Genomic DNA, 137,539 nt, shown 5'->3' on the forward strand with positions numbered 1-137,539 from the left:
GCGTTTTTCAAATTTGCTTGGATGAATAGGCCTAAAGAGTATTAGGTTACAGACAAAAGTGAACTATTCGCTGCTCTCACTCTAGCACGCGATGATCATCAAATGAAAAAAATCCTCCTATTGAAATAAGGAAAACATTTCTGAAAACCTCATAATGTTCTCCAACTAACATATCTGGTCCACCTCGTATTTCATTTGGATTGGATATAGATTTTTATTTTTTATTAAAGGACCCTATCAGGGCTGGCTAGGAATTCAGATCTCAATTTTGGGATCTGAGAAAACCTCTACCCAGTCTTAGGGATGATGTTGTTGTCACTACCTTAGCTTCGGAGAGCATGTCTGCGATACGGCAGTTGGCCATTTGAAATTTAACTTAGGGTTACTTTGGTAACTCCAGTTCAACGATGACTGAGATGTCTCACCTTTTCTCCCTGCTCACAAAAGCTCAAGGAAAAGAGGCATGTTTGAGAATGACCAGTAGGCGGGCAAGTGGCACCTTATAATGAGGAGAAGGGCTCACCTCATTTGCCACTCGTCCTGTCTGTCTCCAACAGATGCTGTGTGATTTGGTTCTTCAAGTCCAGAGATCCGCCAAGAGAATCCCAATGTGAGACATCTCACTCATATTATCATAGAACTGGGGTTACGCAAGTAGCCCTATATTTCCATTCACCCCTTGTTCTCCTTCTCAGATATGTCTATCGTAGGTCTCTCTGTTCCCACAACAACAATACAACCAAAAGCAAATAGTTCAGATATTTGGAGTCAAATTCATATGATGAAACAAGTAAATGTGTTACAAAAATGTTAACACATCACATTACATATACACGCAAATCTCACTTAGGGCCCCCAAAAGGCTAGAGGCGGCACTGCTCAGGCCTTACACAAGGGCTTCAGAGGTACCCTTACCCTCCTGTGTGGCCTTCATCATATCCACAGATCCTTATGGTTGTGGTGCTAGCTTTTAGCCATTAAATACAAGGAGGGCTGGAGGAGCAGAGAGGCAACAGAAGCAACCCAGTAGGGGATGTGTTTAGGAGAGTACCCCTCACTTCTTCCAAATGACTACAGGCTTTATGTTTGTATAGCTTCTTGCTTTCAGCTCTATCAAAGCAAGCACCCATTGTAATATTGTGGTTTGGGAGGATTAATTAAGAAGTAGTAGTTGATATGTTGGTTGTATGCTTGTCTTCTCTTCTCTTGGCTTTAGTCCTTTAGTACCAATGCAAATTGACTCTCATTGGATTATATTTGGCATAACCAGCAGACAAGTTTTTCAGGTCTGTGGGTGGTTGGCAGTGTAAGATCAGTAGCTTGCTGGTGTATAGATTGTTTTACAACAATGGTCCTTATGTGACATTTCCAAGGTCTCCCTCTCTAGTTATTTAAGATAATTCATGGCCACATGCATTGATGGAGAGCTATACAGACGGTGAGAAGGAAGAGGAATAGAGAGAAGAGGAGAGGCAGAGGGAACACCAGCTTCCCAGTTCCTCAAAGTCTCAGCTGTTTTCTGCGTCTCTGTTCTTCCTTATTCTCCCAAGTGTTGAAAGATTTTCTTGCACACCGTTTTATTACACAACATTCAGCATTCGTGGTTCAGAGCCACAGTGATACTTCTGTGTGAGCTTGATAAACAAGGAGTTTTCTGACTGCCCTGTTTTCTTGGTTAATTATTATGAGAGAGATCGAGATTTTTTTTTAAATTTAACAACAAATTCAAAATGATCAATAAAAATCAAATCAACTACAAATCACCACTAGTTTCAAACCACAAATACAACTTTTTACATTAAATCCAAACAGTTGCAATTCTCATTAAATTCCTTCAACATTAAAGTCCTAAACTACCCTAGAGGCACTGGAAAGTCAAGAGGTAGAGTTTTGTAGGCTACTCCAAAAATTGATTTACCTAGATCGGTACGTAGTACTGGAACCTCGAGCGTTAACCGTCCCTATGAACGGAAATGGTGTATCGTAATTTTACATTTTAACAAAGAAGTGAGGTAGGTCAGAAGCTTGTGTAATAGAGCTTTGTAAATAGGTAATGAAGTGATCTACGGAACTTTAACGAGGACCAGCAAACCTTTTAATACAGGGGGGGGGGGGGAATACCCACAATAGCAGAAAAAGAGTTCCCCACAGTCACTACAAACACTCCTTGAGCAGGGACTGACTGCAGAACCGACACTTATGGCCTTTAAAACAGCAGCTCCCAGCGGCCAACACCACTCACTGCAGCCACAGCCCATCTCCAGACTGAGAGAACATTATTCACCCCATGCACAGCATTATTTAGATAAGGCTGCGATAGTCACAAACTAATCTGGGCAGGATTATGACCAGTGGGTTTTAATTGAGTGTTGTGTGCAGCTTTTGGTTTTCCCCAGATGTGTGTAAAAGAGGGAAGGTTTAGTCCGGCTGAGTGTCTGTCTGACCACACAGAAACAACACAGCATCTACCCTACAATACAGAGCCAAGCTTGTTTGGGATGCAGCCACGATGACAGCCACACACTCCAGTGTGATAAACCAATTTGTTCCATGCCCTATTTTCCACTTCCAAAGCAGGAAACATAGAGGCCAGAAGAGTGTTTAGAGAACACAGCTGCAGGGTGGGAGACATGATGTTGGACAATTTTTTGTCCATTAAAATAACATCAAATTGATCAGGAATATAGTGTAGACATTGTTAATGTTGTAAATGACTATTGTAGATGGAAACTGCTGATTTTTAATGGAATATCTACATACAGAGGCCCATTATCAGCAACCGTCATTCCTGTGTTCCAATGGCATGTTGTGTAAGCTAATACAAGTTTATAATTTTAAAGGCTAATTGATCATTAGAAAACCCTTTTGCAATTGTTAGCACAGCTGAAAACTGTTGTTCTGATTAAAGAAGCAACCTGACCTCCTTTAGACTTCTTTACATTTATTTTTATTTGACCTTTTTATTTAACAAGACAAGTGGAGTATCTGGAGTATCAGCATGTGTGTGTTCGATTACAGGCTCAAAATGACCAGAAACAAAGACCTTTCTTCTGAAACTCGTTAGTCTATTCTTGTTCTGAGATAATGGCGAGAAATTGGCAAGAAACTGAAAATATCGTACAACTTTGTGTAGAAGTTGTACGACATAGAAAGAGGAGTGGGAGGAATAGAAAGAGGAGTGGGAGGCCCCGGTGCACAACTGAGCAAGGGGACAAGTACATTAGAGTGTCCAGTTTGAGAAACAGACACCTCACAAGTCCTGAACTGGCAGCTTCATTAAATAGTATGCGCAAAACACCAGTCTCAATGTCAACAGTGAAGAGGCGACTCCGGGGTGCTGGCCTTCCAGGCAGAGTTGCAAAGAAAAAGCCATATCTCAGACTGGCCAATAGAAATTGAAGAATAAGATGGGCAAAAGAACACAGACACTGGACAACTCTGCGTAGAAGACCAACATCCCAGAGTCACCTCTTCACTGTTGACGTTGAATTGTGATACAATGAATTATAAGTGAAATAATCTGTCTGTGAACAATTGTTGGAAAAAATACTTGTGTCATGCACAAAGTAGATGTCCTAACTGACTTGCCAAAACGATAGTTTGTTAACAAGAAATGTGTGGAGTGGTTGAAAAATGAGTTTTAATGACCCCAACCTAAGTGTATGTAAACTTCTGAATTCAACTGTATATAACATGTACAGACAAATAAATACAGAAAAAAATAAACATAAGGCATTTGAACCCAGTCTGGTACAAAGAAAAGATTCACACAATCGATATACACATGTGCCATTTACCAATTTGAAGCTATATATTTTTTACAAATGTAATTATAGGTAGCCCTTTTTCTTTTATTCCAGGCTTTATCTAAATATTTTTGCAAATGGAAATACACAATGGACAAAAAATAAATAAAACATTATCTTCATCACTCAGCTACATAATGCCAGGGTATATGTGTGCTTTCTGGAATAAGAGCAAGCGTATATTGTTGTAGAAAGGGCAATAGAGGATAAAATGAGTTTCATGATCTATTTCTTCGAGATCACAATAGTTACATAGTATTTCCTTTTCCATTTCACCACAATACTGACCTGTTTCAGAGGCAATATCCCTGAATTTACCTGTGCACACAGTGATTTCTTGCGTTTTGGTAGGTTATACATAATATATCTCAACACACGAATTCCCTCTTAATCAAACCAAAGGTTCTCAATTTGGGTTTATGATTAATCTCCTCCACCCATTTTTTTTTCATATTGCATTAACAGTTGTTTTTAACTTCTTGCGTCGAGCCATCCCGGATCCGGTATCGTGACTACAGCCTCAAGCTCATTACCATAACGCAACGTTAACTATTCATGAAAATCGCAAATGAAATTAAATGAATCTATTTGCTCTCAAGCTTAGCCTTTTGTTAACAACACTGTCATCTCAGATTTTCAAAATATGCTTCTCGACCATTGCAAAACAAGCATTTGTGTAACAGTATTGATAGCTAACGTAGCATTTAGCATTAGCATTCAGCAGGCAACATTTTCACAAAAACCAGAAAAGCATTCAAATAAAATAATTTACCTTTGAAGAACTTTGGATGTTTTCAATGAGGAGACTCTCAGATAGCAAATGTTCAGTTTTTCCTGAAAGATTATTTGTTTAGGACATATCGCTCCGTTTTCTGCGTCACGTTTAGCTACGGAACAAAAACCTGTATCCAGGATTGTGTAAATCTATCCGCAAGCTCATTAGCATAACACAACTTTAACTATTCATGAAAATCGCAAATGAAAGGAAATTAATCTATTTGCTCTCAAGCTTAGCCTTTTGTTCACAACACTGTCATCTCAGATTTTCAAAATATGCTTTTGAACCATAGCTAAACAAGCATTTGTGTAACAGTATTGATAGCCTAGCATAGGATTATGCCTCTCTTTCAGCATGCAACATTTTCACAAAAACCAGAAAAGAATTCAAATAAAATAATTTACCTTTGAAGAACTTCAGATGTTTTCAATGAGGAGACTCTCAGTTAGATAGCAAATGTTCCGTTTTTACAAAAAATATTATTTGTGTCGACTAATCGCTCCATTTTGTTCATCACGTTTGGGTAAGGAAAAAAAATATATATATATTAAGTCATTAAAACGCGAACTTTTTTCCAAATTAACTCCATAATATCGACAGAAACTTGGCAAACCGATGTTTAGAATCAATCCTCAAGGTGTTTTTCACATATCTATCGACGATAAAATCCATCGTGGCAGTTCTCTTCTGAAGAAATGGAACGCGCATGGACCTACAGATTACGCAATAATTTCGACACAGGACACCGGGCGGGACACCAGGTAAATGTAGTCTCTTATGGTCAATCTTCCAATGATATGCTTACAAACATGTCACAATGCTGCAGACACCTTGGGGAAACGACAGAAAGGGCAGGCTCATTCCTGGCGCATTCACAGCCATATAAGGAGACATTGGAACACAGCGCCTTCAGAATCTGGGGCATTTCCTGTATGAAACTTCATCTTGGTTTCGCCTGTAGCATTAGTTCTGGGGCACTCACAGATAATATCTTTGCAGTTTTGGAAACGTCAGAGTTTTGTCTTTCCAAGGCTGTCAATTCCATGCATAGTCGAGCATCTTTTTGTGACAAAATATTGCGCATAAAACGGGCACGTCTTTTTATCCAATAATGACATAGCTCCCCCATAGGTTGAAGAGGTTAATCATATCTACAGTATGTCCCACTTAATTAGGTTTTCCTACAGATGTTCACAGTCAGACTGTTGATAAAGATCAGACATTTTTGTTTCCCAGGCTCCCCCTATGGCTAGATATAATTTAAAACTTGACTTGCTATTCTGGCAGTTGACATATCCAACTGTCTATTCCAAAGTCTCACACTAAGTGCCTTCCATCTCACCTCACAGGGTTCCCAGCCCATGTCCCCAGTTATTGCAAGTATAGGTGCAAACTTGTGGACACCTAAAAAGTAACGTACTGCTCTGTTATGAACATTTAAAATACTTCTTAGCACCCCACACTCCTGCTGAATAGGACACACACGTCTAATACAGTTGGGAATACGCAGCATAACCAATAGCTTTGAGTGTTTTTGTTTTTCCTATAACTCCCCCAACAGCTCTGCTTGCTGAGTCGGCCATGCATGTTGATCTGTTGAATAATAACATGTTGTTTTGATGAATGATAGAATGTCTGTCATTAGGAACCATCAAGAGACATGCTTCAATAACAGTAAAAGATGCATTTCTGAACATCTCAAGGCCCATCACATCACTTACTTGGTGAAATGTTTAACTTGTGTAATGATTTGGGAACACTTTTCCATCTAATGAGTCTAACATGTACAGTGGGGCAAAAAAGTATTTAGTCAGCCACCAATTGTGCAAGTTTTCCTACTTAAAAATATGAGAGAGGCCTGTAATTTTCATCATAGGTACACTTAAACTATGACAGACAAAATGAGAAAACAAATCCAGAAAATCACATTGTAGGATTTTTAATGAATTTATTTTCAAATTATGGTGGAAAATAAGTATTTGGTCACCTACAAACAAGCAAGATTTCTGGCTCTCACTGACCTGTAACTTTTTCATTAAGAGGCTCCTCTGTCCTCCACTAATTACCTGTATTAATGGCACCTGTTTGAACTTGTTATCAGTATAAAAGACACCTGTCCACAACCTCAAACAGTCACACTCCAAACTTCACTATGGCCAAGACCAAAGAGCTGTCAAAGGACACCAGAAACAAAATTGTAGACCTGCACCAGGCTGGGAAGACTGAATCTGCAATAGGTACGCAGCTTGGTTTGAAGAACTCAACTGTGGGAACAATTATTAGGAAATGGAAGACATACAAGACCACTGATAATCTCCCTCGATCTGGGGCTCCACGCAAGATCTCACCCCGTGGGGTCAAGAACGGTGAGCAAAAATCCCAGAACCACACGGGGGGACCTAGTGAATGACCTGCAGAGAGCTGGGACCAAAGTAACAAAGCCTACCATCAGTAACACACTACGCCGCCAGGGTCTCAAATCCTGCAGTGCCAGACATGTCCCCTTGCTTAAGCCAGTACATGTCCAGGCCCGTCTGAAGTTTGCTAGGAAGCATTTGGTTGATCCAGAAGAAGATTGGGAGAATGTCATATGGTCAGATGAAACCAAAATATAACTTTTTGGTAAAAACTCAACTCTTCGTGTTTGGAGGACTAAGAATGCTGAGTTGCACCCAAAGAACACCATACCTACTGTGAAGCATGGGGGTGGAAACATCATGCTTTTGATCTGTTTTTCTGCAAAGGGACCAGGAAGACTGATCCGTGTAAAGGAAAGAATGAATGGGGCCATGTATCGTGAGATTTTGAGTGAAAACCTCCTTCCCGCAGCAAGGGCATTGAAGATGAAACGTGGCTGAGTCTTTCAGCATGACAATGTTCCCAAACACACCGCCTGGGCAATGAAGGAGTGGCTTCGTAAGAAGCATTTCAAGGTCCTGGAGTGGCCTAGCCAGTCTCCAGATCTCAACCCCATAGAAAATCTTTGGAGGGATTAGAAAGTCTGTGTTGCCCAGCAACAGCCCCAAAACATCACTGCTCTAGAGGAGATCTGTATGGAGGAATGGGCCAAAATACCAGCAGCAGTGTGTGGAAACCTTGTGAGGACTTACAGAAAACGTTTGACCTCTGTCATTGCCAACAAAGGGTATATAACAAAGTATTGAGATAAACTTTTGTTTTTGACCAAATACTTATTTTCCAACATAATTTGCAAAGAAATTCATTAAAAATCCTACAATGTGATATCCTGGAAAAATAAATATCATTTTGTCTGTCATAGTTGAAGTGTACCTATGATGAAAATTACAGGCCTCTCTCATCTTTTTAAGTGGGAGAACTTGCACAATTGGTGGCTGACTAAATACTTTTTTGCCACACTGTATAAGGTGATTTGGAGGCAATTTACAGTGCAAGTAAATTGCACAGTGAACAGGAGCTCTGGGTTCCTTTTTATGAAAATTATATGCATTGAGTAAGTGTTAAAAGGAGCACAGTAAGGTGCATTTGGGAGGGTTTTTGTTATGTTAATTATAGAGCGGTCTTCATAGAGGCCAACAGGTGGATAGTAGCTCCTTTAGCATACCCACCTTGTTGATGGTTTTAGTTTTGCAAGGAAATATTGTCTCATGACAAAATGTTCATTGCATAAATCAGAGTGCTGAACTTTTTCTCTGTATCTACTGACACAAATAAGGGATTTCATTGTGTACAGGCTTTAGAAATCACATAAAGAACATGTGGCGTCAACATTATTCCTGGAGGGCTTGACTGACGTGAGCCATCCCTGGGTTTCCAGTGGTGTTAAAACACTACCTTAGTGCAGCCACACTGTTTGAGATGTCACTGCTACACTCATTCAGACAGTCTCCGCAAGCCTCAGAGTAATTATGGTAATTAGAAGTTATACAGTAATTGCAACTGATATCTGTAAAAGGCACCCAAAACTGCAATTACCCAGGGATCCCTGCGTATGTCAGCCTCTCACAGCTATGTCCGAAGTCAACATGGCGATATGCAGTGAATGAGGGCCTGTCACTGAGATGACAGAAAAGAAATTCATGCTCCAGTCTTTTTGTAATGATACAGTATGTGAAATAAACATAATGACGTGAGAAAGATATAAATAATCAAGTTACTGTAAGTGAATCATCTCAAATGGAAATAACAACAACAACAACCCTTAAGGGAAGGCTGAGGAAGAAATCACAATATTGTGAAAGAGACGGACACTCTCAATCTATCTATATAAATTACCCAATGGGCATACAGAAAGATGATGTGTGCAGATAAGCTGGAAAAAGGCTCTGAGCCGAAACCAAACACTATAATTCTCATGATGGCTCATTATACTTGTATACCTGTACTTCCCAGAATTGCATTGGATGCCCTAAGAGGGATAGATGAGGCCAGTCGGAGTGAGAAGAAAGTATATTTTCATGCTACAGCTGCACTTAATGTGCTATTATATTTTAAGGATGTACTCCAACAAAGGTGTCCCCGCATTCCCTTTCAGCCAACATTGACTATCTAGGGATGGGAAATTCTCAGGAGATGTCATATTTTTATTTTTATTTCAAGTTTATTTAAACAGGTAGGCTAGTTGAGAACAAGTTCTCAGTTACAACTGCATCCTGGCCAAGATAAAGCATAGCAGTGTGAACAGACAACGACACAGAGTTACACATGGAGTAAACAATAAACAAGTCAATAACACAGTAGGAAAAAATAGTCTATATATATTGTGTGCAAAAGGCATGAGGAGGTAGGCGAATAATTACATTTTTGCAGATTAACACTGGAGTGATAAATGATCAGATGGTCATGTGCAGGTAGAGATACTGGTGTGCAAAAGAGCAGAAAAGTAAATGAATGAAAACAGTATGGGGATGAGGTAGGTAAATTGGATGGGCTATTTACCGATGGACTATGTACAGCTGCAGCGATCGGTTAGCTGCTCAGATAGCAGATGTTTGAAGTTGATGAGGGAGATAAAAGTCTCCAACTTAAGCGATTTTTGCAATTCGTTCCAGTCACAGGCAGCAGAGAACTGGAAGGAAAGGCGGCCAAAAGAGGTGTTGGCTTTAGGGATGATCAGTGCTGGAGCGCGTAGTACGGGTGGGTGTTGCCATCGTGACCAGTGAACTGAGATAAGGCGGAGCTTTACCTAGCATAGACTTGTAGATGACCTGGAGCCAGTGGGTCTGGCGACAAATATGTAGCGAGGGACAATTTTAGATTGGAGATGTTTGATATGAGTCTGGAAGGAGAGTTTACAGTCTAGCCAGACTCCTAGGTACTTATAGATGTCCACATATTCTAGGTCGGAACCATCCAGGGTGGTGATGATAGTCGGGCGTGCGGGTGCAGGCATTGAGCGGTTGAAAAGCATGCATTTGGTTTTACTAGCGTTTAAGAGCAGTTGGAGGCCACGGAAGGAGTGTTGTATGGCATTGAAGCTCATTTGGAGGTTAGATAGCAGTGTCCAAGGAAGGGCCAGAAGTATACAGAATGGTGTCGTCTGCGTAGAGGTGGATCAGGGAATCGCCCGCAGCAAGAGCAACATCATTGATATATACAGAGAAAATAGTCGGCCCGAGAATTGAACCCTGTGGCACCCCCATAGAGACTGCCAGAGGACCGGGCAACATGCCCTCCGATTTTACACACTGAACTCTGTCTGCAAAGTAGTTGGTGAACCAGGCAAGGCAGTCATTAGAAAAACCGAGGCTACTGAGTCTGCCGATAAGAATATGGTGATTGACAGAGTCGAAAGCCTTGGCCAGGTCGATGAAGACGGCTGCACAGTACTGTCTTTTATCGATGGCGGTTATGATATTGTTTAGTACCTTGAGCGTGGCTGAGGTGCACCCGTGACCAGCTCGGAAACCAGATTGCACAGCGGAGAAGGTACGATGGGATTCGAGATGGTCAGTGATCTGTTTGTTGACTTGGCTTTTGAAGACCTTAGATAGGCAGGGCAGGATGGATATAGGTCTGTAAAGTTTGGGTCCAGGGTGTGTCTCCCCCTTTGAAGAGGGGGATGACTGCGGCAGCTTTCCAATCCTTGGGGATCTCAGATGATATGAAAGAGAGTTGAACAGGCTGGTAATAGGGGTTGCGACAATGGCGGCGGATAGTTTCAGAAATAGAGGGTCCAGATTGTCAAGCCCAGCTGATTTGTACGGGTCCAGGTTTGCAGCTCTTTCAGAACATCTGCTATCTGGATTTGGGTAAAGGAGAAGCTGGGGAGGCTTGGGCATAGCTGCCGGGGGGTGGGGGGGATTAAGAAATGCTTGCTGAAGTTTGATTATCATGGATTTATCGGTGGTGACCATGTTACCTAGCCTCAGTGCAGTGGGCAGCTGGGAGGAGGTGCTCTTGTTCTCCATGGACTTTACAGTGTCCAAGAACTTTTTGGAGTTAGAGCTACAGGATGCAAATTTCTGTTTGAAAAAGCTGGCCTTTGCTTTCCTGACTGACTGCGGGGTTCCTGACTTTCCTGAACAGTTGCATATCAACTATTCGATGCTATTGCAGTCCGCCACATGATGTTTTTGTGCTGGTCGAGGGCAGTCAGGTCTGGAGTAAACCAAGGCATATATCTGTTCTTAGTTTTGCATTTTATGAACGGAACATGCTTATCTAAGATGGTGAGGAAGTAACTTTTAAAGAATGACCTGTGAAGATCAGAAGTAGTGGTCCAGGGATTACGGCAGGAATCCGGCGTTGTTGTGGAGAGACAGTCCGATACTAGTAGACTGGCGAGTATTATCCAGGCTAAGAACAGGGCTGGTATCTGTGTAGAAGGTAAAAGCCGCTAGCAGTGGCTAACAATGACTGAATAGCTAATTAGCTGGTTAGCTTCTGGAGGTTCTTGAATGTGTTCTAAAATTAAAAATAATAGCAATACCGTATCACATTGGGTGAGGCAGGTTACCGGAAGGTATAATCGAATCAAAAATCAAAAAGAGATAATAATAAATAAAATAAAATTGAAATATATATTTAAAAAAATACGAAAAATACACCAGACACAAACAAAACACGTCTGAGCACTAAAACTTCTAAACTATTGCATGTCCTCCCCTAAATCTCTAAGCCATTAGTCTAACACATTCATAAATGGCAAAACAGTCAAAAAGTAAATCATAAGGAATACGTTTTTGAAGTGTCTGTCCTATACAGTGCCTTGCGAAAGTATTCGGCCCCACTGGAACTTTGCGACCTTTTGCCACATTTCAGGCTTCAAGCATAAAGATATAAAACTGTATTTTTTGTGAAGAATCAACAGCAAGTGGGACACAAAAAGAAAGAATTGGTTTTGGGGGTGACTAGAGAGATATACCTGCTTGAGCGTGTGCTACAGGTGGGAGATGCTATGGTGACCAGCGAGCTGAGATAAGGGGGGACTTTACCTAGCAGGGTCTTGTAGATGACATGGAGCCAGTGGGTTTGGCGACGAGTATGAAGCGAGAGCCAGCCAACGAGAGCGTACAGGTCGCAATGGTGGGTAGTATATGGGGCTTTGGTGACAAAATGGATTGCACTGTGATAGACTGCATCCAATTTGTTGAGTAGGGTATTGGAGGCTATTTTGTAAATGACATCGCCAAAGTCAAGGATTGGTAGGATGGTCAGTTTTACAAGGGTATGTTTGGCAGCATGAGTGAAGGATGCTTTGTTGCGAAATAGGAAGCCAATTCTAGATTTAACTTTGGATTGGAGATGTTTGATATGGGTCTGGAAGGAGAGTTTACAGTCTAACCAGACACCTAAGTATTTGTAGTTGTCCACGTATTCTAAGTCAGAGCCGTAATGTAATGGACATACACAAAATAATCAAAATTGGTGAAGTGAAAATTAAAAATTAAAAACGGAAAAGTGGTGCGTGCATATGTACTCACCCCTTTTGCTATGAAGCTCCTAAATAAGATCCGGTGCAACCAATTCCCTTCAGAAGTCACATAATTAGTTAAATAAAGTCCACCTGTGTGTAATCTAAGTGTCACATGATCTCAGTATATATACACCTGTCCTGAAAGGCCCCAGAGTCTGCAACACCACAAAGCAAGGGGCACCACCAGGCAAGCGATACTATGAAGACCAAGGAGCTCTTCAAACAGGTCAGGGACAAAGTTGTGGAGAAGTACAGATTGGGTTGGTCTCTAAAAAAATATCAGAAACTTTGAATTTCTCACAGAGCACCATTACATCCATGATAAAAAAAATGAAAGAATAATAAACCTGACAAGAGAGGGCCGCCCACCAAAGCTCATGGACCAGGCAAGGAGGGAATTAATAAGAGGCAACAAAGAGACCAAGCTGCAAAGCTCCACAGCGGAGATTGGAGTACCTGTCCATAGGACCACTTTAAGCCGTACACTCCACAGAGCTGGGCTTTACAACAGAGTGGCCAGAAAAAAATAAGCAAACATGTTTGGTGTTCGCCAAAAGGCATGTGGGAGACTCCCCAAACATACGAAAGAAGGTACTCTGCTCAGATGAGACTAAAATTTAGCTTTTTGGCCACCAAGAAAAACGCTATGTCTGGCGCAAACCCAACACCTCTCATTACCCCCAGAAAAACCATCCCCACGGTGAAGCATGGTGGTGGAATCGTCATGCTGTGGGGTTTTTCATCGGCAGAGACTGGGAAACTGGTCAGAATTGAAGGAATGATGAATGGCGCTAATTACAGGGAAATTCTTGAGGGAAACCTGTTTCAGTCATCCAGAGATTTGAGACTGGGACGGAGGTTCACCTTCCAGCAGGACAATGACCCTAAGCTTACTGCTAAAGCAACACTTGAGTGGTTTAAGGGGAAACATTTAAATGTCTAGTCAAAGCCCAGACCTCAATCCAATTGAGAATCTGTGGTATGACTTAAAGATTGGTGCACACCAGCAGAACCCATCCAACCTGGAGGAGCTGGAGCAGTTTTGCCTTGAAAAATGGGCGAATATCCCAGTGGCTAGATGTTCCAAGCTTATAAAGATATACCCCAAAAGACTTGCAGCTGTAATTGCTGCAAAAGGTGTCTCTAGAAAGTATTGACTATTGGGGGGGGTGAATAGTTATGCACTCTCAAGTTCCGTTTTTTTTGTCTTATTTGTTGTTTGTGTCACGAAAAATATTTTGCATTTTCAAAGTGGTAGGCATGTTGTGTATATCAAATTATACAAACCCCCCAAAAATCAATTTTAATTCCAGGTTGTTAGGCAACAAAATAGGAAAAATACTTTCGCGGTGTCACGGTGGCGTATGAACGAATGGGTTATAGAGCAAACAACGTAATTATCACAACGGGTTGTAATATGGCTTTTTTACTGGCTTGGCTTGGCTTCCTCAGTGATTTTACCCACACACCGCTACTGGCTGGGAATGGACTGGAATTCTGCCTTCGACAAAGTGGGCACTACTTATCATAAGGCGGCATCAGCACTCACCTAAAAAGCCCATATGCCACTGGATGGGAGAAATCGTCACTGTTGTTGGGCAGAATTATGTGAGGTTTGATGTATTGTTGGAGGTGCGTCTTGGTCAGTGTAGCTTAAAAAATGCCGCCCTTGTCAGCCACCTAATTCTGCTGAATGATCAGGCTGGCCCTGGACTCTAGGGAGTTAATGTCCCCTTGATAGGATAGTAATATAATATATATATGCCATTTAGTCTCGAATGGAGCTTGTCCAGTTTATGAGAGAAACTTCTATGCTCGCTTCGAGGCAAGCAACACTGAGGCATGCATGAGCGCATCAGCTGTTCCGGACGATTGTGTGATCATGCTCTCCGTAGCCGACGTAAGTAAGACCTTTAAACAAGTCAACATACACAATGCTGTAGGGCCAGACGGATTACCAGGACGTGTACTCCGGGCATGTGCTGACCAACTGGCAGGTGTCTGCACTGGCATTTTCAACATGCCCCTGATTGAGTCTATAATAAACATGTTTCAAGCAGACCACCATAGTCCCTGTGCCCAAGAACACAAAGGCAACCTGCCTTAATGACTACAGACCAGTAGCACTCATGTCCGTAGCCATCAACTGCTTTGAAAGGTTTGTAATGGCTCACATCAACACCATTATCCCAGAAAACCTAGACATTTACATTTACATTTACATTTAAGTCATTTAGCAGACCTAGACCTAGACCCATTCCAATGAGCATACCTCCCAAACAGATCCACAGATGATGCAATCTCTATTGCACTCCACACTGCCCTTTCCCACCTGGACAAAAGGAATGCTTATGTGAGAATGCTATTCATTGACTACAGCTCAGCGTTCAACACCATAGTACCCTCAAAGCTAATCACTAAGCTAAGGATCCTGGGACTAAACACCTCCATCTGCAACTGGATCCTGGACTTCCTGACGGGCCGCTCAGGTGGCGAGGGTAGGTAGCAACACATCTGCCACGCTGATCCTTAACACTGGAGCTCCACAGGTGTGTGTGTGCTCAGTCCCCTCCTGTACTCCCTGTTCACCCATGACTGCATGGCCAGGCACAACTCCAACACCATCATTAAGTTTGCAGACGACACAACCGTGATAGGCCTGATCACCGACAACAATGAGACAGCCTATAGGGAGGAGGTCAGAGACCTGGCCAGGTGGTGCCAGAATAACAACCTATCCCTCAACGTAACCAAGACTAAGGAGATGATTGTGGACTATAGGAAAAGGAGGACTGAGCACGCCCCCATTCTCAACGACGGGACTGCAGTGGAACAGGTTGAGAGCTTCAAGTTCCTTGGTGTCCACATCAACAACAAACTAGAATGGTCCAAACATACCAAGACATTCTTTAAGAGGGCACGACAAAGCCTATTCCCACTCAGGAAACTAAAAAGATTTGCCATGGGTCCTGAGATCCTCAAAAGGTTCTACAGCTGCAAATGCACACCAGGCGGTGTCAAAGGAAGGCCCTAAAAATTGTCAAAGACCCCAGCCACCCCAGTCATAGACTGTTCTCTCTACTACCGCATGGCAAGTGGTACCGGAGTGCCAAGTTTAGGACAAAAGGGTTTCTCAAAAGTTGTTACCCCCAAGCCATAAGACTGAACAGGTACTCAAATGGCTACCTGGACTATTTGCATTGTGTTCCCCCCCAACCCCTCTTTTACGCTGCTGCTACTCTCTGTTTATCATATATGCATAGTCACTTTAACTATACATTCATGTACATACTACCTCAATTGGGCCGACCAACCAGTGCTCCTGCACATTGGCTAACCGGGCTATCTGCCTTGTGTCACGCCACCCACCACCCGCCAACCCCTTTTTTACGCTACTGCTACTCTCTGTTCATTATATATGCATAGTCACTTTAGCCATATCTACATGTACATACTACCTCAATCAGCCTGACTAACCTGTGTCTGTATGTAGCCTCGCTACTTTTATAGCCTCGCTACTGTATACAGCCTGTCTTTTTACTGTTGATTTATTTCTTTACTTACCTATTGTTCACCTAACACCTTTTTTGCACTATTTGTTAGAGACTGTAAGTAAGCATTTCACTGTAAGGTCTACTACACCTGTTATATTCTGCGCACATGACAAATAAACTCTGATTTGATTTGATTATTCTCCAGAGATTGCACATTCGCCAATAGAACAGAGGGCACCGTCTTCACCTTTTGTGAGTGTCTGGGATTAGGGCCTGGTCCAAGATAATCAATAGGTCTTTCGCCTCCGACTCATTGAAGTATAATTCCTCGTCCAAATCAATGTTAGTGATAGCTGTTTTAATGTTTTGTTCATAGGAAACGATGGCGGAAACATTATGTACAAAATAAGTTATGATCAACGCAAAAAAATAAACAAAATAGCACAATTGGCCAGGAACCCGTAAAACGTCCACCATTCCCTCCGGCGCCATTCTCGTATTCAGCCAGGGTATGTGGTAGCACACCAAAGGATCTTTTAAATCTAGCCCAGAGAAAGACAGAGGTCCTCTAACTAAATGAAAGTCTCTCTCCTGCTATCTGTTCCCTCCTTTCACTCGTTCAGCCGTAGAGCTCTCTCTCTCTCTATCTATCTCATATTCCATAAATCCCTTTTCATCTCTGCCACCTTGCCACTCCATTTCATAATTTTTCCTCATCCTTTGATCTTGTATTCCTTCCTTTGTGTTTTTGTTTCTTTCCTCTAGCCAGCAGTTACATCTCTCTCTCTTTCTCCACCTCTTTCTGCATACTCTTTTTGGTTTTCTCTATCCCCTTAGTTCTCTCTGTTCTCTCTCCCTCTTTGTTTCTGTCTTCAACGGCACAATTTGTTTCCTCAGTATATCAGGCTCTTGAGGCTTATAACCATGTATCTTCTTAATTCTGGGTTGGCAGGGTGGTGTCATCTGCCAGATTCATCTCTCTCCTCAGCATTAGGAGTTGTTTAGTGTGGACTTCCCAGGGGACAAAATGTGGCACCGTCATAGGATGCCACCGTTCCAACATTTCAATTCATCAAATTTGCTAGAACTGCCCCAGTCAACTGTAAGTGCTGTTACTGTGAAGGGGAAACATCTAGGATCAACAATGTCTCAGCTGCAAAGTGGGGTCCAAAAGCGAGGTCCATACAGAAATGGTTTGTCAAGATTGGTGTGGACGAACTTGACTGGTCTGCACAGAGCCCTGATCTCAACCCCATCGAACACCTTTGGGATGAATTGGAACAGGCCTAATCCCAACATCAGTACCCAACCACATTAATGCTCTTCTGGCTGAATGGACGCAAGTCCCTGCACTAATGTTCCAAAATCTAGTGGAAAGCCTTGCCAGAAGAATGGAGGCTGTTATAGAACCAACTCCATATTAATGCCCATGATTTTGGAATGAGATGTTTGACGAGCAGGTGTCCACATCCAAAGTGTATAAAAGAAAATCAACCGTCTTTATTAATCAGGTTTACACAGAGAGCAGCTTTGATGTTCCCCCATAGAATAGACCAGCAAAATATTATATTGTGGCCCACGGCAGTTACAGTACTGTAGTTCAGGATGAAAGTATACTTACATCAGCCTGCCGTGACAGCTGCAGTGCATGATGTAACAGTGGAGATGTAGCCTATGCTAGTATTTTGCATGTAGCATGCACACTGTTTCATTGTGTAGTGTAAAATAATTGTAGTGTAACATAATCATATGTGATGCACTATGTCACAATTACACATGTATGTGATATGCTGTACATGGTATGCAAAATTGACTCATCCATGAAAGAAGAGTTTTGATGGTTGCCACTAAAAAGAGGAGGATCCCAGCTGCTACTGTATTTAATTCCCAGCTGTTCATTTGAAGCACATGCTCTGCTATTAAACCGGAGAAGCCAACATGATTGAAAAACGCACCAGCAGGAAAGTGACCTCCATTCGCTATTCGAGTGCATATGGATGATGTCTTTTTTTCCCTTGCCCCGACCTAAAATGTTTACATATTACTAAAGATAAGCTTCAATTGAGAAGAGTCTGATGGGTGAAAATATGGTCACGTGATGAGAGAACAGCTGTGCAGCCAGAGGCCACGAATAGAGCACAAGCTTTTTATACTACTTTCTCAAATCAACAATAGCTATAGTCACATCATGCATCCAATATATGTTTTGCTGTAAATCTAGTGTATATGACCTGTTTCAAATGATCACTTTAATGCTTAACATAGCCACTTCATATGCTCAGGAATGGGAAAATATCCTTTCTATTTCAGTTTGCTAAGTTCAATTATATTCTTCTTACTATAAAATCAAATAATATAAAATAATGGCATGGGACTTATAAACATTACTTGTCTACTAAATGAACAAGCCTACAGCCTATGGCATGGCACATAGCCAGATAACATACATTAGGCCAACTCATATTCTGTTCTTCTGAAATACATTTTCTTCATTTCATAATGTTTCTTTAGACCTGCCTAAAATAAATAATGTATTTTTTGTGATGGTGTATATTAAATTGATTTTATTAGCCTTTTTTAAATGTCGATGTGTAAAATGCACGCATCTGCGGCTTGTTTGTGTGGAGGCCTGGAGATGCTAAACATGTTTATGTTAATTAGGTCAGTTACCATGAGACCGGCAGACTTTTGCATGACAATAACCAGCTGAGAACATTTCCTGATCACCAATACCCTTACTAAAGTGTCAATACACAGACTCTTCAGTTATCACAACCACTCAAGTTCAATGTGTTCCTAACACAGGAGCTGAAACCAGAAGACCTATAGTCTATGCTGGTATTGTTTGCATGCTTTACATTGTTTCCAATGTGTGCAATCACACAAAGGATGCTTTTCCATTCAGATTGAAAACCACTCTACACATACAGGTAACAACAGCAAGCAAAGCTTTATGGAAACAAAGGGTTAGGAAGGTTTATAGTCTGCCTGTGATTTTTTTGTAGAGTGAAAACATTTTACAATAAATTGTGTGTGTGCGTGCATGCTTTACTACCCATGATGTATACCGTGTGTATGCTTTGTATGAGCCATGTTGTAAGGGTTTTCCTCCTCCTCTTTGTCTGAGGAGGAGAAGCGAGAAGGATCGGAGGACCAAAGAGCAGCGTGGTAAGTGGCCATGGTTGTTTATTTAAAAAACATAAACTGAACACTATGAACACAAAAACAATAAATGTGAACAAACCAAAACAGTACCGTGTGGTGAAAAACACAGACACGGAAACAATCACCCACAAAACAACAGTGAAACCCAGGCTACCTAAGTATGATTCTCAATCAGAGACAACTAACGACACCTGCCTCTGATTGAGAACCATACTAGGCCGAACACAGAAAACCAACCTAGAAACACAAAACATAGAATGCCCACCCAACTCACGTCTTGACCAACTAAAACAAACAAATAACACAAGAACTAGGGTCAAAACATGACAGTACTCCCCCCACCCCACTCTAACGGCTCTGGAGAGACGGGAGACTCTAGCGGCTCTGGAGACACGGGAGACTCTAGCGGCTCTGGAGAGACGGGAGACTCTAGCGGCTCTGGAGAGACGGGAGACTCTAGCGGCTCTGGAGAGACGGGAGACTCTAGCGGCTCTGTCGAGACGGGAGACTCTAGCGGCTCTGTCGAGACGGGAGACTCTAGCGGCTCTGTCGAGACGGGAGACTCTAGCGGCTCTGGAGAGACGGGAGACTCTAGCGGCTCTGGAGAGACGGGAGACTCTAGCGGCTCTGGAGAGACGGGAGACTCTAGCGGCTCTGGAGAGACGGGAGACTCTAGCGGCTCTGGAGAGACGGGAGACTCTAGCAGCTCTGGAGAGACGGGAGACTCTAGCAGCTCTGGAGAGACGGGAGACTCTAGCAGCTCTGGAGAGACGGGAGACTAGCAGCTCTGGAGAGACGCGAGACTCTAGCAGCGCTGGAGAGGCGGGAGCACCTGTAGACAAAGGACGGAGAGACAGCCTGGTGCGGGGGGCTGCCACCGGAGGGCTGGTGTGTGGAGGTGGCACTGGATGGACCGGACCGTGAAGGCGTACTGTAGATCTTGAGAGCAGGTCTGGCACCATCCGCCCTGGCTGGATCTTCACCCTAGGCCGGCAGATGTGGGGAGCTGGGATGTAGCGCACCGGGCTAAGCATGCGTACTGGGGACACCGTGCGTTCCACCGCATAACACAGTGCCTGACCAATACAACGCCCACCACGGTTAGCACCACTAGGAGCACTGTAGCACTGAGAAGGCACAGGACGTGCAGGGCTGGGAAGGTGCACAGGAGGCCTGGTGCGTGAGGCTGGCACAGTCTTCACCAGATGACTAGCACGCACCTCAGGACGAGTGCCGTGCATCCTGCACCAAACCAACAGCTCTCTCTCCTCAAATTTCATCAACAACTCCTCGAATGTCTCATAATCTCCTCTCCGTTCACTCTCCTCCAATCTGTCCAACAACTCCTCGACAATCTCATACTCACCCCTCAACTTCGCCGACTGCTCCATTACCGCTGGCTCTGGTTTCCTCCTTGGCTTCTTACAGAAAACAGGGGGAGTTGGCTCAGGTCTGACTCCTGACTCTGCCACACTCTCCCTGTTCCAACCCCCCCCCCCCCCCTGTTTTTGGTGCTGCCTCTCGGGCTTCCAGCAGCGCCAGCTCCTCATAGTGCCGCCTCTCTGCTTTCGCTGCCTCCAGCTCTGCTTTGGGGTGGCGATATTCCCCTGGCTCTGCCCAGGGTCCTTTTCCGTCCAACTCATCCTCCCATGTCCATTCCTCCTTCTTGCGCTGCTCCTGCTGCCGCTGCCTGTTACCACGCCTCTTGGTCCATGGTTGGTGGGTGATTCTGTAAGGGTTTTCCTCCTCCTCTTCGTCTGAGGAGGAGAAACGAGAAGGATCGGAGGACCAATGCGCAGCGTGGTAAGTGTCCATGGTTGTTTATTTAAAAAACATAAACTGATCACTATGAATACAAAAACAATAAACGTGAACAAACCGAAACAGTACCGTGTGGTGAAAAACACAGACACGGAAACAATCACCCACAAAACAACAGTGAAACCCAGGCTACCTAAGTATGATTCTCAATCAGAGACAACTAACGACACCTGCCTCTGATTGAGAACCATACTAGGCCAAACACAGAAAACCAACCTAGAAACACAAAACATAGAATACCCACCCAACTCACGTCCTGACCAACTAAAACAAACAAATAACACAAGAACTAGGGTCAGAACGTGACACATGTACTGTATATCTCAGTGTGTCTTTACACTTTCAAGTGTTTATGGATGCACACCAGCAGTGTCTTCTCCAATAAAATGGCAGGTGAAATCCCAAGTTTGATTCACTATACAGCTGTGGAATTATGCTTCAGATGCCATATTCACAGCCCCCGATGCCTTCATAAATCAAGCTGCCTAATGTTCTGTGTGTTCGGGAGAGATCGAGAGAAAGAGAAATGCGCCTCATAGCAGTTTGTGGGTGGCAGTCCCCAGCAGAGCATATTATGTTGCGCTGTATGTTTTCTGAATACTAAGACCCTGACGCACACACACACATGCACACCGCTGACAGCCATTGCCACCTGGTGTTTGCTGCAGTATCCATTTTCATTGTTGGCCTATGAAGACAAAACCGCCCTGTCCACCCCTGAACAGGGTCCCTATCCGCTTTGTGTGTGAGTGTTGTCTGAAATGACTAGGAGCAGGCAGGCAGACTAACAGCACAGGGAATGGTAGAGGAAGTCATTCTCATAATTACATCCCTGTGAAACAGAGCAGAACTAGGGGAGCGGTAAACTTTATGTCTGCCCTATTTACAGTACTGTGGATGGTTTATTTAGCTGGTGGGAGGAGATGTTGTTGCTAAGTCAAATCAAAGGAATTGTTATAAATCCAAGGCAGATTACAGTACACATGGATGGTATAATGACTTTCATGAATAAGGCATTTGACTGGCGTTAGGCTGTTTATATAATTCAATTATAATATTGAATAACCTGTTTTCTAGCTCTGAACATAAATAAGACATGCATACAGAAACTTAATTACAAGATATCAGGAAGAATGGAAAGAAAACAACACTAATCTGATACTAAAAGCATGTGTTAAAATGTCCATTGGTTGTACATGGAAGATGGGTATGAGTTTCATTCTTACCCTTTCCTGCAGTAAAGACTTATCATGTTACACCTCAGGTAAAGGGATCTGTGTGTGTGTGTCCCCCTCCCACCAGAGATCTGGTTAAAACCCCTCACTTCAAAGCACATAGAGCAGAGGGGAGGAAGATGGCACCTGTGTTTTTTTCCCGGTGCTGGATCCAGTATGATGGTGATAGAAGAGGAACAAGGATCTGAACTCTACAGCCCAGCAGGGTCTCTGAGGACTGTATGAACACAGTGACAGGAGTATCGGCGGAGTGAATGACAGAAGGGGAGGCTGAAGAGTTGACTGTCAGACTCACTCAGATTTCAATGTGCAATTCTGGATCACTCTTACACTCATCTGATATGAGGTGACGGGACAAAATAGAAGGAGAGAGGAAGATGAGAACTACATCTCCCAAACATGTAGTGAACTGATAAAAGGGGTTCATGGCCCCAAAACACTAACCTCAGGTTTACCCTGAGATATGTTGGGTGTTTAGAAGCTGTGTGTTGACAAGATGATGCAGCAGATTTTGAGGGCCATGTACATCGATCTGGAATTGCTGGCAGAGCTCAACGAGGAGAAGAAGCAGATCATGTTCTGTAAGGAGCAGGAAAGGCACTGGGATGAGAGGGAGAACCAGAACCAGGACCAGGCCAAGTAGGGTGAGTCTGGGTGTACTGTACTGAAATCGAACAGTGTAGATTTAGACATGATTTTAGCTGTGTCTAAATCATGATTTCACAGGGAGGTTTGATATTGGTACTGGTAAGTATGGTTTAATACAATATTCCCAAAAGAAACTGGAGAGGTTGTGTTTGCTGTGTTTTTTGGTTGTGATTTGGAAAGTATTATTATTATTTGACCATGCTGGTGTCATGACGTTGGCCTGGGGGTAGGTTTATGACAATCATAAATACCTCTTCCCCCCTTTTTCCTCTCTCTACCCTACTGATGTTACATTTGCAAAACCCTTGGTTAACATAGAGACTCTGGGAACATCAGAAGGTGGGGGGAAATGAACTATATTCTGGTAATCCAACAAATTGAACATATGCGGTGGTACTTAATGAATATGATGTCAGTTCGGTTGTCATCTGAGACATTCTCATCAATGATAAGATGACTAACTCTTCAGTGTAAAGTTTACACATCAGAGTTATCGGATTCACATGGAATTATTCGTGATGGGATGAAATGTGATTTTAGCTTCTAAAATGTGAGATTTGGGTTTTCATAAGTTCGGGCTCTGCTCAATCAGTGGCCCGCCCCTGTGAAGGGACATGGGCTATAAAACGTTTCAAACACGCCCTCCTCTCCCTTCCTATATAAAGCCTTGACGACAATATAACCTCCTGTTCCGAGGATGTGAGGACTACGGTCCGATGTCAGAATGGTTCAGATAATAACTACAGAACGAAGCCAACATCAGTGTGAGCTTTGGTTCCGAATGGTATGAACTTTGAACTCTTATTCACTCCAGAAGTGATACCTCCTAGCCATTGAGTTAGCAACAGCAGATGCAAATGAGGGTTAGGAAGGAACAGACAGAGTATCCCGTCTATCTAACAACGACGTTACTACAACATATCCAATTGACCACCAGAGACATTCTTCAAAGGACAAAGGACTCAGTTTGGCAACACGGCCTTCCATCTACTACCAGCCTACCAAAGCGCAGCTCGGAGTAAATATTTATTGCATTGTCCTTTTTCAAATGGGCAGTAATTTAGAATGCATAAGATACTGTATTTACGATAGCACAGCTTTGCCCTTTGTTCCTCAGTCTTCCCGCTCTTTCATTCAAACCCAGCCCTTTTCTTTTGTGTAACAAGCTGTCATATCTTGTTCCGCCAGATAGGGACGTTTTCCTTTATGACGTACTTTATAATCAAGTTAATTTATGTGTATATGTAATTCTGTGTGATTAGTTCGGTATTTAGTCAATAAATAATGAAACCCAATTTTGTATTGCTGATTCAACTTGTTAGCCAGGGTTCGTGCAGATAACCAAGAATTTACAACTTTCAGATGAGACTGAATTAAGGTGCCGATTAATATTGACTGCTATTGATGTAAAATATTACTAGGTCTTTAAGAGTTTATTCGGAAGATAAAAGCTCTATAAATATTATTTTGTGGTGCCCCGACCCTCTCTAGTTAATTACCTTTACATGATTAGCTCAATCAGGTGATATTAATTACAGAGAAATTATGTTATAGAATAGCATGTCATATCACTTAATCCAGCATAGCCAAAGACACGACACTGGTCATTTATGAACATTTGAACATCTTGGTCATGTTCTGTTATAATCTCCACCCGGCACAGCAAGAAGAGGACTGGCCACCCCTCATAGCCTGGTTCCTCTCTAGGTTTCTTCCTAGGTTTTGGCCTTTCTAGGGAGTTTTTCCTAGCCACCGTGCTTCTACACCTGCATTGCTTGCTGTTTGGGGTTTTAGGCTGGGTTTCTGTACAGCACTTTGAGATATCAGCTGATGTAAGAAGGGCTATATAAATAAATTTGATTTGATTTTGTTGTTGTCATAGACAGTCAAAGGTGATGCTGACATGCTTACCTCACTGTACCCGCTCAGGCAGCAGGAGAAGTATCCAGTAGCTGCAGGGCAGTGATGGGGATGTGTGTGGGTGATAGGCGACGCCCCTGGAGATGAGCCTTGTGATGACATCATTAAGGAGCTGATGGGGGGAGAAAGCCAGACGGCAGGCTCAGCAGGAGGCCAAGGAGCTCTGGTGACTGGGGAGGAGAAAGGATGCCCACATAACCCAGTGCAGGGATTTGAATGCCAAAGGTAAACGATTGTGTTAAATGTTATAGAAGGAAGGGAAAATGTGCCCGTGAGAGATTATATTGTAAGAGGGATGAGAGGGGCAGATAAGGAGATATCTGTTGTGTGTTATAGAGCCATAACTAGACAGAAACTCTCCAAACATGTCTTATACATAACAGCATGCACATTGATGCAAAAAGACCCATGTCAATTTGGGCTTTGGGTAGGTTTTTCACCTTCCGTTCACAACAAAAGTATATTTCAACAGCCCTCCTGCTCAGACAAATCAAAGAGGATGAGATTGAGAAGAAGTTCTGGGATGCTATGCCGAAGGAAAAGGCCCATTTTGTGGCAGGGAAGTGGAAGGAAAGAACTGTGGGCAGGCGGGCTGCCAAGCAGGAAGTGGAACGCATCCAGGAGGAGCTCAAGGTTGGGCAAAGACAGTGTGTGTTTCTGTGGGAGGGATCTGTGGGGCAGGGGCAAAGTGATGGGGATCTTTGGTTGTGATTTGGAAATGTGAGTCAGATTACTTTCCCCATACAATCCAAGTGGTCAATGTCTTCTACAGAGATTGTGTTGATGCCCAACTTGAGGGCAAAGCATTTATTTTCTGGACTTGCTTGCCAGATCAGTCCCATTAAATATGTAAATATTTAAGCTGCACAGTGCAAAGCCACACTACTGTTAGAGAGGACATCCCCTCAGTCTGCATCCCAGCTCCCCTGCTCTACAGGAGGGAGAAATTTGAGAGCAGGATTGGACGATCAATACTAAATCTGGGAAGCACACTAGCAGAGAGAATCATCCTTATTAGAGGGATCTGAGGGACAGGGGCAAAGTATTTGCCAGGGAGCGCACTGCACAGACCAACACTGTGTGTGTGTGTGTGTGTGTGTGTGTGTGTGTGTGTGTGTGTGTGTGTGTGTGTGTGTGTGTGTGTGTGTGTGTGTGTGTGTGTGTGTGTGTGTGTGTGTGTGTGTGTGTGTGTGTGTGTGTGTGTGTGTGTGTGTGTTTGTGCGTGCGTGTGTAGAGATGGCATATATGTATATGAGGATGGATCATGGAAAAGGATTTGTTCTCTATGAAATGTAATAATCTTATACCTTCAAAGTAGAATAGGGGGATCTGAGGGGAGCTGGATGGGAATCTCTGGGGGGTGAGATCACTGTTGTACCATAGAGCCCTGTTGGAGCATCGAAAGTCCTGGATGATGTAGAACCCGGACGAATGAGACCTACTTAAGAAACTCAGCAGAGCTCGTTTATCATTGCCCTCCTCTGTTGAGCTCGCCTGAAGGAAAAGGGCTGAGTCATTAAACGTTTCCCCGTCTGAAACTCTGGAAAAAGGAAGACACAGACAAAAACTGAGACAAAAATATGAACAATTGAAGAGGCCAAAGTTGCATCACTAGACTATCTGTATCAAATTTAGGTCATTACTCTTCCACCAATTCAGTTTTCAATACAGTCAATTCACAACCCTGGCTTCTACAACAAAATCTTAAAAGACTATTTAACTGTGTCACGTCCTGATCTGTTTCACATGTCCTTGTCTCCACCCCCCTCCAGTTGTCACCCATCTTCCCCATTATCCACTTGGTACTTACACCTGTGTTTTCTGTCTGTCTGTGCGAGTTCGTTTTGTTCCTCAAACCTACCAGTGGGTTTCCCCTTGCTCCTGCCTTGGTTATTTTCTAGTTTTCCCAGTTTTGTCCTCTCTGCCTGCGGTCCACTACCTTTGCCCCAGAACTCTGGATTACCGACCTCTGCTTGACCTGACCCTGAGCATGCCTGCCGTCCTGTACCTTTGCCTGCCCTTGTTTGAATTAATAAACTTTTGTTACTTCGACATTGTCTGCATCTGGGTCTTACCTTCAAATGTGATAAACTGTCCTGTTTATTATAATAATACTAATATGATGGGTCTGCAGATATTGCTGCGAAGAGACAGAATCATTAGATCACTTGTTTTGGTAATGCCTATATGCACAGTGCCTTCAGGAAGTATTCCACCCCTTGACTTTTTCCATATTTTGATGTGTTACAGCCTGAATTTTAAATGGTTTTGTGTCATTGGCCTACACACAATACCCGATAATGTCATAGTGGAGTTATGTTTTTATATTTTTTTTATATATATATAACTAAAAATGAAAAGCTGAAATGTTGAATCAATAACTATTTAACTAATAAGTTCAGGAGTAAAATTGTGCTTAACAAGTCACAATATAAGTTGCAATAATAGTGTTTAACATGATTTTTATGTTTAACATGATTTGACTCACTACCTCATCTCTGTACCCCAAACATACAATTTGTAAGGTCCCTCAGCCGAGCAATGATTTTCTTTATTTAAAAAAAATGTTACCCCCTTTTTTCTCCTGAATTTCATGGTATCCAATTGTTAGTAGCTACTCTCTTGTCTCATCGCTACAACTCCCGTATTGGCTCGGGAGAGACGAAGGTTGAAAGTCATGCATCCTCCGATACACAACCCAACCAAGCCGCACTGCTTCATAACACAGCGCGCATCCAACCCGGAAGCCAGCCCCACCAATGTGTTGGAGGAAACACCGTGCACCGTGCACCGCCACAGGAGTTGCTGGTGCACAATGAGACAAGGATATCCCTACTGGCCAATCCCTCCCTAACCCGGACGACGCTATGCCAATTGTGCGTCGCCCCACGGACCTCCCGGTCGCGGCCGGTTACGACGGAGCCTGGGCGCGAACTCAGAGTCTCTGGTTGCACAACTGGCGCTGCAGTGCCCTTAACCACTGCGCCACCCAGGAGGCCGAGCAATGAATTTCAAACACAGATTCAACCACAAAGACCAGGGAGTTTTTTGTAAGGTCGATGGCAGGGAAGTCAGGTGCAGGAGAACGAACTTGGTATAAACTGAGTCATTTAATAAGAACTCACAAACTCCAAAAACCAAAATATACAAAAAATAATGAAATGGGTACAAAAACCATCGCGCACCAACACATACAAGCACTAACATACAATCAAACAATCTCCAACAAGGACATGAGGGGAAACAGAGGGTTAAAACACATGTAATTGATGGGATTGGAACCAGCTGTGAAGGAAGACAAGACAAAACCAATGGAAAATGAAAAATGGATCAGTGATGGCTAGAAGATCGGTGACGTCAACCGCCGTACACCGCCCAAACAAGGAGAGGGACCGAATTCAGCAGAAGTCGTGACAGTTTTCCAATGCTTCGAGCACCTATTGCTAGATGGGTAAAAATGAATTAAAACCAGACATTGTGTCACGTTCGTCGTAAGAATTATCGGACCAAGGTGCAGCGTGATATGGTTTCCACATGTTTATTAACTGAAACGCACAAAAAACAATAAAGAATGAATGAAACATGAAGACAATGAAGTTCTCACTGGCAACTACACATAAACAAGATCCCACAAACACAGGTGGGAAATATAACTACTTAAATATGATCCCCAATTAGAGACAATGATTACCAGCTGCCTTTAATTGGGAATCATACAAAACACCAACATAGAAAAAGAAACTAGAACACAACATAGACATAGATATACTAGATCACCCCCTAGTCACGCCCTGACCTACTACACCATAGAGAAACAATGGCTCTCTATGGTCAGGGCGTGACACATTGAATATCCGTTTAAGCATGGTGAAGTTATTAATTACCCTTTGGGTGGTGTATCAATACACCCAGTCACTACAAAGATACAGGAGCCTTCCTAACCAGTTGGGAGAGGAAGGAAACCTCTCTGGGATTTCACCATGAGGTCAATGGTGATTTTAAAACAGTTAAAGAGTTTTATGGTTGTGATTGGAGAAAACTGAGGATGGATCAACAACATTGCAGTTACTCCACAATGCTAACCTCAATGACAGAGTGAAAATAAGGAAGGCTGTAATGAATACAAATTTTCCAAAACATGCATCCTGTTTGCAATAAGGCACTAAAGTAAAACTGCAAACAAATGTCAAAGAAATTAACTGTATGTCCTGAATACAAAGCATTATGTTTGGGGCAAATCCAACACAACACAACACTGGGTTGGAGTTGCCTGCATCATGTTAGGTGTGTTTGTCATTGGCAAGGATTATGTTGTTTTTTGGGGGGATGAAAATAAATGCAATAGTGCTAAGCACAGGCAAATTCCTAGAGTAAAACCTGGTTCAGTCTGCTTTCCAACAGACACTGGGAGACAAATTCACCTTTAAGCAGGATAATAACCAAAAACACAAGGCCAAATATACACTGGAGTTGCTTACCAAGACAACGTTAAATGTTCCTCAGTGGCCTAGTTACAGTTTTGACTTAAATCAGCTTGAAAATAGCTGTCTAGCAATGATCAACAACCAACTTGACAGAGCTTGAAAAATTGTTTTAAGAACAATGTGCAAATATTGTACTTACCCAGAAAGACTTAGGCAAATGTGATATTTCTGTATTTAATTTTCAATAAATTAGCAACCTTTTCTAAAACATGTTTTAACTTTGTCCTTTTGAGGTATTGAGTGTAGATGGGTGTAGATGGGTGTAGATGGGTGAGATGGGTGTGTGTAGATGGGTGAGAAAAAATCTGTTTAATCCATTTTGAATTCAGGCTGTAACACAACAAAGTGTGGAATAAGACAATGAATACTTTCGAAGGCACTGTAGCTTGTTTTTGGTCGCAGGTGCAGGTATGGCTTAAAGATCACAACATTTACTTAAAGCTATCTGTAATAGCACTGTTGGGTGATTTGAAAAGGCATAGTCAATCAATCAATATTATAATAATACTCTTAGTAAATATTTTCAGATCTAATTTGCAATCTGTAGAAACTATGACAATACAAAGGTTCAGAACTTTGTGAAACATCACAGCAAAATTGAAAAATATATGGCAAGTAGAAAACTGGATGGTTTTCAAAACTGGATGGCTTTCAGAGATAGATGGAGGGTTAAAAAACTTAAAAAGATAAACGTAAAATATACCGTGTCCGTGTACAATGTCCATAAAATGTATATAATATGTAAAAGCTGGGAGTAAAAGCCTAAGTGTTGTTGCCCGTTGGTTTACTCCAATTAGGGGAGGGGTGTAAGGGTTAGGGGAATATAATAAAGAAGGAAAATATATGTTTTTTTAAATGAGAAAAAATATATGGGGGATTGGAAATGATGCAGACAACTAAATTGATAGAGCCCACAATTTGTATTCAATATTAAAACTGATTTTACCACCCCACCCAATAAAAAATGTATTATCATAAAAAAAGTAGTTATAATAATAATAATAATATGATGGGTTACATTCCCTATTGGTTACATTCACAGAAGAGTATCCTTTGACCTAGTTGCTTTGCACATGTGGTGAATGCTTGCTTTGCAAAAAAGAACCCTGTGTGGCCTGAAACTCTGAATATGTTCACTGAGGTTCTATACACTGGATGTTCTTTCCACAGCATCAAACAACATCAATGATCTTGCTGTCACTCACCAGTCTCCAGCAGGGGAAAAAAGCATTTTAGCTACAACAAAACATAACAGCTAACAATTGTCCCGGTCAAAAGCTGCCTGTTTTCACTCTACAACTAAATGGTAATTACCTCCATGCAATGAATTACAAGGCCAATTTATTTTCCCGGAAATAAATTATTCAGTAAATGATTTCCACTTCAGTACAGATGATGAGCTAAATGCTTGTGTTCATCACAAGCAGTGTGTATGGAATATCATACTGGAGAATGAGGTCATTAATGTAGTCAATTAGAAGGTAGCCAAGTTGGACTAAGGAAGGGAAAGGGAGCAAACCCTAAAAATTATAATAGGCCTACATTTCTCAGCAGGCCAATGTACTTTAGAAGATGCAGCAATCATGACAGTCAGGGACATACAGGTCCTGTATTTACTGCCGACAGTCCTGGACAATTATTTTTGTGTTTTGTTACGAAATGATATGCAAATGTGTACGCCCACCTGTCTTTTGTTCACAATTCCGCACATATTTCTCCTCTGACAGAAATGCGAGGAGGAGGAGAGACATCAAGGTGAGGAGAAGATAAAACGTGGAGAAGAGAGCTGAGGAGAAGAGAGCTGTATCTCCCTGGAGCAGGAACAAAGGAGTGAGAATGATGAGAAGGCGCAACGTAAGTCAAGTCTTCCCTGCCTTTTCTCTCTACACCTGTATTCCTTTCCATTGATCACCTCCTTCTCCATCCCTCATTTTTACATGAACCTCTTTTATTAATTTCTGTCCCTCCCTAAATGTCAACTCCAAAACTTGTGTTGTTAATCCTCAAACTTTCCTACACCTGAAAACATTAAATGACCCCGGCAATCGATAGAACATCACTCATGGATGCACAAATAATATATAACATTCAAAATGGGTGAATCCAGTCTCCTTTTTACATCATTTAACACCTGATTTACATAACAAAAGTCACATCTCAATAGGTGGTTCAGATAAGTCATGACATACCACAAGTGGAGGGCTGGGAATTTCCTTCTTTGTTCCTTATTGGTCTTCTATTGTTTCTCAAGCAAGGGGGGAGGCCATTGACATCACAACTTCCCATCAAACCAACTATTTGAAAGCCCTACTCCTTGAAGTATGCAGTTGTGTTTAAAAAACACAATCCTGCTTTATTTGAAGTACATCTTATGAAGGCTTCATAAAGCATTCATATATGTTTTGTAACCACTACATAAATGGCTCACAAATCATCTACAACCTTATGTCATGCTCTATAAAGGATCAAAACATGTGAACAAATAAATTAGATGTTTATGTCACACAGTTATGCCACATTATGAATCATTCTAGAGCATGAAATATGGTTACAGATGATTTATGACTCATGTATCTACTGCTTATAAAGCCTTCATAAGTTGTAGGCACGTGTCACGTACAACCCAGCAGTCCCTGTGGGCAATAGAGAAGGGCCGTGTGGCGGTGCCTCCCTCAGGAGACACAGCACTGTGCTAGAGTCATCCTCCTCGACCACCCACAGCACAGAGCGTACCCACTGCCCCAGCCTCCAGCCTGCTGCTCCTCCGCTGTACCGCCGCGGACAGTGCCCGAAGACACAGCCTCACTGTTACAAAGCCACTGATGTACAGGACAGATACAGAATTGGCCTACTATTCATGAATATGTACATGGATAGACATAGCATAATTACTATGCGGCACCCAATCCATATACAGATAAGATGCATAGAATGGTGATGTAAAAAAAAGTATATAATATATATTGAGATACACAGAAGCAGACCCGATAGACCCGCAAGGCTTTCTTTGTGCCTGGAACTCATCTAAAGCATGGTGCACCTTTATCACGTCACCATTAAAAGGCTTTGGGCAATCTTATATATTATGTATTTATTTCTTATTATAATATCATGTGATTATGCATGCTTCACTTCTCTATCTTCTCCTGTCTCACCTGGGTGAGAGCCCCCCGGCTCAGCTCCAGAGAATGTGTTCTGCTATGGTTCAAAGAGGAGCAAATACCCAAACCGGCTGGCTATGAGTGCAATAGCACCACCACTACTGGTTCTATGGTCAGTACTGGGATGTTGTCTCGACCAAACATCGATCCTTCCTAGCTTCCCCTCTTGCACCAAACTACTTCTCTTCACTACTATTACCACATGCAAACGATCTAACTCAAAAGTATTCCTCATGAAAGGAGCATTGAAAAAAAGTGAGTCTGTTCGTGCATGCTAGTGTGTGTGGCTGGATTTTCAGTACATCAGTGATCTTTTCATATCACAACTGATGTAGCAACAAATCACATACACGGCTGACCTGCGTTATCTTCAATAATACTGCTGTAACCATGGAAACATGATATGCGGAGGCTGACAGAACTGAATGTTTGAACTGTGTGTGAATGTGTGACATTAGTTATATGCTAATTTGAAAAGGAGGATCTTGGTCTTGGAGGAGGATCTTGCATCTTGGTTTGCAAGAATTTGCATGTCTCTTTGACATTACACATACAGTATAACATTGTGTACAAATACAGATAAAAAGCATCTGGAAACTGCCAGGGGGAGGATGCTGATAAACAGTGTGAATATAATTCACCACAGATCACCACATTGAATCTGTAAAATCGTAACATAAAACCATCCAATTACTGTAGAGCTACATAACATACATGCAGAGTACAACAACAGACAAAACAACAGCTGTTGATACGAATGTATAGCACAAGCATATCTAAGACCAGGCAGCTGTAGGCTATGTACTGATGACCTGTCTGTCTTTCTTTAGGAAGAGATGATCACCACATCAGGAGAGCTTCTGCAGGAGGCATGCAAAAGGACAGACTCAGCCACGGACTATGGGAAATCTTCCAATGACCCCCTCAACACCTTGTCAGTTCACTATGAACCTTTTTGTGCTCCCTGAGATGTCACTTTGACCTCACCCCCTTGGATTCACACAGAGGGAGCTCAAGAGCTCCGTCTTTCTCCAGGCGTGGAGCTATGTCTTCCGACTCCTTCAGACGCCTTGGATTCACACATAGGGAGCTCAAGAGCTCTTCAGACTCCAACCGGACCACAGGACTGTCCATAGACATCCATTCCCCCAGTAGCACCCCCAGCTGTATAGCAGTGAGGACTGTATAACACAAAAGATGAGTGAGCCATTGAGATACATATCGTTTCTGCTAAGGGAGTTACACAAATGATTAGCAACAGTGCGATTCAGGACAAGATCCAGCTTTTAGGGAAAGAGCAGACTTGTGTACACAGGTAAGCAGACAGACACCCAGACACCGGAGGCAACAGGGAACAGAGGTGGATTGATAAAAGTGTCTAGCATCTGTCAAATACTCCAACTGACAATTTATTTTTGAATGCTAAGATTCTCACTTTGTTCCTTAAGCAAATGTATGGTAAGATGCTAAACACAATTAGACAAAACAAAGGTCTCAGGGAGTACTACAGCTTTAACGTAGAGTCATAGAGAACATTGAACTTGTTTTTGTGCACTCATCCCTATAGGGAATCTGTTGTCATCCTGATATGGCTTTGTTCCTGAGCCAGAAGCAGTTGAAAGAGAGCATTTGCAAAGAAATCAAACTACGTATATCGAATGAATGCACATAGGTTGAAGCTACTATGAGAAGGAATTAATCATAATGCAAACAGTGCAATTATTCACTGAGATCCACCTTGAATGAATATATTGAATGAATGGTGCAAGTTCCCTCCTGTTCAGGATATAAGACTATTGCTGCAGTAGCACTGACAGCCTCACTGGTCCAGAGTGGGTAACCAGAGCTCCTCTTTTCCAACAGCCAGTATCATTCAGCAGTTAAGACAGCCAATAGTTTTGTTAACATCATCAGCACACACCCCCACGTCCCCCAAAAACACACACAGACACACATTCAATCATAAGCTCAGGTTTCCACAACACTGTGAAGAATGCATTCCTGGCTAGTAGAGATGTCCTGCTGTAGTAAGCAGCATGAGGGATTGTTGTGTGGCAGGCAGCTCGACTTGTCCAGCTTTAGGTATCATTTACTGGCAGTAGCCCAGCATGAGTCAGTGAGCCAGGCAGTCAGTCTGTTTAGAGCAGCCAGTGGTCAGCCACAGCCACACAGCCATTAAGTTACATTAAAGTATCACTCTGAACATCAACCTCATCAAAAACACCTCTCGCCAGGTCGTAAATTGTATGCAGCAGAATACATTTTTTTTACCCTTTGGTATTGGTGATTGGAATGTAGCTTTGTTACAGAGACCTTTGCTGCCCAAAAATGCTTTAGTCCAAAAGTGAACACTGGAACAATATTCCTAACATCCGAATGTGGGGAATGATGAGAGATGGTCTATGGAAAACGAATGTATATTTTGTGATGTCATTAAAAATTATAATGCAAATATTGTAACTTGAACAGTATACACATTGTATATATCAGGTTTTCATCCCTTACGTTGTGTAGGAAATATCAAAGTTAATGAGAGTATTTTTGTTAAGAGAGGAATGTGATTTTAGTTTTCTAGCGAGATCATAGTTTTGATGATACTTTGCCCCAGTAAGTAGCCAGGCCCGAGGGAGCTCAGAGTGTGTCAGCATGATGGAAACGCCCCCTTTTTACCAGAGTGTATAAAGGATGAGTTGAGACTCAAGCTGCAGCTTAGGTCTCCATTGTTTACAACCCTGAAAATCAACACGAGGTGAAGACGATAAAGTAGCCTTTCTAACAATCAATGTTACGGCTGAGTATCTGTTCTAAGTACCGTATCTAAGAAAGCAAATTTAAGTAAGACCATCCTGTTACTCTCTTCAAACCATTGTTGACTGCACTGCCCTCATCACCCCACTGGGGATCATCGAAATCTGATTAGCTGTCTTTAGAGGACCACAAATCCAGAATGAGTAAAAGCAAACACCACCCTGTTAGTTCTGCAACAGACTACAGGACAAGGCATTGAAGCCACGGCCAACTAAGAAGGACATTGTGACTTCTTGTGGTCAATCAGAGCTTTACACTTAAGAGCTCGGGAGAAGGCCCAACTGAACCCTTTTCACAAATGCCTCGGTCCAACAGAGATAAATGACAAAGGAAGACATTTAAACACGTAAATACATTCATTATTTCTTACACCAAATGGTCAGCGGTTCTTGGGCTAAGTATTAGAATTACTGTGAGCATAGATACAAGTGTTGTCACTCTTTCTTTCTCCCGTTTCCCCTCTCTACTCCTCCCTCTTTTGATAAACAAGCAGTCATGTTGCTGTTAGTCCGCTACGGACCTGTTTCCATCGTATTAAGTTGCTAATCAATAACCTATACCGAGTGTGTGTATCCTGGGTTATTATTTAGTTAGTCAGTAAATAAATCATTAAATACATTTTTTGTGGTACGGAATGATCAGTAAAGCTGGGGTTTGTCCAGATGCGAGGAGTATGCAAAGTTCAGAATTATGAGAATGATATGAGGTAATAATAGTAATAAATTACTGTTATCAATACATATCTTATATATCATCTAGAGTTTAATTTGGGAGATGGTAACTTGTTAAACAACTTCTTCCGTGGTGCCCCAAATCCTAATGAGTTCATTGTTATCATGATTAATTTAATTGAGTAACAATTAAACCTAGTTAATTGATTCGATACATAAGTCATCAGATTAACGCTTAGTTCAAGTCACGAGAACTGTATATACAAAAGCATGTGAACACCACTTCGAATTAGTGGATTAGGCTATTTCAGCCACACCCGTTGCTGACAGGTGTATAAAATCAAGCACATAGCCATGCAATCTCCAAAGAATGGCCTTACTGAAGACTCAGAGACTTTCAACATGGCACCATCATAGGATGCCACCTCTCCAACAAGTCATTTCGTCAAATGTATGCCCTGCTAGAGTTGCTCCGTTCAACTGTAAGTGCTGTTATTGTGAAGTGGAAATGTCTACGAACAACAATGGCTCAGCCGCAAAGTGGTAGGTCGCAGAAGCTCACAAAACAAGACCGCCAAGTGCTGATGTGTGTAAAAATCATCTGTCCTTGGTTGCAACACTCACTCCCGAGATCCAAACTGCCTCTGGAAGCAACGTCAGCACAGAATTGTTAGTCGGGAGCTTCATGAAATGTCTTTCCATGGCCGAGAAGCCGCACAAAAGCCTAAGATCACCATGCATAATGCCAAGCGTCGGTTGGAGTGGTGTAAAATTTGCCGCCGTTGGACTCTGCAGCAGTAGAAATGTGTTCTCAGGAGTGATGAATTACGCTTCACCACCTGTCAGTCCGATGGATGATTCCGGGTTTGGCGAAGGCCAGGAGAATGCTAGGCACCTTTGTTCCAGTGAAGGGAATTCTCAAGGCTACAGCAGAAAATGACATTCTAGAAATTATTTCCAAATTTGTGGCAACAGTTTGGGAAAGGCCCAAACAGCATGACAATATCCCAGTGTAGAAAACAAGGTCCATACAGAAATGTTTTGTCGAGATCAGTATGGAATAACGTGACTGGCCTGGACAGAGCCCTGACCTCAACCCCATCGAACACCGTTGGGAAGAATTGTAAAGCTGACTGCGTGCCAGGCCTAATTTCCCAACATTGGTGCCCAACCTCAGTAATGCTCCGTGGCTGAATGGAAGTAAGTCCCCAGTGCAAATGTTTCAACATCTAGTGGAAAGCCTTCCCAGAAGAGTGGAGGCTGTTATAGCAGAAAAGGGGGGGAACAACTCCATATATTAATGCACATGATTTTGGAATGAGATGTTCGACGAGCATGTCCACATACTTTTGGTCATGTAGTCTACCTTATCATACATCTTGGAGGATTTATAGTATTATGTCTTTCTCTGAGATCAGGTTGCTTGCTGCTCGTAACAACAAAGGAGAATTATAGGGAGAGTTCATGTTTGTGGACAGATGAACTAAGGACAAAGGTTAAGATAATTTATGTAAAAGGTTAGGAAATCTAAATCAACAAGGCGAGGAGAATTTACGTAGCAGGTTAGGTGAAATCGGTTAGCTAAAACGCTAGTTGTCCCCGACGCGACTTGAACACAACCTTTGGATTGCTAGACAGTGGCGGATTACTCCCACCCATCCTCCCTGACCAACCTCTATACTTTCGTTTTTCGGGGGGGGGGGGGGTGTCAACTTACTGTTGAAAGTTAGAATGGTGGAATACACAAGGTGCAGTTTTACTGTTATGTCAGTCACTGACAGTCACTCAATTAGCCCATGTCAGCTACAATTTTTTAATTGGTAAGTTAGTCTTGTGGCCAGATATCTAAATGTATAATCATAGTTGAATTACCAACCGGGGGGCCCCCAGGGGCCCCCATTGATCATCAGAAATCATATTAAAAACGGCAAACATTTGTCTCCACCCGATGTGTGGAATTGCAGGAAAATTCCAGTAAAACTGCACATTTTTCTCACTGCCCCATGGCAAAATGTTCACAATTGCAGCAAACTTGCTTTAAAAACTGCTGAACATTCTCTACATCCCCATGGAATCTGTAGAATTGCAGGAAATGTACTTAAAAAAAAATGTTCTACACTGTCATGAGAGGGGCCACTAAAATGTTTTGCTCACAAGGTCACGCCCTTGTGAGCTGTTGCTGTGGTTTTACGATTTTTGTGGCCCCAACCCCCATAACGTTGCACATCCCTGGTCTAAAGTAACTAGACCTTTAGTATGTATCATGTCTTGGAGGTGCTCAGGAATATATAAAGTTTGTTTCTTATGGCTCTGTGGCCAGGCTGAAAAAATACAATGCTGTCAAAATTGCAAGACTGTCTCAATGTGGCAATAGACCTATTCCTAGTTATTTTAAAACAGTCAGCCATGAAGGCTGTTCAGGGTTTCAATTAACTTCCCATAATTAACACAAGAGGGCTCTAAAACACAGCTAAATCAGTACTGTTTAGTGTCAAATCCTTCGACCAAGGAGGCACAAAAGCATGTAGTGGCCTTTGCACTTTTCAGAATATCCAACGACCACCTTGTAAGTGTATGCCTGGGGAAGGTAATTTGACTAAATTACATTGTCATCAGTGATGATTAATAACACTGGGAAGTTTAACAAAATGGACAACCATACTTTATTGTTTATAAAAACCTATCCAGAATTAATTAAATTCACATTTACAAAATGTCATTACATAAAACAGAACATCCCTTTTGTTAAAAACACTTATATGATTACATGGAAACAATCAGTAACACACACAAAACACAAAGAAAATTGTCAAACTACATGACAGACATTCACCAGCAGATCTGCAGTTGAAGGCCTGAATGACCGTCAACTCCATTGCTTTCATTTGCGTATTTTTATCTTGTAACTTATATAGCTCAACTCTAGCATTCATGCGATATAAAACCCCATAAAATATATCCTCAATCAACATTCCATAACCCGCCAAAGATGCCTCTGTAAAGCTCCCCTTTCTAGTACGAGGACAGCAGAGTATCTTTGGACAGGATGGCAGTAAAGCAAGCTCAATGTATGGAGGGACTGGCAGTTAACTTGCATGAGGCAAATACCTCTGCCAAATATGCATTCAGAACGCTTTGAATAATGTTAGGCCAGTGGTCACTTGGATGATTGCTGGGTGCCTTGAGGTATATAGTCTGGACTGAGGAGAGACGCTGGTGGGTTAGGCATCAAGTACAGTTGTAATTATATATCTCCATAAAGTTCAATCGGGCAGCCGCATCAACACAACAGCAAAATAATTCAACTCCGCTACTCTGAGGCCTAACAACTAACTAATACTTCACTTACAGGTCATCTAACACTGATCAAAATAAAACCATCTACATACGCATTGCATCCACAATTCACTTTCCCTTTAAGGAAAGTAGTATGTATCTCAATGATCAAAACTCAACTTCTGCTCAGAAGCATTTGATGCACGTTGTGGACTGACAAGTTGGTATGCCAAGTTATGAGACATGACTTATAGAAAAGACATGGCTTGACTGACAAGGCAGAGGTTCAGCAGTGCGCATGTGGGTTTGAACAGCTGTAGACTGATTCAAATGGTTAAGAGCTTGCAGAATTTTCCCACTTTTTAGCTGAGAGCTAAGGGACAATGGTGGTTTCAGTTCAAAGCCTGTCCTAACCTCGTCCCCAGGGTCAAATTGCTGTTGCATAGAGCCTAGTAACACTGAGCAACAAAGTGGGATTTGAAAGGGGTGTGGATAAAATCAAAGTGGGAGACAGCGAGCCTGATACAGCGGTATTAGACGAGACTGAAATATGGCAAAAATAGCCAATCAATATAAATGTTCTATCATATAGCCATATTTTTGAGCTCAATTGATTTCGGAGTTTGGGATTTAAAGTTTATATCTGAAAAAATATTTCTTGAAGTGTACTTTCAGATTTTCTGAACTCACTTGTTTAAATCACCTGTGCTGCTCGAGCTTTAAAAGTGCTCAATGTTGGGGGAGGTTCTAAGGGTTATGCTAGATGGTGATGGATTAGCCAATTAAAACAAATGGTTGTTTCGTCCGCTCCTGCCATAGACGTCCAGTCGAGTCAAGTTCTGAGGTGCTGTGAAACCAGACGGTTCGACAGAGAGAGGGAGCCGGCTTGTGGACGATAATAGCCATCACACAATGCGGTGCTGAGATTGTGTTGATTCAGAAAGAGCTCTAGGGCAAAGTCTCATATTGGAGCAATTACATCTTCACTGATGTGGTAGACAACTCTAACTCTGCTCACACAGTCTGAGATTCTACAATTCTAGTCATGAAAAGCTGCAGGCCAGAGAGCACACCGTTGAAACAATTGCGACGACTTCATTGTTGTTTTTTTCATTGTTGAGGTATGATGAATTCACCCAGGTGAATTGGTTAAGACACTGTTCCCGGGAAAGATGTTCAGAGTGTCTTAGGAAAACAATACAAGAATGTACCAAAAACATATTTAAAGGGAAACCCAGAGGCTATTTTTAAGTGGTTCTTGAAGTCTGACTGCAATCCTGTGAGAGAAGGCACATACGAGTCTAGTTGAATAAGGCAGCTTCATGTCCACTGTGCAGGCTCTGCAGAGGTATTCGTCTCCAGAAACTGACAGAACAGTCCAAAGATAATGAGCCATAGGTATGGAAGTAGTATTTTTGTCCTCTTCTCTCATCTCTCTCTTCCTGGGCCTCAGAAAGAGAGATCAGAGAAAGGGTGGAATGGATGGTGGACAGTTTCTCAGTACAGTACCCCGTAGGCCTATGCATTCCACCACACCCCTCACTAGTAGTTCAACTTGACCTTCTCAATGTCGACAATCAGCGTCCGAGCCAAGAAGATGCCCATCATCTGAAAAGGCGGAAGAATTCACAGCATTAGCCAACAATAGATATGAACCCCATTAGCATATAAGCATGTACTCTCATTTCAATATAGATATATTTACCTGAAGCAGAGATATAATGATGAATACTCCAGCTACTATGTAGAGATTCCGTGGAAGCCATTCCTCTAAGGCTGGGATGCAGCCCTTGATGTAAATATAGTTGATCCAGTCCCCCTGCAACAGGAAATGAGAGCTATATGGAATGCTCTCCCATACCTTTGTATATACCGGCTTACTCAAATCACCTTACACTAAGTACAAGTCTTGGTGCACTTAATGTATCTTGTAGGGATAGATCAAACGGATTGTTTTTTCAAATACCGAAGAAGATTTGACACCCAAGTGTTCGTTGCCAAGAAGTTTCCAGACTTAGAATATATATATTTTTTAAGTCAAAAGGATGCATTTTGCTATTGTGTAGCTATTATCTATGACAGCCTATGGCAATATCTCAGTGAAATTAATATTGACAATCACAAGGGGCAGAGGAAAAGTCAAAAATTAGCAAATAGATAGTTCTTCTGCGGCAGTAACAGAAAGGTTGCTGGTTTGAATACCCGAGCCAACAAGGCAAAAACATATATTTTTGCCCTGGAGCAAGGCACTTAAACCCTAATTTGCCCCAGGGGTGCCATACTACTATGGCTGACCCTGTAAAACATATTTCACTGCACCTATCCGGTGTATGTGACAAACAAAAAAAATATGAAGAATTGATGAGTCATCTATGATGAATAGTGAAACTCAGCTCTTCCATTTCAACATAAAAACTCCCATTTATCTTTTTGCCTCATAACTTTGAATAACAATGAAGATGAATAGTTCCTTCTGAGCCAGGGGACCAGAACCGATGTAAAACAGGGTGGATTTGCAGAAAAACAAATTTAAGCCTCAGATTTGAGAGCGACCACTGGAACACTAGGCCAAAACATAGATAAAGAATCATTTATTTTCAGCCTGCCGTTCTTCGTAGTGACAAGAGATTAACAGGGACAGGAGGGAGCCTACCTTCCGTTCAGCAGTGATAACACGAAATTTGTGTTTCTCCCATTTGGGTAATGGGAAGAAAAGGCACTGTCGATACAGCTTAAATGACCTGACACTAAAGCCTGTATTATCTACCCTTAAGAAGAAATGGAAGTTTACTTTCTGCACTGAAATTTTATCTATTACTTTACAATGTTTACCTTTCACAAAAATAGTCTTACTACAGCTAGTAGAGGTGGATTGTTGCAAACAATAGACTTGGATGCATATATAGGCCATATAAACATACAGTTAAGACATGCAGTAGGCAATCATAAATACAAATAGCGATTCCTACAGATTGTGTGTGGTTATCAAAAGGCCCTTTTTTGATAAAAGTGTCTGCTGAATAGCATATATTATTATATGTATAGATACAGTTGAAGTCGGAAGTTTACATACACTTCGGTTGGAGTCATTAGAACTTGTTTAACCACTCCAAAAAATTAACAAACAATAGTTTTGGCAAGTCGGCTAGGACATCTACTTTGTGCATGACAAGTAATTTTTCCAACAATTGTTAACAGACAGATTATTTCACTATCACAATTCCAGGGGGTCAAGAAGTTTACATACACTAAGTTAACTGTGCCTTTAAACAGCTTGGAAAATTCCAGAAAGCGATATCATGGCTTCAGAAGATTCTGAGAGGCTAATTAACATCAATTGAGTCAATTGGAGGTTTGTGTACCTGTGGATGTATTTTAAGGTCTACCTTCAAACTCACTGTGCAAATCAATCCCAGAACAGCAGCAAAGGACCTTGTGAAGATGCTGGAGGAAACAGGTACAAAAGTATCTATATCCAAAGTAAACCAAGTCTTATTTCGACATAACCTGAAAGGTCGCTCATTAAGGAAGGAGCCACTACTCCAAAACCACCATAAAAAAGCCAGCCTATGGTTTGCAACTGCACATAGGGACAAAGACTGTAGTTTTTGGAGAAATGTCCTCTGGTCTGATGAAACAAAAATAGAACTGTTTGGCCAAAATGACCATCATTATGTTTGGAGGAAAAAGGGGAGGCTTGCAAGCTGAAGGACACCATCCCAACCGTGAAGCACAGAGGTGGCAGCATCATGTTGTGGGGGTGCATTGTTGCAGGAGGGACTGGTGCACTTCACAAAATAGATGGCATCATGAGGGAGGACAATTATGTGAATATATTGAAGCAACATCTCAAGACATCAGTCAGGAAGTTGAAGCGTGGTCGCAAATGGGTCTTCAAAATGGTAATTGAACCCAAGCATACTTCCAAAGTTCTAGCAAAATGCCTTAAGGACAACAAAGTCAAGGTATTGGAGTGGCCATCGCAAAGCCCTGACCTCAATCCCATAGAAAGTTTGTGGGCAGAACTGAAAAGGCATGTGCGAGCAAGGAGGCCTACAAACCTGACTCAGTTACACCAGCTCTGTCAGGAAGAATGGGCCAAAATTCACCCAACTTATTGTGGGAAGCTTGTGGAAGGCTACCTGAAATGTTTGACTTAAGTTTAAATTGTTTAAGGTAATACTACCAAATACCAATTGAGTGTATGTAAACTTCTCACCCACTGGGAATGTGATGAAAGAAATTAAAGCTGAAATAAATCTCTGTTGTTCTGACATTTCACATTCTTAAAATAAAGTGGTGATCCTAACTGACCGAAAACAGGGATTTTTTTCTAGGATTAAATGTCAGGAATTGTGAAAAACTGAGTTTAAATGTATTTGGCTAAGGTATGTAAACTTCCAACTTCAACTGTATATGTGATGTGTGCACTGGATAGGGTCATACCTTTAGATGTTTACGGACATCATAGCCACACTGGGTGTTTAAAACTGAGTCCTGCAGAGAGAGAGAAAGAAACATCTAAAATTAGTCCGGTCAGTGTCAAGGACTAACAAGAGGCATACCTAAAAATGAGCATGCCAGTGGCAGTTATAACAACTAGTACAGAGTAACTTATTCAGAGATGGATTGTGAAGGAGCAACGACATGGAGATAAGGGCAAGCAGATTACTCACTGCAGGGTCACTGAGGCAGCAGGAGAAGGGCACTCCGCACCTCTCTCTGCTGGGGTTGTTGTTGGTGCAGTTGAAGTAGACGTTCAGGTTCCAGTCATCAGGCTCCTTGGCTCCGCAGCAGTGGTTCTAGGACAGACAAGAGGGAAGTTTGAGTCAGATGGTTCTAATGAACCCGAACACACACACACACACACACCAACTCCTGAGGTGTTTCCATACATCTGCCAGTGTAGGACTGAGCACACATTACACAGCCACTTAGAGGACAGCGGTTCAAGTCTCATCAGGTCCCTAGAGACCAACGGGCCATCGTAGCAAGGCTTGTGAAAGCAAGCACACAATTATACACCAACACTAGGATGTATGAACCATCTCAGGAAGGGGTTAGGAGGAAAGGAAGGAAACAATGTGACAGAACCGATGTGAGGGACAGCAGGTTATTAAGTAACTTCGTGTCTCACATTCTCCCTGCCTCTATATCCCATTACCCACCCCCCACAGCAACACTCTGCATAGCTCTCGCTCTCTGCCTCTCACCAGCTTTTGCAGGGAGTCAATCAGGTTTTGCAGGTCGATGTCCTCTCTGTAGGCCTTGACGTTGGCCAGGAAGAAGTCGTTGATCCACTCTCTGACATTGTCCTGGAAGACGAACGCCAGCACGGCCGCAGTCAGTTCCAGGAAGAAGATTAACCCGATCACCCCTGAGAACTAGAAGAGAAAAACAAGTTAACTATACGTGGTGGGAGACTGATAAGAGAAGCATCAGTAGTGCTCTGCATGGGTAGAACAAAAACAGCTTAAAAATAAAACTATTGCATGCCCTAATCAATGAAGGTGAATGAAAAAAAAAACTCTCATGAGGACCGCCACAGGAAAGGAAGAACCAGAATTACCTCTGCTGCAGAGGACAAGTTCATTAGAGCTAACTGCACCTCAGATTGCAGCCCAAATAAATGCGTCAGAGTTCACCTCAACTATTCAGAAGAGACTGCGTAAAATCAGGCCTTCATAATGGAATTGCTGCAAAGGAACCACTAAAGGACACAGATAAGAAGAAGAGACTTGCTTGGGCTAAGAAACACACGCAATGGACATTAGAATGGTGGAAATCTATCCTTTGGTCTGATGAGTCCAAATTGGAGATTTTTGGTTCCAACCGGCGTGTCTTTGTGAGACGCAGAGTAGTTGAACGGGCGATCTCTGCGTGTGTGGTTCCCACCGTGAAGTATGGTGGGTGTGATGGTGCTTTGCTGGTGACACTGTCTGTGATCATTTTGAATTCAAGGCACACTTAACCAGCATGGCTACCACAGCATTCTGCAGAGAAACGCCATCCCATCTAGTTTGCGCTTAGTCAGACTCCTATTTATTTTTCAACAGAACAATGTCCCAAACACACCTCCAGGCTGTGTAAGGGCTATTTGACAAAGGAGAGTTATTTATTGCTGCATTAGATGACCTGGCCTCCACAATCACCCAACCTCAACCCAATTGAGATGGTTTGGGATGAGTTGGACAGCAGAGTGAAGGAAAAGCAGCCAACAAGTGCTCACTCAGCATATGTGGGAACTCCTTCAAGACTGTTGGAAAAGCATTCTTCATGAAGCTGGTTGAGAGAATGCCAAGAGTGTGCAAAGCTGTCAAGGCAAAGAAAGGGTGGCTACTTTGAAAAATCTAAAATATGCTTTGCGTGGGAAATACACATCACGGTAGATGGAACCAAAAATCTCAAATTTGGACTCAAGACAAAATTTCCATCAGTCTAATGTCCACTGCTTGTGTTTCTTGGCCCAAGCAAGTCTCTTCTTATTATTGGTGTCCTTTAGGAGTGGTTTCCTTGCAGCAATTCGACCATGAAGGCTTGATTCACATAATCTCCTCAGATGATGTTGAGATGTGTGTGTTCGTTGAACTCTGAAGCATTTATTTGGGTTGCAATTTCTGAGGCTGGTAACTAATGAACTTATCCTCTGCAGCAGAGGTAATTCTGGGTCTTCCTTTCATCAGTTTCATCATAGCGCTTGGTGGTTTTTGTGACTGCACTTCAAGAAACTTTCAACGTTCTTGAAATGTTCCGTACTGACTAACCTTCATGTCTTACAAAGTAATGGACTGTCGTTTCTCTTTGCTTCTTTGAGCTGTTCTTGCTAATATATATGGTCTTTTACCAAATAGGGCTATCTTCTGTATACCCCCCTACCTTGTCACAATGCAACTGATTGGCTCAAACGCATTGAGGAAAGAAATTCCACACAGTAACTTAAGGCACACCTGTTAATTAATGCTTTCCAGGTGCCTGCCTCATGAGAGAATGCCAAGAGTGCAAAGCTGTCTTTGAGGCAAAAGGGTGGCTATTTGAAGAATCTCAAATAACATATTTAGATTTGTTTAACACTTTTTTGGTTACTACATTATTCCGTGTGTAATTTCATAGTTAATGTCTTCACTATTATTCTACAATGTAGAAAATAGTAAAAATAAAGAAAAACCCTTGAATGAGCAGGTGTGTCCAAACTTTTGACTGATACGAGATATATATATATATATATATATATATATAAAAAAATGTTTTTCTGAAACAAACAGCTGACTGAAGAGTCAGTTTGAGCCAGTTTCTGTGGTAACATGGACTCTTAACATGAAACTTTGTTGCTTCTTGCTGAAACAAGCAAGGCGTTGCCTAGGTAATGCCCCCCTCCCTGCACCAGCAGCACAGAAAAAATAGAATTAATAAATAGTGCTTGGAACTTCTAACCCTGGCAATTTGACCGGTAATTTCATGAACTCAAACATTGTTGCCTGGTATATTGATGCAATAACTTCCATGGTAAAGTAGAATGTATGATGTTAACTTATATAGCTCATACAATGGAATACATTTTTTGCAAAGTCACTTGAGTTGAAATCAACAAACCACAACACATATTGATGGGTATACTTCCTGCCTTGCTACTATGGGTAAACTTGCAATGGCCAACAGTCCACCCCATATACCATCACGCTTGAATGGGTATGCCCCTTCTATTCATGATATTTCTACAACAGCACATGCAGTCAAGAGGAGAATGATTACTTTTTTCTACTCAAACGGTTATTACAGTTACCTCAGTCATTTGGCTGACTATCACAGCCCCACTTGTAAGAGCAGCTAAAATGTGCACCAGTATTCTATCGGTATGCTATGAGACCCCCAAGAGAGAGATCGAGCAAGAGAAATAGAAAGAGTATTGTGGTGGTGCAGTACTCACAAACTTGAGGAGGCATATGTTCTCCCTGAGTGCTCCTACACATCCTGCAAAGCCCAGGATGAAGGTGATCGCTCCCACCAGCAGCACCAGCCACACGGGGTCAAAGCCATGCAGCCGTGTCACCTGTGTCAGGTCCAACAGTACACCCTACAGGAGTGAGAACAGTTGAGTTAACCGTTGAGATACCATTTCAAGCAAAGCACCAACACGCAAGTAGACAGTCATTCCGAGAATAATGAATGCCACATTATAAAGAATTAAATTATTTAACATATTGAATAATTTACATGGCATATCTGATTAAAAGCTGGCGTGTTATCCTGTAACAATATCTCCAATATGCATTTGAATAACCTCTAATGTAGCAGTTCAACCCTACAGAACAGACAATTAAAATGTGTTATCAGCTTCAAGCTAGCTGTGTGTAACAATAGGGGAAATTAACTGTGAATTTGATGGTTGTGAATGTTTTAAAAGATGTGATGGCAGTGATGACAAGTGACAAGTCTGTGGGCTGAAGGTCTGGCACAAACACAATTACACAAATAGTCAATGAATAATAATAAGCTGTCTGTATGGTAGTGAAACATTTTACAGGACAATGGGAGAAGCTGCTCCCTCACCTTCTCACTCCAGGCCCAGAACCCAATGGCAATGAATGCTGCTCCAGCCAGCTGAGGAAGGAAGCAGACCGACTTTTTTCAGATGTGTTTACATTTTTGACTTGGTGTGTTCAGTTGTTTACTTTTATTTTTAACATTTTCACATAGGCATTAGGGAAAACTCTGCCACTAAATAATATTAAAGCATAACTAGGTATAAAAGAGGGAGCCTGCTAATAACGAAAACACTGACAATGTCTTTAATTTAAAAAGGGCACCAAAATTCAAGAAATTGCAAAAAAAAAAACAGGAAGAGATGGGTCATAAGTGGTTATTGCGCATCTTTGAACTCAGAATACAGCTGCCCTATCAAGAGATTAATTAACGAGCTTAACCAAAATGCAAAACAGAAGCGTTTCTACATTTCCTGTTGACACAAACAAAGAGAGGAAGCTAGCAAATATCTTCGTGAGTCTCCTGTTCACTAGCTAAAACAGGAAGTAGGGGCTCTGAAGGTTATTTCTCAACTCTGGATGTTGGAAGGACATTAGAGATGTAGGCTAAAGCAACGAAAGAAAAGCCCACACCCTTCTTTAATTTAGAAATAAACAGAAAGAGGCTGTTACCAGTGGAGGATGTTAGAGGGAATGGCTATTGAGAATGTGCTCTGTGTGGAAAGATTGTGGCAGGGGGCACCAGGTCATCCAGCAGGGGCTGCCATCTGCCCTCAGAGGTGAAAAATGGTTTTAGTAAATCAATGTGTTCTCTACATGGGCTTCCCATTCTTGCCTTAAAAGAACACCATATTACTCCCCCCAGGATTTTGCTGGAATTTTGGATATTTGTACAGTGATTGGTTGAAATTGAGTCCAATTTTGTACCACAGTGATGGGTCAGTTGTATGCAATAATATTGTGATGATTTGACTGACATAAATAGTGCAGTGATTGGTCAAATCTGCAAGCACTCGCATAATATGCAGGAAATTGTTGATTTAGCTAAATATGTTGTGATTACAGAATCCTGGAGGGACTGCTATATGCTCCATCTCATGCCGGGCGTAAACTACACGACTTTCAAAATCCTAACATCGCTGAGCCTCACATTAAACAAACGTCTTTCTTGTATTTTTTTGTTGTTGTCTTGCCAAAGTAGTGGTGCGCACACTAAACGATGTGGCGCAGACTGGGGGGGGTCACACACTACAAGATTCTTCACTTGGTCGTGAGGACTCTCCATACCACGCTGTCTCCTGAAAACAACGAGTGATTAGATTGTAAATGTAGCTGGAACAAGCGGTGGATAAAAGCAGCCACAAACACATTCAATCAGAAATTTACACTTGCCATACAGAGTTGAATCAAGGAGCCTACCCATTTTGAATTGAGTAAAATTGCTTGTGAACTTCAGAGCTGTAGTGGTTTGACACTGGCTTAGGTTAAAGACAAGTACAAACACATACTAGTAGTAATCGCTCTGGCTCGACAGTGTACACATTCTGGGTGTTGCGATACATCATCATCATCTCACTGGCTTTTTTTCTGGCAAGCTCTCATTGCTGATCAGCGTTCTCAAAACATGCCGTTGCACATCTCACTACAAGAGCACTGCAGATTTGTGCTGATAAAATGTGTTTGAAAATATGGGAACACCTGGGATGGCCCAAAGACGGGATCGATAGCCCTCAGATTGCGTCGGTGACAGCCACGCACCCCGCGTAGGCAACAACATGGTGATTTTGTCTCCAATCTCGAAAAGATGTAGTGTACGCCTGGCTTTAAAGTTGCAGTATTATTGAGTATCTGATTTACTGTTCATGGCTGACTCTAGCAAACTAAACTCCAAGGTGAAGGAAGTTTATGATTTACTTCACCAACAGAGTGGAGCAGAGACCAGGCTTTTTGGAATCTAGCTCAGACAATATCAATTCACTCACGGGCAATACTTCAAAAAATGTTTTATCATGAAATGCCTACCTTGTACCTATGTTTGTCCTCTGTAGTTGCGGGCCTTGTTTGCGGAAATCCATACTTTTTCAATAAATGTTAATAAAATACAACCACTGACGTTTTGCTCATGTCCGTTTCTCAAAGATGGCAATTTAGCGTGAATGTGCAAGTGTCAATTGATTATCCGATGACGTAAGCCTAGTGCTAGATTCAACAAAGTCTGGTCTCTGCTCCACTCTCTTGGTAAAGTTCATCAGAAACTTCCTTCACCATCGAGTGGAGTTTAGTCCGCCAGGCAAACTCAGGCCAACTATACAGCATATGCATAACTACATTCATAGCATAGCACCAAATGAGACAACGGGGTGCCACAGCATGTCTGCATTACTCAATGTTTACAGGGTTACCTACTGCTTTTGCTACTTACCCAAAATATGATGTTGTAGCTGAACATGAGGTACTTGTAACAGAAGCTGACTTCTGCATTTTCATAACGATAGTAGTGCATATTTCCCCTGTGTTGAGAGACAGGAGCGAGACAATGACAGTTAGCACACAGATGGAACAAGATGTTAAAGGTTAACCTACTAGCTAGACAATTATCTAACGTTATTTGTTTATCCAGCTACATGTTCATAAGGCTATCACTTAGCTAGCAACATAGTTCGCTCAGTAGCTAACGTTAGCTAGCTCATCACTGAATCAAAGACTGAAATAGTAGCTACAACTGTTGTTGGCCAGAAAAATCCAGATAACTGGCCAAACTGCCGTTAGTTAGCTAACTAGTTAGCAGCTAGCTAGCTAACCATCATTCGATTTGCTGCACACTGTCAGAACACCAACAGCTAGATAACAATAGTTGCTAGCAGAGTTAACGCTACTGTAGCTAGCTAACGTTAGACATCTTTCTAACGGATTCGTTACCTGGCTAACGTTAGTTGGTCAACACAATTCATTTATACGGTGGCTAGATAGTATCTAGTGATAACCAGCTAGCTATGATACAGATGGAAACACAGCTAATTTCACTATGGCTAGTACTTAGTTGCAATCCGGAAAATAAATATATGCTTGTAAACAGAAGCCATAGTTAGCGAAAATAGCTAACGTTAGTCAAAGATTAGGACTCAATGTTAGCTTCGTTGCTAGCTAGCGTAGCGATTAAGACAGTGTTCGTTTAACTAGCTAGCTATCTTGCTCAAAAACAAAAAATTCGTCAAACTTCACATTTTCAATATAGATAAAGTAGCTACGTTTAAAAAAAACAAGTTTTTATATTTATTTTATTCGTTGCGATCTATCAACTTTCCTATTATCAACAACTCACCGCGGCTTTGTTTAGCGCTGCACTGCCTGTTGGCAAAAACTCTTTCGAAAACTCTTTGGAGACTTTTTTACTCCACTTCCTGTAAGGGCAGCAGGCCACGCCCCAATTTTCTCCCTATGTTTTTGTTTTCGTGTTACCAAAAGGTTACGCGTTAGAACTTTCATTGATATTTGATTGGGTAATAATATAACGTTATTTGTTTATCCAGCTACATGTTCGTAATGCGACGTAGCTAGCAACATAGCTATGCAAACTCAACAAATCAACTTTAGCTAGCACTTAGCTATGCAAACTCAACAATTCAACTTTATGGAAATCCAAAAAACACTCAAAGATGGACACATCACTAATTAATATGGTCAATAAATGACACTGATACATCAAATAGTTTATTTGTCATTTTCACAGTTAAGCAGATGTTATAGTTACTAGCGCCTAACAATGCTGTAAAATGTCAAACAAGTAGAAAAATCTTTTTATTTTTTATTTTTTTTAAATAACACTGAAATCAAGATATTGTAATGACCTGACTAGATCATAAAGGAACAATTGTCCAGACAGAGGTTTGAGTTTACTAATTGATGGTTTATTAAACCAACTTTACACAGGCTACTGTTTGGCCTAGCCCATGCCAAATAAATTAAAGATAACCCACAAGCCAATCATGACCTCTTGTGAAGCCCAGACGTAAGAGAGAGAACAAAGGCTAAACCTGTTCTTAACTACCAATGCTCCATCCCCCTGCCCAACCCCCCACCACGCCACTCCGCCAACCGCCAGGATGCCCGGCATCAGAACATTCCAGGCATTCCCGTGATTGGCAGATAGCAGGTTGATTGGCATGTCGGACCCTGCGAACACTGGGTGCTGGTAAGTACAACACAACCACCTACTAGCCTAACACATAACACACAGCTGTCTGTGCGGGTCGCTACACAGCCCCCCCACCACAAAGTCCCTTGTCCCCGAGGGAACAAACAAAGTCTCTGAAGTGACCCAGAGGTCTCCTTTACCTGCGTGGCCGTGATGGTCGTAGAGTGCCCCTCTGGGAACCAGGGGATGAAGGCAGGGATATGGGGGACAAGGAAGCGGGAACGGGTAATACCGTCTGTGGCTCTGGGGAACCACACGGTGACACAGGTGGGGAGACAGGGGGAGTGGGCTGTCTGGAGCTTTGTCTGCGGCACCTGGGGTTGGGTGCCTGGACAATGTCATTGCCAGAGAGTGGAATTGTGGGGGTTCCTGGGGTTTGGGGAGAAGAGGCCCCTCTGTATGGGGTTAACCTGTCCCGGTGCAGTGTCACCTTTCTCCCCCTGGGAGGAAGCTGCACCCGGTAAACAACCTCCCCTAACCTCTCCAGGACACTGCAGGGTCCCACCCAGTGACTGTCCAACTTGGGGCATCTGCCTTTTTGTCTCAGGGGGCTGTAAACCCAGACCAGCTCCCCAGCCACAAAGTGCCTTCCCCGGGTGTGCACGCCATAGTTCCTCTTCTGCCTCACACCTGCATTCACCAGCTGCTCTCTGGTGAAGGTGTGGGCTGTCTCCAGGCGGTTCTGGAGTCTCCGGGCATGCTCCGGCCCCGGGGGAACATGAGGGCTATCCAGGGGCCGACCAAACGCCATCTCTGCAGGGGTGCGTATCTCTCTCCCCAGCATGAGCAGGGCAGGAGTGCAGGAGGTGGAGTCTTGGACAGCGGAGCGGAATGCCATGAGGACCATAGGCAGGTGTCCCAGTCACGCTGGTGTTTGGAAGAGACGATGGCCAGCTGCTGTCCAAGCGTTTTGTTGAAGCTCTCCACAAGGCCATCACTTTGAGGATGGAGAGGATTAGTGCGGGTCTTGTGCATACCCAGCCTCTCACACATGGTGGCGAACACGCGGGACTCAAAGTTTCTCCTTGGTCGCTGTGGATGGACTCTGCAGCTCCAAACCTACTGAACATCCCCGCTGTCAGGGTGTCGACGATGGTCTCTGCCTCCTGGTCAGGCAGAGCATAGGCCTCGGGCCATTTTGTGAAATAGTCCATGGCCGTGAGCACCCAGCGGTTTCCACTGTCTGTGGTGGGGAACAGCCCAACTACATCCACTCCCACCCTCTCCATGGGAGCCCCCACTAGCTGACTCCTTCCATGCCCGCTGTAGCACGCCATCAGCCAGCCGCAGTCTCTCAAACTTTGACCACAACCCTTTGGTCGCAAGTGAGAGCCCTGTCACCTCTTCCCATGATGGCCTCACCTGCGCCTCTAGCCACTGTAGCACTGGCTGTAGGTCTATGTCCCGTCTCTGCTGCTGCCCCCATCCAGCCACGTCGACAGTCTGCAGCTCATAGCAGACAGGCCCGCTCGCCCGACACACTGTGGCACAGACTATCCCACTTCTGACACCAATGTAATGAAACAGCATGGAGCAGTTCTCGAACCCTCGACCTTCGAGCCCGAGGTCCGGCGCGCTATTGACAGTGCCGCGAAAGCATGCTCGAACGGCAGAGTCGATTTCCGCGCTTATAAACCCAGGGTCGTTACAATATGTTCAATGAATCCATTTAACAAGCCAAATAGCACAGCAATCCAAATGCAATATTACAGTTGAAGTCGGAAGTTTACATACACTTAGGTTGGAGTCATTAAAACTTGTTTTTCAACCACTCCACAAATTTCTTGTTAACAAACTATAGTTTTGACAAGTCGGTTAGGAAATCAACGTTGTACATGACACAAGTCATTTTTCCAAGAATTGTTTACAGACAGATTATTTCACTTATAATTCACTGTATGACAATTCCAGTGGGTCAGAAGTTTACATACACTAAGTTGACTGTGCCTTTAAACAGCGTGGAATATTTCAGAAAATGATGTCATAGCTATAGAAGCTTCCGATAGGCTAATTGACATCAATTGAGTAAATTGGAGGTGTACCTGTGGATGTATTTTAAGGCCTACCTTCAAACTCATTGACTCTTTGCTTGACATCATGGGAAAATCAAAAGAAATCAGCCAAGACCTCAGAAAAAAATTGTAGGTTTATCCTTGAGAGCAATTTCCAAATTCCTGAAGGTACCACATTCATCTGTACAAACAATAGTACGCAAGTATAAACACCATGGGACCACGCAGCCTTCATACCGCTCAGGAAGGAGACGCATTCTGTCTCATAGAGATGAACGTACTTTGGTGCGAAAAGTGCAAATCAATCCCAGAACAACAGAAAAGGACCGTGTGAAGATGCTGGAGGAAACCGGTACAAAAGTATCTATATCCACAGTAAAACGAGTCCTATATCGACATAACCTGAAAGGCTGCTCAGCAAGTGTAACAGTATAGCTTCCGTCCCTCTCCTCGCCCTTACCTGGGCTCGAACCAGGGACCCTCTGCACACATCAACAACTGCCTTCCACGAAGCATCGTTACCCATCGCTCCACAAAAGCAGCGGCCCTTGCAGAGCAAGGGGAACAACTACTTCAAGGTCTCAGAGCGAGTGACGTCACCGATTGAAATGTTATTAGTGCGCACCCCGCTAACTAGCTAACCATTTCACATCGGTTACACAAGGAAGCAGCCACTGCTCCAAAACCGCCATAAAAAAGCCAGACTACGGTTTGCAACTGCACATGGGGACAAAGATCTTATTTTTGGGAGAAATGTCCTCTGGTCTGATGAAACAAAAGTAGAACTTTTTGGCCATAATAACCATCATTATGTTTAGAGGAAAAAGGGGAGGCTTGCAAGCCAAAGAACACCATCAAAACCGTGAAGCACGGGGGTGGCAGCATCATGTTGTGGGGGTGCTTTGCTGCAGGCGGGACTGGTGCACTTCAAAATAGATGTCATTATGAGGGAGGGAAATTATGTGGATATATTGAAGCAACATCTCAAGACATCAATCAGGAAGTTAATGTTTGGTCGCAAATGGGTCTTCCAAATGGACAATGTCCTCAAGCATACTTCCAAAGTTGTGGCAAAATGGCTTAAGGACAACAAAGTCAAGGTATTGGAGTGGCCATCACAAAGCCCTGACCTCAATCCCATAGAAAATGTGTGGGCAGAACTGAAAAAGCGTGTGCGAGCAAGGAGGCCTACAAACCTGACTCAGTTACACCAGCTCTGTCAGGAGGAATGGGCCAAAATTCAACCAACTTATTGTGGGAAGCTTGTGGAAGGCTACCGGGAACATTTGACCCAAGTTAAACAATTTAAACGCAATGCTACCGAATACTAATTGAGTGTATGTAAACTGTGATGAAAGGAATAAAAGCTGAAAGAAATAATTATCTCTACTATTAATTCTGACATTTCACATTCTTAAAATAAAGTGGTGATCCTAACTGACCCAAGACAGGGAATTATTTACTAGGGTTAAATGTCAGGAATTGTGAAAAACTGAGTATAAATGTATCCGGCTAAGGTGTATGTAAACTTCAGACTTTAACTGTATGTATATAGCCTACACCAGATGAGAAGAATGAATGCTATGAACAGCAGTAGATATGTAAGCTATGTCCAGTATATAAATACACAGTACTTTACAAAACCCCATGACAAGATGGATAGAATTGCAGTAAATTAGCTTCCTGAGTCCTGACCAGAGTCCTGAGTATAAATATATATGTATGAGAATAGTGTGTATAGACAGTATGGACAGTATGTGAATAGAAAAGGTATGTACAGCAGTATTTACAGTACACAATAACCCATAATGACAAAGCAATAAAAGGTTTTTAGACATTTTTGCTAAATGTCACATTTACATAAGTTTTCTGACCTTTTACTCAGTACTTTGTTAAAGCACCTTTGCCAGCGATAACAGCCTCGAGTCTTCTTGGGTATGATGCTACACACTTGGTAGACCTGTATTTGGGGAGATTCTCCCATTATTCTCTGAAGATCCTCTCAAGCTCTGTCAGGTTGGATGGGGAGTGTCGCTCATAGCTATTTCAGGTCTCTCCAGAGATGTTTGATTGGGTTCAAGTCCAGGCTCTGGCTGGGCCACTCAAGGGCATTCAAAGATTTGTCCCAAAGCCACTCCTGCGTTGTCTTGGCTGTGTGCTTAGGGTTGCTGTCCCGTTGGAAGGTGAACTTTCTCCCCAGTCTGATGTCATGAGCGCTCTGGAGCGGGTTTTCATCAAGGATCTCTGTATACTTTGCTCCGTTCATCTTTCCCTCGGTCCTGAATAGTCTCCCAGTCCAAGCCACCGAAAACCAGCCCACCATGCTTCCCCACAGGGATGGTGCCAGGTCTACTCCAGATGTGATGCTTGGCATTCAGGCTAAAGATTTCAATCTTGGTTTCATCAGGCCAGAGAATCTTGTTTCTCATGGTCTGAGAGTCCTATAGGTGTCTGTTGGCAAACTCCAAGTGGGCTGTCATCTGCCTTTTACTGAGGAGTGGCTTCCGTCTGGCCACTCTACCATAAAGGCCTGATTGGTTGAGTGCTCCAGAGATGGTTGTCCTTCTGGAAGGCTCTCCCATCTCCACAGAGAAACTCTGAACCTCTGTCAGAGTGACCATCGGGTTCTTGTTCACCTCCCTGACCAAGGCCTTTCTCCCCCGATTGTTCAATTTGTCCAGGCAGCCAGCTCTTGGAAGAGACTTGGTGGTTCCAAACGTCTTCCATGATGGATGATGGAGGCCACAGTGTGTTCTTGGGGACCTTCAATGACGCAGAAATGTTTTGGTCCTTTCCCCAGATCTGTGCCTCGACACAATCCTGTCTCGGAGCTCTACGGACAATTCCTTCGATCTCATGGCTTGGTTTTTGCTCTGACATGCACTGTAAACTGTGGAACCTTCTATAGACAGGTGTGTGCCTTTCCAAATTATGTTCAATCAATTATATTTACCACAGGTTGACTCCAATCAAGTTTTAGAAATATCTCAAGGATGTTAAATGGAAACAGGATGCACCTGAGCTCCATTTTGAGTTTCATAGCAAAGGGTCTGAATACATATGTAAATAAGGTGTTTTAATTTTTTTTATTATTATTTGCAAACATTTCATAAACCTGTTTTCACTTTGTCATTATGGGGTATTGTGTGTAGATTGATGAGGTTATTTAATTCAATCCATTTTAGAATATGGCTGTAACGCAACAAAATATAGATGAAGTCAAGGGGTCTGAATACTCTCGGAATGCACTGTATATATGATGAGCCATGACTAAAATACCATATATACATATAAAGTGGGTAAAGCAGTATGTTAACATTATTCAAGTGACCAGTGTTCAGTGACTCTGTGTACATAGGGCAGTCTCTAAGGTGCAGGATAGAGTACCAGGTGGTTGCCAGATAGTGACAGTGTCTAAGGTTTAGGGCAGGGTTCTGGGCGAAGGCCGGCTAGTGATGACTGTTTAACAGTCTGATGACCTGGAGATGGAAGATGTTTATCAGTCTCTCTGTCCCAGCTTTGATTCACCCGTACCGTCTCTGCCTTCTAGATGGTAGTGGGGTGAATAGGCCGTGGCTCAGATTGTTGAGCTCCTTGATGATCTTCTTTGCCTGCCTGTGACACTGGGTGCTATAGATGTCCTGCTGTAGACACACTGCAAGGGTCTGCACACACACACACACACACACACACACTCTCTCTCTCTCTCTCTCTCTCTCTCTCTCTCTCTCTCTCTCTCTCTCTCTCTCTCTCTCTCTCTCTCTCTCTCTCTCTCTCTCTCTCTCTGCAAGGGTATAGTGCAACAACAAAAAAGACAGGTCAGTTCCCTTAAGCTTTCTCACAGCCAGACATATAGGCTATTTGCACATATGTAATGTATATATATATACAATACATATTGCAATATATCTAGTAGTTTAGGCTACACTATCCAACGATAATGAAATGATGACTTCTCATCATATCTGGAGCTTGCCGCCATCTGCTGGCATTGTAGTATCCACACATCATTCTGCACTATTATGCACTCACTATTTGAAGGGTTGAGTGCAATATGTGCAATCTCTAATTGTAACTAAAGTGTAAGATTCTTGACAGTTAAGTAAGATTGGCCAAAATGATCTGCTGACCACTATAATTATCTTTCACTGAACTCATGAAGATACAAAACAGTAGCGGATATGTTGAATAAAATTCCAATGTGAGTTTGGGGTCATGAGAGAATATGCTATTGTGTTGATCTCCTGACGTGCCCTTGCAGTTCCATGGAAAAGTCATGACCTTGAAAAGAGTTGAATAATTGAATAATATTCTTGTCTCCAACACCATTGAGAGCATGAACTTTGTGTGACTGGGGTTACAAAAGTGTTCAGGATATGCTTATTGATGAATTGCACTTCTGCTACAATGAATGGGCTGATGGGAATACAGAAATAAATCACTATTAGCGATCTGCCTCAACCATGTGGTGGTTTCTAGTGTGAGATATTTTGCATAAAAAATACATTAGAAATGTGTTGCATTAGAAAAGTCTTGCTGTTGCATCACACTCTTTATGAATCACATTCAACATTTTGGAAAGTGCCTTGAGACTAGAGTCTGCATAAGCCTCCAGTATATCAGTAATATCTGCAATAATTCAGCAGGTGTAGCTGTTTTCCAAAAAATGTGATTTACTGAGGACAATGTATAGCATAATGGAAGTTGACTGAGTCGGGTTCAGGATCTGTAGTCGTCCAAGTAGATGTGATCTAATAAATGCTGGTATTCATTAGAAAACCTCACCGCCGTCTCATTCTCATGGATTACTTTTTGAGGTTTAGCTGGAGAACAGACAAGATCGGTCTGACATGAGTCTATCTACAGATGCTTGTTGACCGGGAATCACAAGCGTTGTTGACCATAGTGACTCACAAAAGAATGAAGAGGTACCACAGGTTCTCTTCTTGGCTCAGCTCTGTCTCTTTCTAAGACCCATGGACTAGATTTGCATGCGGCAAGTCTGAGTAAGCATGACTCTCCTACAGGTAATACGGGGCAATAAATGACCTCCCATCTTTATTCTATTGTAGACTCTTTTGTTGTTTCCCCCAGAAATGTCACTAAAATGATCTAGGTTAATTAGAATACTTCTCAGTCTCTGTTTCTATATTTGCATAATTAAAAGCAACCCTTCATGACTTATTCTTGACCAACAAGCTTCTGTTGGCTGTGAGAATAAAAAGCAGCACGTCCAATACGTAATAAATTCCTTCAGAAATATTCTTGATTTATTTCACATATTCTTGTGTTACAGCTTGAAATCAAGATGGATTAAATAAAATGTCTCACCCATCTACACACAATACCCCATAATGAGAAAGTGAAAACATGTTTTTGGAAATATTTGCAAACGTATTGACAACGAAATACAGAAATATCTCCTTTACATAATTATTTTACACTCCTGAGTCAAAACTAAAATAAATAAATGTTCTAGCTAGTTCTAGCTCTAGTTCTAGCTCGTCAAATTGGCTGTTTACACGGCCGGCCTGGTTATTAGGCAGTTTTTTCCTTTCACAGCGATTAATTAATAACTTCACCATGCTCAAAAGGATTGCCATTGTCTGCTATTGTTTGCGTTTTCTTTTTTACCATCTACCAATAGGTGCCCTTCTTTGCGAGTCATTGGTGTTTGTGGGTGAATCCTTGTTTGAAATTCACTGCTCGACTATGGCGGCAGATTGACGAGGGCGGAATTTTCTGAGCTAATCTGACCAAGACACACCTCCAACAAAAACACAAAATCTCACATAATTCTGCCCAAACACAATTTCTCTCAACCATTGGCATATGTGCTTCTTAGGTGAGCGTTGATGTCGCCCTTTGGTCAGCAATGCCCACTTTGTCAAAGGCAGGGGTACAAAATATTTTTCTTGCCCATTCCCAGCGTACCTCTCCAGGGTGTAGCGCTGTAGCGCTCCACCAATATTCTGTCAACCCCCCAAAAATTTAACATACAGATCATGTAGCAGATATAGCATATGGTAGAAAGAGTATGTGCCCTTTTCTGTAGCCTACAGGATTTTCAAGCTGATTTAAGTCAAAACTGTAACTAGGCCACTCAGGAACATTCACTGTCATCTTGGTAGGCAACTCCAGTTGGTTATTGTCCTGCTGAAAGGTGAATTTGTCTCCCACTGTTTGTTGGAAAGCAGAGAACCAGGTTTTCCTCTAGGATGTTGCCTACGCTTAGCTCTATTCCATTTCTTTTTATCCCAAAAAACTTCCACGCATACCCATAACATGATGCAGCCACCGCCATGCTTGAAAATATGAAGTGTGGCACTCAGTGGTGTGTTGTGTTGAATTTGCCACAAACATAATGTTTTGGATTCAGGACATAAAGTACATTTCTTTGCCACATTTTTTACAGTTTTACTTTAGAGCCTTATTGCAAACAGGATGCATGTTTTGGAATGTTTTTATTCTGTACAAGCTTCCTTCTTTTCACTCTGTCATTTATTTATTTTTATTTCACCTTTATTTAACCAGTTAGGCCAGTTGAGAACAAGTTCTCATTTACAACTGCGACCTGGCCAAGATAAAGCAAAGCAGTGCGACAAAGAAAAACACAGAGTTACACATGGGATAAACAAACATACAGTCAATAACACAATAGAAAATCGGTATACAGTGTGTGCAAATGCAGTAAGGAGGTAAGGCAATAAATAGGCCATAGTGGTGAAGTAATAACAATTTAGCAATTAACACTGGAATGATAGATGTGCAGATGAGGATGTGCAAGTATAAATACTGATATTAATTCTGGTGTGCAAAAGAGCAAGAAAAAAACAAATATGGGGATGAGGTAGGTAGTATGGCTATTTACAGATGGACTGTGTACAGCTGCAGCAATCGGTAAGCTTCTCTGACAACCAATGCTTTAAGTTAGTGAGGAAGATGTAAGTCTCCAACTTCAGGGATTTTTGCAATTCGTTCCAGTCATTGGCAGCAGAGAACTGTAAGGAAAGGCGGCCAAAGGAGGTGTTGGCTTTGGGGATGACCAGTGAAATAGACCTGCTGGAGTGCATGCTACGGGTGGGTGTTGCTATGGTGACCAGTGAGCTGAGATAAGGTGGAGCTTTACCTAGCAAAGACTTATAGATGAGGGTAGTATTGTGGAGTAACTACAATGTTGTTGATCCATCCTCAGTTTTCTCCTACCACAGCGATTCATTTTTTACTTCGCTATGCTCAAAGGGATATTCAATGTCTGCTTTTATATTTTTTTATTTTACCATCTACCAACAGGTGCCCTTCTTTGCGAGGCATTGGTGTTTTTGGTTGAATCCATGTTCTAAGTTCACTGCTCGACTGAGAGAACTTAAAGATAATTGTATGTGCGGGGTACAGAAATGAAACACTATTACTGCAACTTTTATTCAGTGACTTGTTAAGCAAATGTTTTACTCCTGAACTTATTTAGGCGTGGCATAATAAAGAGGTTGAATATTTATTGACTGAAGACATTTCAGCTTTTTATTTTTAATTAATTTGTTGAAACAATTTATGGGGTATGTTTTGTAGGCCAGTGACACAAAATCTCAATTTAATACATTCTAATTCAAGCTGTGACACAACAAAATGTGTAAAAAGTCAAGTGGTGGGAATACTTTCTGAAGGCACTGTTTGCCGGCCTAATTCACTTAAACACAAACAGCCACACACAGGCTATGAACTAGAGTAACCTTGTGCTTGTGTGCACAACTGCCCAACACGATGAATGAAGCATGCTGTAAGAAAATATATTTGGAGGCTCTGTGAAGCTACTAAACTCCCATGTTTTGTGGGTTGCTATGAATGAAATTAACTATTACTCCTAACAACCAACCCACCCAGGGTTGGTTGAGACTAGGGTAAACTCTCACAGCAGTACCATGGACTTCAGAAAGGTATACAGATAGGCATTTGTAACACTTGGTAACCACAAAACTAAACCTAGGCTATAACATTCATAGGCCTTGCTTTTATCTGTGCCACTGTCGTGCTTGGACAATGTCTTATGGTGTTAGCTACAAATCAACTTTCCCTCAGTATTCAAATTAAAAATAGGGTTTGTGCTCAAATAATAGGACTATAGGTGAAGTGAAGATATAGAATGTACCATAAAATGTGTTCCTATGCTCAGGGGTTAAATTGGAACTATGAAGGTACTTCTTCCATCTGCAGTGGATGGAAGTCCATTCCTCCCCAAATGTAAATCTTGTATGACTCACATTTGGGATAACTTTAGTATTTCCACAGAAGTTCAGCTATTTTCAAGCCACTTCCATATATTTGAGTTGTAAAATACACTGTAGCCTCTGTTTTCATCTGGACAACTCAGTGATGAACTGGATTTAGTTCACAAAATTCAACCCTAAATGTACTTATTATATAGCAGTATCTGAATGAGGAGAAAAAAAAGGTATGACAAGAAAAATGAAGTAACACATATGTGTAGATATGGCCAGGGCTGCCGCTCCTTTTGATTGGTTCCATGCCTGCACTGTTTTCACACCTGGTCTGCAAACAATGGCCAAGTCATGTGCCAGAGATTCAGTGGTTTTGGGAGGGGAGGAGGAAAGGGAGGGATGAATGAGGGAGGAAGGATGGATGGAGTAGGAACCCTGCCACAGACTCATCCATCTGGAAACAGTGGTTTTGGTACCTCCTTCCAGTGGCCCCTCCCTGCTCTCGATGCCCACACAAGTCAACAGGCTCGGCTCATGACTGGGCACATCTGCAGTTATGCAATACAAGGCATAAAGGGAGAAAATATGTCCATTAGGGAATAATAAAAGGTCCATATGTGTCAGAGAGAGGCCTGAATTAGAATCTTGATGAAAAGTGAGAAGACAGAAGAGATACAGTGCATTCATAAAGTATTTAGACCCCTTGGATTTCTTAACATTTTATTGTGCTACCAAGAGGTATTAACAGTGATTTAATTGTCATTTTTGTCAACAATCTACACAAAATGCTCTGTCATGTCAAAGTGGAAGATTACTATTATTATTTAACTTTTTTACAGATGAATTGAAATGAACTATTAAAAAAATAGTTGTTGTGTAAGTATTCAGCTCCCTGAGTCAATACATGTTAGAAACACCAATGGCATTGATTAAATCTGTGAGCCTTCTTAGGTGAGTCTATAAGAGCTTTGCACACCTGGATTGTGTAGATTTGGCCTTGTTCTAGGTTATTGTCCTGCTGAAAGGTGAATTCCTCTCCCAATCTCTGGTGTAAAGCAGACTGAAGTAGATTTTGCCTGTGCTTAGCTCCACCCTGTTGCTTTTTATCCTGAAAAACTTCCAATTATTTGCTGATGTCAAGCATACCCATACCAACTCTGTAGCATTTTTAAAAATCACCAATGGTAACATCCCTGAGCAGTTTCATTCCTGTCCTGCAGCTCAGTTCAGAAGGACGGCTATATCTTTGATGTATCAGAGTGGTTTAATATATAATCCACAGCATAATTATTAATTTGGCCATGCTTAAAGAGATATTCAATGTCTGATTAGTTAGTGTTAGTCATTTACCAAATCATTGAATATGTGCTTGAAATTCAATACTTGACCGAGGGACCTTGCAGATGTATGTATTGGGGACAAAGGATGGATTATATACATACATGGGCCTCATGCACCCCAAAAATCTGAGGGGCACAAGTACAGTGCATTCGGAAAGTATTCAGACCCCTTGACTTTTTCCACATTTTGTTACGTTACAGGCTTATTCTAAAATGGATTAAATAAAACATTTTCCTCAATCTACACACAATTACCCATAATGACAATGCAAAACCAGGTTTTTAGAAACATTTGCAAAAAAACAGAAATACCTTATTTCCGTAAGTATGAAGACCCTTTACTATCAGACTCGAAATTGAGCTTAGGTGCATCCTGTTTCCATTGAACATCCTTGAGATGTTTCTACAACTCCATTGGAGTCCACCTGCGGTAAACTCAATTAATTGGACATGCTTTGGAAGTGCACACACCTGTCTATATAAGGTCCCACAGTCAGAGCAAAAAGCAACCCATGAGGTCGAAAGGAATTGTCTGTAGAGCTCCGAGACAGGATTGTGTTGAGGTACAGATCTGGGAAAGGGGACCAACAAATGTCTGCAGCATTGAAGATCCCCAAGAACACAGTGACCTCTTAAATGGAAGAAGTTTGGAACCACCAAGTCTCTTCCTAGACCCGGCTGCCCGGCCAAACTGAGCAATCGGGGAAGAAAGGCCTTGGTCGGGGAGGTGACCAAGAACCTGATGGTCACTCTGACAACAATCTGAAGACTGAACTCTTTGGCCTGAATGCCAAGCATCACATCTGGAGGAAACCTGGCACCATCCCTAAGGTGGCAGCATCATGCTGTGGGTCGAGGCAAAGATGAATGGAGCAAAGCACAGAGAGATCCTTGATGAAAACCTGCTTCAGAGAACTCAAGACCTCAGTCTGGGGCGAAGGTTCATCTTCTGACAGGACAACAACCCTAAGCACATAGCCAAGCCAACGCAGGAGTGACTTCAGGACAAGTCTCTGAATGTCCTTGAGTGGCCCAGCCAGAACCCAGATTTGAACCCGATCTAACATTTCTGGAGAGCCCCGAAAATAGCTGTGCAGCAACTCTCCCCATCCAACCTGACAGAGCTTGAGAGTATCTGCAGAGAAGAATGGGAAAAACTCCCCAAATACAGGTGTGCCAAGCTTGTAGAGTCATACCCAAGAAGACTAGAGGTTGTAATCACTGCCATCCAACCTGACAGAGCTGGAGAGGATCTGCAGAGAAGAATGAGAGAAACTCCCCAAATACAGATGTTTCAAACTTGTAATGTCAGACACAAGGCTGTAATCGCTGTCAAAGGTGCTTCAACAAAGTACAGAGTAAAGGGTCTGAATACTTATATGTAAATGTTATATATATATATATATATTTTTTTAAATAAATTTGATAAAATTTCTAAAAACCTGTATTTGCTTGATCATTATGGGGCATTGTGTACAGATTGATGAAGGGGAAAAAATGATTTAATCCATTTTAAAACAAGGTTGTAACATAATAGGTGAAAGAAGTCAAGGGGTCTGAATACTTTCCGAGTGCACTGTATTGGCACAGGTGTAGTTAGCACAGCAAACCATGCCAATATATCTTCCATCCAAACACCGTCTTTGAGTGCATTATCACTTTTATACAATGGGTTACCAACATAATAAAATAATGATTCACATATTTTCATTAAAAAAGTATTTTGATGAATTCATTCATACTTTTTCATCCTTCCACAAGATATAGTCACCACACAAATATAGGGTTGCTGTCAAAGGTGCTTCAACAAAGTACAGAGTAAAGGGTCTGAATACTTATATGAGCGACCGCTCATTCTATCGGTTCGGTTGCCAGAGACGTGACCCAGTCATTCAGTCTTTTTGTTCTGTTTCTATGGACGTGACTCAGTCATTCGTTCTAAGTGTTCCATTGCCATACTGTTTGGCAACTTTCTTATCCCTTGCTTGTTAGCTAGCCAACTAACGTACAGTCATGTCTAAATGTGCAGTCAGAATAATTATTGTTTAAGCTGTTGTCTAGTGACATTTATTTGGATACATCCATAACAATAAGCTAATGACGCGCGATTTCACCTGGCATAGAAAATGTGCTCTCGTCAGGACACTATTGTTCAGAGGATCTAGCCAACAACACAGCTAACACAATCACTTCTGTAGCTCAGTTGGTAGAGCATGGCGCTTGTAACGCCAGGGAAGTGGGTTCAATCCCCGGGACCACCCATACGTAGAATGTATGCACACATGACTGTAAGTCGCTTTGGATAAAAGCGTCTGCTAAATGGCATATATTATTATTATTATTATTATTACTTCAAACTGAAGCTAGAAGGACTGCAAACTAGCTGCACTTTGTTCAGTTGTAAGTTTTTTCAATTTGACATTTCGTTGTGTGATTACGACTGGCTGAGAAACATTGTCTACCTGTCTGTCTCATCCCGACTCCTGACACGTTCATTACTATGAGACAGTTGAAGATCGAATATGAATATTGAAACAACATTGCAAATGACGAAGAGACAGACAGCAAGGTTTATAAAAAGCTCTGCTGTTGAAAACTAAATGTTAGTCTAAAAGAAAAATATACAAATTGCCTGGCTGGGCTGATGACACAGTCAGATGGAACAGAGTAAATAGGCATTTTAACTTGTGGAATAGACACAGGCTGGAATGCGGTTAAACCAATCTTCATTCAGAATTAGATCCACCTTTTGTATAATTGTCTATTAACTTACACTGCCTGGTGATGACACCAGGCAAGCTAAATCTCCACCCATGCAAAACCTGCTTATTATAAGATCCTGTGTAAATTGTATTTTCAACCAGAAACTATCCAGAAATAACACTGATAAAATGTTGTCAGACTTTAACAGTGTTAGTTTCACCAGCTGTTGTACGATATGATATAACATTTTGCGGGCACTGGGCCTTTAACAATAACTTGCCCACACTTTCTTGAGAATGTAATGTCTGAATCATGTCATTAGCCTAATCTTTTGTAAATGAAGATAAGTTATTTTCCTCCAGCTTGTGAATTTATTATGGGTGCTTACTGTGTGTTTGTTCTTTTTTGTTGCCGCTTCTCAGAGCTCCACTCATGCACGTGGACGTGTGCGTGTACACACGTGAACACTTGAGAGGCTCGCACCCCATTTCCTGTGGGTTCATTCATTTTGTCAATTTACTATTTTGTTTGTTGAGAGCTCTGCTATTAAAATGTGTAGTCCCACCGGTTCAATGGAACTTCTATGAATAATGTGATACTTTGATAGACTAATCTGCTTTTAGACATATAGCCACAGTGTTGTGCACCCATGCTCATTGTGGCTATGGTTTAGCAAAGTGGCACTAAGAATTTCTACCTGGCTTTGCCAGTGTTCTGTAAACTCTGTTGGAGAGTGTCCATGTGGTTAGGCTGTATTTTATCTTCACAGTACCCCTAGCCTGTTTCCTTAGGCCAAATCCTGATTTGTTTCAATTTCTTAGAAGTAGATTTTTGTTCACCATTTGTTTGCTTTTGTAACTCAAATTTGCCAATATTATTTATCCTAACCACTGCTACTACCACTACCATTATTTAGTGAATAATAAAAAAGAAGCACTTTTATCCTTTGCCTCCTGACCTCCAGAAAACATTTTCACAGACTTGGATTTGGAAACGGTCTCACTCAATTCATAGCCTTTCATGGATCTGTCACTGTGGTCTCTGTAGTCAACATTCAAGTCTATGGCTGTAAGTCTCGAGTGACATCAGCTCTCTTGGCCGTGTTCGATTGGATCCACCCTGATTGCATGTTTACACTGTACATGGTTTTCCGTTTTCCTCCCATGATGGTGTCATCTTCTTTTGACAGGGTTTGACGCTTGGAGCAAAGCAGGCCTTTCCCTACCACAGCACATTCATCTCCTCCCTGAACCAGAGGAGGGAGACGGGAGGCAATGGCAGCTTGGGCATACACCCGGGTCTACCAGGAGGAAGACATGGTGAGTTAACAACACTGGGCAGACACACACCCATACTGAAAACACATGTATTATAATACATACACAGTTTATTAGGTACAGCACGGCATTCAAGAAAATGGATCACTCATAGAGAAAGTGAGTCGTGTGGCCATGGCTTGCTATAGAGAGCAGGCAGATAAGCATTGAAGCATTCAGTTACTATTTGATTGAATGTTAGAATGGGAAAAACAAATTACCTAAGCGCCTTTGAGCGTGGTTTGATCATCGGTGCCAGGCGAGCCGGATCCAGTATCTCAGAAACGCCCGCACACCAGGGCTTTTCACACACGACAGTGTCTATGGTTTACCGATAATGGTGCGAAAAACAAAAAACCTCCAGTCAGTGTCAGTCCAGTGGACGAAAACAGCTCGTTGAGAGATCAAAGGTGAATAGCAAGAATCGTGCAAGCTAACAGGCCGGTCACAAACAGACAAATAATGTCGCAGTGCAATAGTGGTGTGTAGAACAGCATCTCAGAATGAACAACTTGTCGATCCTTGTCACGGATGGGCTATTGCAGCAAACGGCCACACCGAGATCCACTCCTATCAGCTGGCGGGTCCAGTGGGCACGCAATCACCAACACTGGACAATTGGGGAGTGGAAAAACATAGACTGGAACATTACAGCGTGTTCAGTTTACTTGATTGGCCTGCGCAGTCCCCAGACCTCAACCCAAAAGAGCATCAAATCAAATCAAATCAAATCAAATTTATTTATATAGCCCTTCGTACATCAGCTGATATCTCAAAGTGCTGTACAGAAACCCAGCCTAAAACCCCAAACAGCAAACAATGCAGGTGTAAAAGCACGGTGGCTAGGAAAAACTCCCTAGAAAGGCCAAAACCTAGGAAGAAACCTAGAGAGGAACCGGGCTATGTGGGGTGGCCAGTCCTCTTCTGGCTGTGCCGGGTAGAGATTATAACAGAACATGACCAAGATGTTCAAATGTTCATAAATGACCAGCATGGTCGAATAATAATAAGGCAGAACAGTTGAAACTGGAGCAGCAGCACAGTCAGGTGGACTGGGGACAGCAAGGAGCCTTCATGTCAGGTAGTCCTGGGGCACGGTCCTAGGGCTCAGGTCAGTTGAAACTGGAGCAGGAGCATGGCCAGGTGGACTGGGGACAGCAAGGAGTCCTCATGTCAGGTAGTCCTGGGACATGGTCCTAGGGCTCAGGTCCTCCGAGAGAGAGAAAGAAAGAGAGAAGGAGAGAATTAGAGAACGCACACTTAGATTCACACAGGACACCGAATAGGACAGGAGAAGTACTCCAGATATAACAAACTGACCCTAGCCCCCGACACATAAACTACTGCAGCATAAATACTGGAGGCTGAGACAGGAGGGGTCAGGAGACACTGTGGCCCCATCCGAGGACACCCCGGACAGGGCCAAACAGGAAGGATATAACCCCACCCACTTTGCCAAAGCACATCCCCCACACCACTAGAGGGATATCTTCAACCACCAACTTACCATCCTGAGACAAGGCCGAGTATAGCCCACAAAGATCTCCGCCACGGTACAACCCAAGGGGGGCAACCCAGACAGGCCGACCACAACAGTGAATCAACCCACCTAGGTGACGCACCCCCCCCAGGGACGGCACAAGAGAGCCCCAGCAAGCCAGTGACTCAGCCCCGTAACAGGGTTAGAGGCAGAGAATCCCAGTGGAAAGAGGGGAACCGGCCAGGCAGAGACAGCAAGGGCGGTTCGTTGCTCCAGAGCCTTTCCGTTCACCTTCCCACTCCTGGGCCAGACTACACTCAATCATATGACCCACTGAAGAGATGAGTCTTCAGTAAAGACTTAAAGGTTGAGACCGAGTTTGCGTCTCTGACATGGGTAGGCAGACCGTTCCATAAAAATGGAGCTCTATAGGAGAAAGCCCTGCCTCCAGCTGTTTGCTTAGAAATTCTAGGGACAATTAGGAGGCCTGCGTCTTGTGACCGTAGCGTACGTGTAGGTATGTACGGCAGGACCAAATCAGAGAGGTAGGTAGGAGCAAGCCCATGTAATGCTTTGTAGGTTAGCAGTAAAACCTTGAAATCAGCCCTTGCTTTGACAGGAAGCCAGTGTAGAGAGGCTAGCACTGGAGTAATATGATCAAATTTTTTGGTTCTAGTCAGGATTCTAGCAGCCGTATTTAGCACTAACTGAAGTTTATTTAGTGCTTTATCCGGGTAGCCGGAAAATAGAGCATTGCAGTAGTCTAACCTAGAAATGACAAAAGCATGGATTAATTTTTCTGCATCATTTTTGGACAGAAAGTTTCTGATTTTTGCAATGTTACGTAGATGGAAAAAGCTGTCCTCGAAATGGTCTTGATATGTTCTTCAAAAGAGAGATCAGGGTCCAGAGTAACGCCGAGGTCCTTCACAGTTTTATTTGAGACGACTGTACAACCATTAAGATTAATTGTCAGATTCAACAGAAGATCTCTTTGTTTCTTGGGACCTAGAACAAGCATCTCTGTTTTGTCCGAGTTTAATAGTAGAAAGTTTGCAGCCATCCACTTCCTTATGTCTGAAACACATGCTTCTAGCGAGGGCAATTTTGGGGCTTCACCATGTTTCATTGAAATGTACAGCTGTGTGTCATCCGCATAGCAGTGAAAGTTTACATTATGTTTTCGAATAACATCCCCAAGAGGTAAAATATATAGTGAAAACAATAGTGGTCCTAAACAGAACCTTGAGGAACACCGAAATGTACAGTTGATTTGTCAGAGGACAAACCATTCACAGAGACAAACTGATATCTTTCCGACAGATAAGACCTAAACCAGGCCAGAACATGTCCGTGTAGACCAATTTGGGTTTCCAATCTCTCCAAAAGAATGTGGTGATCGATGGTATCAAAAGCAGCACTAAGGTCTAGGAGCACGAGGACAGATGCAGAGCTCGGTCCGATGCCATTAAAATGTCATTTACCACCTTCACAAGTGCCGTCTCAGTGCTATGATGGGGTCTAAAACCAGACTGAAGCATTTCGTATACATTGTTTGTCTTCAGGAAGGCAGTGAGTTGCTGCGCAACAGCCTTCTCTAAAATCTTTGAGAGGAATGGAAGATTCGATATAGGCCGATAGTTTTTATATTTTCTGGGTCAAGGTTTGGCTTTTTCAAGAGAGGCTTTATTACTGCCACTTTTAGTGAGTTTGGTACACATCCAGTGGATAGAGAGCCGTTTATTATGTTCAACATAGGAGGGCCAAGCACAGGAAGCAGCTCTTTCAGTAGTTTAGTTGGAATAGGGTCCAGTATACAGCTTGAAGGTTTAGAGGCCATGATTATTTTCATCATTGTGTCAAGAGATATAGTACTAAAACACTTGAGCGTCTCTCTTGATCCTAGGTCCTGGCAGAGTTGTGCAGACTCAGGACAACTGAGGTTTGGAGGAATACGCAGGTTTAAAGAGGAGTCCGTAATTTGCTTTCTAATAATCATAATCTTTTCCTCAAAGAAGTTCATGAATTTATCACTGCTAAAGTGAAAGTCATCCTCTCTTGGGGAATGCTGCTTTTTAGTTAGCTTTGCCACAGTATCAAAAAGGAATTTCGGATTGTTCTTATTTTCCTCAATTAAGTTAGAAAAATAGGACGATCGAGCAGCAGTAAGGGCTCTTCGGTACTGCACGGTACCGTCCTTCCAAGCTAGTCGGAAGACTTCCAGTTTGGTGTGGCGCCATTTCCGTTCCAATTTTCTGGAAGCTTGCTTCAGAGCTCGGGTATTTTCTGTGTACCAGGGAGCTAGTTTCTTATGAGACATTTTTTTAGTTTTTAGGGGTGCAACTGCATCTAGGGTATTGCGCAAGGTTAAATTGAGATCCTCAGTTAGGTGGTTAACGGATTTTTGTCCTCTGGCGTCCTTGGGTAGGCAGAGGGAGTCTGGAAGGGCATCAAGGAATCTTTGTGTTGTCTGTGAATTTATAGCACGACTTTTGATGTTCCTTGGTTGGGGTCTGAGCAGATTATTTGTTGCAATTGCAAACGTAATAAAATGGTGGTCCGATAGTCCAGGATTATGAGGAAAACATTAAGATCCACAACATTTATTCCATGGGACAAAACTAGGTCCAGCGTATGACTGTGACAGTGAGTGGGTCCAGAGACATGTTGGACAAAACCCACTGAGTCGATGATGGCTCCAAAAGCCTTTTGGAGTGGGTCTGTGGACTTTTCCATGTGAATATTAAAGTCACCAAAGATTAGAATATTATCTGCAATGACTACAAGGTCTGATAGGAATTCAGGGAACTCAGTGAGAAACGCTGTATATGGCCCAGGAGGCCTGTAAACAGTAGCTATAAAAAGTGATTGAGTAGGCTGCATAGATTTCATGACTAGAAGCTCAAAAGACGAAAACGCACTATCGTAAATGTTAGCAACACCTCCGCCTTTGCGGGATGCACGGGGATATGGTCACTAGTGTAGCCAGGAGGTGAGGCCTCATTTAACACAGTAAATTCATCAGGCTTAAGCCATGTTTCAGTCAGGCCAATCACATCAAGATTATGATCAGTGATTAGTTCATTGACTATAATTGCCTTTGAAGTAAGGGATCTAACATTAAGTAGCCCTATTTTGAGATGTGAGGTATCATGATCTCTTTCAGTAATGACAGGAATGGAGGTGGTCTTTATCCTAGTGAGATTGCTAAGGCGAACACCGCCATGTTTAGTTTTGCCCAACCTAGGTCGAGGCACAGACACGGTCTCAATGGTGATAGCTGAGCTGACTACACTGACTATGCTAGTGGCAGACTCCACTATGCTGGCAGGCTGGCTAATAGCCTGCTGCCTGGCCTGCACCCTATTTCATTGTGGAGCTAGAGGAGTTAGAGCCCTGTCTATGTTGGCAGATAAGATGAGAGCACCCCTCCAGCTAGGATGGAGTCCGTCACTCCTCAGCAGGTCAGGCTTGGTCCTGTTTGTGGGTGAGTCCCAGAAAGAGGGCCAATTATCTACAAATTCTATCTTTTGGGAGGGGCAGAAAACAGTTTTCAACCAGCGATTGAGTTGTGAGACTCTGCTGTAGAGCTCATCACTCCCTAACTGGGAGGGGGCCAGAGACAATTACTCGATGCCGACACATCTTTCTAGCTGATATGCACGCAGAAGCTATGTTGCGCTTGGTGATCTCTGACTGTTTCATCCTAACATCGTTGGTGCCGACGTGATAACAATATCTCTATACTCTCTACACTCGCCAGTTTTAGCTTTAGCCAGCACCATCTTCAGATTAGCCTTAACGTCGGTAGCCCTGCCCCCGGGTAAACAGTGTATGATCGCTGGATGATTCGCTTTAAGTCTAATACTGCGGGTAATGGAGCATCTTTGGGATGAGATGGAACAGGCTGTTTGCAGAGTGTACCACCGTTCAATCTGCAGCAACTGCATGATTCCATCACATCAACATGGACCAACATCCCTGTGGAACGTTTCTGACACCTTGTAGAGTTCCCCAAAGAATTCGGGGTGTTCTGGAGGCAAAGGGGGATCTGACCCGGTACAACATGGGTGTACCTATACAGTACCAGTCAAAGGTTTGGACACACCTACTCATTCAAGGGTGTTTCTTTATTTTCACTATGTTTCTACATTGTAGAATAATAGCGAATACATCAAAACGATTAAATAACACATATGGAATCATGTAGAAACCAAAAAAAGTTTTAAACCAATGAAAATACATTTTAAATTTAAGATGCTTCAAAGTAGGCACCCTTTGCCTTAATGACAGCTTTGTACACTCTTGGCATTCTCTCAACCAGCTTCACCTGGAATGCTTTTCCAACAGTCTTAGAGTTTCAGTCCAACTTATCCCAAACCAACTCAATTGGGTTGAGGTTGGGTGATTCTGGAGGCCAGGTCATCTGCTGCAGCACTCCATCACTCTCCTTCTTGGTCAAATAGCCCTTACACAGCCTGGACGTGTGTTGTGTCTTTGTCCTGTTGAAAAACAAATGATAGTCCCACTAAGCGCAAACCAGATGGGATGGTGTATCGCCTCAGAATACTATGGTAGCCATGCTGGTTAAGTGTGAATTCTAAATAAATCACAGACAGTGTCACCAGCAAAGCACCCCTACACCATCACACCTCCTTCTTCATGCTTTACGGTGGGAACCACACATGCGGAGATAATCCGTTCACCCACACGCATCTCACGAAGAAACAGCGATTTGAACCAAAAATCTCAAATTTGTACTCCAGACCAAAGAACAAATTTCCACTGGTCTAATGTCCATTGCTCATGTTTCTTGCACCAAGCAAGTTTTTTCTTGTTATCGGTGTCCTTTAGTAGTGGTTTCTTTGCAACAATTCGACCATGAAGGCCTGATTCACACAGTCTCCTCTGAACAGTTGATGCTGAGATGTGTCTGTTACTTGAACTCTGTGAAGCATTTATTTGGGCTGCAATTTCTTAGGCTGGTAAGTATAATGAACTTAAGTTACCCAGAGGTAACTCTGGGTCTTCCTTTCCTGTGGAGGTCCACAGGAGTGCCAGTTTTATCATAGCACTTGATGGTTTTTGCAACTAAACTTGAAGAAACTTTAAAGTTCTTGAAATGTTCCGTATTGACTGACCTTCACGTCTTAAAGTAATGATGGACTGTCATTTCTCTTTGCTTATTTGAGCTGTTCTTGGCATAATATGGACCTGGTATTTTACCAAATAGGGATATCTTATGTACACCACCACTGCCTTGTCACAACACAACTGATTGGCTCAAATATATTAAGAAGGAAAGAAATTCCACAAATTAACACTTGTTAATTGAAATGCATTCCAGTTGACTACCTCATGAAGCTGCTTGAGAGAATGACACGATTGTGCAAAGCTGTCATTAAGTCATAGGATGGCTACTTTGAAGAATCTCAAATTTAAAATACACTTTCTTGGTTAGTACTTCATTTCATGTGTGTTTTTCATAGCTTTGATGTCTTCACTATTATTCCACAATGTAGAAAAGAGTAAAAATCTAGAAAAAACCCAGATTAAGTATGTGTCCAAACTTTTGACTGGTATTGTATATATTAATAAAATTCAAATTAGAAAAAATATTTTCTTCACATAAATAGTGCACTGGGTCTTTGCTAGTCCCTTATTAACTTAACTGACGGATTTAGCCGTCTGTAGCGTTGGTGAGAAATGTTTATCCCAACCGTTGCATTGATTCTCTTAATGGGTAGAGCCTGTTAGATCATGAAAAAGATGGGTAGAGTCAATGTGTGTCCACACTTAACGGAAAGTCAGCGGGGGTCAACTGAATGTCATCCAGTGAATGTACTAAATGATTACAGACTGATTGGGTTGTGGTTAAAACCTCTTTGGGCTAGGTGTGTAGAGACAATGTGGGAGACACGCTAGCGGCCCACCTAGCCCAACATCCGGTGAAATTGCAGAGGGCGAAATTCAAAATACAAAAATCGTAATATTAAACATTCATGAAAAGACATGTGTCATACATCGTTTAAAAGCTTAATTTCTTGTTAATACAACCCCGTTGTCAGATTTAAAAAAGGCTTTACGGCGAACGCATACCATGCGATTATCTAAGGACAGCACCCCGCCGACAAAAGCATTAAAAACATTTTTCAAACCAGAAGAGGCATCACAAAAATCAGAAATAGCGATAAAATAAATCACTTACCTTTGAAGATCTTCTTCTGTTTGCAATCCCAAGTGTCCCAGCTACACAACAAATTGTTGTTTTGTTCAATAAAGTCCTTTATATCCCAAAAACGTCAGTTTAGTTGGCGCGTTTGATTCAGTAATCTACCGTTCCACTCGTTCAACATGCAGACAAAGGAATCCCAAAAGTCCAAACAAGTCAAACAACATTTCTAGTCAATCCTCAGGTACCCTAATATGTAAATAAACAATACAATTTTAGAAGGAATGTAGTATGTTCAATACCGGAGATAAATAACGAAGTGCGCGTCACAAGACTAGAGTCCTAATGAGAGACACCTTGAAAAAGTACAGCTACTTGCTATTTTTTTTTTTAAACAAGCCTGAAACTCTTTCTAAAGGTTGTTGACATCTAGTGGAAGCCATGGGAACTGCAATCTGGGGGGAATTATTTTGAATATCCCATAGACAAGCATTGGAATGGCCTGTGACCTAAAAAAAAGAGATTCTGGCCTGCCATATCAGTTCTGTTATACTCCCAGACATTATTTTATTTTTTAGTGTTTTCTATCCAATGCTACCAACTATATGCGTATCCTAGCTTCTGGGCCTGAGTAACAAACAGTTTACTTTGGGCACGTCAGTCATCCGAACTTCCGAATACTGCCCCCTAGCCCAAAGAGGTGTTAGTGACTTGGTTTTCTTAATCTGAACAAGTCAAAGTCTGAGGATCTCGTTATCAAAGCCTTGTGAATTACATTTACATTACATTTAAGTCATTTAGCAGACGCTCTTATCCAGAGCGACTTACAAATTGGTGCATTCACCTTATGACATCCAGTGGAACAGCCACTTTACAATAGTGCATCTAAATCTTTTAAGGGGGGGGGGGGGTGAGAAGGATTACTTTATCCTATCCTAGGTATTCCTTAAAGAGGTGGGGTTTCAGGTGTCTCCGGAAGGTGGTGATTGACTCCGCTGTCCTGGCGTCGTGAGGGAGTTTGTTCCACCATTGGGGAGCCAGAGCAGCGAACAGTTTTGACTGGGCTGAGCGGGAACTGTACTTCCTCAGTGGTAGGGAGCCGAGCAGGCCAGCGGTGGATGAACGCAGTGCCCTTGTTTGGGTGTAGGGCCTGATCAGAGCCTGGAGGTACTGAGGTGCCGTTCCCCTCACAGCTCCGTAGGCAAGCACCATGGTCTTGTAGCGGATGCGAGCTTCAACTGGAAGCCAGTGGAGAGAGCGGAGGAGCGGGGTGACGTGAGAGAACTTGGGAAGGTTGAACACCAGACGGGCTGCGGCGTTCTGGATGAGTTGTAGGGGTTTAATGGCACAGGCAGGGAGCCCAGCCAACAGCGAGTTGCAGTAATCCAGACGGGAGATGACAAGTGCCTGGATTAGGACCTGCGCCGCTTCCTGTGTGAGGCAGGGCGGTACTCTGCGGATGTTGTAGAGCATGAACCTACAGGAACGAGCCACCGCCTTGATGTTAGTTGAGAACGACAGGGTGTTGTCCAGGATCACACCAAGGTTCTTAGCGCTCTGGGAGGAGGACACAATGGAGTTGTCAACCGTGATGGCGAGATCATGGAACGGGCAGTCCTTCCCCGGAAGGAAGAGCAGCTCCGTCTTGCCGAGGTTCAGCTTGAGGTGGTGATCCGTCATTCACACTGATATGTCTGCCAGACATGCAGAGATGCGATTTGCCACCTGGTCATCAGAAGGGGGAAAGGAGAAGATTAATTGTGTGTCGTCTGCATAGCAATGATAGGAGAGACCATGTGAGGTTATGACAGAGCCAAGTGACTTGGTGTATAGCGAGAATAGGAGAGGGCCTAGAACAGAGCCCTGGGGGACACCAGTGGTGAGAGCGCGTGGTGAGGAGACAGATTCTCGCCACGCCACCTGGTAGGAGCGACCTGTCAGGTAGGACGCAATCCAAGCGTGGGCCGCGCCGGAGATGCCCAACTCAGAGAGGGTGGAGAGGAGGATCTGATGAATCATGTGAATCATGTGCATTGTGGAACTACTGTATGTATCCAATCTGTGTCTTTGCAAGCAGTGAAAAAACTATTTACATATCTGCCACAGTACACATTAGTCGTATGTATTATACTCTATGTATAGAGAACCATGTGTGCCTTTTGTAATTTCCCAGGGAGGGAGCTACCTTCTATTTGCTGGAATGTGATGCAGAAACAGAGGTTCTCCATCGACACACTTCCCCCCGAGGTGAAGGCCCCGTTCCCCTCTGACCCTATCATCCCTCTCCACACTAAAACCACCAAAGAGTTCCAGTGAGTAATACCTCTCTCAATTAGCTACATTATGACCTTCCATTGACCTTGTGTAACAGTGAGTAGCCTACCTTAATCCCCTCTTATGATCACCATGACCTTTGATTTGCTACGACAATGATCTATTGATGTATTCTTTCCACGGTGTTGCAGGGAAGACATATAGAGCGAGCCACAATCTCAGGGGACTGGAGGGATATGTGAGATTTCTACCTGACTACCTTTGACTAATGGCTTTTCAAATGATTCATGTTGTCTTTTTGTTTTATGTTGTGGCTTTTCCCGAAGATACATTACCAATTTTATAATATTCTAAATCCTTTGGTTTACATTAGTTCCATTTGTTAAATTATTGATATTTGCAGCACCTGTTTCTCTATTGAGAATTATCTTAAGATGGAAAGCATACAGAACAGCATGTACTCGTTCTGGAAAGTGTTATTAATGAGGAAACCAACTGTGGGTAATGTAAGAGTAAAAAAATGTGTAATCCATACTGCTCATAGCGGTGCAAGCCTTGTTTTTTTGGTGTCATGCGAGAATAGTTCAACACACACACATATGTTCTCCCTGCCAAACAAGTCCAGGGTTTGGCACTAGCAGGTGCCCCTTGTGAGAAAATAATTAATTGTCATTAAAAAGCCCTTAAATAAAACCATATAAGAGCGGGAAACACTCTTTTCCTCCTATCTTAGAAGCTAATGGCCCATTTAACACAATAGAGGATTCTGGAGTCAACTCAAAATGTGTGAATGCTGTTTATGATGCTTTACTCTGCACTGTAAGTACATGTAAGTACATGACATTTCTAGGGAAAAGGATGGTATGGTAAAATAAACTAATCAAATCATATTCAGAATTTTCCCCCTGAAAGTTATTTCTGAAACTAGCAGCATTTGGGTCATATTCACCCGATTCAAAGGTTAACTCATGTTTGTTTATGTTCTTTTAGACCCAAGACATCCAGAAATAAGTGTTGAAGGGAATCATTAGCAGCTTATTGAGAGAATGGAAAGGGTGAGTGCTGTATTCAATTTACACCTCTACTACCATGTACTTTTAATATGATAACTGTTGCTACACTGCAGCAACTGTTTACCATACATACAGCATTGCTTATGTGTACTTAAAGGAAAATTCCACCCAAAAACTATATTTTGGTATTTGTTATGTTAGTCCATTGTTGATATAGTCCCAAAATGTTTTGCATGTCATCAATCAAGATTTCAAGATATATGAAAGTGTCTTGAAAACTTGATTGCTGACATGCAAAACATTTTGGGACTATATCATCTATGAACTAATGAAACAAATACCAAAAGATCATTTTTGGGTAGAGGTTTCCTTTAAGGACAATCATATAAATGAAATTAAGTCCAATGTTATCCGTCACACGCTTCGTAAGCAACAGGTGTCGACTAACAGTGAAATGTTTACCGCCCTTCCCAACTATGCAGAGAGAAAGAAAATAGAGAAATAATAGAAAAACATTCATAGATAAACATGAGTAATGACAACTTGGTAATACACAAGGGGTACCAGTACTGAGACGATGTGCAGGGGTACGAGGTAAATGAGGTAGATATGTATATATAATTAGGAACAAAGGGACAATAAACAGTAGCAGCAGCGTATGTGATGAGTTAAAAAAGTTAGTGCAAAAAGGGTCAAAGCAGATAGTTAAATAGTTAACCAAATAGCTACCTAGACTATTTAGCAGTCTTATGGCTTGGGGGTAGAAGCTATTCCGGGTCCTGTTGGTTCCAGACAATACTGCTTGGCATGCGGTAGCAGAGAGAACAGTCTATGACTTGATTGGCTGGAGTCTTTGACCATTTTTAGGGCCTTCCTCTGACACTGCTTCATGGAGAGGTCCTGGCGCCGAATAGAGAGGTCCTGGATTGCAGGGAGCTCAGCCCCAGTGATGTACTGTACAGTGCGCACTACCCTCTGTAGCGCCTTACGGTCGGATGCCAAGCAGTTGCCATACCAATCAGCGATGCAGCCAGTCGAGATGCTCTCATTAGTGTAGCTGTGTAACTTTTTGAGGATCTGAGGGTCCACGCCAAATCTTTTCTGCTTCCTGATGGAAGAGGTGTTGGCATGTCCTAATCACGACTGTGTTGGTGTGTTTGGACCACGATAGATCCTTAGTGATGTGGACAGCGAGCAAATTTAAGCTCTCGACCCACTCCACTACAGCCCCGTCGATGTGAATGGAGGCGTGCTCGACCCTCTGTTTCCTGTAGTTCACGATCAGCCCCTTTGTCTTTCTGATGTGGTATGCAAATTGGGGTGTGTCCAGGGGACTGGGATGATGATGTTAATGTGAGCCATGAGTCTTTCAAAGCATATAACAGTGGGGTGATAGTAATTTAGAAAGGTTACCTTGTCATTCTTGTGCACAGAGATTATAGTAGTCTGCTTGAAACATGTAGGTATTACAGACTGGATCAGGGAGAGGTTGAAAATGTCAATGACGACACTTAACACTTAGTCAGTACATGCTCAGAGTACGCGTCCTTGTAATATTATACTGCTCCCATCATCAGATTTTCGCTTTCCATGAATCCCTGTCATTTCCTGTGGAAAGTGGGTTATTATGTGCTTTCCAAACCACCACTGCCACAGGCTTAAAGAAACTGTAAGGGTACCATATACCCTGCAGTATTCTAACCTCTGGGTTACAGAGAACGCAGCCGTTCAAGGCGTTTCAGGCAGCTGGTGGAGTGTCTTCTTCACTTCATCTCCACTAGTCTGTTCGCAGCTCCTCCTGATGAGCTGCCCCCTCTGACCAAGTGGTCCTGAGGGATTCCAGCTGCCACCAAGGTCCTTGCCCTCTTCAATATGTCATGTCCACAACATCAGGAAAGGGGGATATTCATGGGGCTCTGGGTATCCCGCAGTGCTGCAAAATGAGCTCTTAGTATAGTATGTGCTGTAAAACCTAATACTCACACATAGGCCTACCAGAAACAGAGCGAAAGGCTATTTGCTCAAGGGAGGCTGGAGTTTCAGGTGCTGTCAAGAGGGTGGAGGTCAAAGGGGTGAATTGGTTTTTCATGCATATAGAACCTAGGTAGAGATCATATTTCACGTGTACTATAAAGTAATTTATAGACGTGTAGATAAACTCTAATACCGTGGTATACCCTGTCCACACCAGACGCAGCTAACAGCATATCCAAGCCCCCTATCATCTCCTTCACGGACTTCTACAACATCACCTTGGACCACATTGACATCATGGAGCAGTATCACACCTGGGCGAGCCATGGGAACTCCAACAAGTGAGTCACCAGTCCACAGGAGCAACACCCATATCCCATATTCAGAGCTAAGGAGTTTTCCTGACCAGGACATTTTCTGAGCCTTTCTTATAGGCCATACATTCTTCTTGTTTAAATGTCTTCAACCCTGAACAGAGATGGGAAGCCCTGTTGGGAAGAATGTAAACCACAGCAAGTTGTTTTCCCGTTTCTGTATTAATCAGTATCAGTAAATGATTGACAGCACATGGTACAGAGGGCAGAAAACACTGCACATTCAGAAAGTATTCAGAGCCCTTGACTTTTTCCACATTTTGTTACAGCCTTGTTCTTAAATGGATTTTACACAATTTCCTTCATCAATCTGCTACACACAATACCCGATAATGACAAAGCAAAAACAGTAAAAAAAATAAAAAATAAAATAGCACCTTTGGCAGCGATTAAAGCCTTGAGTCTTCTTGGGTATGACGCTACAAGCTTGGCACATTCTTCTCTGCAGATCCTCTCAAGCTCTGTCCGATTGGATGGGGAGTGTCTCTGCAAAGCTATTGGCAGGTCTCTCCAGAGACGTTCAAGACCAAGCTCTCTATGAGCTACTCAAGGACATTCAGAGACTTGTCCCGAAGCCACTCCTGCGCTGTCTTGGCTGTGTGCTTAGGGTCATTGTCCTGTTGTAAGGTGAACTTTTGCCCCAGTCTGAAATCCTGAGCGCTCTAGAGAAGGTTTTTATCAAGGATCTCACTGTACTTTGCTCCATTCATCTTTTCCCTCGATCCTGGCTATTCTCCCAGTCCCTGCCTCTGAAAAACTGGGCAGCCAGCTCTAAGAAGAGTCTTGGTGGTTCCAAACTTCTACCATGTAAGAATGATTGAGGCCACTGTATATTTGGGAACCTTCAATGCTGCAGATTTTTTTTCTGACCCTTCCCCAGATCTGTGAACACAATCCTGTCTCGGAGCTCTACGGCCATTTCCTTTGACCTGATGGCTTGGCTTTATCTCTGATATACACTGTCAACTGTGGAACCTTAAATAGACAGGTTTGTGCCTATCCAAATTATGTCCAATTAATTGAATTTACCACAGGTGGACTCCAATGAAGTTGTAGAAACATCACAAGGATGATCAATGGAAACAAGATGCATCTGAGTTCAATTTAGAGTCTCATAGCAAAGGGTCTGAAAACTTGAAAAAAGGTATCTGTTTTTTTTATTTTTAATACATTTGCAAAAATGTCAAAACATCTGTTTTTGTTTTGTCGTTATGGAACATTGTGTGTAGATTGATGAGGATAACAATTAATTTAATACATTTTAGAATAGGACTGTAATGTAACAAAATGTGGAAAAAGTGAAGGGGTCTGAATACTTTCTGAATTCTCTGTACTTCTCATAAGCTTCATGTTTTTCCTCTCTCCCTGCTTGCCCATTCCACGTTTTTGATGATAGAGCTCCCTCTTGTGTGTCATACCTCATATGAACAGTTCAAAGTGCTAATGCAGTGCTACAGAAGGTGAGCCTCCCCAGTTCTTCTCTCACTGTGACTACCCTCAGTGGAACAGCTCTGTGAGTCAGAGCCGAAACTCAAAACAGAGCACCACGCCTCCATATGAAGTGTGACCGTAAAGAGACACATGTTATGGAGAGAGAAGGATATTGCACAATCATTCCTCATTCTAAAGATGGAAATTATTATGGATCTGAATCAGACCAGAGACTGTGGGTTGTTCTCTTCCTCTTCATGGAAATCTTCATGCTTCCATATTTGCAGTTATTTTTCCCAATCCATTATTTTGTCCTCTCTTCTACTCCTCAGGTTCTCTTCATGCCAGTTCCCATTTATCCTGTCAACAATGGTGAAGAGAACCATCTTCCAGAGGGACTCAGAACAGCAGATGATCTGCAAGACCAGAGTGAGACACACAGCCTAGTGTCTTCTGTCAACTTTCCTTTATCATCGACACCGTTGACTCTGAGCTGTGCATAAACTGAGATGACCTGCTTTCATATAAAAATAAAAAAAACTGTATGTGTTTATCCAGCAAAGCCTGGTGAACAAGGTCTCCCGCAGGCAGAGAGTGGACATGAACCTGCTGTTCCTCAACATCAAGGTGCGACGGGCCCAGCTACTCCACGACTCACTGGATGAGGTAAGACCTAACATACCAAGCCTGGATGGCCCAAGCGTTGGGTATGGTCGAGACATTGTTGAAACGCTGTCCTCTGTAAAAATAAAAAAAATCCCACTCAGTATGCTCTTCTTTATGAAGTTGTCTGGTCCCATGAACACTATAACTGTCTGACAGCTTATTCAGCACTCTGCCTTCTAATGGTGATACATAACACTAAAGCACAGAGCCATTAGTGGGCCCATTCCTTCCCCCCCTATAATGCCCATCTGGTCTTTTGCTCTAGAAAGTATTCTGTCACCATGGCTTGATTTGAAAAACCTGCCTGGATGTAAAACGTGTCACCCCTCCTCCCCCTCCTCTCCAACCCTCTGTCGCCCTGTCCAGCTGAGCACGAAGAAAGTGGACCTAAAGAAAAAGCTCAAGGTGACCTTCATAGGAGCGACAGGGCTCGACATGGAAGGCCTCACCAAGGAGTGGCTCCTGCTGCTGCTTCAGTAGATTATTCACACTGACTATGGTGAGTCAGGAGGGTAAAGAGGCCCTCTTGGATGCACATTTGCTGTTTTAAAGATAATTACCACATTTCGTCATTCATGTGGCAGAGAGAACATTTTACAGTTGTAAAGCTAGTTTCCTGCAGTTATACAAGTTTATCATGGGGCTGTGAGACAAATTGCAGTTTCAATTCTTATTTCTTGCAATTATACACATTTTGCCATGGCTAATCAAAACTTACAAAGAATCCATATATTTCCTAAAACCCATGCAAGATTTTTCAAATGTTTCTCTCTCTCATTTTAGATACTGTATGCAATGCAATGGAAAGTAAATCAGCTTTAATTGAAATCTCAGCAGAATTCAAATACTAGCCATTAAGCAACACTCACACTACCAATAAAAACACAATAACTGTGAGTGTGCTTGTGGCTTTTGGAGGCAAAGAGTCGCTCTTTCTCCTTCACTCACAGTCCTCCAAGCTGAGTTATTATTTTCATAGATACATTTGTGGCCCGCTCATTAAAACTGCTTTTTTTGTACCAGAAAGTTCATGTCAGCTTTTCATAGCCGAGCTGTGAAAGGCACAATAATGTTTCATGTTTCAAGGTCAGTGTTTAAATCTGGTTAAGGAATGCTGCTGAATGCTCCTGGGAATGTTTTCAGTCTACTTTTAGAAAACTACTATATAAAATATTATCAAAGTAGTCATTGAATAGACGTTTGTGTTACATTAGGCCTATGGAGGGGTTTTCCCAGTCACTGGATTAAATATCAAAATTGTTTGTTTTTTCAGGCATGTTCACCTACTTGAAGGATTCCTGTTGTCATTGGTTCAGCAGCTGGAAGTGTGACAACTACTCTTGAGTTTCAATTGGTCGGGACTGTATCCTTTCATTCCCAACCTAGGAATTACTGTGTCAATGTTTTCAGATATACAGCAATCTGCACCACACACACACAACAGATGAGGCAGTGCTTGAAAACCACACTGGAGAAACATATACTTTAATGTATTTTTGATGTTATAAATCTGTCTAACCATCCAATATGTGCTTATTATCTATCTATATTTCATAGGACTTATCTAAACAAATTTTGCGAGACATGAACAATAACAGAATCTTCATGATATAAGACATGATATTTCCTGTGATTAATAAGTGACAGATACAAAAAAGTACAATTTCAAACCACTGAACATAACATCCCTAACCCTCCGAAGATAAAGCTGATCTGGACTGCTGGTCTGTCTGCATATTAGGAAGGCAGTGGCCACATAATCATTATATTGACCCAATCATTCATATGTAATGTCATTGTAAGCCAATGTTATCTGACATAACTTTCCTAGGGTTGTCCTCTAGGCTTGGGCGGTATTCAGATTGTCATACCTTCATACCAACCTTGTGCCATACCAAGATATATTCGGTAATACCAGAACTGAACACAAGGGGCACTGTTTTAAAACCCTACTGAGCCTTTGTAATCCTAAGGTTAGCAATATTATGTAAACAAGTGCTAACGAGCACATTGCGAACATTTTATACAGTCTCTGACCTAAACTATTTGCAAGACAAACATCCAAGCTCGTAAAGTTATACAAGTAACTCAAAAATGCTACTCACAGTTTGCTTCACGCACAAAACAAATATTAGACAGCATAGGTCCCCAGATCCTCAAAAAGTTCTACAGCTGTACCATCAAGAGCATCCTGACCGGTTGCATCACCGCCTAGTATGGCAACTGCTCTGCATCGCTACGGGGGTAGTGCATACAGTCCAGTACAACACTGGGGCCAAGCTTCCTGCCATCCAGGATCTATGTACTAGGCGGTGTGTCACGGATCCCTCCGAAACTTTCATCACGCACACCTGTCCCCTATTCCCACTGATTAGTATTTGTATATATGTGCCCTTTGGTTTCCATTGGGGTTCGATTATTGTTACAATGTCTGTTGGTGCGTGTGCGTATCTGTGCTGTGTGTTTAGGGCTTTTTGCACTTGTGAATTACGCAGATGATTACGGGTCTCATCCCGTGTGTTAATCATTGTGCCCGTGTGTTATTTATTTTAGGTACTCCTCACTCTTTTGTTTGGGTTGTGTTTTGTTATGTGTTTGTTTAGTTTTCGTTCCCGTTCCTTTACACGGCACGCCGTAATTGGGTGTAATGTAAAAAACTATTATACATTCCTGCGCCTGTCTCCCGAATCATTCATACCAACATGACACCATTCATACCAACATGACACCATGTCAGAGGAAGGCCCCAAAAGTGATCAAAGACTTCAGTCACCCAAGTCAGATTGATCTCTCTGCTACCACACGGTAAGCGGTTTCGGAGCACCAAGTCTAGGTCCAAAAGGCACCTTAACAGCTTCTACCCACAAGCCATACGACTGCTGAACAATGAATCCCCTTTGTTTTTACACTGCTGCTACTTGCTGTTTATTATCTATGCATAGTCACTTTACCCCTTCCTACAATGAATGAATGAAACATTTATTTGTGTCAAATCGCCAATTGGCAACCCATCACTTATGGGATTAATTGACACAAACAATCCAATAATTCACTGTGGTAATTCAGTGATAATTCTTCTTCCGGTTTTATCTGCAGTGTGCATCGCATAAAGAGTGAAAAAATGTAAGGTAAAAATCAACACATAATAGTAAATAAGGTTATCCAAACAATAATTATATCCATAGAGTAGTAAAAAAATATACATACAATCATATACATACACACTATATATATACACACATACATACACACACACATACATACATACATACATACATACATACATACATACATACATACATACATACATACATACATACATACATACATACATACATACATACATACATACATACATACATACATACATACATACATAGACTACGGTTCAAAAGTTTGGGGTCACTTAGACATTTCCTTGTTTTTGAAAGAAAAGCACATTTTTTTTGTCCAATAAAATAACATCAAATTGATCAGAAATACAGTGTAAACATTGTTAACGTTATAGATGACTATTGTAGCTGGAAACGGCAAATCTTTTAAGGAATATCTACATAGGTGTACAGAGGCCCATTATCAGCATCCTTATCTCCTGTGTTCCAATGGCACATTGTGTTAGCTAATCCAAGTTTATAATTTTAAAAATCTAATTGATCATTAGAAAACCCTTTTGCAATTATGTTAGCACAGCTGAAAACTGTTGTTTTGGTTAAAGAAGCAATACAACTGGCCTTCTTTAGACCAGTTGAGTATCTGGAGCATCAGCATTTGTGGGTTCGATTACAGGCTCAAAATGGCCAGAAACAAAGACCTTTCTTCTGAAACTTGTCAGTCTATTCTTGTTCTGAGAAAGAAAGGCTATTCCATGCGAAAAATTGCCAAGAAACTGAAGATCTGGTACAACGCTGTGTACTACTCCCTTCACAGAACAGAGCCAACTGGCTCTAACCAGAATAGAAAGAGAATTGGGAGGCCCTGATGTACAACTGAGCAAGAGGACAAGTACATTAGAGTGTCTAGTTTGAGAAACAAGTCCTCAGCTGGCAGCTTCATTAAATATACCCGCAAAACACCAGTCACAGCATCAACAGTGAAATGGTGACTCCGGGATGCTGGCCTTTTAGGCAGAGTTGTAAAGAAAAAGCCATACATAACTCAGACTGGCCAATAAAAAGAAAAGATTAAGATGGGCAAAACAACACAGACACTGGACAGAGGAACTCTGCCTGGAAGGCCAGCATCCCGGAGTAGCCTCTTCACTGTTGACATTGAGACTGATTTGTTGTACTTTAATGAAGTTGCCATTGTCACTGAGTGATTAGCAAACCAAATGCACAACTACAGAGCACTTAGCAATTTTTACAGAGTTAACGTAATAGTTATGACACACTACATGGCCAAAAGTATGCGGACACCACCATTCCAAAATCATAGGCATTAATATGGAGTTTTTCCACACCGATCACGCCTGAACCATGAAAAACAGCCCCAGACCATTATTCCCCCTCCACCAAACTTTAGAATTGGCACTATGCATTGGGGCAGGTAGCATTCTCCTGGCATCTGCCAAACCCAGATTTGTCCTGTCGGACTGCCAGATAGTGAAGCGTGATTCATCACTCCAGAGAACGCGTTTCCACTGCTCCAGAGTGAGCTTTACACCACTTCAGCCGATGCTTGGCATCACGCATGGTGATGCTAGGCTTGTGTGAGGCTACTCGGCCATGGAAACCTATTTCATGAAGCTCCCGACAAACAGTTATTGTGCTGACGTTGCTTCCAGAGGCAGTTTGGAACTTGGTAGTGAGTGTTGCAACCTAAGACAGACAATTTCTACACTCTGCAGCACTCTGCGGTCCCGTTCTGTGAGCTTGTGTGGCCTACCATTTCGTGGCTGAGCTGTTGTTGCTCCTAGACGTTTCCACTTCACAATAACAGCACTTACAGGTGACTGGGGCAGTGCTAGCAGGGCAGAAATCTGACCAACTGACTTGTTGGAAAGGTGGCATCCTGTGACGGTGCCACCTTGAAAGTCACTGAGCTCTTCAGTAAGGGCCATTCTACTGCCAATGTTTCTATGGAGATTGCATGGCTGTGTGTCTGATGATTTTATACACCTGTCAACAATGGGGTGTGGCTGAAATAGCTGAATCCACTCATTTAAAGGGATGTCCACATACTTTTGATATTTTAGTGTATCTTGCTGGCAAACATTTTGTTGTGAATTACATAATGTTACTAGATCACCTGGCACGTGCTGCACAACAGTGAGTGACTCACAAGGATATGTTCTTTCCTCGTTGTGTGCTTGTAAACACATACCATGTGACTGGGGACTACTGGTAATCTTCATAATGAAAAATGATGTGACAGCTGAAATGAAACACGATCTTCTTTATCTCCTAACATATTGCACAAGTTCACTGCTGGTATTTACTTAAAAAGTAGATACAAATATTCAAATTTATTACAAAACTTAAAATAATTGACAAACCATCCTGTGGCTATTTCCAAATACCCCGGTACACGGTAGGGTAGCCTAGTGGGGCGGCAGGGTAGCATAGTGGTTAGAGTGTTGGACTAGTAACTGAAAGGTTGCAAGTTCGAATCCACGAGCTGACAAGGTACAAATCTGTCATTCTGCCCCTGGACAGGCAGTTAATCCACTGTTCCTAGGCCGTCATTGAAAATAAGAATTTGTTCTTAACTGACTTGCCTAGTAAAATAAAGGTAATAATATACCAACCAAGCCTTTTGTCCTCACTTGACCCACTGTACCTTCCTATTTATATACGAGCTCGATTCTATCTAGGTTAAGTCCATTCATCTGACTCTTGTTTTTTGGTTAACATAACATATTTAGGTAACATTGTAAACAGCCTGTTGATAGTCCTTTGTCTGTAAAGCCTTTCCTGGAGTACTCATGACTTACAAACTTTGACCTCGTATAACAATACATTAATTTATAGGGTTGTCCTCTCGACTTGATCTACCTGTCTACCTGGTTGCACTGCCTGAAGAAGACTTACTGTCGATACAAAAAATGTAATCCATGGGTGTGGATTTAGTGCTGTTAGGACTGATCACGAGTGACCGCAGCGCCAACACAGAAACCGCTGTGCTGCGATTGGTCGGCCCGGTGTGCGTCTGCCTTCTAGTGGGATGTCACAATCAATCAAATGTATTTTATAAAGCCTTTTTAAAATCAGCAGTTTTCACATAGTGCTTTACAGATGCCCAGCCTAAAAACCCCCAAAACAAGCAATGCAGGTGCAGAAGCACAGTTGCTAGGAAAAACTCCCGAGGAAGGCTGGAACCTGTCCTTTTCTTGTTGTACCTGGTGGAAATGTAAAAGGATAGTGTACAATTTTGTCATTTAAGCCCCTTTTACTTCCCCAGAGTCAGATTAACTTATGGATACCATTTTTATGTCTCTGCTTGCAATTTCAAGGAAGTTGAAGGTAGTTTTGCAAGCCATTGCTAACTGGTATTAGCACAATGACTGGAAGGTTATGGGAACAGCTCCTATAGACTTCCAGTCATTGCTCTAACACTAGTTAGCAACTTCTTTCAAACTGCACGCAGAGACATAAAAATGGTATCCATAAGTTCATCAGACTCTGGGGAAGTAGGAAAGATTTTTAAACTTTCACCTCAGTAGTTGGAATCATATCAAACAATTTGAGTGAGTTGACCTCTCAGCCCTCTGAATAGCATTATGTCAACATCTTGTCCAGTTTATAGTGTTTTCTTTAGTGCAGCACCTCTTTTCATTAACTGCCATAGGGTGTCATTTAATTAAAGTAAATTACATGAGTGTGTTTTCAAGAGATGGCAATAGAAGGTGGTAAATAAATAGAGTGAATATGTTTTCCCTTGTGTGTGTTTCAAGGGAGTGATGTATTACTACATTAGGAAGTTGATCATATCCAGTTTATTCCTACCTGCAGGTGAGCTGGCGCTTGTCAAAGCTCTGTGTTATGTTACAGTTACGTTTTGCACAGTGCAGAGACTGTGCACGCAGCATGCCATTCTTACTTTGTGCATGTTGCTTGGAATTTGTACACGTTGCAATAGTGTTGTGAGGAAATTGAGCCTGCTTTCTAACGCACTGCATCTCAGTGCTTGAGGCGTCGCTACAGACACCCTGGTTCAAATCCAGGCTGTATCACAACCGGCCATGATTGGGAGTCCCATAGGGCGGCGCACAATTGGCCCAGCGTCATTCGGGTTTGGCCGGTGTAGACCGTCATTGTAAATAAGAATTTGTTCTTAACTGACTTGCCTAGTTAAATAAAAGTTAAATATATATATATTTTTAAATCACTTCCAATGAGCTCGATAGAGACATGTTGCAAAATGAGACTACAAGAACAAGGAAAGATTCAGAGGAGAGATATTTGGACGGAGAGAGAAAGTGAGAGGGAGAGAAATATAGAGACAGTTGAAGGCAGCCGGTTGTCCTGGCATTACCTCTCTGATTGCCCTGGGTTCAGAGACGCAATGTCAAGAAGTCAGTCTGTCAGCTCCTGTACTGATATAGCTTGGCACGGGACTGTACCACTCTCTCAAAGCACATGATACAGCACATTTATATGTGATACAGTATGTTCCCTATAGCCTACTATTATGTCTTTGCCCTCAAACTCCTCGAAAGAAAGACGTGTGAAGCTCCTTGCCTTTGTGTTGCCTAACATTGTAAAGTGAGAATCTGATTCTTATGTAAGGCCAAGAATCAACCATGGAAATAATCAATGACATTGAGTTGTGTAGTAGGTGGTGGTGTATTCCCTTCGCTACAGAAACCCTGTTTAATTTCCAATGCGCTTTAAACGTGTGTGTGTGTGTGTGTGTGTGTGTGTGTGTGTGTGTGTGTGTGTGTGTGTGTGTGTGTGTGTGTGTGTGTGTGTGTGTGTGTGTGTGTGTGTGTGTGTGTGTGTGTGTGTGTGTGTGTGTGTGTGTGTGTGTGTCTGAGCAGTTTGCATGCATGTGTACTTTGGTGTTTGTACTCTTGAATCAAGGCACCCACTCTACCTGCAGTTACACATTATAAAGGGATCTGTGTGCTATTCCTATGAAATACAGCCAAAGTGGCTCCCTCATACGGAGACCATATGGAGACTAGACAGCTGGGAAAATGTTCCGTCTGTGTGCGTGCAAGGTTGCATGGATTACTGCTTGTGTCTGTGTGCATGCATGAGTGTGCGTGCGAGTGCGTGTGTGTGTGTGTGTGTGTGTGTGTGTGTGTGTGTGTGTGTGTGTGTGTGTGTGTGTGTGTGTGTGTGTGTGTGTGTGTGTGTGTGTGTGTGTGTGTGTGTGTGTGTGTGTGTGTGTGTGTGTAGGTGATGGAGAATTAATGGACTAAATGTTCTGTTCACCTCCTGGGTTTTGTAGGAAAGGGGCGGTGGCTGACGTAGACCGAACACACCACACACAGTAACACAATATGGTAATTTGTTCTGTCCTGGTGTAGTTCAGAAACACAACCTCTGTGTGTTTACTGGGCATTAGCCCAAACATTCGCAGTTGTATGGTACCGTACAGTATGTTAAAATGTCCTGTGTTATTGTGTTGCCCTAATATATTCATTTTCACTGAGTTATGTGCAGTGATTTCATATATTGTCTGGGCATTGTTAGATGGCTCAGGATAATAGATTTTTGACATAAGACACTGGTCCTGCTTTGGTAAAAACCAATCACCTAAAATGGTCTAAACTGTCTGTGAATCAGTGTATTGTCCTTAACTATGTGCGTCAGCTCATGGGTCTGGTGTGTACAACAGCATTTGCCTGGACATCTAGTTCCCTCCATACTGCTACAACAAGCTCTTGACTCCACACATCGTGCCAAGTGACCAGAATACTCCTGCCAGCATGGCAACCACTACGATGGGCGACCTGCATCAGGTTATTCCAGTTCGTCTTCTACGATTGCTTCATCTAAAGCACAGCATTTAGAGTAATACACTTTCTCTGAGGATAGGCATCCTCATTAGAATAGGTAAATTAGCCTGCAGACCAGTTTGGGTTTTAGGGGGTTAAAGTGAGGATCACAATACCCCAGTTAACCAGCAGGGGGACCAACCATTCAGCTTTCTATCTTTACTCCCAAACGTTTTCCTTTGGACTGGATCCAACCACTGAAAGTCCTCTGAATAAATAAAAAATGTCATTCAATCTGTCCAATGTGAATCAACTCTCAGGTCACCATTGCTGACATTGTTTTTTTTGTTGGTATAAGAGTTTTGTTTTAATTGTTAAACTGTGCCAGATTCCTGCCTAAATATACATTTAAAAAAGAGGCAGGAATCTGGAGTGAGGCATTTTAAGAGTGAGGCATTTTTCTCTCCCGTATCTGTCCTAAAAAAAAACATGTTAATAACACTGTGGCTTCAATGAAGCAGGTTGGCGGGCCTGGCATACTCTAAGTGCCACAGTAATTCTGCACTGGCTCCCTTGGGGTGTGGCAGGCAGGCACAGCCATGACACTGTATGACCGATCAGAAATCGTGCCCTCACCTTATGTAATTAATTTGCAGTTGGGCTGAATAAGAAGACGGTTAAAGGTTGTTTGCAGTACAGTCCCATCTGAAAAGTCAATTGTGTTGAATGGTTGAATGGTTTGCTGAATACACATTTCTCCAGACACAGATGATCAGCTTTCAAACAGGGCTCCTAACATATCACACAGGAAGCGGCGCAGGTCCTAATCCAGGCACTTGTCATCTCCCGTCTGGATTACTGCAACTCGCTGTTGGCTGGGCTCCCTGCCTGTGCCATTAAACCCCTACAACTCATCCAGAACGCCGCAGCCCGTCTGGTGTTCAACCTTCCCAAGTTCTCTCACGTCACCCCGCTCCTCCGCTCTCTCCACTGGCTTCCAGTTGAAGCTCGCATCCGCTACAAGACCATGGTGCTTGCCTACGGAGCTGTGAGGGGAACGGCACCTCAGTACCTCCAGGCTCTGATCAGGCCCTACACCCAAACAAGGGCACTGCGTTCATCCACCTCTGGCCTGCTCGCCTCCCTACCACTGAGGAAGTACAGTTCCCGCTCAGCCCAGTCAAAACTGTTCGCTGCTCTGGCTCCCCAATGGTGGAACACACTCCCTCACGACGCCAGGACAGCGGAGTCAATCACCACCTTCCGGAGACACCTGAAACCCCACCTCTTTAAAGAATACCTAGGATAGGATAAAGTAATCCTTCTCACCCCCCCCCCCTTAAAAGATTTAGATGCACTATTGTAAAGTGGCTGTTCCACTGGATGTCATAAGGTGAATGCACCAATTTGTAAGTCGCTCTGGATAAGAGCGTCTGCTAAATGACTTAAATGTAAATGTAAATGTAAACAGAAGCTTGGTAACATAATGCGCACATTCATGCAGGCACACATAGTAGTATATCACCCGTGTGCATTCCGTTGACAGTAAGCAATAAAAGTGACATACAGTATTTTCCATTTCTAAACCTGGCAAATGGGCTTGGAGAGCTGCTCAGCTATAAGGGCAATTGGATGAAGACTTCTAGCTGACCTTCCAGGTTCTTTTTTTACCTCAGTTTATTTAGTAAATATTTTCTTAATTCAATTTCTTGAACTGCATTGTTGTTTAAGCGGTACACCAGTAAACAACATCCGGTGAAATTGGAGGGCGCGCAATTCAAATAGATAATCGTAATTTTAAACATTCATGAACATACAAGTATCTTATATAATTTAAAAGCTTACATTCTTGTTAATCTAACTGCGTTGTCCGATTTACAATAGGCTTTTTAGCGAAAGCATACCATGCAATTGTTTGAAGATGGCACCCCACATCAAAATATTTTTCAACCAGCACAGGCTTCATAAAATCAGAAATAGCGATCTAAATAAATCACTTACTTTTGAAAATCTTCCTCTGCTTGCAATCCCAAGGGTCCCAGCTACAACATGATTGGTCGTTTTGTTATAAAATCCTTCTTTATATCCCAAAAAGTCTGTTTAGTTGGCACCATCGATTTCAGTAAGCCACTCATTCAACATGCAGACAAAGGAGTCCAAAAAGCTACCACTAAACTTTGTTCAAACAAGTCAAACTACATTTTTATTTAATCCTCAGGTATCCTAAAATGTAAATAAACTATAATATTTCAAACAGAAAGAAGTATGTTCAATTGAAAAGTAAAATTAGTTAGTAAGTGCGCGCCAACAGACTGATTTTGAACTGGGAGTCTTTGTACAAAAACTCAAAATTCTTGCTTGTTTTTGAATAAACAAGCCTGAAACAATGAACAAAGACTGTTGACATATAATGGAAGCCATAGGAATTGCATTCTGGGAGCTGGAATTACATAGAACCCATAGCTTTCCATTATAAGAGCCTGGGAGCTCAAAAAAAATCTGTTCGGGTTTTCTTTGGAATTTCACCTGCCATATCAATTGTGTTATAGTCTCAGACATTATTTTAACATTTCTAGAAGCTTCCATGTGTTTTCTATCAAATGCTACCAATTATATGCATATCCTGGCATCTGGGCCTGAGTACCACTATCCAATGCTACCAATTATATGCACATCCTGGCTTCTGGGCCTGAGTAATAGGCAGTTTACTTTGGGCAAGTCAGTCAGTCAGGAAAATAGATCCTAGCTCTAATAAGTTATTTAGGGCTTTTAAGTAAGCATTTCACTGTACACTCTACACCTGTAGATGTAAAATGTGATTCAATTTGATCTCCTTTCCTATTTATTACCTGTGCAAGGGCAACAGTGCACCAGGGGGCCGATTCCAACCTGAGTTAAGCATGCGTAAATGGAACATAATTATCTTTTTATGCACTTTTCTCGCCATGCGTATTCTGACTTAGAATTTAACCATGAGAATAGCATGCTCTTCACCCGCGATTCGTTTGGGGTGCAGATCTAATAAATTAAGGTGTGGCAGAGGTGTCTACAGATACACCGTATTCTGTACTTGACTTAATTCCCTAATAATTCCACCACCTTTATACATGAGGAAACCGTGAGTAAGGTCTATCTATAAATAATTACAACTAAATCCATTTTAATCCCACTTTGTAATAACAACATGTGGAAAAAGTCAAGGGGAGTGAATGCTTTCCGTAGGCAATGTCTAAGAGTTCTGAACTCTTACCTGGGCGAGGCCTTGATTTCCATCATTGGATGTGAACCTTAATCTCAGTATTGGAACAACAATAACTAATCAACTGACTGTGAATATGTTATTATTGTGATTTTAGACAGCCTGTGAGTGTCTTTATTTACATTTCTATGCCTTGTCTGCATTAGTAAGGTAAGAATGTATGAGGTCAAATTCAGTCAGCACTCTTTTATCGATCTATCACCACTTGTCATGAGTTAAGTTGTCACACCTCTGAACTTTTATTATACTGAGATAAAGATCTTTGTAATGTGCATTTTGGCCTCTGAGTCAAGGGCAAATGGTCTTTCACCATCTTACTGGGTGAAGTGTCTTTCACTCTTACTGAGGCAGAGGTTCAGTATACTCAATGAACCGTATTCAGTTCACACACAGCATCATCCATTACCCCTCTAAAAAACAGCTTCTATATGCTATATCCTTCACTTACCCGCTGAGTTAAACACCAGAGCAAATACATTATCTATACCCCTGGTTACTGATTACAGTAGGCTATTTTTAAGCCCACATGTTTACCGTAAGTGAATGTTGACCATTAACTAATATAAGCTTTGGCCTTTCACAGGAAATTCACTCTCTTTTTTTAAAGATAATGAGTGTGTGATTTAGGTTTTCCAAGAGGAGCTTGGCGTGGTCAAGTCCTATAACCTGAGACCTGGAGGTGACAAGATCAACAAACAGAACGGATGATCTCCGCAAGTGTAGTTCCCACCGTGAAGCATGGAGGAAGAGGTGTTATTGTGTAGGGAGGGTGCTTTGCTGGTGACACTGTCAGTGATTGTTTTAGAATTCAAGGCACACTAAACGAGCATGAATACCACGGCATTATGCAGATACACCATCCCATCTGGTTTGCACTTAGTGGGACTATCATTTACTATCATTTTAGTAGGCTAAAATATGACAGGTAAACATACAGGGGCCACAGGATGTGCTTTGTTTTGTTCCATCCCATCTCTAACACAGCTTATTCAACGAATCAAATGGTCATGGTTGTCTATTTAAAACATGATACAATGAAATCAAGCTTTGAAGCCCCAGGACTACATTTCTGTTAAAAAAAACAGAGACGTGCCATTCACTTAAATCTAATTCCCCTTAGTGTGTCTTTTTCTGTTCTACATGTTATGTCACAAGGCTCCTCTTTGTCTTTGAGTATATGTCTCCTCTATTTGTGGGCGTGAGTGGTTTATTAAATTATTTTCTTTCTCTGCAGAATATGTTCAGCTGTACACTGATTTCGTACTGAATACGTCCATTTACAAGCAGTTTGCAGCCTTCTATCATGGCTTCCATAGTGTGTGTGCATCAGACGCTATGATGGTGAGTCAGGACTTCTCTCTGCGTTCTGTGGGGGGTGGGGTAAAAGTCAGCTCGGCTCTCAGGTTCTTTGAGGTCTTTCGGTACGTAAAGTACAATAAGAGTTATTCACGTCACTGTGGTCAGAAAATATCCAGATGAACATTCTGATATAGGTTTATAACTTGAACATTCTGATACAGGTTTATAACTTGAACATTCTGATACACGTTTATAACTTGAACATTCTGATACAGGTTTAGAACTCATGCAGTTCTGAGTAACAGATTGAGAAAGAATTGAGTCTGTTCTGAGGGCAAACGGGGGTGCAACTCAATATTAGGAAGGTTTTCCCAATATACTCAGTGTATATGCTGATGTGTCACGATCGTTTAGAGAGGGATTGGACCAAGGTGCAGCGTGGTAGGCATACATTTAACACGCCTTCATATGGTTGAACTGCTGCAAAGAAACCACTACTAAAGGACACCAATAATAAGAAGAGACTTGCTTGGGCCAAGAAACATGAGCAATGGACATTAGACCGGGGGAAATCTGTTCTTGGTCTGATGAGTTCAAATTTGAGATTATTGGTTCTAACCGCCGTGTCTTTGTGAGACGCAGAGTAGGGGAACGGATGATCTCCGCAAGTGTAGTTCCCACTGTGAAGCATGGAGGAAGAGGTGTTATTGTGTGGGGGTGCTTTGCTGTTGACACTGTCAGTGATTTATTTTGAATTCAAGGCACACTAAACCAGCATGACTACCATGGCATTATGCAGATACGCCATCCCATCTGGTTTGCACTTAGTGGGACTATCATTTATTTTTCAACAGAACAATCTCCCAACACACCTCCAGGCTGTGTAAGGGCTATAGGACCAAGAAGGTGAGTGATGGAGTTCTGCATCAGATGACCTGGCCTCCACAATCACCCGACCTCAGCCCAATTGAGATGGTTTGGGATGAGTTGGACCGCAGAGTGAAGGAAATGCAGCCAACAAGTGCTCAGCATATGTGGGAATAACTTCAAGACTGTTGGAAGATGGTTTGGGATAAGTTGGACTGAAACAAGACTGTTGGAAAAACATGCCAGGTGAAGCTGGTTGAAAGAATGCCAAGCGTGTGCACAGCTGTCATCAAGGCAAAGGGTGGCTACTTTGGAGCATCTAAAATATGAAATATATTTAGATTTGTTTAACACTTTTTTGTTTCGTACTGTACATGATTCCATATGTATTATTTAGCAGTTTTGATGTCTTCTCTATTACTCTACAATGTAGAAAAAAGTAAACATAAAGGAAAACCCTTGAATGAGTAGGTGTGTCCAAACTTTTGACTGGTATTGTATACATATTCACACATACATACAGTCGGGAACATGCGGCAAATCTGTCAGTGAACAGCGTGTAGACAATAAAGGCCTTTGACAATATTTCAAATAAAATCGCTGAAAACAAAGGTTGGAAAGCAAATGGCTCCTGCTGGAAAGAGAAGACGCTAATCTGTATGCTGTAGGCTACCAAAATATCTGATCAACTTCCAAATATTGAGTGAGATAGGCTTTTGGCATCTCCACAATGCTAGGCCTAGGCTGTTGATGGATTCAAGACAAGGGCCTTTTTATTGATCTCAGATTCTCAGTTTGTCAGTGTCAAAGTAGCCTGTATATTCTGCCAGTCTCCAGTCATGTACTTAGAATTGCATGCGTTTATAAAAGGACATTTATTCCAGATCCTAGGCTACAAAACATTTTCCCCAACCCTACTGCAATGATATGCATGTGATGCTTTAATATAAGAGCCAATTTATGGAGGGTGTGACACTAACATATCCTCCGGAGGCACGCAAAGGCCAAATTGAGCTCCATACCGCATCTCTGTGTGCCCCCCAAATTTTGTAACAATGCGGAAGGCTCCGTATAGCTCCGCATTGACATGATTGGTTGATGGTAGGTGGTGGCGGGAGGTCCTGTATAAACACAAACTCACTTCCTTGACAACTTCCTTCACAACAGCTCTGCTGAATGCACTGACTACTGCAGAGGCCGTATCACCATAAATGCTGCACGCATGGCCAATGCAGACGTCGGAATGACCATGCAGCGCCTTTTAAGGTGATTTTATTTCTCATGCGTTCTTGTACCTCAGAGCTCACCAGGTCACCCCACTCCAGCTCACTTTTTGTTCCAGTACCTCCCGATTTACAAATTGGCATATACTAAATAATATGTGCGAAATTAGTTTTAATATAGAATGGGCCATTATCATGCACCTGTCTGAAACAGAGTCTCCCGTCTGTCCGGAGCTGCCAGAGTCTCCCGTCTGTCCCGGAGCTGCCGGAGTCTCCCACCTGTCCGGTGCTGCCTGAATCTCCCGTTCGTCCGGTGCTGCCGGAATCTCCTGTCCATTTGGGACCCATTGCTACGGTCCCCAGTCCGAAGTCGGCGGCGAGGATCGCCGCTCTAAGGAGGCCATGGAGGCGGTTAAGGAGGCGGGGAAAGACTATGGTGGAGTGGGGTCCACGTGGTATAGTTCTCAATCAGAGGCAGCTGTCAATCGTTGTCCCTGGTTGAGAATCATACTTAAGTAGCCTGGTTTCACTTTTGAGTTGTGGGTGATTATTTTCCGTGTTTGTGCCACACGGGACTGTTTCGTTTGTTTCACTTTGTTATTTTGTATTTTGTAGTGTTCAGTTTTACTTATTAAAATGGACACTTACCACTCTGCAAATTGGTCCGATCTCTCTTACTCCTCGTCAGAAGAAGAGAACAAGCGTTACACCGTGGAGTACCACAAAGCCTTTAGCAACAAGCCATTATGACAGACCCATTATGCTATAGGGTCTTTCACTCTGTTGGAGAAACCTCGAGCTGAACTCTATACCACCTCCACTCTGCCGACTGTCCAGTCAGTGCAGTTGTTGCCCCACCATAACTCATCTCTGCCAACCTGTGCCACTTTACAGCTGCATGCGTTTCCGGGTCCCTTTCAGGCCTGTTTTACTCTAGCTGCACTCCCTCCCCTTCCCCCTTGGGGGACCAATCACTTGCTTTAATTTGAAAGTCAACCTTAGCATAGCTCTTCATTTGACCTTTCCTATTACACAAGTCTATGCATTCACTTTTCCTATAACATGAGTCAATGCAGTGTCATGCAACATAACTCAACTTCTCAAGGAGCTGTACACACTTAGAAAAAAATGAGCTATCTAGAGAACCTAAAAGGGTTCTTCGGCTGTCCCCATAGGATAACCATTTGAAGGACCCCTTTTGGTCCCAGGTAGAACCCTTTCCACAGACGGTTCTACATGGATCCCAAAAGAGTTCTACCTGGAACCAAAAAGGGTTCTTCTATGGGGACAGCTGTAGAACCCTTTTGGGACCCTTTTTTGTAAGAGTGTAGTTCACTCTCAATTTCATGCAATCGTGAGTGATGTTACAACAGCCGTCTAAATGTAGGTCTTGACTTGCTGCCATAACAGAATAGTCACGTGTTTTACATTGCCTGTCTGGAATTATTTATTGACAACACCTGTTTGTGTGTGTGTTTAGCCATTTCTTAGGACGTGGTACTGGCCTTCCCCTTGGAGCTGCAGAAGAAGCTGCTCCACTTCGCCACAGGAAGTGACCGTGTCCCCGTGGGAGGGTTGGTTGACCTCAACTTCAAGATCGCCAAGATCGACGTGTCCACTGACTGGTACTATAGTCATCTCATCACTCATTGCCTCTTACTCTCATTTATATCCAACAATATAATTTAGAACAATATCCAAACACAAAATAAACATTATAGACTCTAACATTGACTAACAATACTGTTCAAGGAGGGAAACAAGGTACAGCATACTATGGGGAATTGCACTCTCAAGGCATTGATTGAAGGATCTGCAATCACGCCTGACAAAGCCAATGAAATCCATGCCTCGCTGGAAGCGCTGTCTTCCACAGATGACAAGCTTGAGGCTCTGATTCATTCCTTTCATTTAATATCGCTCTTCACTGAGCCCAGGAACGGGTGGTAGGGGGCCAAACAGCATAGTCATAATGCTATGTTCCTTTTATGTCAGTCAACTTCGGTACAACATACAATGGGGAAATGTAATCACGCCCCAAGCCGACCCCAACGGATGCTAAATGAAATGGCCCTTGGCACACCAGCCAGAACTGACCCTGCCAGATGAGGCAGTCTGGGTATTGTGCAGATGGCGTGCTGCCTAGTGACTTTCCCCTGTCCCAACCGTAAGCACACTGTGTGCTAAACTGGGAGCAGTGACATCCAAGCGATTAAAGCCTCACAAAAGTGTGTGATGATGCCCAACTCGCCGTAGCACAAATATCTCCTATAGTCAACCCTTTGACAAACCCATCTTGGTGCAGTTGAGACAAGTTCTGAGAGAGTACCTGCCCTTGATGTGAATGGTGCATATGTACAAACCCAACAACTACTTTGACTACTGTGGTATAGTGTAGAGAGAGAGAGACAGAAACGTATTGATGCCCGAGTGTCCCTCATCCTGCTGATGCATCTCTGTGTTAGAAATGGAAACACCACCCACATCCTGTATTAGGAGGAAACTCACAAGAAAAAGAATTTCAAACATCTGTCACTTGTCTGCAAGACAATAATATTCCATCGTCCTATTGTCAAGGTAATCATTCACAAAGTCCTTTAAAAGTGACCATCTCTTCCATACTGGTATCAGTCCCACATAGATAACTATTAGAAATGATGTTCTGACAGTCTGCCGGTAGTGAGGAATTCTTCTTCCCTTCCACTGTTTGCACTTCACCAGGGACCTTTTATCGTTTCAGGTACAGTCAATCTTCTTCCCTTCCACTGTTTGCACTTCACCAGGGATCTTTTATCGTTTCAGGTACAGTTAATCTTCTTCCCTTCCACTGGTTGCACTTCACCAGGGATCTTTTATCGTTTCAGGTACAGTCAATCTTCTTCCCTTCCACTGGTTGCACTTCACCAGGGATCTTTTATCGTTTCAGGTACAGTTAATCTTCTTCCCTTCCACTGTTTGCACTTCACCAGGGATCTTTTATCGTTTCAGGTACAGTTAATCTTCTTCCCTTCCACTGGTTGCACTTCACCAGGGATCTTTTATCTTTTCAGGTACAGTCAAGGGATATTGCTGCAGCCTCAGACGATAGATTCTCATGACCTGTAACGAAGGAAACAAAACAGTTAAAGTAACATGTCCTGGTTTCAAGAGATATTGATATTTCACATAGATTTCCCGAAGTAATCATGTCCCGATTTTCAATATTTTTTTTTTACATTTCACCTAGAAATCCCTAATATGACGACTGCGGTAATACAACATAGAAGCTTATCAGGTTCTGATCATCTCACTGTGCTTCTTCACCCGAGATTGAGTCCTAATTGCTAATCAATCAGCTCTTTCTTCTCCAGGCTCCGCTTTGTCATCAAAATGGACAACCTTGAAATGAGTGACATGTATCCATTGGGATTTTCCCTGGATTTTTACTGTGGACCTCGTTATCAGCAAAACTTGATAATTACCTTCCCATTTTGGCCCTAATGTCTCTGTCATATATTTTTTACCATCACCCACTGTCCTGGCACTACGTCATGTCCCCGTCCTGGAGTTATTCCCCATTAGAGAGTTTTATGCAATAGTTAAGCATTGTGTCGCTCAAAGTGAACGTCTGCTGTTCTCAAATCTAACATGCTTGGTAGTGACATTGACCATTGTAGTCAATGCCCAGCCTACCTTCCTCACACCCCCCTTCACAATGCTTGAACCATCTGTGTATAAAATAAACTCAGGGTTTTCCAACAAATTACTCTATAAACTCATCAGATCCAAAACAAGTCACAACAGTCGTGTTCAAGTAATGCGGTATCACACTATGTTTGTCTATTGCTGTGCTTTGATGAAGATCAGATCAAATTTGTGACCAATTTGTGCAGAAATCCAGGTAATTCCAAAGGGTTCATATACTTTTTCTTTCCACTGTATATGTGTTACATAAGATATGGGCAATACAGTGACTTCAGCACCCGCATCTACTAAAAAAATATACTGCAAATTTGTTAACCATCATGTTCACAAATATTACAACTGATTTTATATGTACACCAGCTGAGATGGGACGCAAACTCTGCTGCTGAGACGGAGAGAGGTTCTTAAATTTCAGCACCAGCATTGTGTCGTTGGGGCTGTTGCCTTGATTCCATTTTCCCTTAGACGGGCCCTGCTTCTCCTGGCCACTTCTCATAGAATCACATTTTCTTTTCCAACAGTCTCGTTGCCAGTGACCAGAAATCCCGCAATTATGACATAAACCAGGTTTCTCTTCTACTGAACGAATAATGTTGTTGGTTTCACTCGGAAACTGCACAACTCTGATACCCTCATCTCGTGGATGCTTAAACGTTTTTGACCATTCATGCAACTGTTTTGGAGATTCTGATTTATGTGTGATTACTGTCACTAGAGGTTTATCTTTACTATCTTTTACAGCCTGTGTTCTGGTTGGCCTAAGACATTGTTCATCACTGCTGTCACAATCTATTGACTCAAAGCCAGGCAATGCTGACCAGATGCTTCAAACCTGATCTGCCTTGCACAACTCAGTGTGAGGATAGATAGAGGGAACAGAAAGGCCACAGGTGGGGGTCACGTCTGACTTTTTCACCCGTGTCTCCTCCTCTACTTTTAAATGGTTCTTTATATCACTAGAGAGTGAATTTAAAATCTGTTTCCCGCTCACATCCGGAAGAGTTAGTCTAGCCTTTTCCAGAGTGGTTTTCTCACTTAACCCCAAAATATATACATATATATATATATATGATACTGTGAACCATCAGATCCTCCTCTCCACCCTCTCCGAGTTGGGCATCTCCGGCGCGGCCCACGCTTGGATTGCGTCCTACCTGACAGGTCGCTCCTACCAGGTGGCGTGGCGAGAATCTGTCTCCTCACCACGCGCTCTCACCACTGGTGTCCCCCAGGGCTCTGTTCTAGGCCCTCTCCTATTCTCGCTATACACCAAGTCACTTGGCTCTGTCATAACCTCACATGGTCTCTCCTATCATTGCTATGCAGACGACACACAATTAATTAATCTTCTCCTTTCCCCCTTCTGATGACCAGGTGGCGAATCGCATCTCTGCATGTCTGGCAGACATATCAGTGTGGATGACGGATCACCATCTCAAGCTGAACCTCGGCAAGACGGAGCTGCTCTTCCTCCCGGGGAAGGACTGCCGTTCCATGATCTCGCCATCATGGTTGACAACTCCATTGTGTCCTCCTCCCAGAGCGCTAAGAACCTTGGCGTGATCCTGGACAACACCCTGCCGTTCTCAACTAACATCAAGGCGGTGGCCCGTTCCTGTAGGTTCATGCTCTACAACATCCGCAGAGTACGACCCTGCCTCACACAGGAAGCGGCGCAGGTCCTAATCCAGGCACTTGTCATCTCCCGTCTGGATTACTGCAACTCGCTGTTGGCTGGGCTCCCTGCCTGTGCCATTAAACCCCTACAACTCATCCAGAACGCCGCAGCCCGTCTGGTGTTCAACCTTCCCAAGTTCTCTCATGTCACCCCGCTCCTCCGCACTCTCCACTGGCTTCCAGTTGAAGCTCGCATCCGCTACAAGACCATGGTGCTTGCCTACGGAGCTGTGAGGGGAACGGCACCTCAGTACCTCCAGGCTCTGATCAGGCCCTACACCCAAACAAGGGCACTGCGTTTATCCACCTCTGGCCTGCTCGCCTCCCTACCACTGAGGAAGTACAGTTCCCGCTCAGCCCAGTCAAAACTGTTCGCTGCTCTGGCCCCCCAAATGGTGGAACAAACTCCCTCACGACGCCAGGACAGCGGAGTCAATCACCACCTTCCGGAGACACCTGAAACCCCACCTCTTTAAGGAATACCTAGGATAGGATAAAGTAATCCTTCTCACCCCCCCCCTTAAAAGATTTAGATGCACTATTGTAAAGTGGCTGTTCCACTGGATGTCATAAGGTGAATGCACCAATTTGTAAGTCGCTCTGGATAAGAGCGTCTGCTAAATGACTTAAATGTAAATGTAATGTAAAATTGATGAAATTGTCCCGTCCCCCCTAATCAATCTACACACAATACCCCACAATGACAAAGGAAAATAGGTTTTAAAAAAAACATTAAAAAACCATCACATTTATGTAAGTATTCAGACCCTTTACTCAGTACTTTGCTTAAGCATCTTTGGCAGCAATTAAAGCTTTGAGTATGACACTACAAGCTTGGCACACCTGTATTTGGGGAGTTTCTCCCATTTTCTCTGCAGATCCTCTCAAGCTCTGTGAAGTTGGATGAGGAGTGCCGCTGCACAGCTAGGTCTATCCAAAAATGTTCGATCAGGTTCAAGTCCGGGCTCTGGCTGGGCCACACAAGGACATTTAGAGACTTGTCCCGAAGCCACTCCTGCGTTGTCTTGGCTGTGTGCTTAGGGTCGTTGTCCTGTTGGAAGGTGAACTTTCGCCCCAGTCTGAGATTCTGAGTGCTCTGGAGCAGATTTTCATCAAGGATCTCTTTGTACATTGCTCCGTTCATCTTTCCCTTGATCCTGACTAGTCTCCCAGTGCCTGCTGCTGAAAAACATCCCCACAGCATTATACTGCCACCACCGTAGGGATGGTATTGGCCAGGTGATAAGTGATGCCAGGTTTCTTCCAGATGTGATGCTTGGTTTTCAAGCCAAAGAGTTCACTCTTGGTTAATTCAGATCAGAAAATCTTCTTTCTCATGGTCTGAGTGTCCTTTAAGTGCCTTTTGGCAAACTCCAAGTGGGCTGTCATTTGTCTTTTACTGAGGAGTGGCTTCCGTCTGGTCACTCTACCATAAAGGCCTGATTGGTGGAGTGCTGCAGAGATGGGCGTCCTTCTGGAAGGTTTTCCCATCTCCACCAAGTAACTCTGCAGCTCTGTCATAGTCACCATCGGGTTCTTGGTCACCTCCCTGACCAAGGCCCTTCTCCTCCGATTGCTCAGATTGGCAGGGCGGCAAGCTCTAGGAAGACTTTTGGTGGTTCCAAACTTCTTCAATTTAAGAACGATGTAGGCCACTGTGTTCGTGAGGACCTTCAATGCTCCAGAAATGTTTTAGTACCCTTCCCCAGATCTGTGCCTTGACACAATCCTGTCTCGGAGCTCTAAGGACAATTCCTTCGACCTCATGGCTTGTTTTATGCTCTGACATGCACTGTCAACTGTGGGACCTTATATGGACAGGTGTGTGCCTTTCGAAATCATGTCCAATTCATTGAATTTACCACAGGTGGACTCCAATCAAGTTGTAGAAACATCTCAAGGATGATGAATGGAAACAGGATGCATCTGAGCTCAATTTTGAGTCTCGTTGAAAAAAGGTCTGAATACTATGTAAATAAGGTATTTCTGTTTTTATCATGAATACATTTGCAAACATTTCTAAAAACCTGTTTTGCTTTGTCATTATGGGGCATTGTGTGTCAATTTTTATTTTTCAGATTTAATACACTTTAGAATAATGCTTTAACCCTTTCACATGTACCATCACACGGGTGTGATCGTTCTACAGTGGTCCCTGAAGCGTACGATCACACTTTTTTCAGAAACTATTTACACAAACACAGTCCTTACAAAGTTATGTCCAGATTGTCAGCAGTTTATTTTTGGATGCATTGTTCAGATATTCACAGAAGATATAGCATAACACAATCATCCTAACCAGAAAAATGTAGGCTACATTTGTCCTAGCGCTGAGGAAAGATTGACCCAACACAAGCAGTCATATTTTCGAACTCTCGGTTGACGTAAACTACAATATGAGCTAATAGCAATTACTGTATATAATTAATCACATCACGGGTGAGTGAGCTCACCATTGATCGAAATAACTAGGTAAAACACTTTATAGAAATCGAAAGTAATCCGACGATTAGTTTCAGCGCGCAGCCATGCATTTTTTCCTCACAGAAACCAAAGATAATAAGAGAAGACGAGATGAGTTTGGTCTGTTTGTAGTATGCATGTTGAAGGGGTGTGTCATCTACCATCGTTCACATCCCACCATTAATTTCCAGAAGTCCTCAAAATTTGTGAACTCTTACTCACCTAATTTTGTTATAACATCTTTGGTCAAACAGACATGAATCCCAGAATGCATTGTATGTCAACAAACATGGCTTCACAGCTGGGATTAGTTTAGCTCATCATAATCAGTACAACCTTCAAAAAAGTATTTTACACACATAATACGTGCCCATTACAATCTGTGCAAGAATCGGAATGCATGATTTGTCACCTAGAATTGAAAACGTGAATAAAATCGTAAATACACAAATAATTACCACACAAAACATTTTCTGATAGTGATTTATTGATACAAGTAGCGCTTGCCGGCAGTCAACCACGTAACCTCCCACTGCGCCATTCAGAGTTGTTGCAGCCATGATACTATGCCTTAGAGATGGGGTGGAAATGCAGTTGTTGTTCAGTCACTGCATGGATATTAAATATGGGTTATGCATATTCAGTTTTTTGTCCTCTAGTAAAACAAGTTGTTGAACCAACTACCAGTACTGCAATAAAATAGATTAATATTACATATAGGCATATGTGTTTTCTTGCTGTGTTTTCATCCAGTACAACTGTTAAGGAGTGTACGTTAGCATACAAAAGCTGTCCTCATTCTTCAGCTCCAAAGATGTCCAGCTCCAGTTATGATATTGGCAAATAATGTTTCTGGTTTCTGAAAGTACAGAATAAAGAGGAATTATTCATTAGAATACAATATAAGGATATAGGAATAAAACAATACTACAAAGAAGTAACATAATAAACACTGATATAAAAAAAAATAGTTTATTGCATTCACAAAATCACAGATTTGAGTTATAACAGTAAGAAACTAACTTTTGAGCTCCACAAGGGGGCAAGGCAGGGCAGAACAGAGCTATGCTGAATAGACCAAATAAACAAACCATGGTCATATTTTTTATTTATTTAACTAGGCAAGTAATTTAAGAACAAATTATTATTTACAATGATGGCCTACACCGGCCAAACTCGGACAACGCTGGGCCAATTGTGTGCTGCACTATGGGACTCCTAATCACAGCCAGTTGTGATACAGCCTGGATTTGAACCAGGGTGTCTGTAGTGCCATAGACCGCTGCGCCACTTGGAAGTCATAAGGCCAGGGTAGCTTCAAAATACAACACAAGCTAATAGTTCTGACGCAACTAGCATCGTTTTACAGAGCTAATAGAATAATGTAGCTAGGTAAGCATGATTGACAATAACACCATAAAGGTTATAACATGTGTAACGTTACCTCACGTGTCCGCGGTTATAAGGAATATATTATGATCTACAGCTACAGCAGAAACGGCATACGGAAACTATTATTATAACTATTATAACGTAATAAGGCACTTACTTTGATGGAAACGCAGCCTGGGTTTGAACCAGGGAGTCTGTAGTGACACCTCTAGTACTGATGTGCTGTGTCTTTGACCGCTGCACCACTTGAGAGTCATAAGACCATGGTAGCTTCAAAATGCAATACAAGATAATACTTCTCTGACGCATTTAGCATTGTTTTACAGAGCTAATAGAAGAATGTGGCTACATAAGCACGATTGACTATAACACCATAAAGGTTATAAAATGAGTAACGTTACCTCACGTGTCCGCGGTGATAAAGAATATACACAAATATATTATGCTCCATACATACAGTACGCTACAATAGAAATGTGGAATAGAAAATGTGAACACGTGTGCAGATCCTGTTCTGACGGGAGATGAGCAAATGTCTGCAGACGTGAACTGCACAAACAATTGGGAAGTGCTTGGGGAATTTTGTCCGTTTCAGAAATGTCCCAAAAATGTAATTATCCGCAAAAGTAAAAAAGACTATTTTTATGTGAATGAATGAGGAGGCGGAACACACCTAAATTCAAACTGTTTTTAGAAAATAAAAACTTGTTTGAAAATCATTTGAAATTGAAGTTAAAACAACCTATAAATGTAAACAGGCTGCGTGCTTTAGTTTGAGGGCAGCGCGGATCAAATGTACTGTTACGTATCAATCACATTCTGGAATGGAGAGAACATTCTAACATCACGTGCATAAAAAAACTCATGCTGGGGCGACCGTTATAGATATTTGGAACTCACGCATGAAAGGGTTAACGTAAGTGGCTAATGTTAGTAAGAGCTATGGGTTAGGGTTAGGGTTAGCTAAAAGGGTTAAGGTTATGGTTTTAGGGGAATGGTTAGCTAACCTGCTAAGTAGTTGAACAGATGCTAATTAGCTAAACTGCTATTTCGAATGAGATTTGAACTTGCAACCATCAAATCCACCACGACCAATTTCCCCTCAATTACCCTACATTTATTTTTGCCTTCAGTAACTATCTGTCTTGTGAAACCATGCCAATTGTAACATATACTCATTTGATGTTCTCGGATTTACATTTACTATGTTACGTTTAGTCTATGAGACCAGGCTGGAATACCAAACTGTATGAAGCTCAGTGTCATTATGACCCCAGAAAGCTATTTCTTAACCTGATACTTTCCTGTAAGGGACACACTGATCAAGTTGCGGCAGCACACATACCAAATGAAGCAGCTCAACAATACAGAGGACCTGTCTGCAATATCTATAGCCTACAAAACATCGTATCAACGGGGGTGCCATGTTACATGCTAGAGAGCTGAAAATTAGCTGGACATTGCTGAACAAAATGATACTGAATAGAATATATCAATATTCTGCATGCATCAATTCAGCCTATATACATTTTGATACACTAGATAGCCAATACCATAGTTATACGTTGAATAAAGACAATATGGATCTACAGTTGCCCCCTGTTTAAGTGACAGTGTACACCTCATCATTAAAGCCTTAGCCCACCATGTTGGACTCTTGCCCATTACTATGCACAGCCCTGAGTGGTCAGGTTGCACCAGGCAGATCAACTGCATGTTCTGGCTGAGCAGGGCTTTCCACTCTCCCCTTTAGCCAAAATGCCATGCTCTTCATGTCCATTCAACCTCTTCTCATACAACAGGCCATGTGAACATTAGGCCTGTCCTAGTTGATATAGGGGACTGGAGTACAGAGGATGTGTGTTAAGAGACATATTACATTGTTGATTGTTTTTGGGCTGTACACCTGTCCAACATTTTACGCTCTAAATGCATTGTGTGCCTCCCCCCAATCCCTCTTTTTACGCTGCTGCTACTCTCGGTTTATCATATATGCATAGTCACTTTAACTATACATTCATGTACATACTACCTCAATTGGGCCGACCAACCAGTGCTCCTGCACAGTGGCTAACCGGGCTATCTGCCTTGTGTCACGCCACCCACCACCCGCCAACCCCTCTTTTACGCTACTGCTACTCTCTGTTCATCATATATGCATAGTCACTTTAACCATACCCACATGTACATACTACCTCAATCAGCCTGACTAACTGGTGTCTGTATGTAGCCTCGCTACTTTTATAGCCTTGCTACTGTATATAGCCTTTCTTTTACTGTTGTTTTATTTCTTTACCTACCTATTGTTCACCTAATACCTTTTTTTGCACTATTGGTTAGAGCCTGTAACTAAGCATTTCACTGTAAAGTCTACATATGTTGTATTCAGCGCACGTGACAAATAAACTTTGATTCGATTTGATTTGAAAGGCCCTCTGTCTGTGAGACTCACATGACCTCTGTTTTTTGTGAAGGGTTATCTCAAATTCCACTCCTCTGTCCTCACATTTCCCCTGATGCTTGATGGAAAGGAAAACAAGCTCTACTCTTTCCACAATGACAACAGAATGGAGGTAGACAACTTTTCCATGTATAGTAATTTGAAAGCCTGTATAACAACATTCTAAATTGCAAGCCCTGTGTTCCTCTTCAAGACTCTTTCTACACCTCCCTCCTCTCCCACCATCTCCTGCTCCCTCTGTCCCTCTCTCCTACCTACATTTGAGGTTGATCATGCCCAGAAAGCATGGGCATTGAATGACTGCAGTCAGTAACACATGGACCAATCCTCAAGTCATGGACAAAAATAGTGCTCCCCTATCAAATGTCACCACCCACACAGAAGGGCAGGTGGGCAGGTGGTCCATATCTTTCCCCAAAATATGTCAACTGAAATAAATGTAGGGGGATGAAATATGTAAAGCTATAGCTATCTATCTTAAGAAAGGACAATGATCCTTTCATGGATGTTCAGGCAAGGTTAGCTCTCACATCAATTATACTTATTCCAGTAGGGAAGACCAATGTCACACTTATAGGACTTTACTTTACCAGATACAAGTATATAAGCTATTAACAGCTTAATTGATTTCCTGCTGTCTATAGATTGGACTTTTGAGAGGCCATGTGAACATCATGCTTGTTGTGACCTTTGGGACCTTAAATGATTTAAACTTCATTCAACACTGATTCATGGTCGTGAGTCAGTCTACATTGTCCATTGCTTAATAACTACATTTCTGGCCACTACCTTTGCCAACTCCTAACCATCTATATTTACAGTCTCTCTTATATCTATCTCCAACCTCATATCTATCAGCTATAGTCCATTCTAATCTATTATTGTCTGATACTTTACATTTAGGTAAGTACTTTGTTCTTCCATTGCATAGCATTCTATTGGAAATTAAAGATTTAGTGAAACCTTTTCAGTCAGTTGCATCAGGGTTCCCAGGCAAGTGTCTGGTGCACGAAATATGATAGGCTTCTTACATTCTTGTCACTACTTACTTTCTTAGGTTACTTTTGCACTATTTTGCAGAACTTTCTATATTTACCCATCTGGTTCCTCTGACTGGACTCTGCCATTGAGCTTCCCATTGAAGGTGCATGAAATGCATCCAAATTAAGGATTGATGGGCTGTCTTAGTGTCAGGGATTACTCTGGAAAATGCCAATAACAACATATATTTTCAGCATAATGTAACGAATCTCCTCTTCGGCTCTGGCAGCTCCTGACTGACGGGCGGCTCTGGCAGCGCTGGACAGGAGGGAGACCCTGTGTTACGAATCCCTTTTGGCCCGACAGTCTAGGGGGGGATGGTAATGAGACCTGTAACATAACTCAGGCAAATTATAATTGTGACAAAGTAAAAGTGAGAACGAAATAACCATGACTACTGAAATCTACCATCAAACTCAGGGTTTATTAATAAACACACGGTAATGGGGGGAGCAGGAAAAGGGGCTGAGCTGGACCCAAGGAAAGAAACAATAAGTATTCAAAAACACACCTAAGCTAGACTACTTTAACAACAGCTAACTAACCAAAAATACAGTGGGTGGTCCACCCAGTTCTAACTAGTGTATTTAACAAAGTCTACCTACGGGTAGTGTATGCCCATGGGCGACTTGTCTTGGTTTCCCCTTTTCCAACCAGCAATCAAACACAAACACCATAACCAAAAACAATACTCACAGGTGAGGACAAAGTGCTATGAGGTGCTCAAACAAAAGAGAGGTTAATACACAAAGAGAGAGTGAAACACAGAGACCTACAGACATGGCATTTATAGAGAGATTGAGCTCTAGAGCAAACAACTGACAGGGTTTTTAAACCAAGGGAAAGGAACTGTGATTGGGTAGGAAACAGGAGGAGGTGTGTCTTCTGATTGATGATTGGATTGGTGACTGATTGGGGAGTGATGATTTTCACCTGTGAGGGGAGAAGGAGAGAAAAGAACACAGGATACACACACACACAGACACAGGATACCTGTATCCGTAACACCCTGGAAGCGCTGGACAGGCGGGAGCACCTGGAGGGAGGAGAGGGAGAGACAGCCTGGTGCGTGGGGCTGCCACAGGAGGCCTGGTGTGTGGAGGAGGCACCGGATGGACCGGACCGGGTCTCGAGCACAGAGCCTGCACAACCTGTCCTGACTGGATACCCCCTGTAGCCCGGCAAGTGCAGTGGGGTGGAACAGACCGCACTGGGCTGTGCTGGCGAACCAGGGACACCGTGCGTAGGGCTGGTGCCATATACTCCGGGCCGAGGAGACGCACTGGAGACCAGATGCGCTGAGCCGGCCTCATTTCTCCTGGCTCGATGCCCACTCTAGCCCGGCTGATACGAGGCGCTGCGATGTAGTGCACCTGGCTATGCCTGCGCACAGGGGACACCGTGCGCCTCATGGCATAACACGTGCCTGCCCGGTCCACCTCTCTCCACGGTAAGCACAGAGAGTTGGCTCAGTTCTCCTACCTGACTTAGCCACACTCCCCGTGTGCCTCCCCAATACATTTTTGGGGTTGCCTCCCGTCCCTGTTGTGCTGCCGTGCTAGCTCCTCATATTTCCGCCGCTCGGCTTTGGCAGCCTCCAGCTCTTCCCGGGGGAGGCGATATTCCCCAGCCTGTGCCCAGGGTCCCCTACCGTCCAAAATCTCCTCCCATGTCCAGGAGTCCAGAACCCTCTGCTCCTGGTTACCACGCTTCTTGGTCCGGTTGTGGTGGGTGGTTCTGTAACGAATCTCCTCTTCGTCTGAGGAAGAGTAAGAAGGATCGGACGGATATGCAGAGTGGTAAGTGTCCGTCATAATTTATCGACTGAACGCACAAAACAAAATAACAAATTGAAATGGAAGAAACCAAACAGTTCTGTAAGGTGACATACACTAAACAGAAAACAACCACACACAAACAAGAGTGGGAAAACAGGCTACCTAAGTATGGTTCTCAATCAGAGACAACGATTGACAGCTGCCTCTGATTGGGAACCATACCAGGCCAAACACATAGAAATACACAACATAGAACAAAAACATTGATTGCCCACCCCAACACACGTCTTGACCAACCTAAAAATAGAAACATACAAAAGGAACTAAGGTCAGGGCGTGACACTATAAACACATAAACTTCAGGTATAGTGGAATGTGAGGCCATACACAATAAGACACCTTCAGTTCTATGGCCTTTACGTGGTTAGATTACACTAATTCAATGGAACTATAGCTCAGATCATCCATTACTAACATCACAGTCATCATCATTATTTATAGTTTATTATTTATGTCATATCATATTGCATATTTAACAACAATAAAATGCAACGTTGTTGACATGTTTTCTTGAAGTTACAGTATATGAAATTAACTCAATGGCTCGTCTTCACAGGACTCTCCCGCAGCTGTTTTGTTCTGAGTTTGTCACTCAAGAATGTGACATCCATACGGGCTTTGGCAGATTCACTAGTAGCTGTACACTCTTAAATTTAAAAGGTTCTTCAGAGCGATGCCATAGGGGAACCATTTTAGGTTCTCTGAAGACCCTTAAATGGGATGGTTCTTTGAAGAACCATGCCAAAAATCAAAAACTCCAAAGAGCCATTATTGGTTCCACAGTGAACCGTCATAAAAGGTTATACAAAAATATGTTTATGATTCTTTGGATGGTTTTGGAGTGTTGTTTTAACACTGTAGGGTTGAGCCTTATTTGCATATTTTCCAGGGGGCCATTTGAGTGTCACACCCTGACCTTAGAGATCCTTTAAATTCTCTATTTGGTAGGTCAGGGAGTGACGAAGGTGGGAAATCTATGTTTATATTTCTTTGTTGGCCGAGTATGGTTCCCTATCAGAGGCAGCTGTCTATCATTGTCTCTGTTTGGGGATCATACTTAGGCAGCCCTTTTCCCCACCTTCTGTTGTGGGATCTTGTCTTTGTGTGTTGCATGTGTTGCACTCCTAGCTTTGCGTTCGTAGAGTTGTTTATTGTTTATTGGTGGAACATTTAAAATGAAAGAAAGAAAATTTATGCCTACCACACTGCACCTTGGTCTTCATCTAACGACGGACGTAACAGAAGATCCCACCACCAAACAGACCAAGCAGCGTAGTCAGGAGGACTGGACCTGGGAGGAAATCCTGTAGGGAGCAGGACCCTGGACAAGGGTCGGGGAGTATTGCTGTCTGAAGGAGGAGATAGAGGCAGCGAAAGTGGAACAGCGACAATACGAGGAGATAACTCAATGAAGTAAGTACGAGAGGCAGGCCCTCCCCCCCAAAAAAACGGGGGCACACGGTGAGATTGGTACAGTCAGGGTTCAGACCTGAGCCAACTCCAAGTGCTTACCGTGGGGAGCGAGTGACCAGTCAAGCATCGTGTTATCAGGTTCTGCGCACCATGCCTTCAGAGTGCATCCACAGCCCGGTGCGCTCTGTGCAAGCTCCCCGCAGTTGCCGTGCTCTCCAGTCCAGGATATCCTGTGACAGGTATCCCCAGTTCGCCAGCACAACCCAGTGTGGCCTGTTCAGGCTCCCCGCACTTGTCATGCTACAGGGAGGATTCAACCAGGACGCGTTGTGCAAGCTCTACGCTCCAGGCCTCCAGTGCGCCTCTACGGCCCAGCATATCCTGCGCCGGCTCTAAGCACTATGCCTCCAGTGTGCCTTCATAGCCCAGTGTGTCCCATCCCAGCTCTGCACACTCACAGAGCTAAAGTGGGTATCCAGCCGGGACGTGTTGTGGCAGCTCCCAGCACCAGGCTTCCGGTACATCTCCTCAGTCCGGTGATACCTGTTCCTGCTCCACGTACTCAACTGACGTGTTTTTGTGAGATTAGGTGAAAGGATGATGTCCGCATGTGTGGTACCCACCATGAAGCATGGAGGTGTGATGGTGTTGGTGTGCTTTGCTGGTGACAATGTCAATGATTTATTTAGAATTCAGGGCACACTTGACCAGCATGGCTACCACAGCATTCTGCAGCGATATGCCATCCCGTCTGGTTTGGGATGAGTTGGACCGCAGAGTGAAGGACAAGCAGCCAACAACTGCTCAGTATATGTGGGAACTCCTTCAAGACTGTTGGAAAATAATTTGTTTAACACTTATTTGGTTACTACATATTTCCATATGTTTTATTTCATAGGTTTGATGTCTTCACTATTATTCTACACTGTAGAAAACAGTAAAAATAAAGAAAAAACATTGAATGAGTAGGTGTCCAAACTTTTAACTGGTACTGTACTGTACATGTACAAACTACTTCTGCTAACCTATACCCCTGCACATTGACTCGATACAGGTACCCCCTTTATATAGCCTGGTTATTGTTATGTCATTTTATTGTGTTACTTTTTATTTTTTACTTTATTTTAGTCTATTTCTTGTTGATTAAGGGCTTGTAAGGAAGCATTTCACAGTAAGGTGTTGTATTCGGCACATGTGACAACAACCATTTTATGTTATTTGATCAGCTGCACCTTCGAGAGTACCTTGACTGGTACGACAACTGCAGCGCCCTCAACCAGAAGGCCTTACAGAGCGTGATGCAGACAGCCTAATACATCAGTGGGGGCGTGCTCCCTGCCCTCCAGGACTTCTACACCAAGCGGTGTCTGAGAGAGGCCTGAAAGATCATCAACAACTCCAGTCACCCGAGCCAAGGACTGTTTACTCTATTACCATCCGGCAAGCAATACCGGGTCTCAGACCAACAGGCTCTGAATCAGCTTTTAACACCAGGCCATCAGACTGCTGAAAAGCTCAACCTAACTCTCTCCGTGCACAGACCTGCACCTTAGAGACTATTTGCACTGACTACTCACACATCCAACCCTTACACACAAATTTACAAACAAACACCCATAAACACACACACAAGCAGGCACACACACTCAGAAGTCATACACACATACAGTCAACACTGGTGTTGTATTATATAATATTGATTCCACGACCCGCTTTATATTTCTAAATACTGTGTAAATACAGTCTATTATTACTATGCATACTAATTATTATGTTACTTCTACAACTTGTTATGTTTTTGTTACGATTGATTGTTGATTAATGTACTGCATTGTTGAGGGAGCTAGCACATAAGCATTTCACTGCACCTTTTATACCTAATGTAAACTGTGTATGTGACGAATACATTTGATTGGATATTAACTGGAACAACCATTTCAGTAACGGGTGCAATGAATCCAAGGAACAGATTGGATTAGTTTAGAAAATGTACGTTATTTATTTTTGAGAAGCGTAAGATTCATTTAACAATCAATGTCCATGCAAAACATAGATATTGACACAAACAATTGTAAAATGGACCTGCAATATAACATGCTGGGAAATGTGAAAATAATGGGCATATTTTTGGTTCAACTCTGGTTATTAACACCAACACTGGGGTTATTTTACACTACTGAGTTTTAAATTGAACTCTTTACAGTTTTAATTTCACTCCTGAATCAACACTATAAATGTTACACTGAAAAATCAACAGTAGTTAACACTTGCCAATTTGGTGTGTGCTATGAAAGGGACTTTCTTCAGAATTCTGAAGAAGTGTAGATGTCACGCCAAGAACCCCCACTTAACTCAACGGTTCTTTATCAGACACTAGTTGTCCAAGGAGTCTTAAGTGTTAAGAGCTGAGGAAGAAGCTCTATGTTTTCCTGCCTCTTAACAACTCATATGTTGGTTTGCATGCAGTTTTTGGTGAAGGTAGATTATTCTAATAAGCTGTTACTGAAACCAGTCTATAAGAACAGTAATGGACTCCTCAGAGCTGCAGTGGCTGATGTTTGACTTGTAGAATGATACACCTAATGAAACTGGTTTTAATGTCCAGGGACATTAACATAGGCCATTAATGTGTTTTATTTTTGCACTTTTTGCACTGAAACAAGACGTTCTTTTTTATATGGAATCAAAGTAATTTCAGCCCAGAGACTGGAGACTGGGGAGGGAGTGACATGCTTGAGCAAACAGTCCACTCCCATCCTATTCCTACTCAAAGTGGACCTTTTTTTTTACTGTGGTGTTATAAAACCAAACAGGCTCCAATAGACATAGGCTATTTGCAGTGTGTATGCATGGTTAACCAATGTTATACTATTGGCATTTGCAACATCTCCATTTTTGGATAATAAAAAGTTCATGCAAGGTTTCCCTGTAAATCTAATTTAAAAGATAAAAATGGTCTGATATTATGGGATAGGTGTAGGCTTTTAAGATTCTGTCAATTTCAACCGGCCTTGTATGTAGGTAAAATAGTTGTGGTATTCGGTTCTCATGGTGCAGTGTCCCTTTTTCTCAAGGCACAGAGTTCCCTTTGGCAGTGCTGCAATGACAAGAATGGCATCACATCACATAAGTGAGTTCTTAATGGCATCACATCACATAAGTGAGTTCTTAATGGCATCACATCACATAAGTGAGTTCTTAATGGCATCACATCACATAAGTGAGTTCTTAATGGCATCACATCACATAAGTGAGTTCTTAATGGCATCACATCACATAAGTGAGTTCTTACGAGACTGGAAAAGACTGTGGTTAAGCTTGGCCATTTATCAGTGTAATTTAGTTGTTTCCTTTAAACCGCGTGTCTGGGTAGAATTCCTTGCCTCTCATAGTCAGAAGTGAGTTCTGTACAACAGTGTTTACATTGAAAAGTTATGAAACAAAAACAGCTTGTTCCACCAGAATATTGAATATACTCTTCTTAACAACCTATCCCTACCCTGCCAGTTCCACACTGTTCTTTTGTTTTGATATCTACCATGACAATGAACAACCACAATGCCATTTTCATGGCTGAACGATCGCAAAGCACACAATGTAGTACAGTGCATTCTGAAAGTATTCAGACTCCTCAACTTTTTCCACATTTTGTTACGTTACAGTCTTATTCTAAAATGATTTGTAGATTTTTCTGTAAAAAAACTGCAAATGCAAAAAAACAAACGCATCCAACAAATTTGAAGTCACAAGATAGATGTAGTCATTTCTTGCTACGAATATGTTAACAAATACTTCACTCTTTACTACTTTAATAAACATACAGTTGATGTCGGAAGTTTACATGAACTTAGGTTGGAGTCATTAAAACTCGTTTTTCAACCACTCCACAAATTTCTTGTTAACAAACTATAGTTTTGGGAAGTCAGATAGGACATCTACTTCATGCATGACGCAAGTAATTTTTCTAACAATTGTTTACAGACAGATTATTTCACATAATCCGTTGTATCACAATTCCAGGGGGTCAGAAATGTACATACACTAAATTGACTGTGCCTTTAAACAGCTTGGAAAAATCCAGAAAATTATGTCATGGCTTTAGAAGATTCAGATAGGCTAATTGACATTCTTTGAGTAAATTGGAGGTGTACCTGTGAATGTATTTCAAGGCCTACCTTCAAACTCAGTGCCTCTTCGTTTGACATCATGGGAAAATCCAAATAAATCAGCCAAGACCTCAGAAAAACATTGTAGACCTCCACAAGTCTGGTTCATCCTTGGAATCAATTTCCAAAAGCCTGAAGGTACCACGTTCATCTGTATAAACAATAGTGCGCACGTATAAACACCATGGGACCACGCAGCCATCATACTGCTCAAGAAGGAGACATGTTCTGTCTCCTAGAGATGAACGTACATTGTTGAGAAAAGTGCAAATCAATCCTAGAACCACAGCAAAGGACCTTGTGAAGATAATGGGGGAAACCGGTACAAAATATTCACAGTAAAAAAGAGTCCTATATTAACAGAACCTGAAAGGCCACTCAGCAAGGAAGAAGCCACTGCTCCAAAACCACCATAAAAAGCCAGACTACGGTTTGCAATTGCACATGGCGACAAATATCATACTTATTTGGAGAAATGTCCTCTGGTCTGGTGAAACAAAAATATAACTGTTTGGCCATAATGACCATAGTTATGTTTGGAGGAAAAAGGGGGAGGCTTGCAAGCCGAAGTACACCATCCCAACCGTGAAGCACGGGGGTGGCAGCATTAATTTTGTGGGGTTGCTTTGCTACAGGAGGGATTGGTGCACTTCACAAAATAGATGGCATAATGAAGAAGGACAATTATGTGGATATATTGAAGCAACATCTCAAGACATCAGTCAGGAGGTTAAAGCTTGGTTGCAAATGGGTCTTCCAAATGGACAATGACCAAATCAAATGTATTTATATAGTGTCGTGGAATAATCAGAATTTGTTGGTAACATATGTAAGATGTTTTATATTCATCATATGTTTGTAAGTTACTTCTCATCAAGAATGTTATTTTTGTATAATACTGTGGCAGGGTTGCAGTATCTGTTCTATGTCAAGACTAAGTTGCTTGGGCTGCAGAGATGGGAGAGGTCAAGGGATCATCAAGCGTGTATCTCTTGGCTCCACAATGTCTGTGTGCCAGTCAGTGTGTCTCTGTGATCTTGTCAAGATAGGATGGATTTGATATATGCCTGTTGATATGGAGGGTTGGTTTATGGTTCTGAGTTTGAGAGAGGAGACAAAGCTGAACAATGAATTATGCCGATGCTGTTTTATCCTGTGTATCTTTGCTATAAAGGATCCCATTTTGCCATTGTGTTGGGACTCTCAACTTTTCATTAGAGATACTGAACTGTTGAAAGTCAAAATGCTATTGCAATGTGGAGGGGGCTCTCAGAGAATTCACTGAGAGACACTGAATTACCTGAGAGTCACAGGATTGTGATAGAGCTCATATAATTAGAGATGGACTTTGATAACTAACTCTGACTTGTGTGTGTGGTTTTCTCCCATGATTTGGTAAATAGAGGAAATTTCCACGACAATAGCCCTTCGTACATCAGCTGATATCTCAAAGTTCTGTACAGAAACCCAGCCTAAAAACCCAAACAGCAAGCAATGCAGGTGTAGAAGCACGGTGGCTAGGAAAAACTCCCTAGAAAGGCCAAAACCTAGGAAGAAACCTAGAGAGGAACCAGGCTATGTGGGGTGGCCAGTCCTCTTCTGGCTGTGCCGGGTGGAGATTATAACAGAACATGGCCAAGATGTTCAAATGTTCATAAATGACCAGCATGGTCCAATAATAATAAGGCAGAACAGTTGAAACTGGAGCAGCAGCACGGCCAGGTGGACTGAGGACAGCAAGGAGTCATCATGTCAGGTAGTCCTGAGGCATGGTCCTAGGGCTCAGGTACTCTGAGAGAGAGAAAGAAAGAGAGAATTGGAGAGAGCACACTTAAATTCACACAGGACACCGAATAGGACAGGAGAAGTACTCCAGATATAACAAACTGACCCTAGCCCCCCGACACATAAACTACTGCAGCATAAATACTGAAGGCTGAGACAGGAGGGGTCATGAGACACTGTGGCCCCATCTGAGGACACACCCGGACAGGGCCAAACAGGAAGGATATAACCCCACCCACTTTGCCAAAGCACAGCCCCCACACCACTAGAGGGATATCTTCAACCACCAACAGTTCATTGCTCCAGAGCCTTCCGTTCACCTTCCCACTCCGGGCCAGACTACACTCAATCATATGACCCACTGAAGAGATGAGTCTTCAGTAAAGACTTAAAGGTTGAGACCGAGTTTGCGTCTCTGACATGGGTAGGCAGACCGTTCCATAAAAATGGAGCTCTATAGGAGAAAGCACTGCCTCCAGCTGTTTGCTTAGGAATTCTAGGGACAATTAGGAGGCCTGCGTCTTGTGACCGTAGCGTACGTGTAGGTATGTACGGCAGGACCAAATCAGAGAGATAGGTAGGAGCAAGCCCATGTAATGCTTTGTAGGTGAGCAGTAAAACCTTGAAATCAGCCCTTGCCTTGACAGGAAGCCAGTGTAGGGAGGCTAGCACTGGAGTAATATGAAATGCAGTGCCCTTGTTTGGGTGTAGGGCCTGATCAGAGCCTGGAGGTACTGAGGTGCCGTTCCCCTCACAGCTCCGTAGGCAAGCACCATGGTCTTGTAGCGGAAGCGAGCTTCAACTGGAAGCCAGTGGAGAGAGCGGAGGAGCGGGGTGACGTGAGAGAACTTGGGAAGGTTGAACACCAGACGGGCTGCGGCGTTCTGGATGAGTTGTAGGGGTTTAATGGCACAGGCAGGGAGCCCAGCCAACAGCGAGTTGCAGTAATCCAGACGGGAGATGACAAGTGCCTGGATTAGGACCTGCGCCGCTTCCTGTGTGAGGCAGGGTCGTACTCTGCGGATGTTGTAGAGCATGAACCTACAGGAACGGGCCACCGCCTTGATGTTAGTTGAGAACGACAGGGTGTTGTCCAGGATCACGCCAAGGTTCTTAGCGCTCTGGGAGGAGGACACAATGGAGTTGTCAACCGTGATGGCGAGATCATGGAACGGGCAGTCCTTCCCGGGAGGAAGAGCAGCTCCGTCTTGCCGAGGTTCAGCTTGAGGTGGTGATCCGTCATCCACACTGATATGTCTGCCAGACATGCAGAGATGCGATTCGCCACCTGGTCATCAGAAGGGGGAAAAGAGAAGATTAATTGTGTGTCGTCTGCATAGCAATGATAGGAGAGACCATGTGAGGTTATGACAGAGCCAAGTGACTTGGTGTATAGCGAGAATAGGAGAGGGCCTAGAACAGAGCCCTGGGGGACACCAGTGGTGAGAGCGCGTGGTGAGGAGACAGATTCTCGCCACGCCACCTGGTAGGAGCGACCTGTCAGGTAGGACGCAATCCAAGCGTGGGCCGCGCCGGAGATGCCCAACTCGGAGAGGGTGGAGAGGAGGATCTGATGGTTCACAGTATCGAAGGCAGCCGATAGGTCTAGAAGGATGAGAGCAGAGGAGAGAGAGTTAGCTTTAGCAGTGCGGAGCGTCTCCGTGATACAGAGAAGAGCAGTCTCAGTTGAATGACTAGTCTTGACAATGTACGTGTGTGTAGAGTGTGTGTGCTAGCGCTTGTGTGCTAGTCCCCTCTGTTCCATAAGGTGTATTTTCACCTGTTTTTTAAAATCTGATTCTACTTCTTACATCAGTTACCTGATGTGGAATAGAGTTACATGTAGTCATGGTTCGATGGGGTTGAGGTCAGGGCTCTGTGCAGGCCAGTCAAGGTCTTCCACATCGATCTCGACAAACCATTTCTGTATGGACCTCACTTTGTGCATGGGACATTCTCATCCCCAAAAGCACAGATCGTCTAGAATGTCATTCTATGCTGTAGTGTTAAGATTTCCCTTCACTGGAACTAAGGGGCCTTGCCCGAACCATGAAAAACAGCCCAGACCATTGTTCCTCCTCCACCAAACTTTCAAGTTGGCACTATGCATTGGGCAGGTAGCGTTCTCCTGGCATCCGCTAAACCTAGATTCTTCCGTCGGACTGCCAGATGGTAAATTGTCATTCATAACTCCAGAGAACGCGTTTACACTGCTCCAGAGTGAGCTTTACACCACTCCAGATTACTTTTGGCATTGCGCATGGTGATCTTAGGCTTGTGTGCAGCTGCTTGGCCATGGAAACCCATTTCATGAAGCTCCCAACGAACAGTTATTGTGCCGACGTTACTTCCAGAGGCAGTTTGAAACTCACTTGTGAGTGTTGTAACCGAGGACAGACCATTTTTATATACTACGTGCTTCAGCACTCTGTGGTCCCGTTCTGTGGGCTCATGTGACTTACCACTTCGCAAACGTGGCGTTGTTGCTCCTAGACGTTTCCACTTCACAATAACAGCACTTACAGTTGACACGGGCAGCTCAGCAGGGAAGAAATTAGACTAACTGATTTGTTCGAAAGGTGGCATCCTATGACGGTGCCACATTGAAAATCACTTGGCTCTTCAGTAAGGCCATTCTACTGCCAATGTTTTCTGTGGAGATTGCACGACTGTGTTCTCAATTTTACACACCTGTCAGCAACAGCAACTTTTGTATGTATAGTCTATTTTATTGTCCATAATGTAGAGAATTTGTTTATCAGATAGTTTCAGGAAATTAAAACACTTTTATTTTGCCGATCATTCAGGGGCTGGTGAGCGGACCTATCCTGGGGCTCTTCCTGTTTGAGGCAAAGAAGTTATTATGTATCCTGCAGGGTATGAGTCTACACAGAGCACAGGAAACTGACTGGAGTCAGAGAACCCTTTCATTTACGTTCCGCTGACAATAATGCATAGACATATAACCACCTCTGAAAGAAGAGAGTGATGAAAATATAACTCGGTTATCCTTCTCCCCTCTACATTTAAGAGGTTATTTAAGGCTTTTTTTTGCTCTTGTATATGTAATAACCAATGACACACTGCAACTACTTGTCTTAATAAAACTTTAATGCAGTATGTAATTTGCGTCTATGTGTAGCCACACTGCCCTTATGCCAAGGTGTCACAAGACAGGTGTTGAGTTTCAGCACTCCTCTGGCATGTGAGCGGCCAACAAGCATTTATGTGTCATGCTGTTGGCCTAGGTGTAAAGGGTTCTAGAGGTTACCCAAAAGGGGAGGCTGTAGTAGGGAGTTGACTTCAACCCTCTCCAATACCTCATCGTCAAAGTCATCTGTTTAACGTTTGTCAATAAAAAGTTCTGCTCACAATCAGTGACAACAGGAGCACTTTGCCTTATTAGGCCTTACATTGAGGCATACCCCTAAAGAGGTGATGAAAAGTGACTCGGGATCATGAACGGTTTGCACAATATTTTATTTCTAAAAGTATCACATGCACTTTAAACACACATTCAAGTGCACACTGAGATGCATACCTTTTTTTTCACAGTAATTAAATAGTGTACATACATATTTCAGACTCATGCTCACGTCAGCCACATCACTTCTCAACACTCACACCAAAATTGCTCTTAAAGAAATTAGAAAAACAATCATATAGCCCAGTTAAACTTTGAATAGATCCACAACAAGGCACAGTTCTGTAATACTGACCGAACAGTATCGGTGTCCCTTCCACGGGACTGTTTAGCTACGGTAGGCTAATGCGATTAGCATGAGGTTATAAGTAACAAGTACATTTCACAGGACATAGACATTTCTGATGTTGGCAGAAAGCTTGAATTCTTGTTAATCTAACTGCACTGTCCAATTTACAGTAGCCATTACAGTGAAAGAATACCATGATATTGTTTGAGGAGGGTGCACAATTTTGAACATGAAAAGTTATTAATAAGCAAATGACACACATTTGGGCAGTCTTGATACAACATTCTGAACAGAAATGCAATGGTTCATGGGAGCAGTCTAAAACGTTGCACATACACTGCTGCCATCCAGTGGCCAAAATCTAAATTGCACCTGGGCTGGAATAATACATTATGGCCTTTCTCTTGCATTTTAAAGATGATGGTAAAAACAGACGGTTGTTTTTATCTTTGAATTTTCTTTTACCAGATCTATTGTGTTATATTCTCCTACATTCACTTCACATAATCAATTCAAGTCTCTTATCCATGATAAATTATCAACGTTTTTGAACGAAGGGGAAATATCATCCAATATCTCAGACTTAGGAAAATATTGGAGAGAAAGGCGTTAATTTCTGGATTCAGCCCCACCTGTTTTTCAAACATTTCTAGAGGTTCGTGCTGCCTATCGTTGTTCCTTTGGTCTGGAAGAAAAAGTATCCTCTGAAGAGAAAATAGTTTAAGGTTAGTACCAGTTCAGTCAAGTCCACAATACAGAATATTATTTTCTGGTATATGGTCCACAGATTTCACAAAATTAATTAAATCAATAGAGTCTCGGGTATACGTGGGGAGAGAGAGATCGCCCAGGGATTCACAAAATGGTGAAACCCTGGGACCCAGAAAGAACTCTTGGAATTCCATGCCTACATAAATCTATGAATGAGCACGTTCCTTTCACCATTAACTATGACCTATCCCAAATCAGTTTTCTTGATGTCATGGTTATTAAGGACAAAACCTCCCTCTCTGCAGATCTCAATAGGAAACATATGGACAGGAATACCCTCCTTAGAGGTGCCAGCTTCCCTCCAGGTTCACTTATTAAGTCAATTCAGCCGAATCAGAAGAATATGCAGCTCTGATGCTTCTTACCAGAAACAGACCACTGACTTCACACGAAGGTTTAAGGAAAGGGGGTACAAAGACAATTTGGTAAAACATGCCAATGTTTTGAAGGGCTAACACAGTTGGAAAGCCTTCAACCAAAAGGAAAAGAAAAAGCAGAACGTGTCCCCTCATGCTTCACCCAATACTCACAATTGGGGAAGGCATTTAAGGACAATATCAAAAAGTAGTGGTACATTATTGATACTGACCCACAATTGAAACCCATCTATAAATAACCCCATATGGTCTTTAAAGACCCCTAAACGTGCGAGGCATTGTGGTCAAATCTGAATATCCACAGAGAAAAGGGAAACTTTCTTGGAAAAACTAATTGAATATTGTGTAGATAAAAACTCAGCAAAAAAATAAACGTCCTCTCGCTGTCAACTGCATTAATTTTCAGCAAACTTAACATGTGTAAATATTTGTATGAAAATAAGATTCAAAAACTGAGACGTAAACTGAACAAGTTCCACAGACGTGTGACTAACAGAAATGGAATAATGTGTTCCTGAACAAAGGGGGCGTCAAAATCAAAAGCAACAATCAGTATCATGTATGGCCACCAGCTGTATTAAGTACTGCAATGCATCTCCTTCTCATGGACTGCACCAGATTATCCAGTTGTTACCCCACTCTTCCACCAAGGCACCTGCAAGATCCAGGACATTTCTGGGGGGAATGGCCCTAGTTCCAACAGGTCCCAGACGTGCTGAACGGGATTGAGATCCAGGCTCTTCGCTGGCCATGGCAGAACACTGACATTCCTGTCTTGCAGGAAATCTTGCACAGAACGAGCAGTATGGCTGGTGGCATTGTCATGCTGGAGGGTCATGTCAGGATGAGTCTGCAGTAAGGGTACCACATGAGGGAGGAGGATGTCTTCCCTGTAACGCACAGCGTTGATATTGCCTGCAATGACAACAAGCTCAGTCTGATGATGCTGTGACACACCGCCCCAGACCATGATGGACCCTCCACCTCCAAATCGATCCCACTCCAGAGTACAGGCCTCGGTGTAACGCTCATTCCTTCAATAATGAACGCGAATCCGCCCATCACCCCTGGTGAGACAAAACTGCGACTCGTCAGTGAATAGCACTTTTTGCCAGCCCTGTCTGTTCCAGTGACGGTGGGTTTGTGCCCATAGGCAATGTTGTTGCCGGTGATGTCTGGTGAGGACCTGCCTTACAACAGGCCTACAAGCCCTTAGTCCAGCCTCTCTCAACCTATTGCGGACAGTCTGAGCACTGATGGAGGGATTGTGCATTCATGGTGTATCTCAGGCAGTTGTTGTTGCCATCCTGTACCTGTCCTGCAGGTGTGATGTTCGGATGTACCAATCCTGTGCAGGTGTTGTTACACATGGTCTGCCACTGCGAGGATGATCAGCTGTCCGTCCTGTCTCCTTGTAGAGCTACCTTAGGTGTTTTACAGTACGGACATTGCATTTTTTTGCCCTGGCCAAATCTGCAGTCCTCATGCCTCCTTGCAGCATGCCTAAGGCACGTTCACTCAGATGAGCAGGGACCCTAGACATCTTTATTTTGGTGTTTTTCAGTGTCAGTAGAAAGGCCTCTTTAGTTTCCTAAGTTTTCATAACTGTGAACTAAATTGCCTACCATCTATCTGTAAGCTGTTAGTGGATGCCTGATGAAGAACTAAGGGTTGAAATGTTGTTATAATAAAATCACCTGGGAGCATGAGCAGCAGTGTGCAGCATTTTATAATTTGTATGATTTACTGTACTATTAAATCTCACATAAATTCATATTTGATTGAATTACGTTTATTTTCCCCCCCAGATGGAAGGTACCAGTCTAACCCTTCAATATGAAGGACATCCTATTGGTACCAATCTCACCATATATTCTATGCATAGAAATCAGGATGTTCATCTCAGTCAGTGCATATGCTTACGGTAAGTTCCAACTGTGAAAATGGGCATGTCTGGTTACAGATTGTCAAAATTAAGTTTCAATGTGCTTTTGTTTTATGACAGGCACAATATTGATAAGGCACTAAACTGCTTTACACAAGAATCACATGCCAAATAAAATAAAAATCAATTGCCTCTGATCATATTTAGAAAGTGTCTCAATGGTAACCAAATAGTAGTAGAATCTAGCCATGGTCCATATTTCCATATACCTTTTATTTCTTGATATGCTTCATTGCATTCAAAGCAGCTATTGACATTTTAATATACAGTAAGTTATGTCACTACTACTGCTACAGATGTAGGATCTTAATTTGATCACCCTGTTGCAGGATAACTGTCCTGCAATGCAGTAACTTTAAAACTTGAAGTGTATTTGAGGTTTAAAAAAGACAAACGTTTCTAATTTCTGCTTAGACATTTCAGATTTGATTTTCCCTTATGACAAATGGACCAACTCCTAGAAAAATGTCCATTAATTATAATCCCATACTAATTCACATTTCCTGTTGGTGCATGATTATTTTCCTACTGTAGCAATCTGGCTCTAATTAAGATCCTACATCTATATCACCCTGCTCCATCCAAGTCCATCCCTGTTATACCTCTTCAGTTGCTATTTCGCCCCAGATGAAAGTCTTTCCTAATTTCACCAGTAGTTGGCACCATTCTCAATTCTGCCCAAGCTTTGCCACCCAGGAAAGAGTCCACTTGATAAACGGGGACTTCCAAACTGGTCAAATTCCATCTCCAGTAGTTTATTACCATTGTTGTGCTCTGCTGGTTTCTTATGCTCAACAATGGTTTTGGCCAGTGTTTGCACATCCTCTCCATTCCACCCAATGGGTTTGAGCATGTAGTTTTCCCCATAATTATTGTCCCAGAAAACCTGGTCTTTGCTCTTGAAACATATGCAAAATTCAACTTTATTATAAGGATGCACGTAACTTGGCAGATCGAAGACAAAGGTGAATGTATCTGTGTCCTGGCAACTGTAGACGTTGTTTATGAAGGTGCAGTCAATGTCTGTGTGGGTTTTCCATGAGTCAACGGTCAACCGGACCTGGACAGATTTCTCAAAGCCAAGGTTTCGGACTTTCACAGTGCCTGTGAGTGACCTCTCCTGCAGTGTGCAGTTTTCCAGGCACACAGAGTCCTTCAACAGCCGGTTCCGGAAGGCCAGATAGTCTGCAGCGGGTTGGGGGAAGTCCAGCACCAGGCTTCGCATGGTGCTGATCTTCAGCTGCATGTTGGCATTCTCCAGATCTGTAAGGTCAAATTGTAAGTCGGAGAGCACAGGCTTTTCATCGAACTTTGAAAAGACGTGAATGGCTGTGAGGGACATGCCTTTGGAGTCGGCAAAGACCACTTTCTTCTTGCCTTTGGGGATCTTTATGGTGGTCTTGGGGCTCTTCCGGGCCTCCAAGGGCCTTTGGGAGCTAATGCAGGGCCGGAGGGGCTTGTTGTGGTTTTCCCGGTTCTTGACCCTCAAGTTCTCATAGGAGCTGAGGAAGCTCCAGAGAGGTGGAGAGTGTGTGATGTACATCTGCATAGCAATATCTACAGGCATAACAGGGCCTGGCATTGCTGATGAATTGAATATGTGGAACACCCTGAGGAAAGAGGGAACCAACAGAAAGCGTTTTAATAAAGTGCTTGGATATTTTTTCTTAAGATCTTTTGAGGGTCTCTTATTATTATTCTTTTTTTTTACTAGGCAAGTCAGTTAAGAACAAATTCTTATTTACAATGACGGCCTAGGAACAGTGGGTTAACTGCCTGTTCAGGGGCAGAACGACAGATTTCTACCTTGTCAGCTCGGGGATTTGAACTTTCAACCTTTCGGTTACTAGTCCAACACTCTTACCCTGCCGTCCCAAATTAGTTCATTATCAAATGAGTATTCATCTAAACACCCAATTAATTTTTATGCACTTTACTTAACCATATTATACAGTGGCAGGAAAAAGTATGTGAACCCTTTGGAAGTACCAGGATTTCTGCATAAATTGGTCAGAAAACTTGATCTGGTCTTCATCTAGGTCACAACAATAGATATACACAGTCTGCTTAAACTAATAACACACAAACAATTATATGTTGTCATGTTTTTATTGAATATACCATGTGAACATTTACAGTGCAGGGTGGAAAAAGTATGTGAACCCTTGGATTTAATAACTGGTTGACCCTCCTTTGGCAGCAATAACCTCAACCAAATGTTTTCTGTAGTTGCGGATCAGACCTGCACAACGGTCAGGAGGAATTTTGGATTTTGTTTAAGTTCAGCAATATTCTTGGGATGTCTGGTGTGAACTGCTCTCTTGAGGTCATGCCACAGCATCTCAAAAGGGTGGAAGTCAGGACTGACTGGGCCACTCCAGAAGGCATTATTCATTCTGTTGAAGCCATTCTGTTGTTGATTTACTTCTGTGTTCTGGGTTGTTGCCTGTTGCATCATCCAACTTCTGTTGAGCTTCAATTGGCAGGCAGGCAGCCTAACATTCTCTTGCAAAATGTCTTGATAAACTTGGGAATTAATTTTTCTGTCGATGATAGCAAGCTGTCCAGGCCCTGAGGCAGCAAAGCAACCCCAGTAGAGCAGCCCCAAACCATGATGCTCCCTTCACCATACTTGGGATGAGGTTTTGATGTTGGTGTGCTGTCTCTTTTTTTTCTCCACACATAGTGTTGTGTGTTCCTTCCAAACAACTCAACTCTAGTTCCATCTGTCCACATAATATTTTTCCAGTAGCATCCAGGTGCACTTTTGCAATCTTCAGATGTGCAGCAATGTTTTCTTTTGGACAGCAGTGGCTTCTTCCGTGGTGTGCTCCCATGAATACTATTCTTGTTTAGTGTTTTACGTATCGCAGACTCGATAACAGAGATGTTAGCATGTTCCAGAGATTTATGTAAGTCTTCTTCTTCTTAACCTCATTAAGCATTCTGCGCTGTGCTCTTTCAGTTATCTTTGTAGGACGGCCACTCGTAGGGAGAGCAGCAACAGTGCTGAACTTTCTCCATTTATAGACAATTTGTCTTACCATGGACTGATGAACATCAAGGTTTTTAGAGATACTTTTGTAACAATTTCCAGCTTTATGCAAGTCAACAATTCTTAATCTTAGGTCTTCTGAGATCTCTTTTGTTCGAGGAATGGTTCACATCAGGCAATGCTTCTTGTGAATAGCAAACTCAAATTTCATGCGGGTTTTTATAGGGCACGGCAGCCCTAACCAACATCTCCAATCTCATCTCATTGATTGGACTCCAGGTTCACTGACTCCTGACTCTAATTAGCTTTTCGAGAAGTCATTAGTCTAGGGGTTCACATACTTTTCCCAACCTTCACTGTGAATGTTTAAATTATGCATTCAGTATAGACAAGAAAAATACAATAATACAATTTTTTTGTGTTATTAGTTTAAGCACACTATGTTTGTCTATTGCTGTGACTTAAATACAGTTCAGATCAAATTTGATGACCAATTTAGGCAGAAATCCAGGTAATTCCAAAGGATTCACATACTTTTTCTTGCCACTGTACATGTCAATGTCTAGTACTAAATGCATGTTTTTTTAGTCTTATGACATTGCATTGCTGCCAACATTGTTTTTTACTACTACTTCACCAGACAAGTTAATTGACCAACCATAGACTTTTTTCAGCTCACATGATCATGATATTCCTAAAATCTAAATGAAAACCCCGATCTTTGTGAAATGATCAATAGGAAATGTACTCTGCTTACAAATTGAGAACCCATCCAATTGAGTTATTGCCTTAAACTGCAAATATCTACTGTAGAGCCACATTAAAAATTAAAAATAATTATCCTTACCTCGTGGCACTCAATAAATATAATCAACAATGTAGAGAGAGGTTCCAAGACAAAGATGATAGAACAAAATACACTTCAAAACTAGTTTTGTTCAAGTATTTTGCCATGAATTCATAAGTTGGTGTGAGTAGTTTTGAGCAGGCACGCCCCCCTCTTGCTATATCTGCAGTTCAGTCTCCCAATGCATGGGAGCCAGTGATTTCAACTGCCACATCAAGACTATTTGCATATTTCTCTCACATGGTTTCTCAAACAACCAATGAAAAATCTGAGGAGTTTAGCTTCAACCAATCAGAATCAATATGCCTTGGACTCTAGTCAATCCATAATGGGGTTTTGAGTATGCAAGGTCCATGGTTTGGATACCTCAAACTGACACACTTTCTATTTGAAAATCATTGTAGACCTCTGCTGGTATTGATGATGTGCTACAGCTAATTAACTGTTTCTGTTTTATGTTTTTATGATCTCCTTTCCTTCAATATAAAAAAATATGAACACGTGACAAAAGTGAGGTGGAATCCTTCAATTCAATTATTTTATCTCACCCCAAGGGCATTTTCCAAGGTGATATGGGTATTGTATTTTGGTCAAATGTTTGCAAGAGTGCTATTTAAAGCTTATTTATTTTCTCAATTGGTTTTAGGAAATGGTTATAAGTTAATTATTATCCATTATTATCCAAGACCAAATTAATCCATTTGAATCGCTTTTGATATAAGATCTAAAGCCACTTTCTAATAGTGAACAGATAATATTAGTATTTAGAAATGTCACCAAATCACTGTGTGTGTTGACCTATTCTTTATAGTGAGTGAATATATCATATCTTTTTTTTAAAGATAAAGATGGCAATTTAATTCCCTCCTATATTTGGGCCTGTTCGGCACACTACGGGGCACACTAAGTCATTTCAATGTAGATAATAATATTTTGTAGAGACATTGATCAATGAGATTACAACCTACAGTAAATTCACCCACTCAAAAAGACAGATAAAAGTTAGTGATAACACATTATATATATTATATTTCCAAGATCTAAAAGCACAATCAAATTCCAATGGGAAAAAAATCTGATTTTTGGTTTAGTCGTCAACCAAATGTATACAGTGATGTAAAGTACTTAAGTAAAAATACTTGAAAGTACTACTTAATTAGTTTTGGGGTATCTGTACTTTACAATTTATATTTTTGACAACTTTATACTTTTACTTCACTACATTCCTAAATAAAATAATGTACTTTTTACTCCATACATTTTCCCTGACACTTAAAAGTACTTGTTACATTTTGAATGCTTAGCAGGACAGGAAAAATATCTAATTCACACACTTATCAAGAGAAGATCCCTGGTCATCCCTATTGCCTCTGATCTGGCAGACTCACTAAACACATTCTTCGTTGTAAATTATGTCTGAGGGTTGGAGTGTGCCCCTGGCACAAGAAAATAGTGCCTTATGGGTTGCTTAACATAAGGAATTTGAATTTATTTTTTAGCAATTACATTTACTTTTGATACTTAAGTATATGTAAAACCAAATACTTTTGGATGACTTTTGGGTGACTTTACTTGAGTCATTTTCTATTAAGGTATCTTTACTTGACCACTGGGTGTCACGCCTGCTTTGTGCAGACCTCACTACCCTCTGGAGAGCCTTACGGTTGTGGGCGGAGCAGTTGCCATACTAGGCCCGACAGGATGCTCTCGATTGTGCATCTGTAGAAGTTTGTGAGTGCTTTTGGTGACAAGCCGAATTTCTTCAGCCTCCTGAGGTCTGTGTGGGTGGGTGGACCAATTCATTTTGTCAGTGATGTGTACGCAGAGAAACATAAAACTTACTACCCTCTCCACTACTGTACCGTCGATGTGGATAGGAGGGTGCTCCTTCTGCTGTTTCCTGAGTGTGAGGTTATTTTCCTGATACCACACTCCGAGGGCCCTCACCTCTTCCCTGTAGGCCGTCTCGTCGTTGTTGGTAATCAAGCCTACCACTGTAGTGTCGTCCGCGAACTTGATGATTGAGTTGGAGGCATGCATGGCCACGCAGCTGTGGGTGAACAGGGAATACAGGAGAGGGCTCAGAACGCACCCTTGTGGGGCCCCAGTGTTGAGGATCAGCAGAGTGGAGATGTTGTTGCTTACCCTCAACACCTGGGGGTGGCCCGTCAGGGAGTCCAGTACCCAGTTGCACAGGGCGGGGTCGAGACACAGGGTCTCTAGCTTGATGACAAGTTTGGAGGGTACTATGGTGTTAAATGCTGAGCTGTAGTCAACGAACAGCATTCTCACATAGTTATTCCTCTTGTCCAGATGGGTTAGGGCATTGTGCGGTGTGGTTGCGATTGCGTCGTCTGTGGACTTATTGGGACGGTAAGCAAATTGGAGTGGGTCTAGGGTGTCAGGTAGGGTGGAGGTGATATGTACCTTGACTAGTCTCTCAAAGCACTTCATGATGACGGAAGTGAGTGCTATGGGGCCATAGTCATTTAGCTCAGTTACCTTAGCTTTCTTGGGAACAGGAACAATGGTGGCCCTCTTGAAGCATATGGGAACAGCAGACTGGGATAAGGACTGATTGAATTTTGTCCGTAAACACACCAGCCAGCTGGTCTGCACATGCTCTGAGGACGTCGCTGGGGATGCCTTCTGGGCCTGCAGCCTTGCGAGGGTTAAAATGTTTTACTCACTTCGGTTGCAGTGAAGGAGAGTCCACAAGGTTTGTTAGCGGGCCATGTCAGTGGCACTGTATTGTCCTCAAAGCGAGCAAAGAATTTATTTAGTCTGTCTGGGAGCAAGACATCCTGGTACACGACGGGGCTGATTTTCTTTTTGTAATCCGTGATTGACTGTAGACCCTGTCACATACCTCTTGTGTCTGAGCCGTTGAATTGCAACTCTACTTTGTCTGACGCTTAGCTTGTTGGATTGCCTTGCTGAGGGAATAGCTACACTGTTTGTATTCAGTCATGTTTCCGGTCACCTTGCCCTGGTTAAAAGCAGTGGTTCGCCTTTCAATCCACGGTTTCCGGTTTGGGAATGTTTTAATAGACGCTGTGGGTACAACATCGCCGATGCACTTTCTAATGAACTCGCTCACCGAATCATCGTATTCGTCAATATTGTTGTTGGACGCAATGCGGCCCAATCCACGTGATCGAAGCAGTCTTGAAGCGTGGAATCAGATTGGTCGGACCAGCGTTGAACAGACCTGAGCGCGGGAGCATCTTGTTTTAGTTTCTGTCTGTAGGCTGGAAGCAACTAAATGTAGTCGTAGTCAGCTTTACGAAAGGAGGTCGGGGGAGGGCCTTATATGCGTTGCGGAAGTTAGAATAACAATGATCCAGGGTTTTACCGGCCCTGGTTGCACAATCGATATGCTAATAGAATTTAGGGAGTCTTGTTTTCAGATTAGCCTTGTCAAAATCCCCAGCTACAATATACGACTGTGATTATATTGGTAGATAATGCGGTCGACATTTGATTGTGAGGAATTCTAAGTCAGGTGAACAGAAGGACTTGAGTTCCTGTATTTAGTTATGATCACACCACGTCTCGTTAATCATAAGGCATACCCCCCCCCCCTCTTCTTACCAGAAAGATGCTTGTTTCTGTCGGCGCAATGTGTGAAGAAACCAGCTGGCTGCACCAACTCCGATAGCGTCTCTCGAGTGAGCCATGTTTCCGTGAAGCAAAGAACGTTACAGTCTCTGATGTCTCTCTGGAATGCTACCCTTTCTCGGATTTCATCAACCTTGTTGTCAAGAGACTGGACATTGGCGAGTAGTATGCTCGGGAGTGGTGCGCGATGTGCCAGTCTCCGGAGCCTGACCAGAAGACCGCTTCATTTGCCCCTTTTACGACGACGTGGTTTAGGTTCGCTGGCTGGGATCCGATCCATTGTCCTGGGTGGAAGGCAAAACACAGGATCCGATGTTACAGGAAGGCCATAAAGATCATCAAGGACATCAACCACCCGAACCACTGTCTGTTCACCCCGGCATTCATCCAGAAGGCGAGGTCAGTACAGGTGCATCAAAGCTGGGACCGAGAGACTGAAAAACAGCTTCTATCTCAAGGCCATCAGACTGTTAAACAGCCACCACTAACATTGAGTGGCTGCTGCCAACACACTGTCATTGACACTGACCCAACTCCAGCCAATTTAATAATGGGATTGATGGGAAATGATGTAAATATATCACTAGCCACTTTAAACAATGCTACCTTATATAATGTTACTTACCCTACATTATTCATCTCATATGCATACGTATATACTGTACTCTATCTATATCATCGACTGCATCCTTATGTAATACATGTATCACTAGCCACTTTAACTATGCCACTTTGTTTACTTTGTCTACATACTCATCTCATATGTATATACTGTACTCGATACCATCTACTGTATGCTGCTCTGTACCATCACTCATTCATATATCCTTATGTACATATTCTTTATCCCCTTACACTGTGTATAAGACAGTAGTTTTGGAATTGTTAGTTAGATTACTTGTTGGTTATCACTGCATTGTCGGAACTAGAAGCACAAGCATTTCGCTACACTCGCATTAACATCTGCTAACCATGTGTATGTGACAAATACAATTTGATTTGATTTGATTCGATTTGATTTGAACTCACAAATGTTTGACTCCCCGTACCTGCTTGCATTGTGTACTTTTTCCACCACTGAGTGTATATCTCTGCGCTTTCAGTCATTTAAAAGTATAACAACATTCAAATGGGAATACAATATCAGATAGTTTGCTTATTTATACAACAGAATATTGTGATTTCACTGTGCTTCATCTAATAGCAGAACCAAATGACATGGATTGCAGTTGAGATTACATTAAACGGACATGGTGCAAGTGACCAATGCCGTTCGAGATTCTGCTCAGATTATTAAAGCAATTGTGAAGACATGTGATGACCTATGCATAATATCTTGAACATGCATGCTTTATATGATTACATAAGAAGAAATATATAGTTTCAGTAACCTCAAAATGTGGCCCTAGTTGTGTTACTCATTTTAAGGTTGAATGTTACAGTTTGTAAGATAGCCTTAACTTTGAGTTGGAGACTGATTAACGTTTTGGGGAATCGCGTTGTTCAAACAAACCGTCACGCAAGTTAGCATACATTTAATCAAACTGAACGCACCCCAGATGATGTCATCAGTTTTTCCGAATGATGTCATCGGAAACGCTTATCTTCTATCTTTTTGACGTTGAAAGGTGGTGAGATTTTCTTACAATTACATGTATTTACATTTTAGTAATTTAGCAGGCGCTCTTATCCAGAGAAACATACATAGCAGCTGTGTAAATCAACGTCTTGTAGTAAAGTGGTGGTGCATGTAAGGAGTGATATCCTCCAGCAGATGGCAACATCTTCATGGACAGTTCAATATCTAGGTGGTAGCTGGTTACAATATAACATTAGTAATTACGTTCAGCCAAATAAAGGGTTTAAGAAATCTTTCCATATACTGCTGGATTAGCATATGAAACTATCTGCTGTCCACATTGCAAACAGTAAAAAAATTAAATAAATCATATTTCTGAAAATACGGAGATAGTTCCCCAACCAAAGTAAAAAAACAATACCACCCATCCACTTAAAATATTCAGGGTGTGACAAATGAGAAGGCAGATATGAGGACTTGATGTTGCTCAATGTAAAGCCTAATGTACAGCATAATCTCATATAACTAGGGTATTAACACTAAGAGTCTGTTACCCTGTTTTGAGTTTGTATGACATTCTATTGAGTTTCTTTCCTGTTACAAACAGACATTGAGCCCCTGCTCGCCTTATACCATTTGGAGTGAACATAGAGCTTTAGAACACTATTGTCGCAGTTTTAGCGAGGCAAAAAAAGGAACAAGGGGGTCTTTCTGTGAGGCAAAGTGGGAAGCCATCTAGTATATTTTGTTGGTTATTTTTATCCAGATCTATCAAATATGTGACCCATACTGCTCTGCTCTAGCCTACTGAATGTTTGAAGAAGGACATTTAGAATGTGGCCCATCGTGGAGATGTTGAATGTGGGGTATTGGGGCAACAGGACACTGGCAGGGTGCCTGTTGGGCACTTGGCTTTGAGCACTGAATGACGGCCAAATGAACACCCAATTCATTGTATGGGACAGTGGGATGGGGGAGAGGGTGGAAGGTGGAGACAAGAGGAATGGGGGAATATTACCATTTTGGGAGATGTATAAGTCATTTGCATGTGGTGCCCTAGCTCCATCCAAAGTGATGTGGCTTTCCAAATAGGACTCTCTCATGAAATAATGTGTGGATGAAGGGTGGGTAAGTGGCGTGCGGGTTGAATAAAGAGAAAACAATAGGTTAAAGAATCCATACATTTATAATTATTGTGCAAATTATATCTATAGGCTACATTGAGCTTTTTCTTTCATTAGTTTAGGCTGGCATTAGTGCTTAAACCTAAACTTTCGGGCTTACCTGTACACGTGCCAATTAGTCTACATGCCAATCGGCAAATGCTTTTGAGGGCAGAAAAGTTAAGGTGATCCATGGAAGCAAAAATGAAAATGTCGGATTTGAATTCAATAAGAGAAAAGCTGCGAAATTGAGAGTTGGAAATAAA

The 137,539-nt window shown here is 42.5% G+C and overlaps 2 protein-coding genes and 1 pseudogene across 2 annotated transcripts; 1 reads left to right on the forward strand and 2 right to left on the reverse strand.

The window, feature by feature from the left end:
• Window positions 1-38,527: 38,527 nt before the first annotated feature.
• LOC118399526 (tetraspanin-14-like) lies at window positions 38,528-51,127 on the reverse strand. The gene is made up of 9 exons (XM_035795672.2): window positions 50,967-51,127; window positions 50,067-50,154; window positions 47,712-47,762; window positions 47,089-47,235; window positions 44,378-44,548; window positions 43,841-43,966; window positions 43,611-43,661; window positions 40,870-40,983; window positions 38,528-40,772 (listed from the first exon to the last, which is right to left on the reverse strand). The coding sequence occupies exons 2-9, from the start codon at window positions 50,145-50,147 to the stop codon at window positions 40,707-40,709; spliced, it is 807 nt and encodes a 268-aa protein (XP_035651565.1). The 5' UTR covers window positions 50,148-50,154; window positions 50,967-51,127; the 3' UTR covers window positions 38,528-40,706.
• A 16,045-nt stretch (window positions 51,128-67,172) lies between these two features.
• On the forward strand, window positions 67,173-114,707 carry LOC118361232 (probable E3 ubiquitin-protein ligase HECTD2; annotated as a pseudogene).
• Window positions 114,708-123,732: 9,025 nt separating this feature from the next.
• Window positions 123,733-131,084, reverse strand: LOC118361668 (protein phosphatase 1 regulatory subunit 3C-B-like). The gene is made up of 2 exons (XM_035741789.2): window positions 130,911-131,084; window positions 123,733-128,678 (listed from the first exon to the last, which is right to left on the reverse strand). The coding sequence occupies exon 2, from the start codon at window positions 128,648-128,650 to the stop codon at window positions 127,715-127,717; it is 936 nt and encodes a 311-aa protein (XP_035597682.1). The 5' UTR covers window positions 128,651-128,678; window positions 130,911-131,084; the 3' UTR covers window positions 123,733-127,714.
• Between the last annotated feature and the right edge of the window lie 6,455 nt (window positions 131,085-137,539).

This window comes from Oncorhynchus keta, chromosome 2, assembly GCF_023373465.1.
Source record: "Oncorhynchus keta strain PuntledgeMale-10-30-2019 chromosome 2, Oket_V2, whole genome shotgun sequence".
NCBI lineage: Eukaryota > Metazoa > Chordata > Actinopteri > Salmoniformes > Salmonidae > Oncorhynchus > Oncorhynchus keta.

Excerpts from the sequence above, each read along its gene's own strand:
- LOC118399526 (XM_035795672.2), bottom strand. The coding sequence starts at position 50,147 with ATGCACTACTATCGTTATGAAAATGCAGAAGTCAGCTTCTGTTACAAG. Across the intron at positions 43,967-44,377 it reads TTGACTCCCTGCAAAAGCTG|AACCACTGCTGCGGAGCCAA; the intron begins GTGAGAGGCAGA and ends TGTCTGTCCTAG. Across the intron at positions 40,773-40,869 it reads TCATTATATCTCTGCTTCAG|ATGATGGGCATCTTCTTGGC; the intron begins GTAAATATATCT and ends CCGCCTTTTCAG.
- LOC118361668 (XM_035741789.2), bottom strand. The coding sequence starts at position 128,650 with ATGCCAGGCCCTGTTATGCCTGTAGATATTGCTATGCAGATGTACATC.